The sequence below is a fragment of the Ciconia boyciana genome, chromosome 2, assembly GCF_034638445.1.
Source record: "Ciconia boyciana chromosome 2, ASM3463844v1, whole genome shotgun sequence".
In the NCBI taxonomy this organism is placed as follows: Eukaryota; Metazoa; Chordata; class Aves; order Ciconiiformes; family Ciconiidae; genus Ciconia; species Ciconia boyciana.
The window spans coordinates 13517643-13661821 of NC_132935.1; the positions used below are offsets into that span (position 1 = coordinate 13517643).

The following is a 144179-nucleotide window of genomic DNA, read 5'->3' on the forward strand; positions in this document are numbered from 1 at the left end:
TTGTGTCTTTGCCTCTTGGAGAGGGAAAGGCTTTGTGTGAAAGAATAAGAAACGCCAATGAAATGGCAATGATTTGATACAAATATAAAATGAAGCTTCCTTGCTGGAAGTCAAGACAAGGCCAAGCTGAACTCCAGCTCTTGCCTTTAGCACATTTATTCTGCAGTCTTGTGAATAACTACATATGTCTCAGTTTCTCTGTCCATAAACTCAGGTTAATGGTATTATTCCTTTAACTATCTCATAGATGTGTTGCAAACCCAATGATTTTTTAATTAAGATTGCTGCATGCTAAATTTTACATGGTATATTGCACTGGGATGATACAGACTTTTAAGAAAGAAAAAAAGGAGCAAGGAGAGGATGAGTTTGTGTATTGAAGAAGCTTCATAGATGTCCCACTGACTGTGCACGAGCCAATTTGCTGGCTGTGTGGTTTTCACAGTACACTTAAATTATGAAAATTGTAATATAATTAGAACTACCATTTTGGCGCATCAGGTCTGATGGAAATAACAAAACAATGGGAAAAAAACCCTGCTTTTGCTTACTGTGCTCAAGATGTGTGCTGTGTGATTGGGTCTGACAATTACCCGGTCACTCAGCTCTTACCTCCATCCTCACTAGAGCTTGCAATAATCTGATAGGGATATGGTTCAAATGCGGAACACCTGACAAGCCCTGCCTCGGTTTTTATGCTGCTTTTTCATTCCTTCGTTGCGTACCTCGCGTTCTCTTACTCTTGATACATTCGCTTTTCCTGCTGTGCTATGAATATTTTCGGAATTATGCTTGAGAACCACAGGCCCCATTCATAACAGCTTTCCATTAGTTACTGCCCAAATGAGTACAGAAGCCCTCCCTTTTGCTGAACTAAATGGTCTCAGGTCTCTCTTTTTCTTCAGGAGATTATTTTAAAAGTTCCTTTCCATCACTGGTGTGCTCTTTCCTTGCTATCAGGATGCCAAATGGACTTCCTACAATATTGGCTTACGTGCCTTCAAAATTAATTATTTTTCCCCCTTCTGTAAGCTAATAAGATTTCAGGATGTGTCTTTTTGCTACCTAACAATATCTGAGGGCTACAAGAAGATGGTAGGGAAAGTTTCAGTGATTAGATTTCTGCTAATGGCGAATATAATGCATAACTATTACTTAGCTTGGTTGCCGTTTTACATGTGTATTTCTCTAGATTTTAAGTTATCACCACATAATTATCGTTATGGTCATAATCACTCAGATTTCTTGCATAACCCAGCACTTCCCCCCCAGCCTGTGATGGTCCACGTGGTGCTGGGACACCCCTTCTTCTGAGAGTGATCCTTGCAACTGCTGGGCTTCACCCTGCAGATGCAGGCTCCCTGCACCACTGGCTGGCTGACTTTCAAAGCAATGCATTAAATGAAATTCCCAAAGGTCAACACTGGAGATTTGAGGTTAGAAATGGTGCCACTGCAGCAATGTGGTTGAAAAGTGAAGAGCTTTTTTTTTCCTTAAAAAAAGAAAAAAGGATTTGTGAAAAACAAATCATTTAGGCTGCAAAGAAAGAGATTCATACATGCTGAAGTTTCTGCCCCAAAACTTCCTGAGGTCAGGTTGGATGGGGTTTTGAGCAACCTGATCTAGTGAAAGATGTCCCTGCCCATGGCAGTAGGGTGGGATGAGATGATCTTTGAAGGTTCCTTCTGACCCAAACCGTTATATGATGCTTTTATTCTATGCTGAGTGGCCTCTCACCATGATCCCATTTAATAAAGTGTCTGTCTGATCTGTCCTAAATTGTACCTGTGTTATTACATGCTTGGAGTCCCCAGATCTCTGACAGCAATTAAGGAGCTAACGGCAGCTCATTTAGTGAGCAGCACCCTTCCCAGCTTCTTATGGACTAGGCAGGAGAAGTAATGTGTGTATATATTGAAAACCCATCCTCTTGTCCACATACAAGCAGACTAAATTAAGAAAGTAGAAGCCACATAATTCAAGTCATTCCCAGCTTCTGAGTGATGGATTTTTCTACAAGCCACATTACAGAAAAAAGGTGTTGCACAAGTGCAAAAAAAAGTTGGGGGGGGGGGGGTTTGTGTGTGTATGTTTTTTTGTGTGAACTAGATTTCCTCCGATTAGAACATTTCAAGAGACTTAGGTTAAAATACGTTGTGAAAGCTATCAATCAAAACCTAAGCAGCAGGGACTGCTGGTCCCGGGGGACCCTGCCCAGGAAAGGCTGTTCTGAGCCATCCCCTCGCTGCGGGGCTTCACTGGGCACAGGGCCCCGCTCTCAGCCACGCACCGTGGTGCAAATGCCAGGCTCCTGCACCAGGGAAGCAAGGCTGTGCAGGAGGAAACTCGGTGTCAGCAGCCTGTTTTCATCCGTGTCCAACGAAACCCCACGGCCAAGGCCGTCCCTAATGGCCACCGCGTACAAACAATGTCCCGATTGTGCCTCGCCGCTTGGACTCTCCTAGAAACGCAGTCACTGCGGCAGTATTAATTCAAAACAAAGCCTGCTTGCAATGCCCAGTTTGTGAACCCATTCCAGCAGCCACACTGAAGCAATCTTTGTGGGAACCTGGGTTGTTTTAAGCTTAAAAAAAAGGGGGCCACTGGATCAGCTTTCCCTGATGAAACCTGGTGTCTGAAGGTTTGGTATCACACCGCAACCTGCCTGCACAAACCTACCCGTTGCTGCCGTTCTGCTGACGCCGGCGAAGTCCATGCCAGTCTTTTGCAAGCCCGTTTGTTTGCTGTGGGAGAGCTTCAGCTTTATTATCTGTGCGATGACAGGCTCCAGGGCCACTGCTATTGTTTTATTTGAATTGCAGAGATCTTAAAGCGCCCCAGTCCTGGCCCCTAATCCTGCTGTGTCTGGGGCTGCACAAATACAGGAAAAACCCAGGTGGGTCTTGTTCTTCCCAAACCTCCTGCTGAGCTCCCTGGGAGCGCTGCTGGTTAAGCAAAGTAGGTCAGTGCTCCAGACACACAGACGTACGCGCACATCAGATAGGAGAGATGCAAACGGGAATATTAAGCCGCCAAGTGGCTGTTACAAACTCTGCACAAGGGCAATTAAATTATTAGCATCCTTTCATGTAAAGCAAAGCAGACAAAAGTGGCAATTAGTTTGAGTTACAACTTTGGAGTGCTGGAGGATCATCCTTGGTGGCATTTTCGTTTTTTGCCACCTGGCACTTGCATCCATCGATTTGACAACCCATGCAGGGGTTACAGACGTGACTGTGTGGGCATCTGCCTCCGCACACGCAAGAGTACAATGCACAGTGCCGTGTGTGATGGACACGTGCATACCCACTGCCAGGCTGCCCTTGCCCGTGGAGGAGCCGAGGTTGCTTCCCCACCTCTTGCCGTTGGCCCATGACATGCAAATGCAGCGAGCACAAGCACTGCCCCAGTTACTTCTTTTCAGCGATGAACCAGACAACTTTATCGTAAGGAAAGTTGCTGAGCACTCACTGCTGCCCACTGCAAACCTGCCTCAACACTTAAATGTTGTGCTGATGATTAATAATTCCATATGGGTGAGTCATGGGGATGGTTTCATTCATTCATTCAGGTTGTGATTGCAACCAAAATAAAGCCATCCCCAAATCCCGATTCCCAGGCACTATTCTCGTGGAGTAGTGCCCTGGTGCAGGGAACAGCCATCTAACACCAGGGAAATAAATTGCAGTAGTTCACCAAGTTCATTTTAATCTGGTTAGTGTTTGCCAAGCCGATTACTGCAAACCCAGTTAAAATCCTAATCGTGGCTCTAAAGACACTGAGCTCTTGTGCACCAAGGAGTTTAAATGGAATAAAAATAAAGAAAAAAAGAGACAAGAAAAAGGTTACCAAAATGTTTAGCCTTTGTTTTATTGAGTTACAACAAATGAGCAACAAGTTAGAAAAGTTGGATTTATTCAAACTCCCTAGCATCATATTTGTGCAGCGTACTGAAAGGTGGGTAAGGCTTCCGAACCCAGCTCGTCAGAGGAATGCACCGGACGGCTCTTGCACCCGCTTGCCTACACACCCACACTCCCACTCTCCCTCCTCCTCCTCACACGTGCATGGACAGACACCCCCACACAAATCCAAATTAGCAGTGTTTGAAAAAAAGAGCACTCGGGAACCTAGGACTGATCTAAAAATTTAGTGGCAAGGATTAATCAGAAATTTCTGTTGTGTGCTACAACATCTAAAGCTGGAGGGCAGACTGTTGGTTACAGTGTCCATCGTTGTACCAGCCAAAGAAACACAAACAAGTTCGGATTATGAAGCATCTTAATTTCCTTGCTCTGACCCCTCTAGGGGTTGTACTGCATGTTTAAACAAAAAGTGCTAAAAAAACCCACCAACAACAAAAGGCATTCTCGCCCAATCTTCAGAAACCCTCAGCTGGGGCTGGCTTGTGAAAAGTGAAGTACAGGAGCTGGAGAAGACTCGCCTTGTAGGAGCATGGAAAAGCTGAGACTTAAATACTTCAACCAGTAGCAGGTGGCCATAAAACAAAACAAAAAAGTCAAAACAACAAGGAAAAAACCAAATCCCAACCACTCCAGAATGACCCTCCCCAACCCCATAACGCATTTAAGTGGGCTGAAACATAAACCGGGGCGAGGATCTGGGCTCAGACGTTGATCCGCACCAACGAGACTCCAAAAGATTGCAAATCTGTCTTAAAACACTTTAGAAAAAATTCTCCTCTCCCTCCCCCACAAAAGACACTTCCCTCCCTCAAACCAACCCCCAAATTTTGCAATGGCATTATATGCAAGAATAACTTGCACCTATTAAAAAGTTAACAAAACTTCCACGTTGTACAAATCTGTTCCAGTAGAGGAAGAGGCTGGGCAGGAAAGTGGGTGGGAGAGAAGCTAAGGAGAAACCTATGTACAAGGACCCTTTTCTCTTTCTTTCTTTTCTTTTTTAATGCAGTAGTAGGACTTTGGCACTACAAACGATCCCATGATGATGCTCCACGAGAGTATTTCTTGCTGTGCCTCCGCAAATGCGGTTTGAGACTTGGAGTTGCAACACGCTATCTCACCCCAGGCAGGAAAATAGAGTTTTCTTCTATTTTCAGACAGCATTTCCCCTTCAACGTCAGGACACTGCAGCTGAGGAGTACCCCTGCAAAAATTATAAAAGCAGCATATTATTTTTGAAGGCACTATGAACAACTATTTGAGCTGTCAACTAACATGCCGTCCAGTTTACATCCCTGCACATGCGGTAGGACTGTATTTTGTATTAACCATACCCTGAAGCCTATGCGTTATCACAACCTGATGCTGCAGTAGGGTGCCAGATTTTTGTTGTATGTAACACCCAGCTTATAAGCCCCTATAGATATCTAACAGGGACATACAGCCCAGCCTTGACTCTGCTGATCCCTCACTACTATTCTATACACCTCAGGCAGATCCTCATGCTGGCTCAAAGACGATGTGCACATGGGTTGGGGACAGCCACTTTGCAACCACAGGACAGATGGTGCTAAAAGCAAGATGACTTCAGGTCTTTCTTCCCCAGTAAATCCTCTCATTAAATACTTTTTTTGCATAGTTTTAGAAAATAATTATACAAACTGCAAGCCAGTGGAAAAAATTGCATGTGCTTGTGTTCTGCAGAGCAGCACCCTGGCTCCGCTACAACTCCTGCACCTACATAAAGGCTGCACTATGCACCAGAGATTAAAAAATAACCCCAAAAAACCCAACCTTCAAATGCTCACCCACCTACGCATATCACCAGTTCCCAGCGCAGAGCAAGGGCTTTATCACAAGGATAACGTTCAGCATGTTTTTCCCCATTGCGGTGTAAACGTGCAGGAAGTGCAAGCACCCACTCAAGGCTGGAGCTGCACGCAGTAGCACAAGGTGGCTTTCCTGCACCATCCTTCTCACCCATCCTGCAGCAGTGCTTACTGAAACATGAGCTAACCCATTATTTCACATCTTTTATGAATGTTGCTACCAGGTCTGTTATTTCCCACAAAAGCAGTGAACTCTGGCATCTGCAATGCAGAAAGCAACGTGGTTGAGCCCAGTAAAAGGGTATGGGCTTGCACCAACACCAAAGGCAAAAGTCCTCCCTGTCCTTGCAACCTTTCCTCAAACAGCCCCCTGCTCCTCCTAACTCATTGGAAAATTTTAATTGCTGTGTTGGGTTTTGCTTCCCCCTCTGAAGTCCTTCAGCGCGTTACAGCTTGGGTCTCCAACACACCCTTCAGCCTCACGCCCTGAAATGCTTTAGGGTGACCAGAGTTCTGCAAAACCCACTGGTCAATCTCATATTGACTTCAGGATGGCACCTTGGAGCTCAACACCAGTAACAGGGACTATAGCTAGCTTTATGGATGAAACCCTAAACCACAAGAAAAATGAGAACTTGGACAGAAAAGGAGGGAAACTCCAGTGCTGTTCACTTTTACCAGTTTCGGACACCAAGGAATGCACTGGGCCACCAGCAACTGAGTGATCTCAGCTCCCGCAGCGGTGCAAAAGAGGTTGGAGACACCAAAAAGACCCAGACCACCTCTGATGCCCAGTACGATGCATACAGCAGAAGCAAGGGGTGACTTCCTTCGGACTCTTTTTTTTTTTTTTCCGGTGTGCAACTCCCAGACATGGTTTTCCTTTGGCACATCTCAACACAGCAGTGGTCACAGCCATCAACAGCCAGGGCACGCATCTTCTGGGGTGTCCACCTACCTCGCTCCCACCATGAGCCATGGTGCCTACATCTTGCAGGGTTTGAGCTTAAAATGGAGGTCATGAGACAACTCTAAAAAAGAAAGTTTACGGTAGAGAAGGTGGTGGTGGTGGGGGAAAAAAGTATGCTTCTAAGAAAAAAAAAAAAAGCTCTGGACTGAGGAAATACTGATCTTGGGAAAACCCCACGGGGAGACAATGCTGTGAAGAAAGCCAGCGGTAGCTGCCAACCACTCTGGTACGCTCTGGTCCCGCTCTCATGTCTGAGCTGCAATTTGCTGTATTTAATTTAGGACCAGTTTCTGTTTGTTGGGCTTGCGCAAATGGGGACAACAGACCTAATTTTGACCCATGCTGTTGGAAGGCAGGAATATCTCTACTGATGGAAAGGGAACTAAAGCACTCTCTTGATAGAGCAGTTGGGCCTCGTTACAAGAGGCTTCATTATGCAGCATCTGGAGCATTTTCAGTGATGGCTTTAGTGCACCCTACAGCAGCCACTCAACGTCTTGAAGGCCCTGGTGCCCTACGGGGACACATCTCCCAGCCTCACTGTACAGGAAACCTGACCTGCTCTGTGGAATAAATCCGATTTTCCCAAAAGCTTCAGATACGGACTTAGTAACAGAGCCTTTTCCTAGTCCAGGGATGGTATTTCAGAGCCTGGTGTGAATCCTGCTCTTGCCGAGGCCATGTGCTCGTGAAGCTTCCACTAGCTGCAGCAGCAGCAAAATCTGCTGAACACAGATCAGTTTTGAAAAACTCAATTTTCTAAGGCATAAAGTCTGTCTAGGCTGTAACACAAATACGCCCTAATAGTTTCAGAAACTCCTAAAGCTACACACCAGAGCAGAGAGTGACCGAGATGGTCTGGAAGACCTCAGGTTTTACAGAAGCCACACACAAATTCAGCCAACAACAGGAGCATGGAGATCGATCACTGAAAAATGTTCACTTTAAACTACATACATCAAGCTGAGAAAATACGAATATCATGCAGGGTGTTTCTGCCCAATGTAGGGTTCAGCAGTGAAAGTTTCACATAATGCCTGTGGCTGCGTGAGAGTCAAGAGGAGTCCCTTGTCAGCTCTTCAGTCCACCTCTTGTGTGCAGCCAGGGCAGTGACATGACCCCTCTAAGGTACCAAGGAGTATGATGTTAGGGGGGAAAAAAAAAAAATAAAAAAATCACACTTTTATAAAACAGGCAGAAACAAGCTCTCCGTCAGCTCTTACGCAGTCTTTGTTTCTGAGTCATACCCTGGATGTCACCTAAGATAAGACCTTGTTAATGTAACACCAAAGTTTTAGTTAAAAATTATGTGAGATAGGCTTCACAAAGATAAGAGTGAAAGCTTATCCTGAAGGAAAAAGGAGCCAGTAGCTGGGATTTTACCATCGGTCCCATCAGTGTGGGGTATAAAGCTTCCAGCTTTTGTGTCACGCCTGTGACAATGCCTCCATACAGGCAATGGAGCAGGCACTTGCGTTTCTGGGCTGAGACTTAAGGGAGAATAAAGGAAAATGAAAAAGACTTCAGGCTTTTGTCAAGTCCTCAGGCCAGCATGCTGAGAAATGGGCAAAAAGAAGAGGACAAAATGGTCTTCTGATCTTACTGCACGGTCTTCGCAGTGGAAGCCCTGCTCCAGTGCATCTCTTCTCAGTACGTGTGTATTTTACAACCAGCCACCAGAAAGCTCCTCATCAAAAGAATAACCCAGTGCAAGTTTAACAGAGATCAAAGTTGTTATTAAAATTCCTCTCTGATAACACTTGAGCACCTCCACAGCCCTAGAGCTTTACAGCCAGCACCTGGGCCAGGGCACGAAGGCAGGAGGTTCACCCCAACATACCCTATGCTGCTCGCAAGCACGAAAACGCAGGCACCAAACCTACGCTGCTGGAAGAGGGCTGTTGCAGAGCTTGGTTTCATGGTACAAAAGGTTTGTAAGAAACAGTGGTTTCAGGCAACCCTCCCTCTCCTGCCCTGCTCCCCATTCCCTCTCCTAGCCCCTCATCTGCTCCCCCTCCTCAGTACGAATGTTTATAGCTGGAAGGGGGAAGTGACCTGGAATAAGAAGCCCGGGAAAAAAAAATAAATCCCACAATGCATTTATTCATCGCGCATTTGATTTTAAAAGGCAGATCAGATCCTGGCTCTCCTTTCTTATGTGGCTGCACAACAGTGGCACCCCAGCGTGCCTCCGGCAGATGTTGCCATGTCCTTCCTCCTTTCATCTCTGCCTCTGCCACACAGGTAACACAATCTGCTCCTCGCATCCCTAATTACCAACTCCTGCAAGCATAACACAGGACAGTGCCTTGCATTGCAGTCTGGAGCTTTAAGATACTTTGTGATACAGATGCTGTGATAACATTTCTCAAAATTGGCTGACACAATTCGTAGTTCATAATAAAACCACTGCAGGGTTTCCCTTTTCAATGTCCAGGAGACTTTTGGACAAGTATTGTACAAGGAGAAAGTGGAGGGCTCTAGGCTAACTGGCGGGGCTTGCTAAGAAAAACTGCACCTCTGCAACAGATAGTAGTTCAGTTCAAGTCCTGCCAGCTGCAACAGTAAAAGTCTTCAGTGCAAGTGTGGAGGAACTTCTATCAGTCCTGGCTTTTGTATTTCCTTTTTTTTTTTTTTAAATTTTTGTATTTTTTTTAAAGAAATGCTTAAGTATATTATACTTATTACACACCAGGAAACTACTAACTCTTTCTAAAATAGGTGTTCTCTCACTGTGGTTGTTAATGCAGGGTGCTGAACTTTCTGTAGGATAAGTTCTAGCTTAAGGAGACTCCAGTTCGGGGGAGAGAGACTGAACACAAAATGTTACAGGCTCCAGTGAATTCAATTCAACATGCAAGTCAAGAAATGCTGACAGTGCTTCCTCCAAGTTTATACCTATGCAACTGTGATCAGAAACAGGCTTCAGGTCTCCAAATAACACGTCCTTTCACATTGTGAAAGATCATAGAAAACTCCCTTAAAGAAAGGCCCTGCAGCTTGCTTTTAAATTCAAGATCTTGTGAAGAAGAGCTGCTAAAACACCCACACAGCTTAGTCTGGGGCACTTCACAAGCCTCTCGAGTGAGCAAGCAGAACAAAGCAAGGTTGGAGACAGTTTTCACCTGCAAGAGGAAGAGAGCACATTTGCATGAGCCACTTCAGTCCCCACATCTTTCTTTTTTTTTTTTTTGCTTGCTGTTGCATAAAGAAGCATCTCTGTCCTGGGCCCTTCACCCAGTGACCTTTTATTCTGAGCAGGGCAGGATGCTGCAAAGGAAGGACCTGAGGTGCAAAAGCAGGCACAGCCTCTATTCACAGGAGACCAATGATCTGTTAGCAAGGGGGATATTAGCAATTAGTGTTACTTACTATTTCTTTGCATGGCTTAGCTGGTATGTTTTACATCAAGCGCTGCAGAGGTTACACAAGTCATTTAAAGGCGGAAAGTTTAAGGTTTAATCACTTATTGCCCCCCCAAAAACCCCAAAAACCTCCCTTATCCAGGACTTGACCCACAAGGAGACAAGAAACAAGGCAAACGGCACTAACCCCTCCCCTACCATGCAGTTGCTTTAATTTACAAGCAGGATGGGTCTCCCTTTTGTTCAGGCATCCAGCAGGCACAAGGATCCGGCAGGGATGGGCTCCAGGGATTTATACTGAAGAGGGGCTACAGGATGCTGGAAGCACACCCAGACAGAGGCAGGCTCAGAGAAACAGGGCACCATCAGCATTACCTGTCTATACGTGGGAATTGTCTCCAGATATACTTTCAGAGTCAAAGTCCGCCAGCTCTGCCTGGCCTTCGGGTGCCGTTTGGCTCCAGCTGTCCGTACAGTCCGATGCAGCGTCATCCTCACCCACTGTCACCTCCACCCAGTTGACCTCTGCCGGCTCCTCGTTCTCCTCGCTGCCATGGCCGTCGTGGCTGTTGCACTCCAACCTGTCTGTACCCTCCGCTTGATTCCCCAACAAAGAGTCTTTCAGTGGTTTGCAGTCTCTTTTTGCTCTCACCACTAGTTTCCCCCCATTCTCTTCATTCAGTTTTTTATGCTCCTGGTAATGCTGCCGAGACATCTCATTACCATTCTTTGGACTCTCGATGTGTTTTGATCCCTTTTTCTGGCTTTGCTCGTTATGACCATCAACAACGTACTGCTTCTGGTACTGGTCAATCCATTTAAGCGACCCCGTTCTTAGTGAAGACCGGTTTTCCTTGAACCAGCGAACTATTTCAGTTCTTGTGAGCCCGGTCTGAGATGCTAACTGGTCATACTCCTGGGGTGATGGCCACTGGGTCCTTGCAAATGTGCTTTTCAGTAGATGAATCTGCTCTTGGGTTTTCTTAAATGTGGTGGAGGACCCAGATAAAGCACCAGGGAGCTGGGAGCTACTCAGCAGTTCTGCCTGGCTTATTGCACCATTGGGAGTTCCTTGTTCTTTAATTTTTCTGTATGATCCCATTGAGTCCAAGACAGCTTGCTCCATGCTGTCCCTTATCTTTCTCCGCTCAGAAAACCATGAATCTATCTCTCTCCTACTCAGCTTAGTCTCCACTCGAAGCCTGTCCAATTCTCCTTGGGTAGGAAAAGAGCATCTTAGGAAACTCTCCTCAAGGGCCTTAAGCTGCTCTTGGGTTTTCTCTTTGAATCTCTGGGGAGTAAAATCTGTGTATGGGTGAAATGAACGGCCATGTCGACCAGCTGAAGGTGCTATTTGATCTTTCCCTAAAGCATCGCCAGGGATGTGCACAATGCCTCTTTGACTTCTGTACCTGTGGTCACTGAACCACTTCTTGATCTCACTCCTGGAAAGACCCGTTGCCTCTATCAGCCGATAGACTTCCGCATCATCGGGAAACTGGCTTGCCATGAAACTAGCCTTCAGCTCTGCTATCTGCTCCTTTGTCTTTTTTCGCTCACTGGCTGGCGTCAGTGGTACAGCAGTCAACTTGGCAGGAATCTCAGGCACCTGAACTACGTGAGGACGCTTGGCCTCTGGGGCACTTGACAAGGTCTGTATCGTCCTCTTTTGCCCCTGGTTTGGGGCAACAGCAAGTGTAATTGGTGAACAGGAAACAGTTGAACCATTTGACACGGGAGTCAAAACCAGACCGGTCTGGCCCAGTATCTGACAAGGCAAAGCTGTCTGGATGATGGGCTGGGGCATTTTTGCAGTTGTCAAAGGAGCCGGCAGGACAGTGATGGTTTGGGGAACTGCCTGGATAGTACCATTGAACATCTTCTTTCTTGCCTCCTCCACTTCTTCAGGAGACCAACTTATACCATGCTTCAAACGTTGCGTAGCAAACCAGATTCGGATTTGTTCTTCTGGATGTTTTGACGCTGCTGTCAACCACGACAACTCTGCTTGCGTTGGGTAAGGAAATTTATTAAAGGAGTTGATCATGGTTGCATTAGTGTCCAGTGCAGAGTTGTATTTGGTACTGTTCAGAGGTACTGGGACCTTGGGGACAAGGTTAATATTTGGTGGCAGCTGTACAGAGGGCATAACATGGGCTAACACATCATGGAGAAGGTCTCCATTTATACAAGCAATAGCTTCAGTGGCTTCAGTTATGATGCGGGGGAGAGTGCCATCCACAGGGTTTTCCGTAACTCCCTCTTCTGGCTTTTTGGGACCCTTCTTGGTTTCCACTTTAGGCTTTCCCAGTTTCATCATTGGTGTTTTACTTGCATTAATTCCCCCATGAAGTGAATCATCACACTCTGCATTTTCTGGCCCACTGCTTGCGACAGTGACATCATTAGTGGTAGTCTCAATGGACTGCTCTAAAACAGTCTGATTATTGCGTTTAATTAATTTCAGTTTAAAGTTAGTCTCTCCCGGGTGGTATTTTGTGTTGTGGTCAGATAAAGAATCGTATTTTTTGGTGGTGAAGTTGCATTCAGCACAGACATACAGGGGGTTGAGAATGACATTTGGATGCTGAGTGTCAACATGCTCTGTAAATTCATTTAAGTTTTGTGTTGAGTAAGGGCAGTATTTACACTCATAACCACCCTGGGGTTTCTTAGACTGATTTTCAGCTGGGGGCTTTGCCTCAACCACTTCGCAGTCCTTGACTGAGCTTTCTGAAGGCCAATTTTTTTTAAAGTCCTGCTGCAGTGCACCAGCCCCCTTCTCTTTAGGAGCCTCTACACCCTCAGCGCCTTCCTGCTCCATGACTTCAGAAGTTCGCACCATACAGGGAGTTGTTGACTTTCTTTTGCTAGCCATGGCATCCACTGGCAGCGGGCTGTCGTCCCAAATGGTGGCTTTTTTTGACAGGGTGAGCAATCAACTCAGAAGATCTTGCAAGTGGCTCCAACCTTCCTTGATTATTTTACTCTGTTGTGTTTAATGAAGAATTTCCACCCCGGCTGTGACCATCAGCTCCACCAGCAGACCTGCCAGTTGCATGACACCTGTGAAACAAAGCACACATCATTAGGCACTGATCTGTAAAACACAGATTTAGCAGAAAGCCACAGCTCAAGATATGTGCATTTACAAGGCCATTTTGGACAATGCTGAACTCCTCCTCCTCGCCATCCCCGTCATCAACTTAAGAATCAAAAATCTTCCCACAACGAATAAAAGCAGTGGATAATTCACAATGAAGCGCGCCACAGGTAGAAAATGGCTTTGAAACAAACAGGATGAACAGACACAGGATTTTAATCTCCACTATACTCAATGTGTTTAGCTGGAGAAGAAAGAAGATACCGCTATAAATACTGTATCTTTTTATAGAAGCTGCAGTTTCTATTAATTATTATTTTGAAGCCTGCAGATTTGAAATTGAGTGTGATTTATATTAAGTTTAATTACTTCCCACTGTCACTTACCTTGTAAATATGTCTACTAAATGACTGTGGTTACTAATGATGGGTGATTTCTAAATAAAGCTATAGGGCCTGCCTTGGTTGTGAAAGTAAAGGCAGAAAGAAGAGTTAATGCAAATCAACATTTTCAAAGGTCTGTGTCTTGAGGAGAGGTGGGTTCAAAGAAACTGCAGCAGATCTATGGAGGCCTATCAAGTCTTTTCTGGAACAAAAGTTTCCTTAAAACACCACTTTTCACTCAATATTGACAGAGATAGCTAGCAAAGGTCACAGAAACCCTTAGATCCCTTTTAAACAGGGTCCCTTCCTGTGACCCTGCTGATATTCCCATCAAGCTCTGATCTGTGCACTTCACTCCCTACAGAATTTAAAAAAAAAAATTTCCGTTTTTAAGCATGATTCATATGTCGAAGTGGTTTTGGAAGTTCCCAAATGTAAGAATTCTGTAAAACATATTTTTAAAAGGATCTGAGGTCAACATCAGTCAGCACAACCACAAAGGAAAACTACACCAGGTGTCTTAAAATCTACCTGCACTCATTGGGGTGAGTGGAAGGAGGGGAAATTAATTGTCATAACAGGCATCAATAAAAAAAACCTGATGTCAATCTCCTATTTGAGAAGATGCCTTTTCTAATCAATGCTTGACTCCAATTTGCTACTCTTCCTGATCAGATGGCCTCTGGATTCATAATATTTTCAGGCGTGATGGAAAACTCATCTTTTACAATCAAGGAGTACTTGGGATGGGTTGGGGGAGGCACCAGGGTTTACAAACTGGAGGAGGATGGAAAGTGGACATTTGCAGCGTAGGTAAGACCTGCATTGTTTTTTTAGAAGCGTATTAAATGAAGAATCTGAACTAGAGATCTAATGAAAGATGTCCCTGCCCATGGCAAGGGGGTTGGACCAGACGATCTTTAAAGGTCCCTTCCAACCCAAACCATTCTGTGATTCTATGATCTCATGTCTAACCAAACACAGATTTTCTCATTGTGAAACTTGTAAATAACGAGCTGCGTCCAGTACCCAGCAGACATGAAGATCAAACAAGATAAAAATCCCACTGCAGTTACATCTGGACACATCCAACATCAGCAGACAGTTTATAACCACCTCAGTGCTGTCCCTGAACCTGCTCCTCTCACTTCTGCATTGGCACGAGAGCCAGAAATAGTCGCTGTATAAGTGGCCGCTAACTTCTCAGTTCTGTTTGCAGCTGATGAATACTTTGCAAGTCTCTAGAGCATATTTCTGCTACTCTGCCCATCACAGATCATACCACTCCTGTATATATGGAAACTCAAAATGATGTACTGCCAGAGGAAGCAGCTCCAGCTGGGGATAAGAGTAGCGATGGCAGCTTCCAGCTCCATGTACTCAAAACCCAGCATGAAGCAACTCTCCATACATGAAGCACTTCATACATGAATTCTCCACGAAGCAGCTTCGCAGATAAGGCTCTCATGAAATGCAAGCTGTGAAATGCTAAACACACAGCACGAAGGAGATGCTGTGCAGAGATGCTATTTGTTATATTGCAGATGTGCCAGTGTAACCGCACGGTGCTCTGCGTTCACAGTCACCACCACCTCTGCACCTCCCAGCCCCAGAGACCAGGGATGCTCCCGCGCACTCGCTCCAATTCGGTGAAGCACTGGAGCATCTGGTTGACTTTCAAGGGTGCATTTAAGCTCCGGGCATTTCTCTGGGAAATGGGGCATCTTTGCTCAGCTCCATGAAACAGGGATAGGGCTGCCCGTGGGCTTAGGGCTCTGCCTCAAACATCTGGCTCGGTCAGGATGACAAAGTACCATTTCCCTCTAACCTGCGATCACCAACATTGTCATTGTCATTCCCCAAAGCATTAGCACCTCTGAGCTTTTCCTCTTCTGTTTTCTTCTTTCCCCTCTCCCTTTTAATAATAAAGCAAGCAGATGAACAGTGGAACAAATGATGCCTGTCTTTCTACAGATTTATGCTGACTGACCTTTAAACTGGATTGCACTGAATATTCTCTATTATTTCCACATATTCCTTCAAAATTCCCTTCTACTTCCCCTCACAATCGTTCTCCCGCAGACTATTTTGGCTGCGATCTGTGGCTTGCTGTGTCCCACTGCAAACAGGATCAGAAGTTAGAGACAAACATGCAACTGTCCAAACACCCATCTTCCTGGCCACCCATTTTTAATGATGCTGGCAGAGAATTAATTATCTTTGAAGCTTCTTCCCATGTAACAAATCTGTCTGAAACGGGCCAAAAGGTGTGAGAAGGGGGCAGAATGGGCTGTGTACACCTGGCTGCTGCCGGAAATAGGGTGAAGGTGATCAGGTCACCTCACTCTACCCTGCGGATCCCACTGCGCTAGCAACTGATTTTCACAGACGAGGGAAGGGAGGCACAAGGCAGCACCCTGGGAATGGGTGGAGGAGATGAGGACAGAGCCACGGCTCCTGGGATGCTCCTCTGCGGCTCGCTCTCCTTCCCAGGCCACACAACTGCACCTAATGGTCTGCTCCTTTTCTGGTGTATGACCTTCTGCAAAATTCATGTGGCAACATCACCAAAAGGAAGAAAAATCAAAAGACATCAAAGACAGAGCAAGGCTTATTTATATTTCACTGAACGCAGCCCCCCCTCTCCCCCCCCAAAGAAGAAAGAGCTAAGAACAAAAAGACAAAGGAATGGGATGGAAGAGAGAGTGGAGAATGAGAAACAGCTAGGTTACAACTTTGGATCAATCAAAGGTTTCTTAAAAGTCAGACTAAATGTTTTGAATTCCCCATTCTCTGGAAGCTCAGCGAGCTCTCTGCTACATCGGGTTGCTGTGCTGAGCTCCCACCTCTCCTGGGGACATGGGGATCAGCCCCAAGCAAGGATGCTCTGATACAGAAGAAGGGCCAAGGTACCTCCAAAACAGATAGAAATGGGTGGGTGCATGAAAAATTCTGTCTGCTACAGTTTTACTAGAAAATTGTACAGATTTTTGCTTCTGTTCTCTTCCATGTCCTATTCCACCAGTGTTTTCTTGTATTTCTAACTGCTGTTTTGATAACTCTATGCTCTGAATAGTTTTTCTGCCACACAAGAATCATTATCCACCGTAGAAATCAAGCCCAAGTCAAATGCTTCTTTTTGGAGGTCAGCAACAAAACAAATGGGCTTCAGTCCAAGACATGCAATTTTGGGAAGCAGGGGAAGACCATGACCAGCCAGAGACCATCTTGTCCCTTCAACCTGTGTCCTGAAAGAGGGGGAGGAAACGAGACCCAACACTTGTATGAGTGAGGAGAGTTTACTGGGACTTCCAAGGCACAGCCCCTCCAGGACCTTGGTAAGGTTGTCATTTGCGATAAATCAATACACAGTTGCTACGGAGGACGTACCCCCCCCCCCCCATGGGACATCTCCAGGAGCCGCACCATGTACGTTTGCCACATCTCATCCGAGGACATCAGAGAAAGCACCAGGAGCATCTCACAGCTTTCAAACACGAGCTGCTTGCCAGAACATCAAAGCCCCAGCAGACAGCTTTAAATAGACGGCATGGTTCCTGACAAAGCTGCTAAATGATGCCGCTTCATCTCCTCTGACTCGGGAGTGAGGCAGCTCTCCTGGGCGGTCGGTCCACTGGAGTTCAGCAGGCAGGGGAAAACACAAACCTGACCCCACAAACCTCTAGATTTCACCTGCAGATGGCTGATCCTCCAGCTAGCAACGACTCCCAAAATTTGGTGTGTGTGTGTGTGGGGGGGGTTGGTGGGGGAGAAGTTACCCCTCAGCAACAGCAAAGGCTTCGCATCCAGCACATCACGACGGGAACCTGAGCTACACTTCATCATCTGAGTCGTGTCCATGGCACACGCATCCCTTTGAGGGACAAAACTCACATCTGATGCTCGATGAACGGGACTGCACCATGGACAGGTGAACCTCTATCCCTAAGCCAGCCTGATTCACTCTCTATGTTTCATTACAGACAGGACTCCAGACAACTGACCTCCTTTTTGGGCCGCTGCCACTGGGGGGTGCCCACAGGTGTGGGGTGGAGGGGTGCTGCCGGTGGCTGCCCTATGAGCAGCCAGTCCCCCTGGACATGGGGAGGGAAGGCAGCCCTCACCCCTCCAGCTCACCTGCCACATCTCCTGCTTGTCTTGCCATTCTTGCCATGCTGCAGGGGCTTGGGGGGGTGGGGGGGAATCAAACCACCTCTTTTTTTTTTTTTTAAACAAGCAAACACACAAAGCAGCAAAAAGCAACCAGGTAAAAAACAACAGCGCTCAGCCCCAAGCAGACAGCTGCCGTCATGAACGAGGTCCAAACCAAACCACAGAGAGACTGTGTGCAGTAACAAGAGCTTTTGCTTTGCTTTAGCAAAGCCATCCAGGATGGGAACGTACAGGTCAGAAGCAGTGCATTCTTTTTAACCTGTCTTCCCCAAAAGTGCATCACAGCAGTTACAAGTGAGGCCAGTCTGGTTTTGTTTAATTTCTGAAATTTGTTTAATTAACAAAATAACCAAGCCACAGTCCTCTGATCTTTCAAACCCCTGTTAAAATGGCTCTGGAGCGTCCAATGTGAGAACAAAGTGGAACCTAATTTGGCAACTCTGTGCACGACTGAGGAAACACCACATTTCCTACCTGGTCGCCTGGCCCCAGACTGGGGAAACTGCGGAGAACTACACAGGGAAAATAAACCATGCTTTTAGGCCTGGCTGGCACTGGAAAATGCTTGCTTGTGTAGCAATGCCACCTTCCAGCAGCAAAAGATAACTGTACAGTTCAAGCAAAGGGATGGGGGGGTCGAAAAGCTTTCTCTTTCTGAATATTGAAATCTTTTCACTCTCTGCCATGTTTCCCTTGTGCACATAGCTAGTTTTATAAACCCTCCTCCCCAAAAAGCAAATATTTGGGTAGAGACTGAACTCCTTTTCTGCACTGCTGTTCCCACATGGGCTCCTCCGAGGTGGTGGCAGAGTGGGAATTTTCCATGGCAGCTGGGACACAGCCTGGTTGCACAAAGATTGGCCAAAACTCTGCGAGCTGTGGCTGGGGAAGTGGTAGGGCAGTGGAGAGACAGGGTGAGATGCGCTCTATCTTCTCTCGTACCCCAAAACACGAGTGAGTCTGAAAAAGGCTGTCCAAAGACAACCAAATTTGAAGGGATGTCAAATTAAAAAGCAGGGAAAACCTTAACTTTGGAAGAAAGGAAAAAGCATACCAGAAATATCACCCCTCCATGCTGCATCTTGCTTCCAGCCGAGGGCTGGAAGAAAGTAATACAACAGAGGCTGAAACAGGTTGAACCCCCCACCCAGTGCAAATGGATCTTTACTTTTCACAGATATACCTTGCTTTTTTTTTAAAAACCAAACCAACCAAACAAAAAAACAGAAAGAAAAACACTTCAGTGACACTTGTGTGATTTGCCAATGAAGTCTTTCTTATTTTTCATCTCACTGCATCGTTTGCTCTGCCCTGTGCTAGCACAGAGTTCCCAGTGCCTGGCCTCTTCCGAAAATGAACAGTAGAAAAAACACCGCCACAAGAATACCTGCAAATCAGTGCAGAAATATAGGGGGTTTCACTTGCAAGGGCCAGCTCATGTTTAAAGAGGGTGGAAGCATTTTATTGCTTTGCTGCTCAGGAGCTCAGTCTCCACAAACAGCATCCTCTCTGCTACACAGGACAAGCAACAGTAAATTACGCCCTTGTGATTTAAAAATAAACAACCACCCCCACCCCCAAAAAACCCTCCCCCATGTCTGAACACGATGTTTAATATCACAAAGGTACAAACTTGTCCTTACAGCTTTCCCATGCCCCTTCCCCAGCTGTGGGATGCAGCAGGAGTAACAGGAGTTGCACAGCACAGGACCAACCAGAGCTCACTTGAAAGCACTTGAAAGTCTTTCAGTCCCTCATTTTTTTTTAGGATACTATCCCACTTATCATGCAGCAAGTGGATCTCAGCAAACCTCAACGCAGATGCCGCGCTCTGCCCTCAGATGCCAGCCAGGCCCTGCTGCCCACTGCCTTGCAAACACCGCAGGCTGCTTTTAAAGCAAAGACACCACCTGCACCAGTTTTTCCCTGAGCTGAAGAATTTACCACCCCTTCCAGGACATGTGACCAACCACACCACGATGGACATCAGTGGGTCTGTTCATTTCTAGCTAGCTTCAATGATGGTCCTCTCCCTCCCGTAATCTTCCAAGCTTGCAGGTCCCTGGGTCCCCCAGGACTCAAAAGCGCGTGTCCCTGGGAGCATCTCTGCTTTTAACACAACTCCAACCTGCACGGCTGCCCAGAAGTCATACCCATAGAGTTTAGAGCTGAGAAGAAATGAATTGATATTACTTGACAGCATCATAACCCCCCCACGACCATCTACTCTTCACCCACGAAGGCTGCAATGACACAAACACACACAGCACAGAGCAGAGCTATCATCCTGCTCCCTACCAGAGACACTGAACTCACATTCATTAATGTTGCGGTAATATTATTCTCCTACAAATCCAAGGATGAGAGGTGAGATACGCATTTCATGGTGCAAAAAAAGAACATGCCTAGGGTGATGTTTTTCCTTCCTTACAACTGTTTTTAGCATGCAGCTGCTACAGTAATATCAAAAAGCACATCAGCTAGCACAGCAAAAAAATGCTGTTGCTCTCCACTGTGATAAAACATTGCTTAATTATATGCAGGAGAATAAGCAGAAGCAAACCAGGGCAAATAATTCCTGCCTGATGGATCGGGACTGTAATGATTTGCAAAAGAAAACCACAGAAAGGCAGGCAGGTTTTGTGAACTACAGAGCAGAGCTTTTAAAACAGCATTTAAGTCAGAGCAGCCTAGAGCTCCAACACTTCTGCAGTTCTTTGTAAGCTGAATAAAACACAATTAATGGGGAGGTATACAGATCGTTACAGCAATAATTTTTGCAGACATGAAAATAAATTTGAAAGTGCTATACATTTTCAATTTGTGTATGTCGGTGTAGATATGTCTAATTAGAAAAAAACCCCATGTAGATGTTTGTAGCAGGGTGCCGTGGCCATGAGTTTTTGTCTAAAGAGAATCAGCAATTCATAATTCTTCTTTCTTCTAAGGACCAAAGGCTCACACCTTTCAAAGGCAATCAGCAAACCAAACTGCCTCCAGGACTCCTGACTCTCCCAGCAACACGTCCTGTGAAACTGGATGTCAGCACATCTGTGAACAGGGGCAGAAGCAAACCCAGGGCATATCCCACCTCTGCCTTGCACCTCTACAGCACAGTCACTGAGAGACTCTGTAAAAATACATAGATAAAACAAAAATGAGGGCTGTTGGTGGAGATGGGCTGAGGCCAGGATGAAACAGGGTTTCAAAAAGCACTAACAGTAGTAGAAAACCCTGGAGAACTGCATGCCTAAGCCAACCCATGTGAAAGCTGCCTCTTTACATTAACAGCTCAGCTGCGATGTGACCACTGCGTAGAGATAAAGAAACTTATTCTGGAAAACACAGGTATTCTGGAAAAAAAAACCAAAAACAAACCCTCTGTAGCCTTTACCAGAATAGGTTGTGTCAGGCAGTGCTGTGCAACAGGCATATTTCAGAGTACACCGCTCACAGGCTATTCTTTTGAACCAAAGTGTTCTCATTCATGCTGCTGCAAAGCCAAAGACATGGGAAAAATGGCGGGTTTTCTGTGCTGCGCTTTGTATGAAAGCAAGTGGCCAACCCCTTCCCAGAAAAGGGAAAGTTGAATATCCTGTGAATTTTCTATTATAAGTACTCATCTGCAATTGCTGGCTTGTATTTTTTTTTTCCCTTTTTAAATGCAGGCTTAAGTTTAATTGCTAAAATCTGGATTAGGCCTGATTTTAGCTTTTTTTGCTCTCTGGAAGAATAACAGAATAACCTACTCAGTATGAAAAACGTCACCTTACTTACTGGTTCATGTTCTGAATCAATATTTATATTGTAGCAACAGTCACTTGTCCCATCCAAGACAGTGGCCTTAATCTCAGGTCCAACCAGAGATGGTCCCTCTCCAGGAGGAAATGCACTAGAGCAGACAGGGCAACGATGAGCAGGAAGAAGAGCACCGGGATGCCAAGGTGGGGACAAAATCCAGGCTTCCTTGTTTCCCAGCCACTGCTTTCTCCTCCAAAAAAAGGGCTGGCAACCCACAGCTTGGGTTGCCAGCCTGGGCACATGGGGCAACCGCAACTGGCACACAAGGGCTGCAGCTCCCATTGGTTTCTGGTTGGTGCAGTCCGGGAAAACCTTTTTTCCTTGTAGTGTGGGCTTCTGCTAGAGGCACCTGCTTCGGGGTCCTGCTGAACACATGGCTTAGCTGTTGCCCTCCATCGGAGTCACAGATGGTCACGGACAGAAAGGGACCCAAAATCCCAGCGGCACCTATGGCTGTGCACGCTCAAAACCCAAAAGGTGCTAGTGGGTGCACTCCTGGGGCCTCACGCTCTCCTTTGGGAAGGAAAAATACTAACTGACCTCTTCCAAGCAAGAAGATATATGAACCACCCATGCAAGATACAGCCAGATACATCAGCAGACGTTCTCAGCACCCGCAGGGGGGCTGAACCTCTGTCCAACACCCTCCATCGGTGGCTTCCAGGGGAAGTGAGCTCTAAAGATTAGTCATGTACACTGTCCAAATTATCTCCTTTAATCAGTGATGTGTTTACTCCTAGGGTGGGTACTTGCATGTTCGTAAGAGAGAAATAAAGACCAACAGATTTCTTGAGAGAGAAATAGAAACACTATAAAAACATTCATTCTAATTAGTTTAATTACTTGTCTGTGCAGCTCACTGAATCCTCATCATTGGACTGGATTAAAGTCACTGGATTTAAATAATTCTTCATATTGAGTTTTCATCCTGCACCATGTGGTGGAAGGACAAGAGACTCACAGACACAAAACAAAAATTATCTGTAGACACTTTCTTCAGCTATGTGGGTAAAACCTGGCTATATCCACTTTTGATTTTACGCAGGAAAAAATAGTTTATTCTGTTTGAATATTCAGCTTCATTTCTTTTCAGGTATGCTTTTAAAGAGTGAATTTTTCTAGGAAGGGAGGGGTGTTAAAAGAAGTACTCTTGGCTTAAGCAACTTTTAAGTAATCGTTTCCCATTTGTTAAGATCAAACACCTTAACAGCAATGTCTGGTCCCCTTTCTCCTTCATGTCATCATTCCATGACACTGCCACCTAGACAGGGTACAGCTGTATACATTTTATTTATTACTATGCATTTAATGTATTATTATATATTCTCTCTCTTCAGATTTATTGTTATTATAGGGACACTATCACAGCTAAATGCCTCTGAAGCAGGAAGAAGATGAGTTATGACATAATCAAGACATTTGATTTCTTTACTCCATGTGCTTAAGGAACAGTACAGAGGTTTTCCTGCTTTAGTACTTCTCACACCACTCGTTTCCCTCAGCAAATTTTTCTGCTCTGGGAACCACAGTACCCTGCCTTTAGTTAGCTGAGTGTCAATTTTTTCAAGGAAAATCATCAAGGTACTTACAAACACCTTTGCAGGTGAACTGCACAGGGAAAGCAAAATAAAAATCACATGCACATTCTGGGCGTCCCTCTTGCATGACTGCATGGTAGAAATAAGCTCTAACTTTCTCAAAAAACCCCTTTAATTTCTCACGTAGCCCCTAAAGCCCTGCTTCTCTTGGCTCAGGCAGCACATGGCACACATCACAGCAGGAAACAGAGAAAAGCACCCAGAGAACCTGATGGAGGGGAAGGAGCGAGGGCTGAGGCCAGGAGATGATTTGGTGACCACTTCTGAGAAGGGTTTAGATTCGAGGGAAAGAGAAAGGAGAAGAAATCCATGTCACCAGAATGTCAGATCTGAACGAGACAGGCAATACACGCAGACTTATGGGATACCTGGCCATCACTATTTGTCCGACATGGAGAGCATCCCTTGCATCAGCATCATCCAACACAACAGCAGCACTGAAGGAGGCTAGGGAGGTCCCAAAAGAGATGAAGGAGCTCAATAATTAACACAAAACATTAGTAACCTGCGTGTGTCTAGAGCTGCACACATCCCCCTTTGACTCATTCACAATGTGTTAGAAAAACGCAGATGGTTTGTGATTTATAATGGTGGTGAGTCACTGTACCTCCCCCCCCCCCCCCCCCCCCCGGGCTTCTCTGTGTATCTTCACGTTCCTCGATGAGTACAGATGAGAGGATAAAACACTACAAGCAGACTAGTGTAACATCGCCCTCCTTCAGGATGGTTTTAACCATGCCCCCCAAACACTGCTATTCTTCTTTCCTGCCCCCATTTCCCTGTCCACTTGACTATGCTCCGGGAACTCAATGGCTATCGCTTAAATTCATCCAGACTGACACTGCTTACGCAGTGTGAACCCTTGCGCCACCAGGAAAAGCTTCAGTACACAATAATTTCCCCTTTTAAAACATTAAGTCTGGCTTATAATTGTAACACCTACAAATATTCACTTCCTAAATGGAAAGTCTTGAGCTACGTTGCTAGATGCTATCAAAGGAAGCCCAAAAGCTGGGTTTGGGGTACAAAAAAGCATATTGGAGACCACCACACTGAATACTTGCACAGCAATGCAATGGAAACATTCACCTCAACATTTCCAGAAGCAGGAATTTCAACACACCTCCTCTGAAACCAAACTACCCCCAGAAACTGCCAGCCGGATTTTCACAGGACCCAAACACCCATTGTCCTCCAACCTCAAGCCAGAGGATATCAAACAAATCTGATGTCAAAGGCACTTCACCCGTTTTAAGCACATGAACAGTCAGCTGTTGGCTTAACTCATATGGTTCAATACTCTGATGAACCAAGGAGGTAAACCTCAGGCGTCCCACGTCAAAATGCCACGTTTCTGTCTGGGGGTGCTAACAGACCCCCATGTACATACTGCTGTCGGCTCAGGGAAGCATGTTGCAGACACCCATGCTGCCTGTGCCCAGGGCCAGGTTGGGTCCCCTGCTTGCTAGTCAAATTCAGATGAACGACCTTAAACTGCTGGCAGATGATGCATGTATGTTTCCCAACCTCGATCTCTATTCAGGAGACTCCTGTGACACAGATGAACTCCTGTATTGTGGTGAAAATACACCTCCTTCCTCAAACCCGATGCAATTTCCCCCCCAACCATAGCTGGTGTTCACTGTCCCAGCTAAGACGAAGACAAAAAGCAGGTATACAAGATCAGCACGCTACATGTCTCCTGTCCCGCATGCAGGAAAGGTGGCTGCTGCTGGTTAAGAGGAATGAGGTGCTAGGAGGAGTACTTGCCTATGCAGTGCTTTGCATTGGTCTGACAGCCTCGTCTCCTCTGGCCCTGGTGATGAGTGGATTTGGTTCTGCTGAGGGGCTTTGCACGTATCTTGGTGTAGGTAACATTCACTCTCACCTTGTCACATTTTACATTAAATTTTGTTGTGCTCTACTTGCTTAAATGAAAGACTGTTGCAAAAGCGACCTTTTGTCAGACCATCAAAAACATAGTTCCACATCTGGAGGCTTTTCTTCTCTAAAAGCAATGATGTGACTTCCACTGACTACGTAAAATAGGTATCTTTTCTGGGTCCCTTCCCCTCATGTAGGAGTCTGCCTTAGATAGTTAATGACCTATGGTGATCAGAGGATCCCACTGGCCCAGTATTTGGATGCTTTACAGCTGTTAAGGCACCTATCCTCACAGCAGCCCTGTGAATTAAAGCACTGCTATTATCCCCATTGCTAAGATGGGCAATTAAGACATGAAGAGAGTGTGGCCGAGGCTTCATTCAATGGCCAAGTCAATTTACAGCTTGTTGCCACCAAAAGGGATGGGGTAGCAACAGTGCAAAAATCATGCCTTACCCGAGGTCTTCAGCAGTGCTGGAAACTGCATACAGGTTTTCTGTGCTACATGCTACTGCTCCATCCTCCAGTAAATTCAGGTTATCCTCCTGGCTCATGAGTTGAAAATATTTAACAGCCCCTGCAAAAGGGGCTGGTACTCTTAGATTAGGTCCCAGTGAGCAAGCACCAAAAAGTCACAAAACCACCACAACTCTTGTTTACCAGCAGGCTCATGGGAGGAAGCAAAAGTCTGAAGATCAAAGGTCTGAACTATCTGCCTTCCCTCAGAAATCACTCATCACGCCAGGTGCACGTACACAGCACAGAAGCCCGTCTGCTTCTGATGATGCCAAACCTCCCTCTGTCCTTACACAAGCTAAAAGTTACCTTCCTCTGCAGCTGCAGCAAAACATGTCACCAGCAAAGCCACACCAACTCCTCCTGGTCTTCCTTTGCTTCAGTGCTACAGTTCAAAAACTCTCCCCTTTCCATTTTTTTTTTTTGGCCTAAATTCTGGAAAAATCTAGTATTGTAGGGAGTATTTTAATGTGATGAAGACCTTCTCATGACAACCCCATCTCATCCAAAGTCCATGGGCACCATCAATATACTTGCTCTCTTCTCTTCTTCTGGCTCTGGAGGCCCCGGAAGAGTTGAGCCACAGCTCCTTCAGTCAAGGGCATATTTTTTCCTGCTGTTGGTAATACAAACTGAGCATTCCTAGCATGCATCACATTATCCCTTCATCAGTTCCTCGGTCAGCTCTGAGGTCAAATACTGAAAAAGTGACCCTCTAAAAGATGCTTAGCTACTCTGTTTTCCATCTTCCTAATCACATGCTGTGCCTGCTGAAGTTGTTTTATGACATCTGCTGTACTTCATCTCCTGCAACTCCCACTTAGATCACCTCTGCACATCATCTTCCTCTTACTGGCTTCAAATTTTATCTCAGCACTTTGTTTTCAAAGTGTATTTAATTATCTCTCCTTCTCTTAGTAAGCACCCAGACCTCATACCCATACAAAACACTGTGCTTTAGTATAATCCCATAAACTGTGTGACAGAGGACCTACTACATGTTCAGCAGAAGAGGCAAAGAGACAATAAATAGCAAGTCCAGCAAGATCTTTTGAAACATCTGCATGCACCCCCTTCACTGCAGGTCACAAAACACTTCCCCCCAGCTTACTGGGCATTTAAGACATCTAATACAAGACCAAAAGCCACCAACTATTGTCTGTCATCAAAAACCAGAAGCCAGCTGAAACATCACTGATGTTCCAGATGTCTACACCATCTGAAGCTCAGAATTAATAGCTGTTTGGAGCTGAAGTTACTCACCAAGTAACACATTCCTACTCTGTACCACTGTTCTAATTTCTTCTGTCATCCAACAAACATACTCCCAATCAAATCTTCCTTAGGATAATCAAAGATTACACATACAATTCTTTTAAAAAACAAAAAACCCCGAAATACAGACTTAGGAAGCCTTTCAAAACTGTGCTTGCTTATGGGGAAAAGGCCTGCCTTGCCATGCAGTACGCTGAGATTTCAGGTGGGTGTGTACAGTTTATTAAGCGTCCCTACAGGCGCCTATTAGGCAGGATGGCAAACAAATGCATTTTGCCCCTGGGGATCACAGGACCGAATGAGCTTCCGCTTCCTCCCCGCAGCACCCGTTGCTGCTGCGATTTGTCACAGGGCAGAGCCACTGCCCTCTGTGCACAGTAACAGTTTTGCTGTTGGGAGAATTTGGCACGGCCACAAAGGACCTTTGTTCGTGCCAGAAGTTGGGCGCACAATGCAATCCTTCCCCCTTGTCACACAGAGTTGGGTTTCCATAGCTGGGTTAGAAACACTCCCCAATGACTGCAACCCACAAACCCAAACACTGTCCCCCAAGATCCTTCTTCCCACGCCAAGTACTGCAGGACGGAGGAGACAGAGGGGAGCGGTTGCCGCTTTTTGGGGCATTAATTCCTGCAAACTCTAACCTGACTTGCAGCAAAGACGGCTCTGAGGGACTGCCGGAGCTCTGCCCTCAGTCTCTTTGCAGGACTTTTGCTACCTGGATACTACAAGACCACCTGAATATAAGACTCTCCAATTTCCAGGTATATTCTTGTCCTCAAGAGGCCAGAAACTTGGCAGATAGATCTGATCTAACAACATGCAATTCCTTTGTGCCACATTTCCCCATCTGTTTAATCTGCCAGCATATGTGTGTGTGTGTTTAAGTGCAGCAGCTCTGGGGCACTGCTCTGAATCCACGCTGTCCCACCTTCCCCTCAACTGGCCCTTGCAACAAGGGTCCACAGACCAGGATACCAGCTTCCAGCACCCAGGAGCTCTGGGAAAGGATGCCAATATGGGGGGCAGGGGACAAAGGGTGAGCACACCGTGACATGATGCTGCTGGAAGAGAGTGGAATTTAGCGGGATGCAAATGTCTCTGCATTTTCATTCCACCCAGGAAATACAAAGAGGAGACGATTACTGGATCATTTGCAAATCATTTAATATCCCAGTTCAAAAGAAACAGCACTTCTTTTGGAAATATGCAGTGGGAGAGAGTGAAAAGGACCTTTGGAAGTAAATGAAGTTTCAGAAGACCTGATTATGTATTAAAAAAATAATAATAATTGACACACTCTTAAGTATGATCAGACTAGCACAATCCACGCCTTTGCAGACTTTTGCCACAGAACGTGCCACAAAGGACTTATTTTGTTTCTTCCACTTCTCATTTTAAACGTCAAGGGATGCAGAACAAACCAGTTCCTACTTCCAAAACTGAGCTTGATCTGGACCATCCAAAGCTTGGATGCTTTGGCAATCCGCCTGGAATGCCCCTTACACTCCCAAACCACAGAGGGACCATGTTTCACCCAGACAGATTATTACTATGCTGAAAAATAAACTGCCAAGGCAAACAAAAAAGAAGAATTGGAAAAATCTCCCATTCATTTATTTCTTACCAGTGGAAGCGTTTGCCATCGGAACACCTTAAAGCGTGACAAAGTACGCTTGGCGGTCACCTCCTCCCGTCTCCTCCCATGCGTTTTAATCCCAGCGTACTCACTATTCCCTGTGCGGGCCGGAGTCATCGCAGGCATTGGCCTCTTTGTCTCCCTGGTGCCTGGATTCCCCCTGGGGCTACTTCACAGCGGTCCAGATGAACAAACTGTAACAATGATGCTTGAGCAATACTTGAGAAATGCAGAAAAGGAGGAGAACTGCTCCTTAAAACAATTTCTCACTGAAGGGTATTTTTCTAAATCTTTCTTTTTCTTTTTTTTTTTTTTTTTTTGAAACTGGGTTTCTTCTCCTCCCATTTCTGGTGAGTAGGCGGGATCTCGCTTGAAAAAGCAAAGGCTAGTTTATACACATGAAAAACATATCCCTGGGGAACGCGTCTTCGTTGACTCTCACAAGGTCAATCGATTATTTCACGTTGCCTTTTGGTATGTCAGAAATCTATCGTTGAGCAATTTTGCTCCATTAAAAAGTATGTGAAGAAATTATTTTTGAAGTCAGATACTGTGAAGGTATTTTGAAGATTGGTATCCCCCCAAAAGCAAAAAATGGAATAGCTACTCTCCAAAAAGATTACACCCCAATGAGTAAAACACAATACCACGAAGCAGCCATAGGAAGGCAGAAGCACAAAAACACGAGTCAACTCGGAAGGCGGCCACTCTCGCTGCTATTTAGGTCAACAGAACGAAAGCAAAACCCAAGCTTAAGTTTGTAACATCCCATAAGCCTCATTAGTTCAGTTTTCCTCTTATTTCATATGACTCATGCTTCCTTCCCAACGCACCTCCCCCTCCTGCTATAAACTCCAGAGCTCTGCTGGTCTCATGTATGATCTTCTTGCTAATTTTTTTCCAAAAAGGCCAAATGGAAGGTGGAAGGAAAGCATTAACCTCTTTCTACCCATACCTGTGAGGCTCTGGGCCCCGTCGTTTGCCAGCATGGCCCAGTGAGGTCTGCAGAGGGAAGGTGTTACAGAAGCGTTAAGTCTCACTGCTTCTGAAAAAGTCCCATCATTTGGGCAGCCTGCGTTGCCTCTCCAGCCAAACGGAGATGGAAATCCTGCAAAGCCTTGAGCATAACCACCACAGAAAGCGTTCAGGAATGGCTTGTGAAAAGTTAGTGCCAGGACAGCCCCAGAATTTGGGATCAACTGTATGGCATGGGCTCAGAAATCACCTCCACTCAGCCCCTGTGCTCTCAGAGCCAAGTTTTACAGGAAGTTCAAAGGCCCATCTCCTCTGACACAGTATGTTAATAACCTGTAACACTGCATGACAGGGCCACGGAGCCCAAGAGGCACAGAAACAGCCAGCACAAGGTCTGCAGCAGCAGGCCCAGGGCGTACGCTTGCTCCCACCCGCTCCAGCAAACCCTCCTCCTTCCCCCTCTCTCTCCTGTGCTGCAAAACAGGCTCCAACCAACCAGTCATCAAAATCCAGCGTGACGCTAATATTCAGTATTTGTTTGCCAACACACATGTGCGCTTCTTCCAAGGGAAGGAAAAGAAAAAAAAAAAGACGACCCTTAATGATATAATTTCAAGAGCCACTGACTTTGTGACCAGCTTGTGTTAATTTAGTTCATCTCCCAGTTTTAACATGTTTGTGAAAATTTCTCTCTCAAAAAGAAACAACCACCAAACACCCCACTATGAACTCAGTGCGATGTGGCAGCTCTTTCCATGGCAACCCACCAGCATCGAGCCTGCTTTTCTGCACGGACTTTGCTGCACGACGAAGGAGGGCAGGGAAAGAGCCTGCTGAAAAGCTCTGCCTGTCGACTCCAGCCTGGCAATCCTGCCACCCCAGGGAACCGAAGACATCGGGGAAAGGCAACACTTCTACAGCCTCACTGCTGAAACATGTCTTAGCTCCAACTGTTAACCAGCTGCTCGGTCATTTGCAGGTTGGTTGGTTTGCTTGCTTTGTAAAGCACAGTCAACCTATTTTGTTTCCCAAACAGCATGGAAAATTACCTTTGTAGTCCCAAAATAATTCTCTACACCAGAAGGGAGTGGAATTAAGGCAACTGGGCCATGCTCTCAGATGGTCTCCGCACGCAACAGCAGGATGCTCTCCTTTCGGAGGACAGGCAGAAGCCTGTGTTGCTCCCAGCACTGGCAGGACAACCACACTGGGCTCACCACTGCCGTGGGCAGCCTGGCTGCTGTGGAGGGCAGGCAGGCAGGGTGCTCACAAGCACCCTCGCTGCCTCTGATAGCCATTGCTCGATGTTGCACCTGACATTCTGCTAGGACCAACCTGCCATTGCTGCAGCACCAATTAATCATGAGCTACGCTCTCAAGCTTGTCTCTGTAACCACAAGTTTTCCTCCAAAACACCCCACCCCCCTCAAATGCTCTTTACTGAATACTTTAGAAATTCAGCATCCCCAGACATGTGGGAACTAAGACCTCCAGGCACATCTTGTCTTTGGCTATTCTTCAACCTAGCCACATAGCCAAACCCTTTGTGTAACTACTTGGGATCCAAAGCTGACACACAAGCCAGCTTCCAAGGATTTCCCCCCACCCCTCTTCCCAGCAGCATTCCCTCCCTGTCTTATCACCCGCAAGACTCTGCCTTAAGCACTATGATTACCCAGACTGGAGCAGTCCAGGGTTATTCCTCCTTAGGCTTTATGTGAAAGTTTAGTTGCACAACAGTTTCTGAGGTTTAGGAAAAACCATGTTCCACAGCAAGAGCTGATGCTATTATTTGAAGTCACCCGATCCCAAAAATCCAAATAAGAAGGAGGGAAGGGGAGAAACAATAGTTCCATGGGTAAGGTTGGGGATGACAGAGACCTGAAACCACATCTCAGGGGAGCATTCAACAGCCATCACCTCTCTCAAATGCAGCCTGGGCTTCAGGCATCTTTCCTGACAAAAGCATTGGCAAAATACACATTTATGTGAAGAGCTTCAGTTCCAGCAGACCAGCTGCCTTCTGACGGGGAAAGGCTCATAAACATTTCCTGACGCAACTCCTGTCTCAAGACTTTTGTGATATTCAGGGAACTAGATCAAGACTTACTGCATACTCCACACCTGAAAGAGGAACCCAAGAAGAAAAAATTAATTCTTGAATTACTTTTGTCTTTTCTCCCCAGAGTTCCTCTTCTCTTCATGATTTCTTTGCCTCATGGAAGCGATCTGCTTCTCCTCCGATGGCTTTTGCCTTCTCCACCCCCACCAAAATGTTCAGGGAGTGAAGGAAGCTCAGGCAGAAGAAACCAGACAAACTATTCACATAGCCCCTGATTTGTGTGGCCTTCAGAAATACTCCTGATACAGGCAGTCCCTGGGGAGGAGGGCTGCTTCTGGCTTGGGGAGGAATCAGGCCTGATACGACCCAATGCACTCAACATCCCTGGTATCTCCTGTGGCCTCACAGCAGTAAATTAAAGGGTAAAAATCAGAGGGGAGAGAGAGGAAACAAACAAGGAACCCTTAAAATCCCTTCCTGCTCATGCAGGCCATAGGCCTCTGCTTTAGAAACAAATTTTTTCAAAAGGAGAGCGAAGTTATCCCACGCGCGGTACAACAAGAGGAAGAAAGACAGCCAGCAAGCACGAAAAGGCTGCAGAGCCTGTAACGGAAAATCCTCACTCAGTGACTGAGCAGTCCTCTCATAACACTTATTAAAATAAAGTGAATATGATGAAACACAGCCCAATTGCACGCAACACTGCTGAGAAATTGGATCCGGCTGCTGAAATCGGCTCCCAAACCGCTCTTCTCCAAATACTGGCAGTTCACATCAGTTAACTGCATCCAAACTACCCCCAGGCAAGAAGGGACTGGAGAGACGAGACAGGACAGGTCACCCCATGTTCGATTCATGTTCAGAGCGGGGCCAGTGTCTAAATCTTCGCTGGTCTCTTTTGTCACTTGCCAAGGTTCAAACACTGCATCCCTAGCTGTTTCCTAATGATGAAAGGTGGCACTGAATAAAAGAGTTCAAGGGCGATGTCCGTGGGACTCGGTCTTTGCTGCTGCGTGAGCACATGAGAAAAGGAGCCTTAATATTAGGTCTGGGAAAGCAACTTAAAAAAAGGCCTCTCTGTTTTCTTCTCATCATTTGTTTTTAATTCTATATCTTATCCTTTCAAAACTGAATTCAAACAAGAATAGACAGATCTTACTCCTTTTGTGGAATAAATCAGCCTAACCGCTGAGGTCAGTGTTTTCAGACCAATGCATAAAAGCAGAAGACCTGGCTGATGAAATTCAGTGCTCTCCAACTCATCCTTTAGAAAGGATGAAGAACAGCCATCCCAGCACGTCAAGTTTGTTCCTTTGAAGGCAAAACAATTTAGTGTTGGTATCAGAAGGCAGGAACTAAAAAAAAAAAAAACAAACCCAAAAAAAACCAACCAACCCCTTTCCAGACTGCCCTGAGGTATCTTTTCAGAGCTTCGAATGCTGAACAACGAGATAGCCCCCATGGTCCATCAAGCTTGCAGTGAGCCAAAGTGATGTGAAAGGCATGCTTCTCTGTTCACCTCTTGGCATGCTGGCTCAGCACCGTCGCTTGCTCCATGTCTCCTGCCCCAGACATGCAGAGAGAGACTGGGGCAGCAAAGTGGGAGGAGAACCACAAATTATTTAACCCACTGAAAGGGGCTTCGGATGGGATCCACACCTCGCATTTCAGAGGAACCAAAGCAATGCCTGAGGTCTGCATAAAGCCATCACCATCCCCAAAACCACCCAGCAAAAACCCACCAAAAGCATACTATGAGAGAAAAAGGGTGGAAAAACTGCGATGAGATTTCATTCAGATCTGAAGTAAGAAATCAAGAGGGTGTTGGGGGTGGGGTGGGAAGTCTTTCCTCCTTGGACAACCCCATTTCAAGATGCAGGTGCATACACACACGACATATATCAAGCTATACAAAAGCAGCACACACCATTGCTGCTTCCTTAGGGTGTAAATAGCACCAGGAAAGAAACACCTTTGAACCCAGACCTCTGTTTGCTTCCAGTCCCGAGTGACTCAAAAGAAGGGCTGTCTAAAGATGCTCAGTAGTGGGTCAATCTTTCCCAGCAGGTAGGAGAGTTATAAATCAATTGCCTTAAAATAAATAAATAAAAAAACCAACAAAAAACCCTGAGGCTTACTGGGAAGAAATAAAATTGGGGGGAAAAGAAAGGTAAAGATGAAAAGCACCTGTAATCTCTTTAATGCAGCACTGAAGTTCTTAAGAAGAGAAGACACAGAAATGATAAAGAAAAGGAAAGAAAGGAAAAGAAGAAAGCAGCGCATTGACACCAGCTACAGATTTTTTTTTTTAATGGGCATTAGGTCAGCAGGGCATTTTCCATCTGCCCTGCTTAAACCAGAGCTTTGATGGTGTTATATGTGTGATTTTAATACAGCATTTATCCTGGTGGGGACGTAAGTTTATTTTGTGTGGTGTGCACGTGCATGGATGATAGTGCAGGGTTTTCCTAAGGGGAAGAAGGGAAGGAGGGTGATTTGTAGGTAGATGATGAAAACAGCAGGTGTTGGGTTGCACCTCAACTGGTTTTTGGGTTGCTGACCAGGGGAAGGGGGAGAGAAAGGAATAGGCAGCAGCAGAGGGCTACAAGGACTTAGAGAGAAGGGAAGAGGAGAGTAAGTAAGAAACAGCTTTGCCCTTAGCCTCCTACAGTCCTCCTGAATTCAGCTCAAATGGCCAAAAGGCCAGCCTTGCTGCTGCTGAATCCCGCCCCGCAGCAGCACCTTCCCTCTACCAGCAGAGCCCTGGTCACGGGCTCCAGGCTTTCCTCTCCCACGCCAAATGCACAGGAGCTGCAACATCCCCTCACTCCTGCCCAATTTTTAGCCCAGCCTACAAGGCGTACCCATCTCAACTCTGAAGGCTCAGCACATTGGTCAAGGCAGCAATGATAAAACACATTTTTGCTTTACTTTTGCTAGCGATTTGTATCTACACATAGATGAAGACACCCCAGGCTTCCTCCTTCAAAAAGACTACAAAAAAGGAAAGATCACAAATCCACATTCTGCTTTTCTTTCAAATTCCACAGTGCTTTTCCAATCTAATTCAATAAGGACTGTGTAAACAGACTGGAGCCTGTAAGAGTTCCCAGTAAATTAGCTGCTTGACTAACACGGTGGAAGTTAAAGAAGATTAGCTAGAAGCTGAAGTCAGTGTTTAAAACACAGACTAGGGACAGACTAAGCAGATTTGGAAGCTGACTTTCAGAAAACCCTACCCTACAACCTTAGCAATCTCTTAAGTGTAATTACTGCAGTTTTAGGATAGGTTACCATAATTAGACTAGATTATACTTTCTCTTAAGGTGCAAAAGATCCCTGGAGAACACCACTGTTTGTGCCAGCACTGGTTTGCTATACGCTTAACTGCATGCAATATGCTGAACTACACGCAACACCTTTTAGTTGAGTATGTCCTATAAACCCAAAACAAGCCCAGAGAATCTTTTTCTATCCATTAGATCACACGCAGCAGCGGTGTTACCCAAAACGGTCACTGTTTCAGGAGTCCTGAAGACTTGAAGAACAGCTGGCAGACATGATGAACAAAGCAGAAGACATCCATATCTCTACGGGGAATCTCCACCACAGGCAGCGTGAGTGTAGTGATGCTACAGGTGGATGGTGCACCGATTCACTTTGCCCTTGGACAGGTGAAGCTGGGGTAGGGGTAGGAAAAAGGCACTCGAGACCCACCAAGAAGCTTAACACTCACAAGCTGCTGTAATAACAACCAAGGCATTAACAATTTCCAGTGGTTTTACTTTACAAGGGGCAAGATAGAAATGGGGATACATTTTCAAATTTAATTTTACATTCCCCGAAGATTATATTCCAGGAAATTACTCTGTTATGTGAATATTGTTACTGCATGACATTTTGGTCCCATTATCTCAGACTCTTTTTGGCATGTATGTCAGATGTGATTCACCATATGTTTAATGACATGCAACACACTGGTTCAAATATATCCTACTAATGCAACAAGCCAAGAGAACCTTTATTTTCTTATGCTTCAAGTTACAACTTAACTCAGAAATGCCTCAGTTAGTCACACAGCCCTCATCCAATTTGAAGATCTCCCATGTAGATTTATGGAACTTTAAACAACAAAAGAAAACCTCCTGAGACAGATAAAACTGCTTTTCATAAATTTGAGAAAGACAGGATACGGTTTAACTGTTAGGACTAGAAATGTCCCAATCCCAATACCTTCTCCAGCATTTTTGAGCTATTCATGTAAAGTGGTTTCGCTGTATGATTACTAGGCAGGATTTTTATAGCAAGGTTTTCCCAGGTCAACAGCTTTTCCCCAATCACGACTTCAGTGCTACAAAACCAAACAAGTCCCAATCCCTGTCCCAAAGAATTTACACACTATTTCCCTGCTCAAAGGGGAGTTAGGAGGATTATCAGCTGTAAATTGCTTTGAAGGTAAAAAAAAAAAAGTCTTTAAATATTGCTGTCTCCATGAGTTAACACATACTCTTCAAAACTCTCTACTAACCATTTATACTACAATAAAAATAGCAATTTTGAGGAATAAGCTAGGTGCTCTACAATTGGTGGCTCAGGAACAAGTAACACCAAGTGTTACTGTTTCTGACAATAGCCCCTTGCAGGCAAACATGTCTTAAGATTAAACCAAACAAATTTCAACTGATGCAGTCCGACAAATTTTGTTCAATCCCTTCAGTCCAACGAAGGCAAAGAGCTGAGTATGCTTCTACCCTGCAGAGCGCAAAGAGCAAGTGGTGTCCACCAGAATGACGTCAACCTTTGCGAAGAGGGGACCACCGTCCTGGACTTCCTATGAAACATGACTCACCTCGAGTTAACTGCTGCTGTACTGAAGGTGCACAAAGCAATTTGGCACCCAGCCTCTGCTGAAGAGGGTCTTGGATAAGGAGCAGCAGAGGAACACCAGTCACCTCTGTAACCCACGCGGGAAAGAATGCATAGGCTGGCAGTGTGCGTGGATCTAGCCATGCTATCAGTCATCCTTTTGACCAAATTAAAAAAAAAAAAAATCCACCAAATTAACTCACAAGAATACAAAGCCCTGCCCCCCTCCCTGAGCTTCCAATTGCCTGGAATAAAATCCAGCCTTTGTAAAGCAGCTGCAGACTAATTTTCAGATGTGTCCAGTACCCAAACCTCCAAGCAATTTAATGGGACCCACAGGAGTTCAGTGTCCTGGAAAAAAGAACAACAAACCACAACCAAAAACCTATGCATTTCATATAGGTGTCTGACATAGCACTGGCACATAAACCCCAGCAAATATGCCAGCTATGATGTTATCTGGGTCCGCACTGCCATCCCAGCCAAGCCTCCTACCAGCAGGAAGAGCGAGGGGAAACACCAGGACACACACCGAGGTCTTTACGCAATGCCCCGGCTACTCTTGCCGAAGCAAACGGGACGGCTGGCTCCTTCCCTCAAATAGTGCTATCTAAACCAGAAAGCACAACTAGTTACTTGAAGTTTTTGAATGTCACGGCCTCCTGGGAGGTGACACCAGGGATTATCCCTCCTTTTGGAGATCTCAGGACTGAGTGTCGGAGGGTGCCAGCAAGGCTAATCCTGCTAGAGCCTCCTGAAAAGCAAAGTGAGATGATTGATAGCAACTGATGGGGCTGCGCAAAAGAGGGTGGTTTCTCCCCCAGAACAGGCCTGGCACTAGACGGTGGCAGCAATGACACAAAACGTGAGCACGCTGTAATGCTCAATGCGCCCCAGGGGCCTCTGCCTCATCAGACACTATGCCAGGCCCAGAGGAGGCCAGACATGCATCGCAGGGGGCAAGAACTGATGCATTTTGAAATCATCATTTATTGCAAAATTTTGGGGTTTGAAAGCAGCACAAAAGCATCACGTTTTAAAGGAGGCTTTTGATAGCCAGCAGGCAGTTGGTATGGCATCACCTTGGTGCTCAGGGTGTTGGGAAGGGGTCTTGGAAAGGGACTCTGCAATTTTCCAGCAGCTGTCGTGCTATTGATGCCGTACATCGCTCAGAGCTCGGGATGTTGATGTTACTACTGCTAAGTTTACAGGCATATGTTTCAGGCACCCAAGGAAGAGGACACGACACCTGAGCCCAGTGCTCTGTCCCACTGACGCACGGTAAACAGACCAAGGTTTTTGGGAGGAAAAGCAACAGTTTCAACACATATCTATGACTGGCCAGATATGTGATGGGCACAGCTGTGTATTTGCTGGGAGACAAGTGACATGCTGCAGAAGCCAGGTGTCCAAAGCAGGGACTGTGATTTGCAGGGGTAATTCACCAGCTAAACCTACTAGTTGTTTTTTTGTTTTTTAATATTTGTGAAGTGGGAAGCCCCAGCCACTGCCAATGGCACAGTAAGCCCCCCCATGCAGACCCAGTGCCTCTGGACAAGGAGAGCATGGACAGACAAGCAGAGAGAGGTGCTAGGCAGGTATGGAGCTGAGCCTCCATGAGCCTGAAGCAAACCAACATACTGGAACGATCACAGGGCTCCATCACCTGTAAGTGCTGTGCTACACAGCACTCCTAACCCGGGGATGCTGCTCGGAGCTGCAGCCTACAAACTCCTCACCCTCATAAATGAGATTTTTTTCATGTTTATTCCTTTTGCAACTAGCTTATGAAACCCTCAAAATACCTTGCTACTTGTTTTGCTATTCAAATGCTCTTTTGGAGTCACCTACCCCTCTACCAAAACCAAGGGCAGCTAAAACACTGTTTCCTTCCCCGCTGCCACCACAGCGGCTGTTTGGAGACCACCATCTCCCTCCTCTCCATTTATCATGTCCCTGAGCACACAGCTGTGCGTGGACCAGATACACCATGACTGCAGAGTGATGCCAGGGCCATCTCAGGGGCTGAGCACAGGATTTTTTTTTTCACCTGGTCAGCCTCAGGCTTAAGGACACATTGGAGCCATTCTCCACTGGGAAGGGAGATGTGCACCACCATCCCCTCATACCTGCCTGTGCCACCACTGTGGGCACATGCCAGGGCATGCAAACCCAACGCCCAGCCTGCCATGTCTACTTCTTAAGCTCAAAAACCCTCTCCGGGATCCCCGAAGGTGACGTACGTTGTGGCAAGCTCCGGTGGCTTTATACCACTTTTAACATACAGGGCGTACCTCCAATTTCACTGCCGCCTCCAGTGGTCAGGGCTAGTGTGAGGCTAATGTACACAGTCAGGAGTTCATCCAAATGACACAATTGCTCAGCCAGACTCAGCTGGAAAGAGATGCTCAGAGGTCCTCATGACACGCACAAAATGTACCCTTTAGTTTTTCACAGAGAGTAAAGTAAGGTGCTTTTGGATCTTCTCTTATAAAAAGTGGCACAATTTCTATCATAATGGGCCAAAACTTACCATTGCAACAGGCAGCACTACATGATATGCTACCGCTGCAGAAGTTTCTTTCCTTTTGATAACATGCACTAAAAGGAACGTGTTTATAATGAAGCAACCCCTATTAAGGGTGTGCTCCCTTCCCTCCCGCAGGCACGTATGGGCTGCTTCTTTCACCTACTCACAAGTGCTTTCTCCAAGTGCCTTGGCAGTATTCTTAGAGGGGCTGATCCTGGCTCATTGAAGTCCTCCGAAATTTTGCTACTGGCTCCAGCAGAAGCAAGATCAAAGAATAAAGCTGCTACTTCTCCGCACTCCTCCAGTATCAGAGGGATGGCCTGTCCATGGCCACTCAGCAGGCTCTTTTACTTAAGAGAAAACCATCAGAGAGCAAGGTCATACCAGCACAGGGATCCACTGAATGCTTTACAACAGAACTAAAAATAATTGCAGTTCCTCTTTGTATTTATATAGTAAATAATAATACCTAATCATTACTTATGATTAAATATATATTTATTATTGTTGTGGTTTAACCTGGCAGGCAGCTAAACACCACACAGCCATTCACTCTGCCCCACCCCCCAAATGGGTTTTCCCTTGCCTGAAGCAGGAATAACCCAGCCTGTCTTCCCTGTTCCCATCCAGTCTGGATGAGTCCATGGCAAATGGTAGGGCTGTGCGTCCACCCCTGGAGCAGTCGATTCCAGGTGTACTGGACACCCATCCAAGTGAAAGCAAACTGTGGCCTGCACTCTGCTGCCAGAGGGACTGAGAAAAAGGCATTAGCGATATCAATTGTGGCATACCACTTGGCTGCCTTTGACTCCAGTCTGTATTGAAGTTCCAGCATGTCTGGCACAGCAGCACTCAGCAGCAGTGTGACTTTGTTCAGGCCATGATAGTCTACTGTTAGTCTCCACTCTCCATTAGACTTTTGCACTGGCCATATGGGACTGTTAAAGGGTGGGTGAGTCTTGCTGATCACTCCTTGGCTCTCCAGTCGATGAATCAGCTGCTGGATGGGGATCAGGGAGTCTCGGTTGGTGTGATATTGCTGCCGGTGCAACGTTGTGCAATCGGCACCTGTTGTTCTTCAACCCTCAGCAACCCCACAACAGAAGGGTCCTCCGAGAGACCAGGCAGGGTGGACAACTGTTTAATTATTTCCTCCGTCTCCAAGGCAGCTATACCAAAAGCCCACCGGTACCCTTGTGGGTCCTTGAAATACCCTCTCCTGAGGTAGTCTGTGCCAAGGATGCACGGAGCCTCTGGGCCAGTCACAATGGGGTGCTTTTGCCACTCATTCCCAGTTGTGCTCACTTCAGCCTCCAGTGCAGTCAGCTGTTGGGATCCCCCTGTCACTCCACAAATACAGATGGGTTCTGCCCCCTTATAGCTTGATGGCATTGGGCTACACTGTGCACCGGTGTCCACTAGAGCCTTATACTCCTGTGGGTCTGATGCGCCAGGCCATCGAATTCTCAAAGTCCAGTCAATCCAGTTGTCCCTTTCCTCCACCTGGCTGGAGGCAGGGCCCCTCTAGTCCTGGTCACAGTATTAGTTACCCACTTCTTGTAAGTACAAGTCAGGAGTTCCTTCATTAAATCAGAAGTGAGATAAGCCCTTCTACTCTGTCTGGGGAATGGCCCACTGGAAACTGGAGCAGCAATTTTCCTGGAAGAACCCCCATTTGTGATTGTTTTTCCTTGCAACTCACGTACCCATGCCTCTAGGGTCAAGGCAGGTTTTCCATCCCACTTCCTCATGTCCTCTCTGTGGTCATGCAGGTAAAACCACAGTGTGTCCCGTGGTGTGTACCCTCTATATTCTCTCTCTTGAGCAGAGGGATGCTTACTCCTAATAACTTAGATACTGGTCCCTACAAGTAGGGAGTAGGACCTATCCTCTTTGAGTTGCTGGAACTCCCGGGACAGTTTCTCCACAGACGAGATGAGGGAGGAAGAAATATTTTCTTCGTATTGCCAGAGCTGGACAGCCAATTCATCCACCATTGGTTCCTCTCCATCCTTCCAGGTTATTCCTGCCAATGAGTTGGCATGCAACTCTGGTGCACTCCCTCCAAACTTCCGCCACATGGGTCACGTACACCTGACTTCATCTGGATCTTTGGATAACTGCTTGTTGTCCAGGTCATCATAAATCACCTTCAGCATGGCTAATTCCTTCAGGTACTAGATACCTCTCTCATGGTAGTCCACTTGTCTGGGTGACATATAACATCTGCCTTGAAGGGATACCTTTCCTTCACGCCTGACAGGAGTCACCTCCAGAGGCTGAGGACTGGTGCCCCTTTTCCAATCGCTTTGTCAATGCCTCCTTCCCTAGAAAGGGATCCCAGCTGTTTGGCTTCCCTACCCTCTAATTCCAGGCTACTGGCTGCATTATCCAGCATCGGAGCAGCCTGGTGACAATGTGCTTGCCTGGACGATGGCCAAAATCATTTTGCATATGTCGCAGCTCACTCAGGAATAGGGATCGCATGGTTACCATCTCATTTATGAGTTCTTCCTCTTCTCATGATAGCCCTACTCTTTCCCTTACTAAATGAGCTGACTTCTGCTTCCAACATTTCTTCCCGTGTATAGGGGTGACTGATACTGGCACAAGCTAGTTCTCTGGTTCAGCTGCAGTGCCTATCGCCAGGGTCAGAGCAGCCGCAGTGCCTATCACTTTGTTGTCAGATCCAGAGTCCTTCTCTTCCCCTTGAGGGTACTGAATAGTGTTGAACAGGGTTCGGTAGGCATGGAGCAGGCCCCAGCATGTTGCAGTGATTTGTCTCTCTCTGGAGCTGCCAGGGTGAGAGCATACTTTTTCCAAACACTTTACTAGTTTTTTAGGATTCTGCACTAGTTCAGGGGTGAAGTTCCAAAACACTGGAGGTGCCCAGTGTCCTACGTACTTGCCCATACTATCGCACACACCCTGCCACTCATAACCAACCAGCCTTGGGGCAGATCCCCGGGTGGTATTCTTAAGTAGTTGTTTAACTTTAAACAAGACCTGAAAAACATTCAGGGGAAGGAGCAACAGGAACATGCTGGTCTGAACATCCCAAGAATATGCAAAATTCTCAAGAATTATTGTAACTAGCCTGGAGGAGAAGGGGAAGGTGAAGGAAGGTGTCTCCCCCATAAATTGGCTCTCTGAGGAGAAAAGGTAAAAAATGTAACTATTAACAGTTTCCAAGAGATGGTTCCCGAAGTATGGAGATGATGGCAATGCCGAGTACAAACACCAGATTAGTCTCATGACCAGCCATTTTATCATGTCATAAGCCAGTGCTACAAAGTACAGCAAAATGATAACCTTGACCCAGCTCCCAGAGGTGATAAACAGCACAACAGGGAACATATATGGCAAATAAGGTGTTACATAACACAACTCTGAGAACAACCACAACAACCCTGAGAGCAAATTAATCAACATTGTGACCAGCGACTATCAAACTAATATCATGAATGTTTATAACAAATTTCTTCTAATGTGTTCTGGTCAGATCTGTCATTAATCTCAACCCGTTGAGCCCCACGTTGGGCGCCAAAAGGACTGTTGTGGTTTAACCCGGTAGACAACTAAACACCACACAGCTGTTCCCTCGCTCCCCCAACCCCGTAGTGAGATGGGGGAGAGAATCATAAAAAAAAAAGTAAGATTCGTGGGTTGAGATAAAGACAGTTTAATAGGACAGAATAATAATAATGATAAAAGAATATACAAAATAAGTGATGCACAACACAATTGCTCACCACCCGCTGACCGATGCTCAGCTAGTTCCCAAGCAGCAGCCCCCCAGCCAGCTTTCCCCTAGCTTATATACTGAGCATGACATAATATGGTATGGAATAGCCCTTTGGCCAGTTTGGGTCAGCTGTCCTGGCTGTGCCCCTTCGCAGCTTCTTGCGCATCTCCAGCCTTCTCAGTCAGTAGAGCATGAGAAGTTGAAAAGTCCTTGACTTAGCGTAAGCATTATTTAGCAACAACTAAAACATCAGTGTGTTATCAACATTATTCTCACACAAAATCCAAAACACAGCACTATACCAGCTACTAGGAAAAAAATTAACTCTATCCCAGCTGAAACCAGGACAATTATATATAAATAAAATATATTTAAATATAATACTAATAACAAATAATAACAATAAATGCAAGACCATTCCCAATCCTGCTGGAGCTCGAGTCTCCTCCTGTAGTAGATCCCGAGCACTGCACTCGCTCCCTGCCCTTCCTACACACACTCACGGCAGCATCTGAAACCCAGCCACCCTGAGCACTGTGGGGTTTGATTCAACTGTAGCAAGCCTGGCTGGATTTCAGAGCGCGGCAAATGCAGTTACAGTCTGGTTTGAGGCGTGCAAGCAGAAGACCGTGCTTGGAGAAGTGCAGACAGGAAACATGCCAGATTGTTTATACCTGAGTCATGACTAATGTTGACAGTGAAAACCGAGACAACTCAGAGACCACTACTGTGCTCAGTGCGTATGTGATGCTCTACCCTAACTACACCAACAGCAAAACTGGGACTAAGCACACGTTACCCATGCAAATATCACAGTTGCGTTGTGTGAAACTATTCATGTTGCAAAGCATGGGATACTCGCCCCTCATCACATTTGCCAGGTCACGAGACCAGAGTGTCTTCTCCAATACAAACGCAGACTCACAGATTCAAGTGCTCCTGCTTTCAGGATATCAACCCTGCCTAATTTCCAACAGACACCCTAGCAAGCAAGCAGCCACCGAGAAGACAACAGTACCAAAAACTACTGACGACAGCAGAAGAGAAAGGAAAGGTCTGGGACAGGTGGAGATGGGAAGCTCCAGGAAAGTTCACTGCAATTTTTGTCACTTCCCATCTCTCTCTTTTCAATTCATCCGACTCTCTATTCCATCCCTTTATATTCTTGCTTTTGCTTACCAGGCAGACATCAAAGTAGCAGCATGTGTTTTACATTAGCTGGGACCAGTGAAGACGAAAGCAAACAATGCCTGGGTTAGCTTTAAGCATAGGGAGTGAGTGTTTGGGTGAGGGGAAGAGACCCCATGCTCAGTTACATGGGGATTTGAGACAGATCACCGCCTTGCAATACAAGGTGTGTGCATGGATCCTAAACCACCATAAAAAAAAAGAAAGGCCCTTGGGCTTCATTTTGGGGAGTCCTTGCTACTGCAATATCTCTGAGCACTCACTCAGGAGAGATGTGCCCTTCTCTCCTGCGCAGGGCTTTGTGCCAGACTGGATCCATCCTTATCCTCAGGGGCAGGAAAAGTCAGACCTGCCAGAATGCATGTCATGCTTCTTCAGATGACGTGCCAGTCCCAAATTACTGTAAACTGAGAATCCATATAGCATATTACACCCATACAGAGAAGCTGAGTAGTTGAGGCTTAGCTGGGGACCCAGCAGGTAAACTCTTTTACACCAGTCTGTGTTTGCAGGGGAGCCTTTATTTCCCCTTGCAAATCACATTTCATCTTTTCCAGTACAACTCCAGTGCACACCTACCTAAACAAAAATATAGGCTCTCGTCTTCTACTTTTTTCCCTTCCTGACTAACCTGATTTCCCTCCTCGGGAACCGTTTTCCAGGGCAGATCTGACCATCTAGACCTGCCACCCAGCATGGCACTCAGGAGCAATATGCAACAGGGATTCCCCAAATCGCTCACAGCCGAGTCTGCTCCACCACACCGGCTCCTGGCATGGCTATCCCTCCCCAACAGCCCACTGCTTGCCTCAGTGCCACCTCCGCTCACGGATGGCGGTGCTCCTGACCTTCCCTGCTCTCCCATCTGCTCTACTGCCCATATTTTGGCTGTCGGCCACGTCTCTCTCACCTGTAAGCTGGGGGCATTTCTCCTATACTGCAGCACATAGCACAAGCAGGATCGCTATCCTGCAGCATTCTTCTCTGTATCTTTCTCAAAATTTTGCTGCAGAATGAAAATTCCAGGTAGAAACATTATTTCTCTGCCTTCTTACCACAATTCTCATTTCAGCCACTTAACCCTCCACACTGTAATAGTCAAAAGCATCACTGCTCAGACCCCTACCCGTGCTAGTCACCATCACCAAACCCTTCCCACCTCCTCCCCAAGAGTGGCTCCATAGCCTCCCCTTAGCCAGGGCATTCGGTTCAAACCTCTCAACCCCCTTGCCACTCTGCGGTTGCCTGATCGCATTCGTTAACGTAGCAGCGCTCGCCTCCTCCGCTCCACCGGCAATGCCAGCTTCATCCATCTGCTTGTCAGCTTCCCCCACAACAGTCACCGCCTGTCCCTCCACGCTGCCCCTCCGGCATGGCAGGACCTCCTGCCATCCGGCTGCTGCCCTGCAAGCCTCATGGAGACCCACGTTTGCTATGAAACCAGTCAAATTTGATTTCTGCAGCACATTTCAGTTCCTTACTGGTAGGAAATAGAAAGGATTCCTTCCCAGACCTCTCGGGAACCAGCAGCTGACCTGGGCAGCTGTGAGCATGTGCTGCTCTGTGCTTGTCACTATCCACCCAGACACCACGCTCCCATCACAGCTCCTTGGGCTCCTTGAGGTTGCCATCAGCTACCAAAAAGGTTTAAACAGAGATTAAAAAAAAACTTAGCATACCAAGAAGCACGGGATGCAACTCAGAAGGATGCTTTAAAGAACCGCCTAACACACCCATACTGTTTGCAATATTACAGCAGCAATAATATTATCACTATAACTTTGGTTGCAACGGTACACCTCCAGCACAAACAGAAAGGAAAGCCTTAGCTCTCTTCCTGACTTGCTAGATGAGTTCAGGAAAATCTTTTCCACCTCAGTTTACATGCCTGGGAACTGGGTTTGCATCTCCCTCTGAGCTGTTCGATCCTGGATACCCACCTGTGAGCAACATGCAGCAGAGATTAGCTGTGCTGCTTTGGAAGGGAGACCCGACACTACATGACCAGAGCAGTGTAATGAGTGAGGACATCCTCCAGCCCGGGACACCGTTACAGACCACCTATAGAAATGTGTACAGAAGATCTTTTGTGCAAGATGGCACTTCTCTCACCTAATTTTCCCCATCTAATTTCTAGCTTAGAGTGACTGGGGAGATATGGGTAACTCTGAGGGTTACAACTGCAACCTGACTCAAACTTCTGTCCTAAAGCAGGGTGAAACATCTCTGCAAACAGTGCAGTCTCTCAACTGATCCCAGAAGTGGTTAGATGGCTACTATAGAATAACTGCTTAACTTACAGGCAGGTGGGGTGAAACACATCCTAGGTCCATCTCTCCAGGCCTACCTTTCTCCATTTATAAGATGGGATAACAGCACCATCCCAGCCTCTGGGAGAGCGAGAGGCTGAGCACATCAACCCCAGGGACCTGGCGAGACACCACCGTGATTTGTGATGGAGGTACATATAGTTTCAGACTCCTTGGCATGAGTCAAAACACTCAAAAGCCTTGCCCTCCCCTCAGGAAATAAAGATGTTATCTTCCAAATAAGTTTTTAGTACAAGATTAAGGGATGCAATGTGAATAGAGACAAAGTGTGCGATACTGAAGTTAATCACAGAAAATAGAGGCTGGGAGGGAATCCCGTAAGAGCGACGCATTTATTTCATTATTATATCATAGATGACATTAAGTATCCACCGAGTCCCTCAAGGCAGAATTCTTGCATAAAAAGCATCCCCATTTACCAAGCATGATAGAACCTGCGACTGTTCTATAAATAAAGGGTATTTACAAAGAGAGCTGTTAAATATTTATTTTTCTCTGGAGACTGAGTTTTCTGTTCATTTGTCTCCATTGCAGAATCATTCGGTATCAGGGAGCAGAGGAGCTCACCTAAAAAAAGACTAGGAACCAGTCCAGAGCCTGATCCGGACACAGCACCAGCCTCCTCCACAAGCTGGCAAGGGAAAAGCATCCAACCTGACACAGAGGGAACATGAAGCAAACAAAATGGGAATGATCTCATCCGGCAGGCAAAGGTAGAAGAAGGAACGCCAGCGACAAAGCAGCGATTAACAAACGCTATCATACTGCTCTGTCCTTATGGAGCTGGCTTGGCACTATACATTAAAGAAGTGACAACCTTCAATTGTGAAGAGTAACTACACATTTGCATTATATTTGCTTTGTGTCTCAGGAACAAGCATACGTTTCTCACAACTAATGAATTAGTGATTCCCCCCACCATGCTTTTGGAGGGGGGGGGGGGGTTTGGAAGCTGACAGTTCTGGGAAGGGGGAAAAAAAAAAAACCAACCAAAAAAATGTCGCTCTGAAATACACTTCACTGCTAACCCTTTGTAGTAGCATTTGTAACAGTCCTTACTCTGGCTTGCCAAAAGCTGAGTTTTAATTAATTATTAAAAAGCTATTTGTTAAAATAATGTTGCCATAGCAACTAGAGAAAGCTAAAATACCCTGGCGTTTCTGACTCACAGCATATTAATCAACCACCAGCTATTATATAATGAGCACCCCCATGCAAGCGCCCGCGGGAGCTGTGGCACCAAATGCCTGAATCCACATCTCCCCCGAGCTGGGCAGCGCTCGCTGCTGGACTCTGCCCCCTGCGCGCTCGCTGCCTGCCCCTGGCTGAGGCAGGGCTGGGTAGTTATCCAGGCTCAGCCCAGAAACCATGTGCCCAAATATTTTGGAGAAGCCACGCCGGAGCACTTGGGGTCAGTACGTCCTCGTGGGGGCACGAAGGGGGATGGTGCTGGACAAGGGAGGTTTTGGCGAGGGGTGTGAGGATGGCAGCTTCCCATGTGCCCGCGGCAGCAAGGGGCTTATGCAGCTCCTTCCCAGCAAGCCCTGACCACCCACCTCCAGCACTCATCTTGTAAATGTGGTGCTCACACCAGATCTATTTCTGTAAATTTTTTTTTTTTAAATTATTGGAATTATTTCTTGCAGCAGGTGCCTTCCTACCATCAGGCCAACTGTGAAAAACTCCGAAGGAGCAGAGATTAAACCTTGCAAGGGCAAACCAGCTCTGCTGCTCACCCAGAATAGCTTATTTTACAGACTTAAAAAAAAAAACAAAACAAAAAAACCCAACGATCCCTCCCACCCTCCCAATCACATCTCATCCCCAACCAAGCTGAAAAAACCCTTCTACACTCTCTGTCCATGCACCGCAAAGATGGCAACCTCAGCCGCCCAGCAGTCAAAGCCAGCTGACCCACGGCTGCTGCTGGCACTTGCTGTCAGCCCTTGCAAGGCTTTTCTTTAGGGAGACAGCTTCTGTTAGAGGCGGTGGGACTTCTCCCATTGCCTTCGTCCATGCCGTGGCATAGCCACGTAGTCTGCAATGATGGGAATGGCTGCAGGAGGGAGTCAAGCAGTTGAGGTCCAGAGCAACGCTGGTGTGGGGGAAGAGGACCAGGAGGGAGAAGAGCAGCTGCATTGCTCAGATGGAGCTGGGGACAGCCTTCCTCCCACTCAATGACTCAAGTTTGTGCTTTTAACCCCCCGCTCCTCTTTTTTTCAAATGGAAAATAAATACCTAACCACGTAGTTATTAACTGAAAGGAATGTGATGAATATTACAGCATTTGTATGCCAGCTTCAGTTTCCTGCTGCTTTGTTTGGGTGTCACAGGCTGTGACTATGACAACCACAAGCAGTTATTGGACTGATGTCATTTGTGACATCATGCTTAATGGAAAAGAAAAGGAAGAAGAGACACGATCAAAAATAAGACGACTGGAACAAAACCTGCTTTCACCTCTTCAGACATCATCAACTCCTGTCTACATAGTAAGGTCCCGAAGGACCCCCACGCTGGGGCTGCTGGAGAGCCAGGCAGCAGCAACCCCATCCTTACCAAAGCCCAGGCAGCGCTGAGCACTTGGAAAACCTGCCCTCTTTCCTCCCCTCAGCTACAGGACGAACTGCGAGTCTGCAGTCACATGGAAGAAATCTCCTTACCCCTTCCCAGCTGGGAACCACCAGCATGATCCAATGCCTAAGCCTGGCTTCCAGGTCTGAGACGAAGGGAGCAATGGAGGCTTTTGGCTAAGCCTCGCCTCTCCTGACTAAGTATCTCCTGCTCTCCAACCAACTTCTCCCCATCTCTGTTCTTCAGTTATAGCACTATTTTCCCACCCTTTTTAAAAATAAAATGCAGTCTGCCCAACATGTCTGGATGGTTGCCCGACTGAGCATGAGGGAAATGTGCATTGATTTTGTGAGGAGTGCACTGTTTAGAGAGGTGGCTTTTCTGGTGATAAGTACAAGTGATGGTTTCAGCCTTGGAGGGCTGCCCCAGCTGGAGCTGAATCTCTTGCCCCATGTAAGACCAAGGAGGCAGCACCACTGACGCATTTCGCAAAGCTATTACTGTCCATAGCACTGGCACTCGTAGGACACACTGCTGTCAGAGCCTTTCTTTGCTTTGATAGAAAATGTTTGCAAATTCACTGCTCAAGCTCCAAGTAACAACAACAACAAAAAAACACCACCACACTCAAAACCTGAAGCCTCTAAACCCAACTAAATCTTATCTGGTAGAGAACAGTCCACTGCAACAAGTATCTCCTTTATAGTTACACATCCAGAAGCCTTAACATAAACCAGTTAATTTTTCCGAGTTACTTTTCCCCAAGTTCTTCCAACACATGAAAAGTGCTGCTCTGCCCTCCGTGCTCTCTTGCCAGACCTGCTATGCCTCTGCAGCCCAACGCTGCAGCCTGCCCCGGGCACCCCCGAGGCCGCACCTGATCTGCAGCCAACTCACCAACCTGTCCTCACACACAGCGTCCTGGGGTGGGAGAGCAGCCACACCACCGTGATACAGGTGAAGATGATTCTCCTCAAGCACATACAACCTGAAGGAAACCCTCCCCCTGCATCCTCCCAGGGCTTGGTCCCCCCCAAAGAGATGGCTCTGCCTTGCACTGCCCAGAGAACAAAACCCCATCAGGGGAATCTTGCCCATAAAAAAAGAGGGTATTGTTGTTAAATAGCAGAAGAGACATGCTGCCTTACAAAGGGGAGGTGTATTAAAGCCTAACAGGTGAAGCAAATGCTGCTCGCAGCTCCCTGCCCTGCCTCTTTTCGCTCATCAATGTCCCCAAGCCCACTGGAAGTGGCAGGAGCTCCCCAAACCAACACCATCCCTGACCACTCATAACACAGCACAGCAGCACTTGGTCTAGGTTCCCTCTGCATGGGTGTCAGCCAGAGCCACCCCAAACCACTGCTGCATCCCACGCTGCCACCCCTCGCAGGGGACAGCACCTCTGGGAGCAGCCGAGGGCAAGTTTCACCCTCTGGTTGCTGGGGGCCAAACGGAAAAAGGGAAATGGCAAAGAAGCCTCCTTTCCCCTTTCTCCATCAAATATCTTGCTGAACACCTGGTCCTGAAACATTCTGCAGGACAATACTGGAAGGGGATGCAGAGAGTGGACGTACCGGAACCGAGCTCTTCCAGCTCTGGTTTCTCGCTGAGCTTCTGAGCAGGACATAGTTTCTCGGTCGGCATCACCCCACTGCAGCCATCTTGCACTTTGCTTGGGCTTCTGCCACACAGCCAGAGCAGCACGAGACAGGTAAATGGGAATTTACAGTCTCCTTTCACTGCTGAGCAATGACTACATCTCGCTGCAATAATTTCAGAGCCATCTGAGACCATATAGAGTTACCTGGGCAGCTTCCAAGCAGCCTGCTCTTGTTTTCTCTCTCACCCTCTTAACACAGCTATGATATCTCAGAGGCACCCACAGACTGCATGCCACCCTCAGCATCACTGCTTTGACACAGACAACATCTACCTGGGACTAGTGGTCCACCTCTGAAAAGCAGGAGCAGGTCCCTTTGTTCATTCCTTTTGTGGAAGCAACCACCACGGGATGCATTAGGACACAGATTCATTAGGACCTCAGAAACACTTACCAAATTTCACCACTGCCTACTTAACAGAAAAACAAAAAGCCAATCAAACTTTGCTTTTGAGATGAGCAAAGAGCATTTCCAGTGTATTGGATATACTTTGAGAGACACAATATGTACATGTGGCTGATGAATTTTTTTCACCTAAATCAGTATCTACTCTTCCCATCACTCCAGAGCCAACACAGATGTAAAAAAAGAGGCCAGAGCCCACCCTGTGCAATGCTTTGTAAGTGACTGAAAAAATAAACCCCACAGCTCAATTAGCAGGTCTCATGTGACAGTTTAAACACCGAGGAGTTAGGAGAAAACGTTTGTGATTCAAAGGGAGAATATGAGCTATGGACCTTACTGAGGGAGGATCAATTTGAAACATCGTCATAACTTCACATCCCTTTTCTCCCAGTAACTGCACTCATTGCCAGCATCCTTCACAAAACGCGGAAAGTAGGATTCCTTATTCAGTTTTTTTGCTTACCAGTTTCTGAATGCTTGTTAGGTATTTATTAAGAAATGTTTACCACGTCTTTACCAAACACTGATGAACCCGCTTTCTCTCCTGTTAATAAAACATAGCCCTTTCTTTTTTTCAGGCTGATTTCAATTTGGGGTTTTATTCTGCTCTAGCCCAAACAGATTTGTGTTGCTGTAACAGAAAACAGGCTGTAAGCCACCGAAATAAAAATGGAAACAAAACTCTGCTGATTTCCAAGTAACCATAGATTTCCATCACCATAGAACAGGGTAAAAATGGGACAGGAGTTAGGCTGATTTTAAAAACCTCAAAAAAACCCCTAATTCAACCCCTTCACTAAGAAAATTTACTTACAGAAAAGCAGTGAAGCCCAGAGCAATGGCATCCAAACCCCCAATCCAAATTTTAGCCTTGTTATCCAGCCTTGCACCAGCCTAGAGGAGCTGCCCCAGGAGCCCGCGCTGTGTCAGACACATGGCCAGGGGCTCCAGTCCGGGCTTGCTGAGGTCCGTCTAGTGCAGCCCCGGCTGGTCCACCTGGAGAGCTGCAAACCAGCCACAGCTGCTGGGAAATCACAGCCCAGACCCTTTAGCAATGCACAGGAAAAGGCCATAGTGCAGCTGCTCCCTAAATATATACTTTTATTATTTTTTTAATATATATACACACACACAAAAAAAAGCTCCCGGCTGAACTGCTTTGGAGCAAGGGAGGGAGCGAAGCATGCAGGTATCTCCCATGGTGTAAAAGTTCCTCCAAAGTTATTTTACCAGATCAGGGAAGAGCTCAATATTAGACAGTTTTCTGTTTTGATAACAGGGCTGGGGTGCTGTGAACACACACAAAAACAACTCACAGCAAATTTGTGTTCTTCTCTCCTTTCAAAAGATGCAGGCTTTCTTCCTGAGGAATGCCTCACCTCAACTCTCCAGCAAGATTTTGTATTTCAATGGCTGGTAGAGCTTGGAAACAACAAACAAGCTTCAGATGGTGCTAATGGTCCATTCTGCTGACCATATTCTCAGTTAAATGCATTCATGTGGTTCATATCTGCAGCAAGATAATTATTCAGCCTATGTGGTAATACAATGCTGACTTTATTTTGTGGGTTGCAAAGAGGTGCCAAAGGCACACAACTGGTTCCAAAAGACTGGATTTGCTTGCTGTAAACATTTCTTAAAGTGTCTTAAAAAAACCTAAAAAAATCTTCCTTTTGTTCGAGCAAGCTTGGGTTTCTCATTTAAAGGAAAATAGAAAGAAAAAACTACTCACAGCGCTGCATTTCTTACATCCTGGGAATCTCAGTACTTAGACCTTTCTGAAGGCAAGCAGAACTTCTGATACCTACAAAAGAGGTAAAAGCTATGTAAGTCAGGGAAAACAAAAAGGAGAAAATAGCATCCATCCCTTCCACTCTCTGACTGGCAATTTATTTTCTTCACCAGCACCCGGGAATGCCGACTGACAGGAATTGCAGCAACTCCCTTTTCCACTGACAGACGCAGAATTTGAAAGATTTGGTGCTCCAGCCCTGTTACAGTAACATGACAAATGGTGGGGGCCTCTTGGGGAAAAAAAAATCCACATTTCTTAGGCCAAGCAGATAGTGGAGCGCACTCACACGCTGATGTCCAAAGGTACCACTGCTGCAGTTAGGACTGGAAATACCCACAAAACATCTGCTGCAGCAGACAAGTACCAGAACAAGCTCTGTTTGGCTACTGGGAACTTCAACAAAATGCCATCAAAATTGCCCTTCTCCTCCTTAAAGGGACTCACCTGCTGCATCCCAAAGCTAAAGCTGGCTTTCCTCATTTTTGCCTTTTTTTTCCCCCTAAAGAAATGGGAGAGGAAGGTTTAGCTTCAGCAGCTGCAAGAACAGAACTGATATAAAAAATTTGCCCCTTTGGCAGCGGCTGTGCACATGTGTGTATACACACCTGAGAAACACCATGCCTACAGGTCTGCAAAGGATAGGTAAAGAGGTAATAAATGGTCATGGGAACGCTCTGAGTAAAAGAAATACATGCAGCAAAACACCCTGCTAGTCCCTCAAGAAAAGAGGTAGAAGCTTATCGATTGCCTCAGCAGCACCAAGAGCACAACCTGCATTTTCAGCTCCAGCTGAAGTATTTGAGTTTGAAACTTCACACTCTTGTTATCTGGCCAGAGGAATGTCAGCTGGCAAACCCCAAAGAAATCACTCAGAGTCTTTTGCTCCTTCCCAGCAGGTTAAGAAGATATTTTTTTGCTTCTTTTCAAAGGAAGATACGACTTGATTTCCTGAAAGAGCATCATGGCTACTGGAGGAGCTGAGAGGCCAGGAGCTGTTACACAACCAAAACCATTTTTTAAGAGCTTAGAATAGAAAAAGCTGCATGTTTATTCATAGATAAAAGGGAAGCTGCTTCCCGCTTTGCACCATCTCGGAGTAAGGCAAAAAAATGCTAGTTTCACTGAATTGTAAAAGAGAAATAAACATACAGGATAGCTGCAGATTTTGTGCTATTTACACTTCCACTCCTTTTTGGACTTGGCTGGCTGCCTTCTGCTGCCCTTCCTCCCTCTTTCGGGTCAAATTTCCCGTTCTCCCATCGTAGGCTGCAAGCCCAGGGCTGAGCAGTTTCTGTATTTAATGGGCTCAGTCCAGTTATCTTACACCGAATCCACTATCTGAAATCTTGGATTTTTAGCACTGTGTCCAGCGCGCAAAAGTCACCCTACATCACCATCACCCTACATCACCAGTAACCCAACAAGGACCAAAACCACCCCTATGAATAAAAGGCTTTTAAAGAACAACAAAATTGCCTATAGTGCAACACAGCCCTGTCTTTCCCCTGATCTCTAACCTCTGCTTAGGATAAATACATATGTATGGTGCCATTGCTTCTTAGGACTGTATAATGAGCCTCACAATTTTTGGTGCTTTTCCTAAAGACCCAGCTAGTGAAATTTCTGCGAGGATCCTCACTTTAGGAAACATAAAGCAGGAAGAAATCTCCAGGGTTATTAAATCCAGTCCCTTGCTGTTGTACTCATGCCGCCCAATCCTCTTCAGAAAGTATGCAAAAAGTTTCCACCCCTTGTGGGTATGAGAATATGATTTGGGTTTAACATAACAGCTCAGAAACAAGTTGGTAATGTATATATATATACATATATATACACATACATATTTCAGATCTTTTAAACAATTTCATGGTTCTGGGAGATCTGCTACTGCTTTTGAAAGCCTGGAGTTAGTCAACAGTGAAATGAAGGAGTCACAAACATGTTTTATACAGAAATGCCAAATTTTTTGCAACAGGTAGGTAATTAGTAATGAAAAGGAAAATGGGTCTTGCCCGAGTTTGTTTGTCCTGAGCATCCCTGCGTGGGCAGCCCTTGAGCAGCCTCCTGTGGGGGCATGCTTACTCCAGGCCAGCTCCAGGCAGGGGAAGCAGTTCTCCTTGGCACGAAAGCATCACTTCCCTGAAATGCATCACAACTCCAGGATCAGGCGAATTCAGATCAGGCATTCATGCAGGCGTCATGTCCTCACCTACATGAGCCATGCCACACAAACACCCGCACAGTCACGGAGAGGAGCTGGGGAGATTTGCATCTGCTGGCTCCTGTGCAGTGTCCTAGTGAGTACACGTACGAAACAGGTGACGGTGATTTATGAGCTACCACACACCGCCTGGTTCTCACGAATTGCCTGTGTGTATGTAGCCCGCAGCACGCAGAGGATAACTCCAGCTACCCCAGCCATCCTTCATTCTCCGCACACCAAGGAGGAGACTAGGCCACCAGCTGCTTCATTATTCTAGATGCTTTCCAAGAAAAGTAACATCTTATGGCAAAACAAAACAAAATGAACAAAAAAATTTTTAAAATACTTTTTTAAAGTATATGAAATGATAAACACCAGCACTCTGCACGGTTTCTGCAACCCAAACACTGCTGCACTAACCACCTAAAAATGGGATTATTTTGCTTTGTTCACCATGAAATTTACGCAAAAAACAGATAGTTGAGATATCTTGAGTGAGCTAAAATGTAAATCTCGAGATGCTGTTAAGGCAGGGAAGAGAAATAACGGTACTTTTTAGATGCTTGACAGAAAAGTTCCTTTGAGACTCTCTCAACCTACGGAAATTATCAATTTTGCAAAAGAACATTTTGCAGAGAGAAATGGAGCTGGGAGCCCTGAAAACACTTGTTTTCCCTAGCTGTGCTTGAGATGAAGAAATATAAACCCCAAACTCCTCCCAGCCTCTTTTCCTGAAAGATGCCCACTTGTTGGCTTAAACCCTGCTGCTGGTCAGTTGAAAGCATCGCTGTGGAGCAGGTCATGTCTATAACGCCAACCCTCCGCAGCCCCAAGAGGCTTTGGTGCTTCCCCCTGGCACTGCCCGGTGACCCATCCCCATCGCCCGACTGCCCTAACGGCCAAAATCTGGTGGGACAGGGAATAGGTTGGAGCCACTTTTCCTTCATCAACCTGACGAGTCTGGGGATGCTGCTTTCCTCTGCTACTGGCTCAGCAAGGCAGGAATACCGCGAAGCTGGGGTGCAGGCTCGTCCCCGCTCCTCACCCCTCAGCATTTGTATTGTACCAGGCATTTATTAACTTCTCAGTCTAGCTTTATACCTAGATTTCCCTAAAAACTACCATGATCAAAATTACCACCTTAGCGATCTGAATTACTTCTAACGCTAGACTAGAAATGCCTTCTATCAAATTAAATATGCACAGCTGTGTCAGAAATGGGGGGGTTTGCAGCCCGTAGATTGCAGACTGTTATTACAGCGTGATTAGCAGATACAAGCATTCCTGAAAGTCATCTGTATCCACATGCTGAAACTCCCAGTTATCCCGGCGGATCCCAAGCGCCCCAACAGCTCCTGGCTGCCGGTCCAGTCCTCGTTAAACCTTCACCAAACCTGGCAGGACTTCAGCGCAAGGGGGTAACGTGCTCATGAGTATCCTTCACTTCAACAACTTTTTATGCAGCTAATAAAATTAACCCATCCTTGCCCCCATCCCTAAGACAAACACATAAAACGCAATCCAGAATTTCCATCAAATACTTAAATATGCAGTGAAAAAGCCATTAAAAAACCCCAAAGTGCTCTGAGGTCTCTGCGTAAGCACACACCCACCGTGCAGACAGTGATGATCGGAGAGGCCTGGGGATATTCCCCTCAATTCTCCATCCCCAGCGGTCTTACCCCTATCCCACTCAGCGCTCAGCCGCCTTTCTCCAGCCTTTTGAACAAAGCCGAAATGGAGATGGCTATTTCCATCCCACAGCAGCTGCTGACAGAAGCCCTGGTGCTCCCTGGGAAAACCACCAGCTGACCTGGAAAACACATGGAAACAGACAAAAAGAGGGAGACCAGGGGCTCCGCAGCCTCTGAAAATATGATGGTGGGAGGAAGGGGACACCGGGAGCAGGCAGGCTGCCTGCAGCTCCTGGCACTGCACAGGCAGGGTAGGAGGCTTCTGCCAAGGGTCATCTTCTCCACCTCAGCAGTGTGACAACTGCTCACATGAGGTCTTAATCCACGCTGCACCAGTGCAGGTACCCGTGAGCAGAAACTGTCCCAGGGAGTCACTTCAAGGCCATGGCACACTGCAGCTCTGCAGCCTTCACTTCCCCCAGGAAAAAATCTATAAACTATAGGCATGGACCAAGCCCCTGTCTGCAAGGCCTTCTTAATGTTACCAGCTGGTTTTGGAGATATGCAAAAGCATAAAAATAAGCAAAGAGCAAATAACAGCAAATTAACAGTAAATAAGAGCAAAAAGCAAATAAGCTGTCTCAAAAAAAAAAAAGGAAAAAGTTTCCTAGGTTTAGGCAGATTTTCACTGTTACTACAGTGCTGTCACAGAAACTATTCCCCCTCTCTTAGAGCTTTGTAAGATTTCAGAAAACGTACTCTCTATTGGGATGAAATCAATCTTCTTACATCCCGCCAGGGAGAAGCAGGAGAGCGACACTCCAGGGCAGCGATGCCGCCTGAGCCAGGCAGCCTGGGGAGCTACCAAGGCCACCTTCACCTGACTGCCGCTCCCAGGGGACTGCTCCGACCCCTTGGCCGCAGGCTGCCCAGGGCCGAGACGTGCCCATCCACAGTTTTACTTGAAGCCAGTAAGAAGACGTGGTTTGGCTGCCAGCAACAGCCACAGCTGGCCTCGGCTGCAACGTGAGGCAGGGGCTGGCAAGGGTCCTGGCCTGGCTTCCCTGGCACTGGACAGACAGACGGACTATGACTCTCTGCCACTTCTCATTGCAATGCTTTCTTAAAAAATATGCGAACAAACAACATTAACCCCCACGGCCCCAGCGCAGGGGGATGATCCCCCACATCTCCGCTCAGGTCGTACAGCTTTTCCGCACCTCTCTTTCTGTTGTTAAGCCTAGTTCATCGGGAACCAGAGCACTGAACCAAAATGAAAGAGAAAGGGAAAGCATTGCTCAAAGCGGATTATATTTACTTTTCAACACATCTCCCAGCTGTGGATGTCAGCACAGAGAAAGGTGTATTACTTTCTTTCCTATCTCCTTAACTGTTCCTAGTTTCCTTCAACAAATCGAAGTGTTTTCTTGAAGGGTGAGAAATCTCAGTCTCATATAGTATTTTAAATTAGCAGCAAGGGCTTTAAAGCAAGGAGAAGAACGTTTGATCGCCTAAGAAAATTGAACCAGAGAGAGGGCGATGTCCTGTAGGGTTCTGGCCAACAGAAAGTTCATTATTAATTCATTTGGCTTTTAGTAGAGTTAACCTATTTCATATTATAGCTCTTAAACCTTGCATTTCAGACTGTCACCCTCTGGTCAGTTACCTACTTGCCCATAGTAATAAATGTGTTGGAAAACAGTTGTCAAACCCTCCTCTGCCAGAACCATGATTGATAACTGTTTTCCAACACAGTGGTTGCTACAGTAGCACTGTTGTAGGACGCTTTTGCTGCCCAACATACATATAGCAATAACTTTTATTTTATTTTTAAACAGCTGAGCTGGAAACTGTTCATCTGCTAATTTAATTTTCAACACCACAGGATGTCCAGTCCCTGTGTTCAGATCCATCCAGGTGTCATCATACAAGTCTGCTGAAGAGACGTGGTGTACATTGTACACAGGACACAGAAAAGAATCACACGTTCCGTCCTCTCCCCCCCAAACACCCAAGCTCATAACAACAGCAGTGCTACAGAGGAAAAGAGTGAGAGAGAGAACTAAAGCGAACACAATAAAAAACATGCTAACCCACATCAGTCCCCATGGTCTAAATGAGTGTGCCAATTTGGAAAGGATGGGGTTCATAATTTGAGCCTGCCTGTAAGAGGTATCACGCAGGCACGTACAGCAAATGATGCGAGCAGCAGCCCATCAGCATCACTTCACATGTACACAAGGCTATTTAACCTAGACTGCAGCCAGAAACATCACTAGCTATTTTCACTGCTTAGATCCGCTGTCGGAGTGACACAATTTAAAGCCTCCCAGTACTGCTGTTAGGTTTGGCCCGGTCTCTCCGGTTTCAGCCTGATTTCCTTACCACATGACACAGTGCAACAGCAGACACTCTTTTCTCCTGCTCTTAATTCATTCCCTCTTTTGTTTCTCTCAACCCCCAAGCTGAAAAGAAAAAAAAAAAAAACAAACCCTTAAAAGGAAGGAAAAAAAAAAAAAAAGACTGATCAAGGCCAGCCAGTGACTACATTTTGCTGTTATAAAAATAAATACAAGAGGAAGGGGTTTCCCTTTTCCGGCTGCTTAGACCATTCCTACTTTTGGCTGTAAGCACCGACGTGTTTGCAAATTCCTGCCAAACACAGCAGCCGTCAGTGCAAAAGTGGTACAAGAAACGAAATGAGCACAGGGCATAAATATAAAGCAAGAAATCACTTCACTCCATTCAAATAATGGTGCTTGTGCTCCATTCGCTTTTGAAGACCAGGGCCATTAGGTGTTATTGAGTCTCTTATTTTCAGGAAGAGCGTCTATGTGTCTACATCTGGAAAGTTAAGTGACATGCACCTGGGTCAGCAGCCCCTACATTCGTGCCAGGTGACCTACTTTCAGCTACAAGTAATCAAGGAGCCACAAAGAGACCGTAGGAAAGGTTATCTGGAGTCCCCTACACGTTGCTATACAGTCCTGCTTGGTGCTGAGCTTCACCCTCTCTCCTTACTGCCAACTCCCGGAGCAGCCCCTTTGAGGTGAGCATCTCCCGGGCCCGTGCCTGCCTGCTGCACTCACTCCCCAGCTGCACAGCCCCAGCGCCCGCACTTCAGTCCCCCTGCGCTCCAGCACACGCAGCTGGAAGGGGAAAGTATGCATACACCGAGCACTGAAAAACAGCATCTGACCCCCAGGAGTGGAAAGGCTTGTGGATATCCCCATGAAGCAGTTGCTTTTGTGGCCTTTTCTCCCTTATCCTGGGGAAAGCCAGCACAGCCTGGGCACTGCGTCCACTTATTCTGTTAACAATCAGTAATTTTGGGCCCATCCTTCCCCTCCAGCTAGACTTTAACTTTTTTTTTAAGGCCAAGAATACAAAGGGATGGAACGAAACTTTCTCTTTAAAGCCTGCCAGTCTCGTGGTCCCACAAATCTGTCCTATCAATTTATCATCTTCACTGCGGCAATGCCTGCATTGAACACTGATTTGTTACGCCTCCAGGTCCACAGCCCTAAACTGCCTGGGATGTTTTTGGAAGCCAAAGCAGTACAGGTTCAGACACTGAATGTCTGATTCCTGCAGATCTAAGTGCTATATTTGAATAAAATTAAGATTTGGATCCTACTTATACTGGAACACATCTGTAGCAGCAGATGCTTTTTACAGCTTTCTACCTGATTCAGGATCCAGGGCATAACGACATTTCTGAGAGCGAATCCTGCTACTATTTGGATACACCTCTGCCACTCACTCCAGTAGGAACAGGTCTGAACCAAGGAAGATAAAGTGCAATTCACATCCTACTCTGAAGAGCTGTTCAGGAAAAATGCACTTTCACCATTTAAAAATCTGACAAAACCAGATTTCATACAAAATTTATCCTATCCTTCCACATAACCAGCAACATGACATTAATTTCTTCCATCTCACGATATATTTAATGAGGGGAAAAAAAAGGTACATGTGCACACCCCCTTCTCCAGTGCTCCTTGTTATTCTTCCAGAACAATTCTTCAAAGCTGCTGAGATCACTGTATGTTACCTCCTTTTTGAAGGATCAGATACATTGCATCAAAAAGCATGCAGGAAAAGTTCTAGGGCATGAAACCAATTTTTGCGCACTTTTATCTGGGTCAGCTTTTCCATTGATTCTGCAAATACCATATCATTTTTTTAAAGCTAAGGTTTTTTTAGTTTAAAAAGAAGAAAAAGAGAACATCAGAACTTAAGTCAAACATCCATCTGAGGCAAGGATTAGTTTTGTTGGGTGACTCCAAATCAAAAAGGTAGATTTTTTTTTAATAATAAAGTCTACCTAACAGTGAAAGAGCATCTGGATTAATTTCTAAATTCAGTAAATGCCCTTTTCCCATAGTGCTTCTGTTTTTATTAAATACTATTTAACGTCTTTGCTGTTAGGTGTACGAAACTTAGACAGCTGACAACATCTAGGAAAGCTAACGTGACACAAACACATTAAACACTCACACACATATTTTACCATTAATTCATCCCTCCCTTTCTCTGCCCCTCTGCCAAGTTTCCCTCCATGGTTATGAACTATTTGGCACAGCCTCCAGCTTTGCTTTATGTCTTTTTATCAACCCCAATGTATGTCTTGAGGCGCTCTGAAATAGAAATAGTAAGTAAGAGCTGGCCTTGGGTGACAAAAGGCTGGATCCTGTTTTAGGAGGAGGTGACTTGCAGACATCTTGAAGGTCTCATATCAACTTCATCTGTACACGCAGGTGGGAAATGGAGAAAGGATACTTCTAGGAGGATGCCTACCAACAGGTCACAGTTTGTAGTAGGAGCGACGCAGAAAATTTGCTTGCAACTCCAGACGACAGCAGAAAAAAATATATAAAGTAGTTGGGAAGTCTAATTAACTTTTGGTGAAAACTAAGAGCTAATGAACTGACTCTCAAGTGCTTTTCCAGGATGGAGTAGTTTATACTTCTGAGAGATGCTTTTTGCATATTTTGGTGGTGGTGTGATGCTGGGAATAACAACACGTTGCCCAAGAGCCTGAGTAGCAAGTGTGCTTCTGCTGAAAGGCGGGCGCCCGCTTTGGCAAGACCTCGTTTTGCAGGGACCTGGGCACACAGTGAGCGGGGCCGTTTGCACGCGTGCTTCCGAGTCAGAGCTTGAGAAGGGTCTGACTAAGCCAAGCATTTCTTTCCTGGCTCTGGAACACCCGTCTGGCACACTCAAGATCCAGAGAACTGTCAGGACAGATCCCTCAGCCTTTTTATATTCTATTTTCCCAGTCTGGAGAGCTGAGATGGAAAGATGAGTAATCATTTACACCACACCAGTTGTGTAACACAAACAAAACCCCCAGCCTAACAGCTTAACAATTTCTGATATGCAAATGATTAAACCCCAACATTTTCTTGCCACGATTTCACCCAATTAAGCCTTGTCTTCATTAGGGACACCGTGCCAGCCCTGCATAGGATGCTGGGTGCTGCCTCCAGCGTTGCGCATCTATAACCAAATTGCCGCAGACAAGTGAGCTGCCCTCCCCGTGGCAGGGCCGGAGTGGCAGTGCCCTTGCCCAAGGGTGACCCCCCTTCCAGCACCCCACCACGCCGTACTCCATCCACGGCTGAAGGGCAGTTCTTAATATACTTCTAATTGCAAGAATTATTGCTATATTACACCTCGACTTCTCTCTTCCCCCGTGCATTAACTGGTTGCTTGGAGCTTTGCAACCTTTCGAAGAAAATGCCTTGAAAAATAAGACTGGGGAGGCTCACATTAAATAGGGAAATGAAAACGCATTGCTAGCTACCCCGAAAATCTAGGCCAGGCTTCTCTCGACCAAATCTCCAGGTATCTCTAAGGCAGTAACAGTTGGCACGATTCTTAAAATACGCACAGACTGATTAAAGGCTGGCATACAAGGCTCGCTACACTTAAAAGCATTAGCGGTGAATTTTAAAATCAGACAGACATGATGATTTTTGAAAGACCCTCTCCAAACACAGGGCTGCTCGCTGAACCCCCTGGCTTGCTGTCCCACCTCAAACCACACTGAGAGGTCACCTTGGGAAAGCCAGAGGTACCAAACTTGGTACCAACAGAGGTACCAACACCTTGGATGTTGGTCCAAATTCAAACCAGTGGCTCCTTCAGCGTTGAAGTGGGGCTGCAAACCCCAACCTTCCAGGGCTCCTGCCCACCAGCCGCCATCTTGCTCTTTCCCCCGGGGCTGGGCTGCGGCCCCAGCCTTGCTGGGAGATGTGGCACGGGCGGCAGAGGGGAAAGTGGAGGGCTGAGCAGGGACAATCAGCTGATGGACCTCCCTCCACAGGAAGCAACTGCAGAGCAGATTTTAACACAAACACATATCCCACCCTAACAGGACACTTTCCCGGGGGGAATGTTTTTTCTCCCTGTGCCCCACATCCCAGGCCCTCTCCTTCATCTGCTCCCCTCACATTGAAAAACCTTTGTTAGCAGAGAGGAACCAAGCTCTGCTCGCCCTCCTCTCTCCGGTTAGTGACCGTAAAAAGCAGGACGGAGTAACCAGCAAGTACCTTCCCCTCCTCTCCCTCACACCAGGGGAAATGAGGGCTGCTTTCCTTCTGCTGCCTTCCCCACCTTCCTATCAAGTATCAGAGCACCCCCCTCCACCATAATGAATTTAATATGGGAAGTGTTTTCATCCTCTTATTACGGATGAGGTAAAGCAAGACTGATAGTTTGGATTTATTTACATTATTTCGGTTTAAATTAAGGCTGCGGCTTCACAACATCGCAAATCTGGCTTTGTCATGCCCATTACTCGACTGAGACCACCACATCCCAGCAGTGCAAAGCGCTGCCTGGCTACAGCCCCCCGGCAGACTCCAGCCGCTGGGCAGATGGAGCCCTGGCAGCCTATCGCCCCGCCATCGCCCGTGGCTGCCATTTCTGCACCGGGCTGAGGGCCGCGGCGCTGCAATGCCCGTGGGAGCAGGGTGGGCCCCGGCTCCCATGGCCACCAGGTCACCCTGTACCACCACTCGCCCCACACCCTCGGACGCGCGTTTCAGCCTGCTCACTAACACCTCCTAATTTAAATACTTAGGCCACCTTGCAGCAAACGTAGATGCTTTTGTGCCTGTGCTCTTGCACGTAGACTTCAATAAGCAGGTTTTGGCCACCCGTCCCACAGCAGGTCGTAATACGTGGGGCAGTTTATCCTCTTCAACAGAGCTATCAGGCAAATGGGTTAATGTACAAATATGCTGAACCTGAATGGACTCTCTCAAACTGGATTCAGAAATGACTATGGGCAAATATAGTCAGAAGTCACCGGAGAAAGCAACTGGTAATGCTCAGATTTATATAGAATCATAGAATTATAGAATAGTTTGGGTTGGAAGGGACCTTTAAAGGTCATCTAAAAGTCCAATCCCGAACATATATACAACCTCTCAGTGAGGGAAACAGCGGCTTTGAAGTATCTCATATAGAGCAAGTTAAGTAAAAACCTTTAAATAAAGCTCAGCAACCCTCCAAATCCAGACAGGGTAGTTATGGCTCTCTTCAGCCTATCCTTCATGCATCTTCAAAGCGGTCTGTGAAATCGGTTGTAACTTTGCCACTTGATTTCTTTCCTTTGCAACACTTCCAAGTAACTGGGAAGCAGCACAGCAACATCAACTAGAACATCCTCCACTATCCAAAGGCAAACTGCACAGCTTGGATTTAATTTGTATTTATATGCTTGCATTTTCCAGATTAAATGTGTGGTCTCAGCAAAAACCTCAGCCAGAGTCTCCACTGCCTTCATCCAAACTCAGCCATGAGCTCTCACATGTCCCACTGAAACAACCAGGACCACACCTGGGCCCTGAAATCCCTTTTATTTAGAGCACTTTCCTTACAAGGAGCTCTGTAATGCTCCATTCAAAGATGAACAGTGCTCAGAAATGTTATTCTTGATGGAAGCTGTATTTAAAATGTTTTTCTACTGTCCTCAGTGGGGTTTCACATTTTGCATGTGTGACAAAGCAGGCATCGTCTGCAAGAAGCTATAAATCCTGACTGCACAAAACTACCCTAAATCTAGAGCATCCACGGACCAAATTCGACCCCTAGAATCAAGATGCTCAAATCTCCTCTGCTGCTAAAATAAAGACAGAATTTGGTCCTGGAAGCTTAAGGTCGCTCCTCAGTTTGCAGCAGAGCCTAACTAGAAATCTGTCAAGTTTCTAGTCCACACCTCAAATAGCCTTGTCAAGTCGTACAATCGGCAAGAAGCAGCCAAGGCAGGGTTTTATTGTCAGGGAATGTAAACAAATACCAGGCAGTGCTGCTCATTTATCTCAGGTTGGTGCATATAATTTTAATTAAAGCATTTATGTAAATACAGATGCAAATTAGGTTCAGTATAGCATCTGGCAAATTACTATCAGAGCCCTGAGGCTACTGGCAAATTATCAGCATGAGCTTTCATGATGTGAAGGTACCAAATCCAGTCTTGGTTCAGACGCTGTTTATTTTATTTGGCTTAAATTGGCAGTAAAACACCGTATTGGTACATACATAAGAAGATAAATAGTCTTCCATTTGAAAAAGAGCTCTTAGGAGGTAAACCAACATCATTAAAATCCGTCCTTTAGACAGCCTATGTCTAGCAAGAAAAAAAACCCTTTTGCATTTCTGCAACACCTATCAAAGGAACTCAAAGCGCCTCTGAAATGTTAATTAATCCATACGCTCCCCAAGGGAGATCTATTTTAAAGATGGTTATATGGAGTTTGCATTCATCTCTCATTTGCCAAAGGCTCGCAGGAGGAAAAGCCACAGAGATCGAATCTGGACCTAGGAGCCTTGATTCCCTGCTCCTCCACGTTCTCATCACAAGACCTCCCTCCCCAAAAATCACAAGTACTCGCTCACACCAAAGAGGTGCGAACCTCTTTGGCCTAGATATCACCGCCTCAAAGTACTGTTAACTTCAAAACCTTGTTAAAACTGCAAAGGTGATTACATGACAAGAAAAATAAGGGAAAACAAATCACAAAGGGAAAAAAAAAGCAACTTTTGAAAATTGAAGGAATCTTTAGATCATACTGAAAGGATCTTATCTTTGGAAAATGAAAAGGTATGACCAAGATAACGTTCACAGCAGTATCAGCATCAACCTCTGCTGATTATTCCTCCCCTCAAGGTGCACTTCCATCTTTAGGGCCTTGCAACTGGAGATCAATTCCCCTTCTTTCAGAACCCTCCATTAAGACCAACGCTTGGAAAGAGGCAATACCTCCTAAGGCTTAAGAACATACTTAACTTGATCAACATCAATGATGCTTAAGCACATGTTTAATATTTTCCCTGCAATACCCTTGCAAATTTCCCAGGGTATGAATTTCCCACCAGCACTGAATGAAGTGAAATCACGTTTCCAATTTATTCAGAATGGATGCAGAAGTTGACTGGAAACAATTGTTATTACTGGTGACGAAGAAGAGGAGAAGGGAACGCAGTAAGGTTTGGAGTCACATGGGTACATTCACAGCGTGACAAAATGTGACACATACATGACATATCATTACTATGACAACATTGTTTGGAAGACATGCGTAACCAGCATTTTGTAAGCATATGGTCACATACTGGCCCCTTCCTGTGCTCAAAATTAAAAACAACACAGAGGGACAGGAGCTAAAAGCATCAAGCCACAGACTGGCCTGTTCACATTCCTTTGCCCTGATATCAGTTATAATGACTGCACATTCATTTAAATGCTTTGCTTATTGACGTGTTTGTTTTATTTGTCTTTAGCATTTTGCTTACAAAAAAAATGCCCAATAAACAGGTAAAAATAGCAAGTGTTGTTTTTGAATGTTGGGATGCCGGTGTGAATTCCTACAGTAATGGTGAGTTCCCAGCTGCAGGAAAAGTGTGGAAGAGGGAGAATGGGGAACGGAGATGTAATTCAGGACATTACAGTGAGGTCCCATCTCCTGACATCTATCGGAACAGGCTACACATGAGAGCTTCATGCCCTGGGAAGCTGGGCATCTCTGCTCTCCACGGCTATGAAGAGAACTGGCATGCATATATATATATAGAGAGAGAGGATACTTGCTAGACAGCAGTAACATTTCAGGCTCAGCTCCTCCATAGCATGTTTGCATCTTGACTGTACCCTGCTCTAGCAAAATCATTTTCTGGGTCCCCTTTGCAGGATGAAAAAATGCCAAGTTTCACTGGAGGGGGGGGGAGACTGTTACAAAAGATGGGACACTTCCCATTCTTATTTTGGGAGAAAACCAAGCCAAACTCACAGCCTTGCCACGTATTCGTTTCAAGTCAGAACCCACATTCCTCACGGAGGCCAAATTGGAGATCCTGATGCTTTCTTGTTGATAATCACATCTCAATAGACTTTAATCTGATCTGAGACTTAATTGGGCAATTCCAATAGACCAAACGATTGCACCAGTTTTGCCAAAGGCAATAAGTAACTTTAAACATACAAGCAAACAGATAAATAAGAGAGTCGCAGGTCTGATGTGGCCTTTGCCATCCATCACACTCAGCTGGCACATCCTTAGGGACCCACTTGGAAATTGGTGGATCCTACACTGTACTGAGAAGCCGAGCTATTCAGGTAGCGACTCGTAACTCAGGGACACCGGTGCATCAAAGGACAAGGAGAGGCAAGAGGATACGGTCCTAGCCAGGCTATGGGAGAGGAGGTTTTAATCCTCTGCCTGAACTTGTGTAAATTGTTTTTATTCCTCAATGCTTCTACACTTAATTCTTGCAACAAAACTTTTCTGTATCACAAATACTGGGATGGAAAATATGCAAGCAGATACCAGATGCTTGTAGTTTAAGATAGATGGGATTAAATAAGCACCGATAAACCACTCTCTGCTTCTCCAACGAGGCTGGGGATGACCTTGAGGTGTTTTTCTCCAGCAAAGAAATGTGTAACTGAAAGGCTGGGAAGGAAGAGAGGAGCAGTATTTCACCAAAGGACCTGCAGTAGCAATGCAACAACGTAAGCTCTTGAAGGGATCCAAGGATTAAAACTTGATGTGGAAAGACAGAGTAGGTGGTAAAAACCCAACGGAGTTATCCGTCTTTCGAGACATGGGGGGTGAAGCAGGGCTAGGAAGAAGGAAGGGGGTTGCTCTGCCCAAGAGGTAAAGTTGTGCCTTGTTTCCACTGTCTGCATATTTTTCCTCTTTTTATTTTTGGATCTTGCAACATTATCCAGCGTTAGATGGCACATAGCTAGAATAACTGCTGCCATGCCCTGCTCTGGAGCATGAGGGGAACACCAGAACCTCCCTGCAAAGAAGGATCATGAGAGAGGACCTGCTAGATTAAAAATGTGCCTTTCACCTGTTTTTTACTGAGGAGGATCTGAAAACACCCCTTTAAAAATTTACAGGAACTAAGACCCCAGCAGCGCTCCAGCAGCAGACGAACACCCACGTAACCTTGTCAAAACACTACAGGGCAGACAGGGCTACCGCAGCAAAGCCCTGGTCTACAAGAGCCCAGCACGAGTCCCCGCAGGCTGGAGAAAGGGCGGCTTCCCCCGCGTATGCACACACGGCCATACCACTCGAGAATCACACCTCTCCACGCTTTTTGGCCAGTACAGCTTTGCTGGCAGAAGTCTATAGTGTAGGCACGGCTTAACCCCAAGCTATTTTCAGAAGAAGGCGAGATGTGAGCTAACTTCCCAGCATATATTACAACCTGCGTTGTAATACAACATTCAGCCTTTGTGCCTTTCCACACAGAGCTCCTCAGGCCACTGGAGGCGGGGATCATCGGAAGCTGTCAAGTAAGTGTCAAGATGCCAATGCCATGAAATAAAAGGTTTTATAAAAACCCTGACAGGACAGTTTTCATTGATAAGCAAACTCTAGATTAGCACTGTTTTGGGAGAGGATTCGGTGCCCAGGATGGACCTGCAATGCTCATGGCTTACACACTCCCCTGGAACACCAGTGGCTGTGGCCCCATCACGTTAGTGCAGAAGGACCCAACTACATGAGCACGGCAGTCGCAAGGTGACTTTGCACTCCTTAAGCCAAGGCAAGCATGAGACATAAACAGCATCGGCAGGGAAAAATGATAAACTAACACACCTCAAATGATGATTAAAATCTTCTGGAAAGGCCAAGTTTAGCAGGTCTTGCAGGACAGCTTCATAGATAACATTTTCCTGATTCAGAATTTACTGTGAACCAAAGCGACTGCTGGCTGGAGTACCCACCAATCTAAATGCACATGAAAATTTAAGCTAACACTTCCAAACGTGCGTACCCCCTCGGGGACACAAGGCAAACACAGATATAGCTAAAGAACAGCTGGTTTCTACCAAAAATGCTGGAGACCCACAAGTCCCAATGAACTAGTGGTACCCCACTGACCACTTAAATGACAAGACATCACTTTAAAGGCTAGACTTTAGAAACCACTATTCATAAATGTGAGTAATCATTTTTATCTTGACAGGACATGACAAGAATACACTGTCAGAAAAGGAACATGAATAATGAGTTGAGCATCCTCCAAAGCGCGGTCCAGTCCTCAGTCCGGAAGTGTTGAAATCAGGAATCTGCACAAGAGTGTGAACAGACATGGTTTTTCCTTGGAAACATAACCCGCAGCTGAGCGGCATGCAGAAGACACATCTGGAATTTCTCTGCTGCCAGCAGCTCTTTCAGTTCACATTATGACACCAAGAACCGAAAGCTGATGTTTCTACAGAGAACCCCTCCCTCTTCCAGTTATTTTGTAGGATACAGTAAGTTTCTACGTACTGAAAATGTTAATTATCGCCGTATTTTCTCACATCACTGATGCCTTTGGCAGATAAGACACAGCCCCCAACATTTCGAATGACACTGGTCTTCCTTCTGCTCAGGAACAGAGATCTTGCAACATCCCTCACCTGTGATTCAGAGAGAAGGGACAGGGTCTGTTTTGGGCAGACTCCTCCTAACTACCAAGAAGAAGCAAGGAAAGGGCTCCCAAAACTTCAGTGGAGCTTTGTGCTCTTCTGGGATGAGGGGGCAGATCTTCCTCGAGGAAGAGAGCAGCTCTACAGATGGAGAGGTAACGGCACCATTGGTAACTAAAAAAATAACGACGACCTGCTCTGCAGCCTCCCATGCATCTATCTCTGGAAGAGCTGCACCAGCTAAGGGACAGGGACTCAATTCCTACATCTACCCATTTTCCAGCTTTTGGAAGAATTGCTTCAATAAAGAGTGACAAGAGTCGCCCAAGATCTGGATGCTATTCTTGCAGTAGCAGAGTCCCAGAAGTCTTCCCCAGAGACACTTATGCTAGTTTTGAGGGCAAAACCAGATGACATTCAGCACGCTGCCAGGATATTCCTGGAGATCAATGGGACAATGGAGTCCCACCAGGGCCTGCTGCAGTCATACAGGGCACAATATGGCCATGTTCTACCACTAAGTTGTGGCTACCACCAGGATACCTGAGTAAGCTTTTCACCTTGTAGCAGCATAAAATTAAGGTGTTAAGATAAACCCTTAAACACCACTTCGATGAAGGAAGGACTTTGAAATTCTGCCTTGGATCCATCATAACTTCGCTCCATCAACTAAAAAGAATGGCTCCAGGAGAGAAACCGAGCATTCCTTGTAATATGATATGATGTGGGATAAAATATTCACACTCTGTAAGAAATAATAATAATGAGCAAGTTGTACCAGGGAATGCTCCTGATACAGATCTATTTTGCCGCCTGGCTCCACTCTGCCGCTATCTGCAAGTCCAGAAGCTTGAACAGCATTAAAGGCTGGTCATTCCTGACACACCCTGCATCTGCCAAACACACAGGAGGCTTTTTACTCGAAAGGCCAGCTGTGTATGGAAAAGACACCAAACTTTGTACAGACCGGTCCTTATTCCTGGAGTCATACCTGTTCTCTTCAAAGCATATCTCCCTACTTCACCAAAAAAAGCCTCCCACATATATTTACACTAGTGTTTGCTCTGCAGATGGCTGTGGGAAAGAAATATAGATTTTAATCAGCCTGGTGCACCACCAGCTGAGCTGCAGCTGGGATTTAGTGGACAGACTCTTTATTGCTGGTAGATGTAAGCAACGGGAAGAACACAATTTCCTCTCTAAAATCTCGATGGAGAGGAAAAATAGCTTCCTTGCTGCTTCTTGATACCAGAGGGAGCTAAAACAACTGGCACCTTCCCAGGGAAAGCACTCTCTGCAATCATATAGGAGCTCTGGGATGGGACGGGAACAACTTGTAGCAATGGCTTCAGATGAGGCTTGATGAGTGTCCCCCTCTTTCACACTAACCAGACTTTGATCAAAAGTAGCACTACAGTTTTGGGCAAAACCATTTCCATACTCTACTGGCTTCCCATTGGTCACGTCCGGGCACGTTGTTCAACTTCCGTGCCTCAGTTTCCTCATCTGTTAAACAAGAGTAATAAAACCTCCCCTGGAGATATCATTTACACTTTGGCACTTGTAGAGCACCATGCAAAGGAAAGCATGACAGAAACTACAGACCATCAGTAAAGCAACCAAGACTCTGCTAAGAAGGTGGAAGACCAGACACTAGACTAGGTTAGTCTGGTTATGAATCTGACATGTTACAGGGGGTTGCCTGCAGTAATGGCTCACCAAGGGACCAACTGAGCCACCGATGCTTCAGCAAACCACCAGCACATTCGATCCCTACAGCCAGATATGCAGCACAAGCCAAAAAAAAGAGAGAAGCTGCCAGCCTCTTCATATTCATGAGCTCTTTAATAATGCTCAACAAAACTTGGAGGCATGTTCTCTGCTGTTGTTCTTGCCCTTTTTCACAGCGAGCAAGTCATAAATATTTCAAGGGAAGAGTCCAGAAAATTTGCAAGATTGGTCCTAGCCTTTTACAGCATTAATGAGCCAACCATTAATAGTTAATGAAGCAGCTGCTGGTGATCTCAGAGGTAAAGGCAAGACGAGAACAGCTGTGTTTGCCCATTCACTACAATGTGATAATGCAAAGGAACGACTTGATCCTTTTATCAAATCCTCCCCATCAGGGTAAGACCCAGGAGCTGATCACAAGACCTCCAGCACAACCGCACCCGACCCACCGGCCCCACTGCTGTCACCCAGCAGGGATGGAGACCTCTGCAAAGGGTCTGAACTGACCGTCCCGATGCCCTGGGCACATCCGCAGGAGTGAAAAGGCCTCAGTGCTGTGTCTGACTTAAAGACAAGTGCACTGTCCCAAACACTTATCCAGGTTGGACCATGTAATGCATGTGTGCAGGTGTGTGTGTGCACCCTGTAGTCGTACATATGTAAAAATGCCCATAAAAAGAGTGGGGGTTTGGGCCTTTTAAAGGTCTCAGCTGCTTGTTCAAAGCCAAATTCACAATACGATTAGGCAGCTGACTTCAAAGAACAGCTCCTGTGATTTCCACCTTGCATGCAGTGAGGACTCTGGTGAAAAGGTATTTTTGCTGTACTTACTCTTTCATACCTCTGAGCTGACATCGCCTTGTCTGTATGTTCACAGATGGGAAAGTACAAAGCGTCCCTCGGCTGTCACTGTTTGGTTACTCCACTTGCCGGGAGCTTTACCGAGGAAGGGCACCACGCGGCTGCTGCCTGCCAGCCAGGCTGCCGGGAGCAACTCCAGCCCTACAGCCCAGGCAGGGGCAAAACGACCAGGGCACGGCAAGAAGAACTAGGTAAAAGTTTGGACATTGCCAAACTCCATTTCCTTCTTTTTCCCCCTGCTGGTATCACAGATTTAAAGGATTTGTGAGGTTGGTTTCTGGCTGCTTCCACATTCATGTGTATGTGGGTTTACCAATCCCAGCACTACTTTTTTTTTTAACTTGCTGGCTAATGTCTGTCACATTTGACAGAGGTGAAAATCTCAAAGACAGTAACTTTCTACCAGTCTCATGAAAACAGACAGGGTGTGGAAGAGGGATCGCAATCACTAGTGCCACGAAGGGGAGAAGATGCGGGGTTACTCTGACCCCTCTCCCAGCGCAGGCAGGAATTCAATCTCACCAGTCAAACGCACTGGAAAGCGGTCTTTGTCGGTCCTGCTGCTCACAGGAATAATCAGTCTCCTGGATTTCAGCTCACATCACATCTGGCTTGTCACAGATGAAGCTTTTTCTGCTTGACAGCTGACAGGGGTCTGCACAAAAAGCAAGGATTGGTAGCAGAGAGACTCCCTGAAGACCCCCAGGTGGACAGGGACAGCACAGACCCATCTTCTTCAACAGCAAGCCCAAGAACTGAGTGGGGTTTGGATGCAATCTAAATATCTCTCTTTTATGTAAGTGTCCTTAGCACAGAGTGCAAAAGTTTGCACTTCATCTGTTTGGGATGTAGTACTCAGAGCTGGCAGTCAAGAACCTTGAATTCATTGGGAAGAAGAAAATAAAAGCTTAATTTCAAAGTTATAGTCTTAATTCCAGCCTCCAAACCAGAGCTGTTAAGTAGTGCAGGAGTCAAAGGTGACTGCAGCGTTGGGCCTTTTATTAAATAATTAACTACGATTTGTCTAATCTATCTACAGGTACTCACCGAAGAGACAAAAACCTTCTCTACTAACACCCTACTCTCACCTACACCATAGGCTTCCGGACAAGCACCTCCTGGGATGTTGTCTTCTAGTTTTTAACAAAACTGGTCCTTGGCTTTGCTTGCCTTCAAACAAGACTCTGCCTGCCTACTTTCAATGCAGATCAAAGGTGACCTTAATAGGTCCTCACTGTATTAAGACCTGTAAAATAAGTTTATTATGTTACATTTCAAGTAATTATTTTATTCTATAATTTAATTAAAAACTATCATTTGCCAAACATGCCTTGGAAAAAAAATTACCACTTGGACTTAATAATAAAGTATCTAATTAGCAATGAATGTATACTGCTTCCTTTTAAAACCCATAGTATGTAACATTCCTTCATGCTTTAAGTGGGTAGCATCTTAAAGTTATTATAAACCTTGATTTAAAGACTTTAATACCTTGAACTATTTAAATCACATTAAGGATGAAACTTCACATATGAAGAACGCTGCCAAACCCAGATATGCATTGGGCTGTTCCTCACCCTCATACCATCTATTTTACATAATTTAAGAATGGATATTTTAAAACCCCAGACAAGTCAAAAAAAAGTTTAATGACCAAAAAAACCTATCCAACTTCAAATGTTTCTTTAGCAGCTTCCTATTAGTTGCCTGTTTATTTAAAAAAAAAAGTAAAACCAACAAGATTCTTGATATTTTGCCTCCTCCTCTAGCTACATTGTAAAAGTTTCAGTACTAAGTGTGTGTTAAGCTTGCTGTTTCTAACTTTTTGAGTACTTATTTTTAACTGATTTTAAAACACAGAGAAGGGACAAGGGCAATTCACACGCTAGCCAAAAATTAATCAAGCTGCAACCCCAACCAAGCCAAGTGGCCACAGTGAAAGGTAAAGAGTGTTTCAAGATGAGTATCTGTACATTGTAAAAGACTAATAATAAAGGGTGGTAAATCACAGCCTTTCTCCGCCACTGTGCAGATCAGCAGTCAAGAATCTGAGCACAAGAAGGGTCTCCCGGCCGGTCTGTGCCAGAAGCTCGGCACGGGAGCTCTTCTGGAGGATGCTATGGCAGTGCCTAGATGCACAAACCAAACCCAATGTGACAGCAACCTGGCAACACACGGTAGCAGCCTCCACCCTGAGATTCAGTAAAAAGATCAGGACGAGAGTGAGAAAGAACAAATAAGACCCCCATCTACACAGGCATGAGCAAAATACAGGCAGATTAAAAAATAAAATAACAAAAGCATGTTGGATGAAAACACGAGCCAGTCTGAGTGGTCCTGTGAGAGCTGCACCTACTGCAAGGTACTGCTTGTGCCAGTGAGAGGCAAATAGGAAAGGATGCAACACGTCCAAGGACGCTAACAGAAAAATATGATGAAATTCCAACCTTGGCTGTAGAAATCAATACAGAGAGGAGGCTCAGGTACGAATTCAGCCTTCCTGTGCAAATACACCATTTCCAAATGCAGCAAACTACACCTCACACCGTTGCACATAAAACATCCCAAAGAAAAGTTAAATGCATGACAGAGACCGGGTGGCAATGCCCATCCCCTCTTGCTGCCTGCTACCTTCCGTAAGTAAAGCAGCCTGCAAACAGCCACAAATCCTTTGCCATACAGTACCATGATGTCTATCTCATCACCACCAATTTTGGGATGCAGCAGTGCTAATGTTAAATATCCAATATCCTCCTTGCAATGTACCTTGCACACTTTTCAGGGGCTGCTTCATATTTAACAGCACGATTCAAAGCAGGTCCCTCACTCCATCGAGCACCACAAAAGCTCTTTCCCTGTGGATGGAAAGGAGCCTTTCCTGCCTGTGAGCACCCTGCTGCAGCAGGCTCCCTGCCGGGACATGGACGGAGCCCTCCGCAGTGATGGCAGCGTGGGAACAGGCAGGTGGGGAAAGAGGGGAAGGAAGAGGGTACCGCAAAGAAATTAAAAATGCAAAACATGCTGTCAACAATGTACTTCTGCCTAAACTGGAGACAGGGTGCAGACAGGGGTTTGTGGGTGGTTTTTTTTTTAAAAAAAAACACATTTAAGTCCCCTATCAATTTTGTGGGAGAGGTGCAGAGGGCTCAGCAGGGAATTGGGGCCAGCTGGTGAGGGGTGTGCTGGTGCCCGGTCACTCTCCATGCCCCAGAGCTGAAGGCACCCGCTCTCGAGTGCTTTGGGGGGAGAATGAGACTGTCTGCCGCTTGCCCAGAAGCAAGAGCAGAGCAGAGCAAAGCAAACAAAAAGGAGTTCAGATTTCAGGAGATTAACTTTAAATCCACCAACTCGCTGCTCTGACCTGCTGCTGGAGAAGAGACAGGGCCGGAGCTAAGATCATCCCTATGTACGAGCTCTTTTTGGCATAAGTAATATTTTGTGATACTCCTCTCCTGGCTCAGACACTCGCACAGAGGGTAAACATGTAAAAATAAAGTAAAACGTGAAAATAAGGTACTTATAAAGGCTAATATACAGGATAACAGGACAAGCAAACAGAATTTAAGGCACTTGAAAGATACTTAGGCTTGAAAGCAAAATACTTTAGAGTGCTAACATTTTTTTCCTGTATCTGATTAACTGTGGATTTTGAAACTTGTGTTCGCCTTGAGCAGTATTTCCCAAACCACCGCTGTCCCCCCGACATAACCACAAGGCACACAGACGAGATGCCGGCAGATACACAGAGGAGGGGCGTCCCGTAAAAACTCTTTGCTCTAACTCTAAAGAAAGAGAAGATGCCAAGTTAAGAGCAGTTAAAACTGTTCCCTCCAAACCCATCATTCCTCCTCATTACTCCAGCTGCTTTAAAACACACGTGGAGCCTATTCCACCCTTATGCCGGAGGATTCCAGACAGACAGAGGGAAGTAAAGGCTTCCTAAGGCAGCAGTTTCCTCTGAATTTACTCATTACCATTTGTACCTGGAAACTTCCTACCCGCAGCAGTTGGGAAAAATCCTGCAGGTCCTCAGTGGCCACCAGCCCCTGCAGCCAGCAGCCTGGCACGGCTGCACCGGGGACTCTGCCATGCAGCATCCCCAGGTACTTTCCCTGGTTCAAAAACCCCACACGAGGCTTTTTCAGCATCTTATCACTGCTGGCTTCTCAAAGAAAATTAAGCCTAACCCTCAAAATGGTAGCACAGTGGAGCTGGCGCCTTCCTGGCAAGATGCTTGTACCTGAGCACAGGTGGGGAAGACCTGTGCCTTAGGTTAAAGCCCAGGTAAAAGGGCTGCTGGCTCTCAAAATAAACTGGCTGCCCAGTCCTGAGAGACAAGGAAGAGATCCCAAAAATCTGCAACTGCGAGGTCATGACTCCTCCTGGTACCGAGCATTCCATGACGGTGATGAAAAGTAGCATCATAAACGTGACACCTGCAAGAGATGCCATGGGGATGCCTGCCAGTGGCAAGGAAATAAATGAGTGATAAAAGACCCCGTAACCACCTTTGGCTGAGCGAAAGGAGGGTGTTGGTGCAGCAGTTGTCTCACCACGGGTGGGAGCAGCAACAGCCGCGTGGACACCCAGCCCAGTGACCGAGCGCTCTCCCCAGGAGGAAGCCGAGCGTTCAAACAACTTCCTCGCCTTTCAATCACGTGGAAATAAATAGGTCCAACCCAGCGCTGCTCTTCTCAGAAGACCAGGAAGGGGAACCTCTTTAGAAAAATGCAGGGTGTTTGCTCTGCTTCAGGGGGGGGACCATGATCCTCTGGGATAACCCCATCTTCCACAATTTTCAAGGGAACTGTACCGAAGTCCAGAAGATGACAAGCACCGAAGCTTGCAACAGCAGCGTGCTCCCAGCATATCATTTAAATAAATCAGTTTCTGGAGAGACAAAAGACAGGGAAAAACTCCCTGCGGTGCTTGACAGTTTGTGCTGAAGAGGATGCTGAAAAAAAAAACCCCACAACAAAACATATTTGCTTTAGAGGTGGGAGGCGGGAAGAGGGGTGGGGAAGGCATCTCCTCAAAAACACTTCAGGCCAGAACCATCAGGACTTTCCTTTATTTCGTGCAAGAGTGAATCAGCAGCGCTCCGCCAGCCTGGCAGCAAAGCTCGGAGATGCCGGCACTGTCTGCTTCGTACCGGCTTCCCCCGGCAGGAGAGGATGGAAAACCTTCCCGCATCGCTTCCCGGGGCCTCTGTCCTGGCACTCTTTGAAATCCAACAAAACTTACTACCTCCAACTGTTTACTCTTGGATTTTCTTCTTGCAAATAAGATTTTAAAAAAGAACAAGTATTTTCCCACTTCTGCTATCTGAGTGAAGCGTCGCATACAGTAACTGAATCTAATAAGCATGAAATTAGGTTTAGAGATATATTAAAAAAAATGTCCAAAGCTTGGAGAGTGAGAAAAAGGAACACATACGTCGGAGTCAAGGGAAGGGGCACAGAGTTCTTGAGAAATACTGGTATTTTATTAAACCCCTCTGAGAGTACCCTTAGCAGCAGCTCAGAACCTGCTCTTTTGGGTGCTATTTAAAATAACCCACAAACAACAAGATCCCGTTTAAAAAGAAAGGAAACACATTTTTCCCTATATAGCTTTTCTCACAGGACTTCTTCCTTTGCTCACCACGCTGGACAAGAGGTTAAATAATCCTGAACTTGAGGCTTCCTTAGTTACCATCACTGACTCAAAACAAGCGAGAAAATCTCTTTCCATAAGCTACAGCAAGTCAAATATGCAGTTTTAACACTTATTAGAAAATTGCGGGAACAACAGACAATTAACAACAGCAAAACAAAAGCCAAAATCTACAGGTAATTTGAGGTTGCACATTTAAAAAAATATTTAGTATTTAAGAGGGGAAATAAGGTCAGGACAGGAAGAATGGAAGAAAAAGAGGGAAGGAAAACTAAGATTTCAGGCCCGTGATGGGGCACGGAAACCAGTGCAAGAAGTGCCCATCCCACCCCTCCCACCACTCGCATGAAGTTAATCGTCCCCTCCATTGGTGCCAGCTGGGATCACACTGTAAATCACATCACCGAGATGCTGCAAATTAAAAAATAATACCAAAAAAGTATGTATCTATACCTATCTCGCTTAAGAATGAAGGGAGTGAAGCAGAGGGTTGCTTCTCACCAAGATTGTTTCCATGCAAACCCACAGCTAAGGCGACAACGAGTGGAGTAACACAAAGGAAATAACTATGTTTTCCAGCTTTGCCACATTTTTCTGGGACAGAAGATGAATTTCAGGCTGTGGAGAAGTCTCCCAGTGAACTGAACTACACCGTGGTCAGGTAACACTGGTCTGGAGGGAACTCCCCGACATGCACAGAGCCACTTGTGTCTGGGCCAGGACGCACCCACTCCTGTGACCCAGGACTTGCTCCTGCAGGGAGGACTGGGCTTAATGTGGGCTTAACTCAAGCAGTAAAAGGGGCTGCCAGAGAGGAGTGTTGATGTGCAGACATCAAGAGCTGAACAAGCACATGACAGCAGGCATCTCTGCATGGAAACTTCTCATGTCAGGTCCATACCGCTAACGCTTACTATGTGGCTGTATCAGCCCAGGGCAGGACATGTCGCTGATGTAGCTGTGCTGGCAAAACTTGTGAGCAGAAAGGCTCTTACACCCGCAAAGGGGCATTTTTTGCTAATGCGGCTTATCAAACTCATCTCACAGGGTTGGGAGGATAAACCCACCACCAGCAAATTCACCCAAGGAGCAAGTTCTTGGTGTGGACATGGGATGCTGACCCCACCAAAGCGCTCGTGCACTCCTAGGCTCTGGGTACTCTGCGTAATGAGATAGTAAGTAGTCTGAAATACATACGTGCTCACTTTTTACCAAGGCCTGTAGTGACAAGACAAGGGGCAACGGTTTTAAACTGAAAGGGGGTAGGTTTAGATCGGACGTAAGGAAGAAATTTTTTACGTTGAGGGTGGTGAGACACTGGAACAGGTTGCCCAGCGAAGTTATGGATGCCCCATCATTGTCAGTGTTCAAGGTCAGGCTGGACAGGGCTTAGAGCAACCTGATCTAGTGCAAGATGTCCCTGCTCATAGCAGGAGGTTTGGACTAGATGATCTTTAAAGATCCCTTCCAACCCAAATCACTCTATGATTCTCTGATCCTACGGATGCTGGGGCTGTCCTTCGAGCCAGAGCCCCAGGGAGTGGGCAGCCAGCGGGCTTCCCCCAGCTGCGAGACAAAGGGCAGCACGAGATGGAGAAGACCTACTGCACTTCAGAGCTTGGGAACCGTGTAGATGGCAACGGGGCCCAAGAGTGAGCCTGGACCACGGCCCTGCTTAACCTGTAGCCTGGCGGGGCAGGCGGGGCATCTGCAATTCCTCCCAAAATGTCTGCAAAAGTTAATTTGAGAGGCAAGCCAGTGGTGAGCAGACTTCGCTTTCCTAGACCAGGTCCTCGCTGGAAAGTCTGCCCGGGGGTCACAACCTGGAGAGGATATAAACTGTAGATGTAGCTGGGCAGGCTTGTTACTGGAGTGACACTGAATTCCTCACACGAGCCCTGCTCTCACCACCCGGCACGCACCCCGCGCACCAGGCCGATTCACAAAAGGTTGTCAAAACTCGCTGAAATCCAGCCCCCCCGCCGCTCCCGACGTGCGATTTCTAACCACGGAGGCGTTACAGATCACCTTCTTCCCCATTTGCTTCCTGACCCTTCCTCCCTTCTCCGCCAGCCCTCCAGATGGCAAACGCTCCCCTCTGCCAAGCACCGACACCAGCCTTCCCACTGCCAGCCCCGCTCGGGGCTTCACCCGCCGCAGGCAGCTCGGGCACGTGCCGGCTCATCCACCAATTCAAGAGACGAGCCTGCCTCAGTCACAGGGGATGCGGCACCATAACCCATGTCCTCAGCTACCAGAATAAACCCTCCCAGGAGGACTTTTTTAAAGTCCCCTCCTGGTTACCAATGCTGAAACCTCCTCTGCTTGCCTGTGCCATTCTCCCTCCGCTCACTAATAAAAACCAGACTTTTTCAGTGCTAAATACACAAAATCATTTCACACATCTCCCCGAAAAACCCTATATAGCTCAATTTGACAGGATCTTCCAATTGCACCAGCAGACTCACAATACTCGCTGTTTTATGTAAACTCATTTTACAGAAAACACAGTTTTCACTTTAGAAACAGGTTTTGGGGCTCATGGTTCTGAGAAAAGCTTGCCAAGTGCATTGTCTTAAATCCAAACTCACAGCATTCCTTGTAACGACCCAAAGTGCATTTTTTTTAAAACAAAACGAGCAAGCAAACAACACTTCTAACTTGCAAAGGCATGGTGGTTTTGGGGAGGGAGGGATGGGCTGGTGATTTCTGAACTGCCCCCGGATGGCAAGGCTGGAATTCAGCTCTCTTCCCTTCATCTTCCAAGGGCCCAATTCACTTCATTCCCATTTTGCCACACCTCTGCAAACCAAACTCTCAAATACTACCCTGTATGAAAAGTATTTGTAACATTCTGGAAATGAACAGCTCTTTTGGCTTTTACAGAAAAAAAATCCAAACTTATTTCTACCCTGGGACTGAACCGTATCATGACATCCAGGAAACTTCAGACCTCCCTATTTTTGAAGGGCTGATAAAATAAACTAAAACCACAAATATTACTTCCAGCTGACATGACACATGTAAACACACCTTGACAGAAGGCCAGCAATTACTTTAATGGCTTGAAGTGAAAGTCTTTATAGATTATTTTAATGCCTACTTTTGTTTATTACTTACTTTCGATACGAACAGATACCATCATGCACGTTACAAGCTTCAGCTTGCAGCAACTTTTAGGGAAAGAGCACACTTGCTGAATTATCCTCACACTTGAAAGAAATTCAAAACTACAATTACACTCTCTCCACACAAAAAGTAGATGCAGCTTTACTGCAACCTGACAGCCATGATAAAATCTCCGGGAATTCAGCTGTGACACTGTCCGTTTCTAAAAAATTCCAATCAAAATACTATTTTGATTTATTTTCAGTGGATGTTTTCACTCCTTAAGTGGACACATAGGAAAATAATTTAGACATGGGTCAAAACATCCCAGCCAGAAGAGACTCCAAATAATATCGCTGAGGATCATCTGAGCTAGAGCAAAGCTAAAAGGAATAAAACCCGAAGATGTCGCACATGCAAATACAGTGATGTCATGCCTGGCATAAAAATCTTCATCTTGTACGAGGATGAGCAAAACCTGCTGTGTTCTCATTCCAGTCTGCAGCAGTTTGAAACTTGTTTGAAAATGTAAAAAGAAGCAAGTAACTTTGCTATATTTAATGTTAGCTTTATTTTTAATAAAAACACAATAAAACTCCCCACCCCACCCCCCCACCCCCCAACAAAAAAGAACCAAAACGTGATGCTGCCAACTTGCGCTGTCTCAGACAATGGATTACTGATTTTATAGACACTGTCTAGAAATTGTTGATTGTAACTAGGGTAAAAAGGAAAAAAAAGCGGTACTTTGAGAGAAAGCAGTTGGAAGGAGCACGCTCCCTTCAAACACCAATGGCAGAGATGTCCTGTGGGACAAAACTCTGCCAGGAGAACTTTTGCAGTGGGCAGGCAGGGAAAATGTCATTTTCTGAAGGTGAGTAATCACACCGGCTTTGGGCTGACAACTGAGCTACGCACATCTATAAGTGCTTTCTGACACTGAGTTCACCATAGGTACCAGAAGAGAGGATGAACACGGGAGAGCTCTTGGCCATTCATTTCTGCAGATACGCTGCAGAAGCCTGGAAGGGGATAAACACGCTCACGACTGCCGAACTAAAATAAGGACTGGCCAACAACTTTAAAAATGCATGGGCTTTTTAGCATTTACATTCTTCCCGATTGCTGGCCAGTACCTTGCTTTCCCTGACCTGGAGATCAATTTGCAATTCTGTGTTTCAAAGAGCTGCTGAGTTCATACAACAGGCTGAAGCCACATCTACATTAGAAAGGCTTCACCGGGACAGGAATATGTCACACTGGCAAAGCACTTCGGTCACAGATACCTCTTAAACAACAAAATTACTCCTCTACTGGTCTAATAAAACCATGGCAGCGCACAGCCGTGTTACCTCACGTGCCATTTCCCAGTAAGGCTACACGCCAGAGGTTTCTGCTACAGACATCAGACCCCTGCTAGCCACACCTGCGCCTGCACAACTACCCCAGCCCCAGCCAGGAGGGACAAACCCCACACAAAGTTTAATCTGTAGGTTTAAAAAAAAAAAAGACAACTCATTGACCAACTACGTGTGGATTATTTGTAGGTGAGCTGGATGACGAAGCAGAGAGCGGCAATTATTTACCATTGTTTGCTGTAAAAGAATTACGTTGAGGCATCTGACATTTTAGTTCTCAGCCTCAATTTGGAAAGGGGTTTGGTTGGAGTGACTATCACCGCTCCACTAAAGGATGTGCTAAAATTCCTGAACTGGGATCTTGACGCCTGTGCATCTGAATCGAGGTGGGAGAAAAAAAATCAAATAGGAAAGACCAGTTTTGCCTAGCTGACAGCCTTACGCTGTGACCCCGGCACTGCTGAGGGAGATCCCCGGTGCTGCCAGAGGTGCAGCTTCACCAGGCACCGCACGCTCCGCCACCCTCGCCCGCTGCTCCCCGCACTGCCGCCTCGGCACCCAGATGGCAGGAGGTGCTGACGCCCAGCGACCCTGATCACCAAGTCACCTTCCCACCCAGCAAGAGTCCTCCTCTTCCCTCCCATTCCTACTTCTTTGGACGTTTTCCCCCCTTTTGCTCTCTATCTTCTGACCCAAAACTTCTGCAGAGTTTCCCTGCACGGCAGGGCCCTCGCAAGCTCTCGAGGTTTAAGAGGAGCACCTGCCCTGAGAGGACGGGGAGCCTCCATCGGAGAGGTGCCTGGGGAGCCCAAGGGGAAGGAAATCAGGGCCATGTCCCCCCACCACGCTCTCTCCCTAAGGAGAGATTCACAGGCGCAAAGCAAACAAAAGGGCTCAGGAAAGAGCCGGGCAGAGGGATCTCCCGAAGTCAGGCGAGCACATCCCAACTCCACTTCCAAGTTTTATTCCTAGCAAAGAGGGGAGAAAAATCTGTGCCTTTTGCTGCCTCTCTCATCCCAGAGGGAGGCAGAGAAGGGAAAAAAGAAAGGAGACAGTTGTGCGGTGGCTTTGGAAACCAGCTAAAACAAAAGGGAAAGTCACCCCTCCTAAAAAAAAAAAGTGGATGCAACGTGCCAAAGGCCGAGTTTCCCCAAATCGCCCCATCCCGGGGAAGATAAAATGCCACAGGAAGGCACAGACTTTCGCAGAGGCTGAAGGAGGGATGGAGCGGTGCGCCCGGCTCTGCCCCGCCGCGCTCCCGGCTCGGTGCCGCCCGCGCCGCCCGCCGCTCCCTGCAGTTACCGGCAGCGGCGGGGCAGGAGGCAGCGAGCCCCGCGCCACGGCCACGGCGTCACGGGGGAGCAGAGAAGGCGGGGAGGGCAGAGGGAAAAAAAAAATTAATAAAAAATTAAAGCAGAACAAACCGCTGCCCGGTCCGGCCGCGGGCGCGGAGCCACGCGTGGCGGCGGCGCCCGGGCCCCTCCTGCGCCTGCAGCACCCCCGGGGCGGCTTCCCCCCCCCGGAAGCCCGCGGCTCCTTTTTAAAGACCGCACTGACAAAATCGCCCTGCTCGCCTCTACGTAACGCCCTGTCGAAAGCGGACGCCATATTTTGTGTTGCTGATGTCGACATAGACAAACGTAGACATGTTTTTTCCTCCCCCCCCCCCCTTCCTCCTCCTCCTCCTGCCTTCCCCCCTTCACCCAAACTTGCGATCGGGAGGCGGCGGGGAGCGGGGAGGAGGACGGGGGGAAGGAGGCTGCATGGCGAAAAATCAAAAATACATTAAAAGAATTAAGAGCCCACCCCGAACAACCCTCCCGGCTCCCTCCCCCCGGCGGCTTCCCCCGCCCCCCCTCCTCCCGGCCCCCGCCGGAGTCCCGGGAACCGGACAGTTTTTTTGCGGGAGGAAAAGTTGGGTGCGAGCGGCCGGGGCGGGAGCGCCGGCGAGTGCATGTGTGCGGGGAGGGGGGCGGCCGGGGAGCGCCGCGCCGCCGGGGGTGGGGGGGCCCCGCCTGGGAAGTTTCCTACCTGCGCCCGGGGCGGCGGCACCGACTGTCCCGGGCGGAGCGGCACCGGGGCTCCGCGCACCGCTCCGCCCCGCTCCGCGGCAGCCCGCGGCCGCGGGACCCCGCGCCCCCCGCCCCCGCCGCGCCGGCCCGCGGGGAAACACGCGCGCACCGCCACGCGCGCACGCACGCACACGCCGCCCCGGCCCCGCCGCGGAAAAAAAAAGGAGAGGAAGAAAAAAAAAGAAAAAAAAAAGAAAAAAAAGGGAAAAAAAAAAAAGAGCCCTCGATCGGTGGGGATCTACGCCAAAACCCACATGATCTCTGACGTCAGCCTGCGTATTTGCATACGATACCACCGCCGGCGCGGCCGCCGGGGTCCCTCGGCGCGGCGGAAAGTTGCGAGCGGGGCCGTGCCCCCCCATCCCCCGCCGGCTCCGGCCGCTCCTCCTCCGGCTCAGCCCCACGAATTTTCCACGCACCCCCCCCGCCCCGAGCGGTGCGCGCGTGGGCTCCGCCGGGCGCTCCGCAGCCCGTGTGGCGGCACCGCCGGCCAGAGCCCGGCCCGGCCGGTGGCATCGCCGGGCGCTCCGCCGGCCCCCGCCGCGGCCCCCGTCCCGCTCCGCGGGCGGAACCACACGGACCCCGCCCCCCCCCGATCCTCCGGGCGGAGCCGGGGCTCGCAGCGGGGGCGGCCCCCCCGGCCCCGGGCGGTGCGAGCGGTGGCGGCGCCGGGGGGTACGGACCCTCGGTACAGGGGCCGGAGGGTCAGGACCCACGGTCCGGGACCGCGTGGGCCGGACCTCCCCCGGTGGGGGTGGCGGAGGCTGGACCCTCGCTGTAGGACGTGGGGACGGGACCCCCATATTAGCATCGCGGGGATGGACCCCCTGCTATAGGGACGGCGGGCGCTGGACCCCGTTACAGGGACGGCGGGGTTAGACCCCCGTTGCAAGGACGGCGGGGGCCGGACCCCCGCTGCAGGGACGGCGGTGGGGTGGCGAGGGGCTGGACGGGGCTGTGCCGCTTCCCAAGCGGGGCGGGTTACCTGGGGAGGTGGGAGGCATTTCTTCATCCTCGGCTTGCGATGGAGGTTTTTTTTCCAAGCCACCCGATTTTGGGTGGGCTTCAGGCGATGGTTGTTTATTGCTTTGCAGAAGGTGGTGTGTATTTCCAAGGGATGCTGCAATAATCTCTGTGCCTCTGCTGCATCGCAGGAATCCTTTCCCTCATTTAAAACTGTCGTTGAACTCTTGTGCCTCTTTGCCTTTCTTCCAAAGAGATGTAGACAGATAGGACTCAGGCTATTTTCTGTTTACTTCAATGAATTAATTAAAAGAAATAATTTACCGATTGTATCTTGCTACTAGGTAGCAGATCTTCCAACAAGTCCGGGCTAAGAGGACTTGTGCGTAGCGTGATCTCGCTGTAACTTCAGGGGTGTGCTATCTACGATACGCTAGCTTTTATTAGATCGTGTTAAAGTCGTATTTTAATTGTATACTTAAACCTCCAAAGGCTTGGACTCTCCACTTGCTTCAGCTCTCGCCCTGCCCCGTGTCACCAGCGTGGTGGCACGCGGAGCCAGAGCCCAGCTGCAGTCCTTGACCCAGCTGAGGAACTTCGCGTGTCTTTCCCTTCGCCGTGTAGAGCTGGGGACTGGCTTGTATGAGAGTGTCAGAAGAGGAGCTCTAAGTTATTGCAACTGAATAGTTGCAGAAGAACGTAAATATGTCAAAGCAGTGTCAAGAGATTTCTTTGCAGGGATACCCTTCTCTGAGTAGGCGTGTTTTTGACTGCCTGATTGAGTAGAGTCTCTGCAAGTATTTGATAACAGAATGGATTCCTTCCTCTCTGCCACCAACTCCGAGATTTCTGCTAACTTCTCTTCTTCTTTCTAGATCAAAGCTGTTAGGAAGGGACAAGCATGGGCACCCTCTCCGCACTTGCTGGGGGCACGGAAGATGTCCATTAGAACTTGCTGATGCTCGTTGAACTTTGGTTTTCCTCCCTAGAGGTCTCGTTTTTGGTTTTTGGTTTTTGGTTTTTTTTTTAATGGAAATTCCTCTTTCTTATAAATACTACTGAATATATTTTATTTAACTCTTCAGTACCTGTTCAGCCTGGAAATGTTTCTGAATTTTGAATGCCTGGGGGAAAAAAAAAAAAAGAGCTATTTTAAGGGGAAAAAATATTTGCCCCCAGGATACACTTTTTTTCCTACTGTCTCAAATTCCTTTTCTACGATTTGGCAAAAAAGAAAAGCCAAAGTGTTTTAATAAGACTACTATGCTTATGAATATAAAGTATTCTTGAAAGGGCAGGTCAGTGGAAAAGCAGGTAAAAAATCATCTGCTTGCTCTCGTCCTAATTAACACTTACTTTAAGGCCTCTTTAACTTTTTTTGCATTGCCAAATGCAAAAGGCTCGTTGACTGATTGGGTGATACGGCGGGTAATGCTGCCTTTCAAGTGCAAAAAAGGGCCCTCCCTGGGAGCTGGCTCCGGGGTTTCAGGCTTTAAGCCCGGGTTGTAACAAAGACAGTTCTAACCTGAGCTCAAAGCCATCCCTGCACCGAGGCCCCCAGTGAGGCTCATCTGCCTTTCCCCAAACCCTGAATGATGCCACACAAATTAGGACCTGAAAGGTCATTAAAAACGGAGCATAATTCACTGTATTTAAGCTGAGGAGGATGTGGGTTTAAAAGTGTAGCAGTTGCTATTGCCGTGCCAAATGAACAAACTCAGGACAGCTTTGTGAGCGCTGTGTGTTCAATGTTACAGCTGGAGAAGCTGCTCAGACCATGTAGGTAAGTCTAAGGATACCTGCTTGTGTGTGACTTTGCATTTTCCCACATTGAAGCGCAAAATATAGTGCACAGAGATCTGGTCTGTGACTGGTTCTCAACTTGGTCATCAAATTCCTCCTCTGAAACTTGAGCGGTGGGACCAACAGGCTGTGTGGCCTCTCTACCCACATGCTGTCTTTTAGGAAACTTGTGGTTAGTCAGTTAGCTCTGATTCCATCAAATTTAATTGAAGTTAAGTGAAAGGATCAGAAGTTTACTGAGGAATGGGAGAACTGTGTTTATGATTGGAGTTTATAATTACAAAAGCCTTGATTCCTTGGGAAATCATGCAAAAAAAGAAGAAGTATCAGTGATGAATGCAATGTGAATACTCTTGCTAAGCCTCGGTATGTAACTCATTTATAGAAACCTAGCATTAAAATGATGCAGGGCAACATAACAAAATGGAAATTGCTTTTACAGAAGATGCAATAAGGAAATTTGCAATTTCAAGTTTCTTTTGCATAAGGCCTCTCTTTTCAATTAATAACACAATGGAAGCCACACTGATTACAAAGCACTGTGAACATGCATGCACAATTTCCCAGGAAAGTGAGGGCAGAGCACTTGCTTGCTTTAAATCTAGTGCCCTCTCCGTTCTAGATTTAAAGTGACTCCTGCTCTACAAAGCCCTCAGATGAAGTTCCAGGCTCGCCTGTGAAATAATACCTTGGTCAGAGATAATGAACTGTGTACTGATATGTATATATTTTTTTTTTATGGTGGGGAGATGAGTGTCTGACATATGTATTGTCACATACGTTTCAGTCTTTTTCAGCTTAATGGTTTCTTTCTGACTGTTTAATCCTGTGAAATTGCAGACTGAGTCAGCATTACAGATCTAATTCCCTCTCTTGGAGGTGCAGCTCCGAGTTTCGCTCTGAAGAGACTGCGTAAATATCCTCAAAGTGAATGTGCATCCCTTAAGAGCCAAAACAGGCATATAAATAAAAGAATTGGAGAGTCATTTTCGGTTGAGTCCGTGGCTACATGTTGCTCATTTTTATGCTGGCCTAACACTGTAAGATCAAGTGGAGTTTTGCCTACAGGATGCAGGAGCAAATGGGTGGGCTGTGAGCTTCAGGATGTTTGCTTCTCCTGGGCAAGGTGAACCAGCCCTAGGCTGGCAGGCCAAGCTGCTGCCTTAGAGCTGGTTTCGGGAAGAACCAGGCTCAGCTTCAATTGCTAATTTTACACCTTGCTCATAACTCCTCTTCCACCCCTTTCTTCTTACCCCTCACAGGTACGGCGATTCCCCTGCTCCCTCTTGGTGTTTTTAATGACAGCTCAATAGTGGAGTTAGGCTTTCTATGCAGTCAGCAGTAGAAATTAAGGTAAAAACAATTTAGAAATAAGTCAGCAGATAAATGCTGTTACTTTTTTTCCCCTCTGTTGTGGAGATCTCTGTGCTGAGGGCAGGAAGCAGTGCTTGGCTGGTGGTCAGCGCATGTTGTGCAGACCAGTGACTGAGAAACAAAGCTCTTTAGCCTCATGTGTTTGCCACTCACTCCCCAACCTGGGTGGTTTGGTTTTTTTCACCCCAGCAAAACAACTCCCCAAATCAAGCTTTCTCCTTTGCTAAAACGCTTTGTCGATCCTATCAGTGTTCTCAGTTGCTGGGGTGTGCAAATGCAAGCTGAGGTAGTGAGCACCGATCAGATGCGCTGTCTGCAAAATGAGATGTTAATATAAATGCACAGAAGGGCAAAGCAATATCAAGATCTGATCCAATTATAAAGGCTGACCTTATGATTTGTAGTGCCCTTAAGCTGGGGGAAGCTGTCAGAAGGCAAGATGCCTCCCTTTCAGGACATAGGGCTGATGGGGAAGATTAGTTGCTAAGCCTGGATGGAGAGAATCCCCTGAACACAACCTCCCTAAGCATTTGCACTCATCGCCTGAGCTTAAGATGGGTCCTGGCAAGAGGCACGCAGGCATCTGTCTTTTTCTGTTTCAAAAACTCCAGGAGAGCTGATCACTTATCACGGGAACCATCTGGCTTATTCTTAGAGAGATCAACAGTTAGTCACTGAACGAACAAGGAACATGCTGCATTGAAGTCTGCTCTCCCCATTAAATATGAGGACTCAGCCCAAGGTCCCTGAAACACCGTGTGCACTGCCTGCTGCAGGCGGAGGGGAGAGAGATTTAATTATGCCTTGAGGTTGCTGAGCTGCTGCGATGTGGAAGAGAGCTGCTGCAGCAAGCTGGGGGATACCAGCGTCTCTGCAACGAGGCGTGGTGGCCATGGGAATGGGGACCTGAGGCTCTGCTTCCTCAAGGTCACCTCTGCTGGGGACGGAGAAGCCCAAAGGGGGAGCAGAGCTGCACCATGGCTATCTGGAAAGCCTGACGCCATCTGCTCTGGCTCCGTTGTTTGCTCTTGATCTCAGTTCCCAAGTGCAGGGGCAATAGGTGGGACTGGGTTATCGCTCTGCGAGAGAGATGCTGAGGATGCAGGGCAAGGCCAGCACAGGCTACCGTGTGGGTCAGTGCTGCTGGGCTGTGAGAACTGGGGGGCCAAGGGGTTTCACTCTCACCTTGGAGGGGTAACACTTCACCATGTCCCTGAAAGGATGCAAGTGCAAGCACATCCGTGTGACTCCGGGCTCCTCACGTGCTGTATTAAAAAGGGGCCAAAGAAGTACCTAAGCCAGCTCCTTGCTAAAAACTTCTGAAGCCAGGGTGTTACACTTCCCCTTCCGTCGGGCAGTTCGTGTTTTAATAAAGCCTGCGACACCCTCCGCCTGCCCTCTGCCATTCCTATCAGGCCCTTGCGAAGGGCGGCTGGCCGAGTGCCGGCGCGCTTTGAAATGCAGCGATGCGCAGGGGGGCTTCACTCGCCCACCGCTGCTCTGGGCCTCCTGCAGCCGGGTAGGCTCCAGACTTTTTTGGACCCTCAGCAACCCCAAGAGCGGGGTGAACTCGGAGCAGCAGCTTGGCCATCCTCTCCTGCAGACGGCCTGCAGATCCCACGTCAATCCTGTAACCTTTGCTGAGAGGGGTGGTTTGGGGATTTTTCTTTTCTTTTTAATGTCTTTTTCTATTGCTCTTGCTAATTACTAAAGCAATTTTTAAAATTTAAATGAGGGCTTCCTCCCTCACAGCCCATCTGCTGTGAAATCATAGCGCACATCCTTTGTGACAGTTCAAGCATTGCCATGGCAACGTGCTGTGATGTGATCAACCCTGAGTTATGACCTCACTGCGGGACTGGGCAGGCCAGGCTGCTTTGGCAGGAGGAATAAAAAGCAGCTTCAGTATTAACAAAAGTGGGATCTCTGCTGCAAGCTGATGGGATTTGTCCTGGAGCAGACGGGCTAAAGCCCTCCCCGGAGCTTTTTACAGGACTTCAGTGCTAGGGCTGGGGGGCGTCCACTTGAGAAATCATGTATTTCTCTCCTTAGAGAAAGGTGCTTTCTTTGAGAAGTCTTTTCCGTCAGGTCATGGTACTACTTCAATAGAAATCCTTGGAATTTTAAAGACTTTTTTCCTTTTTTTTCCCCTGTGTATCCATAGATTGAAAGTGCTGGAGACTGAACTCTTTTTTTCCTGTTTGGAGGCAGGTATTGCATGGCCGGTGGCAATGCATACTTCACCTATTCTCCCCCGTGGCTTTGCCCGGACCGCAGCCAGAAGATCACAGGGCTGGGGGTGAGTGGTTTGGCTTTCCAAGGCATTCATCTCCCACCTCCCCGCTGAGCCTGGCGTGAAGGGTGACAACTGTCACAAGCCTTTGTGGACAACTGGAGTGGATTAGTGACCAAAGACCGCCCAGCAGGTGTCAGATCCAGTGTTATCCATTTCCAATTAACTGAAGACCTGGTTCAGAGCCTCTGGTTCAAAGTAGGGGATTTTTTTCTTTTATTTTTTTGTGATTCCCGTGGATTTTGGATGAGATTTTAACCGTCAAACTGAGCCTGCTCTTCCAGGAAGCTATTTGCACATGTAACTAATTCACCGAGACAGCTTGTATATTTATCTGTACTTTAGTATGTATTTCAGAATGTGTCTTTATCTGTCCCTTAGATTAGAATATAGCATCTTTAGACTGGTGGTGCAAACAGAATTGATGGGGATATTTGGCAGTTCTAGAGGGACTGGTGGTACAATTTGCCACCTCTCTGGGGAGCTGGAACATTAACAGGCAGCCCAGTTTGGCTATTTTATTTGTTGCTGAATAGGCATTGTGCTGTTTATGAGGACTTAAACGATACGTGTCTATTAAATTATATGTGTTAACAAAGCTGAGAGGTGTTTTGGGAAGGGGAGGAGAGAATCTGGGAAAAATGATGCCATTCCTCAAGTGGCACACTGTTCAGAGGAGAAGTATTAGACTCTCATAATATTTGACTTTCAAGTATTAAGACTTTGTGGCAACTTCTATATGATGGTAAGGTCTAGGGGACCACAGTGGGTTTGCTGTGCCGAGGTCTGTATGGTGACAGAAGAGCACATAGCACCTCTTAGCTGCTGTAGGTTCCTCTGTCCCTTATGATGGAGCTGGTGCATAAGGCTGACAGGCCACACACATCTCTTCCTCCCCTGTCCCTTTTTGAATGTATATAATCCATATGGCCCCAGTGTATTTCAACGGCCGCTAATCAGGCCATTTCATTTTGCACTGATAACTCTCTGCTTTACCTGTTGAGTGAGAAAACTGGCAAATGGCTGCCACAGCTTTGTCTTTAAGCCATTTTGGAGAGCAGACCTCGAAGACCTCCATATTTTTTTAGGCTCACAACCAAAAGGGAGGAAAAAAGGAGTCAAGTATAATGATTTTCTCCCTCCAAAACTGGCTTTAAAAATACTCCCTGCTCAGCCTCTTTACACAGTCTTACAGCCTCCAGCAAGATTTTACAGCTGAGCTATGTTCCAACCCCAGAAAATGCTGCGCAGCCCCTGAACTATTGAAGTGCAAGTGGCTTGACCTTAATCTAGGAAGATTCAAGAGAAACAGGTCAAATGTTACACTAAACACTTATGGCAACATATTCTAACAGCAGGAGGATAGAAGCATGTTTACCCTGGGCAGATTTAATGTGAGAAGATTAAAATTTTCTCTTTTCTGAAGGTGAATGCAATTAGTTTACTGGTCTTTGGCTGTGCATTCTCAAAAACAACAATACTTCTGTAGCTCCATCCATACCAGAGTCTCAAGGTGCTTACAAGATTAACTTGATCAGCTTTACAGCACACCCATATTGTCAGCCCCTAAGGTTATCCCAATTTACTGGGGAAACTGGAGATCAAGTTCTCCAGCGGCTTTGGCTGTGGCCAAGCATTCATAAAAATCAATACCAGCACTGGGGCTCGTGCGACTTTTGCCGACTCCACACAAGGAACCCGTGGCACAGCCAGATCCCCTGAGTCTAAACCTGTTGGCTTAGCTATGCTGCCCGTCGTTCGCCCCATCGCTGACACCAGCAGGAAGGCTCAGTTCAGCTCGCTACGCATTGCGGTAAATATTTATAAGACTGGCCTGGATCTCAGCAGTGGCAGTAGGAATTTGCCTGCTTTCACAGAAAAGTGTACCCATACCACTATCAGAAATATAAAAGCAGTATCACAGTGCTCACAGAAACAAATTGGAGTCTTTATCCTCCCAGGGCTCAGGCAAGAGTTTGTATCATCTTCTTAGTAAGAGATCTGCCCTTAGGTCCTCAGCGCATAGATTTTCCCTGCATGCTGGGGTAGCACCAGGATTTTGTTTTGCTGCAAGGCCATGCTTGTAATAACTCCTGTAAGTTTTGGAAAGCTGGATTTGCAAAGCTACCTGCTGGAGAACATGCTAAATTACAGGTTAGGCTATGTGTATTTACTACAACTAAAGGGAAATGTTGGTTTTTTTTTTCCGATCCTGAAAATCCCAGAAAGGCAGCTCTCTCAGTACAAAATATTTTGTCACAGTAGCCACCTTAAATGTCACCCTGGTTCGGTGACAAATTTATGGTGACATTTTTCAACAGAGATGGTTAAACTCAACTCAAATGCTGCCTGTAAAATACTGATTTTCCTGCACTCTGAGAGTGTCTGGGGAAAAAAAATGATACTGTACGTAAAATTTGATTTATTAAAAACATGTGCCTGTTGCTTCAACCTCTGGGTGCATTTACATTACAAGACACAAATTAAATTTAACATCATGCTGCCAACAACTGTATTTCATCCAGGACTGAGTAGACCGGATGGGAGCTAGAAGTTGCAATAGATGGGTGGCAATACAGAGGGAAGCTTGGAAAAGGCAGGGAGGGGACAGACCAAGAGCGTAACTGATAAAGGCGTATACCTTTATAAAGGCATGGACATGCATTTTGCTGTCTATGAACTGTAAATTACCATCATGTTTCAGAAGTACTCTTCTCAATATTAAAAATTATGAAGATAAGGGATCCCTCTTCCCTAGCCCGTTGAATTTATTTGCAACAGTTTTTGGAAGTCAGCAATAGAATGAAAAATAAATGTAGATTTTCTTAATTATTTCCTTAATGCTATAATATCGGTGCAGATCTTTCAGAGAAGTGCTAGGATCTACTGTCTGGAGGGGAGGTGGGAGAAGGGTCGCTCCCTGTCCAGGTCCCATTCACTGCTTTTACTTATGTCTTGACACATTAATGAAATACATTTAAGAATAAATGGTATGCTAAGGATGGTGTGATGGATACTGAATTTGATAGATAGTGATACAAATGAAGATTAATATTAGTCATATCTGTATGATTTAATGAAGGATATAATGCCACCTGCTGTGTGGTGAAAACAAATTACTGCTTCTTTGGTTGTTTTTGACTAGTGCTGGAAAGAAAATTAATTTGGACTAAACTAATTTCCCTTTAATGTCTTACATGTGTAACTAAAGATTCATGTGTTGCAACTAAGCGTAAATACTGTGTAAAATAACACACAGGAGAGGTTTACGATGTTAACCCCCCACTTCCCAGAGGGTATAGCACCCAGCATCTTCTAGTTGAGTTCAGTAGTAGTTTCCTTTTCTGCTTTGGGGACCTGGAAGACATCCTCATACACTTCCCTGCTTTGTTACAGGTACAAAAGAAATCCCTTTGGAGGCAATAATGGCCTTTTATTCATAGAGCAGTGCCAGATGGAGACATATATTCATATGCTTAGCGTGGGCAGGGCACCTGAGTGGCCCAGATTCAGGGCCACACTGTGTTGGTACACGGCTTTGGTGGCTGCTGCACCAGTGGCTCTCAAGCCGGGGACGCCATATGAGTCCCAAGGGGGAGCGATCAAGCCTTGGAGCAGGTGTCTCTGTTGGGTGCAGACCACAAGTGGCACCAACAGAAGGCATTAAAACCCAGGCAGTGGCTCGGACCTGTTGCCACTGTGGACCTTTCTGAGGACTTGGTGGGGTTTTTGGCTATTTTTGCAGCTTAGGATGCCCAGTCTAGCCAGAGCTCCTGCACTGGAGCGTGCTGTGTCTCCTTGCCATATCTAAAGGCTGAATGGTCTAGCTGCTGGATGGCATATTATATACAGCAGACTGGCAAATGGTGGTAACAAAACAACTTTGTCCCCCAACAAAGTTAATTGAATGAGATTTAATGTTGCTAAGAGATTTGGACTGCATCCCTCAAACTTCAGGAGATTAGGCTGCCGAGCAGGAGGCACTGCAGAGGGGTTGGCGCCGCGCCAGTAAACAAAGCTTTATCAGGATGATATGTTAATAGTTGTGTGTACTGTAAAATTAAAAAAAAAGGGGGGGGAAAAGGGTGGTGGACTGCCTGATCTGCTTCTCTGGCATAGCGATTCCCATTGAAGCTGACGGTAAAACATTAATGCTTCAGCAATAAAGACAAGTTATTTCAAAACAGCTTGGTTGCAATGGAAAACAGATGCCTAATGCAGCCAGCCCACCTTCATCTGTGGTTCCAGCAGATCGAACATGGAGAAATATTTGTCTTATGAGACGACCCAGAAGCCCCAGCTGAAATCAGAGCTGAGTTCGGCAAGGGGCTTATTCGGGATGCAACGATGCTGACTCAGCAGGTTGTGGGTGGATACAAGCTCTCTCTGCCTGGGCACCAAGCTGGCCACGTACGAGTTCACCATCATTTGAAGACTGTGTAACCATGTTAGTGTGAGACTGCACTTGAGGTAACAAACCATGATGAAAACCTCTGACTACAGAAAAAAACCCCAACAAACCAGCTGGTAAGAAATGCAGGCAGTGGTGAGGCTCTTGGTGTCCTTCATCTGACACAATACGGACAGGGAAAATGCTGAGAGTGCAGCAGTGGATCTTGCAGGCTGAGAAGGTGCTCCTGAATTTCATCTAAACTTTGGACAATTAAAACATCAAAGCTGATGTCAAAGTGGGTTTTTGTGAATTAACTGCTGTAGAGAAGTTAACTGGAGAAGATGATGGAGCAGGTGCTGAAGATAAGAAATAACAGGATGGTTAAGAGGGAACTTCCTATTGGTTTAGCTAGTAACGTGTGCCAGGTTTAGAAAGAATGATTTCTGAGTGTGGACATGTGCAAGAGGTTTGAGGAGGGCCCCAGCAGTGCTCCTGCCTGGTCCTGACTTGCTCACTGCTAGTAGGTTCTCACCTTGGAGATTTGGGGAAAGTGGATCTGAGTGCACCGGGGGCTGGAAACACATGCGGATGGGTGTAAAGGGGTATAACTCCAGCTGCAGCTGTCCCGAGTCCTACCAGAAACTCGAGTGGTATTTTCATCTGAGGACCACTGCAAGTGTGGTCCATCTGGTGAGAATATCAACAAAGTGTAGCGTGTAGTTTTCTCACCGTATGAAGCCTGCAGCACCCGTGCAGGGCATGGGAGAAAGGGAGAAACCTTGAGGTTTCATGAGATGGAGGGCAGCTATGCTTGTAACACAAGAGCTACAGCTCTCCTGTATTGCCAGTGAACAGGTAGGGCCTGGGCTGTCCAGATGACACTTTTTTCCTCTCTTCCAACCTACTGCCTACTTTCATAAGCACTTTGCCTGAAATTCTGGTCCCAATGAAGCAAAATGGCAAATATCTGATTGGCTCCAGTGGGACAGGAGCTAATTCTCAGACAGAATGACGTACTAGCCCTATGCACCGGCCATACTCTGAGCTTACACACCCAGAAGTCACATAAAGACAACACCAAGGTAATGGGAAATCCACGTTTTCTGTATAAAGCACAGGAGTACAATCTGTAGGCTGATGCAGCTTATTTTTAGATCACTGAAGGGATGGATAAGGCTGGGGAGCCTTGTGTAGCTCAGCCCAGATACAGGTTCAAGTCCAGCCTGATTAAATGTTGTCTGTTGTCTCCACAATGTAGTTCGGATGTGTCTGCCTGGATTTTAGTAGACAAGTTTTACACCTACAAGATGTTCCCTCTTTGCCAAAGCACTCCCTGGCATTGGGGTGAGGTACAAGCATGACATTTATACTGTTTGTATAGCTGGGCTATAAGCCTGCCAGTTGCTATCAACGTTCCCTAAAAAACCCAGGCTCCAGGAGAGGGGGATGAGGAATGCATCAAGTGTTTATTGGCTTTGCTGCTGATAACTGGGTGAAGATAAATATTTGTGCAATGGTATGTCCCATTCTCTGGCTCTGGGAATAAAGTGATGATTCAGTCCAAGTGCTTTATCATGGTTACACATCAGAGGAGAACTATATAGAAAGCTTATCTCAGGACTGTCTTGGCTTTTGCAGATCTGAATAATTACGTGGATCTGATTAGTTATAAGTTTTATATTCCTTTAATGAGGCTTTTCCATCTGAATAGTCAGTTGTTCACACAGAAAAACTCCTCCCACTTCACGTTATTTTTTATTGCCCTGGGCTGCATGTGTCTAATTCATTTTTGTATCCCAGAAATGGTGTCGCTCGTTATATTTTGGGGGATTCAGCTTGAGTTAGGACCTGCCTTCTTGAGTGCTGAGGAAAGGTACAGGTTTGCAGAGAGTACTCTGTGCTGTAACACAACAACAGATGCTAGGAAGACTAAAGCTAAACTCAAATTCATCCTGGTGGAAACTTTATTATAGTGGAGGAACCATATCACTGAACAAAAAGCTGAGTTTACCTCCAAACACCACAGCTCCCAATGCCATAGGCGTTCAAATGAGCTAATCCTAGCAACTTTAAGTGATGTAAGGCGACCTTCACTCCAAAAGCCTTTTCTCCTGTTGGTTTTCTCCATTCTCCTGAGTGGAGAGCATGTCTTTCTGTGCTCAACTGGCAGCATCAGTGGAGAGGGAGGAAAATAACAACAGCAGCAGTCACTGCCAGAGCAAAAAAGAAAGTGCAATCTTTTTTGTATTGTCCAGAGGGGAAAGACTATGAGCAGAGAAACTTGTGTGCTGAGTTCAGTCTTAATGTTCCTTCCAATAAGCTCTGATGTTGTATTTAAAAAAGGAATCTCTAAATTGGTGAAAACAGGCCTTATATTAAAAGTATTGTCTCTGGTTTAAAAACCATCTGTGGAAAGTGGTTTTGTTCATATTTTTCTCTGTCTCTGGGCTGCAAGGATTGATTCGTCTGTTTAAGCATAACATTGGTCGCCGAGACTGTCACAAGGGCTGGCCCCTTGAAACCAAAGCTCTTGGTTCCTCCCCCGTGTAATCGGCTGGGAAGGGACTTGCTGGGCCCGCGGGGAGCTTGCTCCGTCATGGACAGCCGCCTTCTGCTGGAGCTTCAGGAACTGGGGGAATGTGGGGGAACGGGAAGCCAAACCTCCTTCTCTCTGCCTGGTTTTAATGTCACTTACGAAGGAGCTATCGGAAGTTCTTAGTTTCACATTTTGATCTCATTTCCCATTCGGCAGCTAGGTACAGATGTGGATTTTCCAAGCCATCTGATCTGTTTGGATAATAAAAGCCTGTTAGGTCTTTTGGGGAAAAGCTGATATACAGTTGCCAACATTTTTGTAGATGTTTTCCAAGCACAAATTTCCAACTGAACCCCAGAGGGTGGGCAAGCTGGGAGCTGCTGGAGGGCTGTGCGCTCATTTTCATCTATTTTTAATGTGCTTAAAAAACAGAAAGAAAGAAAACAATGCCCTTTCCTGGTGACCAGCTTCTCTAAGATACAGTTTTGGGGTTTTCGTACTGAAGAATTTATTTTCTAATAAATTCTTGATTTATATCTTTAATCTAGGTTTCAATTTTTCTGCCAAAACATTAAAAAAGCAGCAATCTCTTCCCCATCCATGTAATGATGAGAGATCCTCACATGCTCTGAATCAGGAAAAGCATATTAAAATCCTATACTGTGTTTTTTATAAAGCACTTAGAGCTGTCAGTTCCCTTTGAAATCTCGTGGTGGTGGTAAACGTGCAGCGCTTCTAGAAATAAGGTCATGGATGCTAATCCATAAGCTCCCAACATCACTTTCCTCTCCTGTGTTTTATGGGGTTCTCCCAATGAACCAAGCTGGTAGAATTTCATCCACCAACTTGATGAGCAGTCCTGGAGCATGTTACATTCACCTTGTGGGACTTGAAGTGGTGAGAGGCTCTGACCTCTTTTCTGGCATATCTGGATGTATTTACAAGGCAGAAAAGAGTGTTGAGAATAAGTGTGCTGACTCTGGACACCCTGCTGCCGGGATGCTCCCGGATCTCGTTCTCAGGAGACCCAGCTGGTACCCATGGGGAACACCCTGGACGTGCCCTGCAGTGCACCGTGTGACACCTTGCAGACCCGTTGTGGGATGGACATTCAGCCGAGGAGATGTACCCAGGTCCTCTGTGCTGCACACCTGCTTCTCACTGCCTTCTGCGGTTCTGAGTACCTCTAGTCCTTCTCTGAGAAATCTCCTCTCCTTCTAAAATTGATCTTTTTCCTTTCAAGTTTCTTCCTGTGTTTTCTGTAGTTCTTCATAATAAAACAGAGGAATGTGAATTCCTCCCTCATCTTCTCTCCCTTCTTCTTTCTTATGATACCTTCTCCTGCTGGAAGTGCAGTCTGCTGCCAGGTCTTCGTAACTGCTGTTCATGAGCTGGAGCACTTGCACGCAAAGCTTTGTGCGTGGATCTAGAGATCTGTGTGTCAAAGTGAATCCAGGACTCAGCAATACAGATTTTTCAAAACCAAGACTGAGGACACCATTGCTTTATAAAGCTGCGTGCAGTGAGACCCATCAGAGAGCTCTCATTGACCTCAGAAGGTGAATGCAAGCCTCATCTCAGTAGAGCAAACGGCATAAAAACAGGCATCTGTTCTCCAAACCTGCTTTGTTTTGCTGTTATGTGTGAGCTGGAGAGCCTCCTGTGCGCTACTGAAGAAGGAAGATTTATTTTTTTAAGTTCTAATATAATCAGAAGGTTTTTCTCTTAGAACTGAAAAACCGCAAAGAAACTTTAAACAGCAGGCAAGAAGACTGTTACAGGTGACCCAGCCATAATTTACAGAGAGACTTTAATCAGCACAGTAACATTGAGGATCATGATGCTACGGCCCTTTTTTCTTCCCTGAACTGTTCAGTTAACGGTTGGGCTAATTGGTAGCTGTCAAGCTTGTGCTGAATGTACTGAAGGTTTCTGTGATACTGCTCTGTCCACTTGAAGGCAAGCAGTAGAGTTTGGGTTTCAGAAAAATGTCAATTAGAAAGCAATTTCCATGCATTCACAGCTTACTCAAAGTGTTATAATTTTGCCTGATGCTTTCCATGCTGCTTGCTCTTCCAAAGCTGATCTATTTATTTCTGTTATCTGCTTCATTGTAAACTCCCAGAGAACAGACTGTCTCCTTTATTGTATGCGTGCAAAGTGCCTGCTGCAGTCTGGCTCTCCTTCTTGCTGGGACGCCAAGGTGCTGCTACAATTAATGTAACGGTGGAAAGTTTGAGTGAGCTCCTTGTAGCTGCTCTGAGTGATGAATGTGTGTGAGGAAATCTCCTAGGATTTTTCCTATAATAAAGTATTATTTTTCACATTAACAATTCCAAAAAAGCTGAACTTTGACTTGGACTTTTCAATGCATGTTTCCCAGAGTATGTGTTCACTAAGCTGTTCTGCTGCTGAGAGTGAAGTTCTGGCCCCTGTGAGCCGGGGCACAGCCCCAGGGAGCAGTGGCCAACCCAGTTGTCTTTTGCTGCTTGATTTTGAGGGGTGGATCTCATATCTTTTTTGTTTGCACTTCTACATACTTTCAGATCACACTATAGCTTGAGCACATCCCTCCAGGAAGCATTTAAAAATACCTGGTTTTGATGATGCATCTCACAAATAGGTATTTTTAACTGGTCAAGGAAAAATTGCTTATTAAAGGACAATACTCTTGTTACAGGTATGTCACAGTGGTGGTGGTGTAGGGGTAGCACTGGTGGAGTTTAGTGGCCTTTTAGCTTCCTTTGCAGCTTAACAATGAAGATATAGTGTTGGGACAGGACCTCAGAGAACTGGGCTCCAAAAATAACCTTACCCCATATTTTTTGGGCAAATCACTCGTAGTCTCTTGCTACCTGAATGTCTTGTCTGTAAAGTGGGGACTGCAGACAAGGGGTGGGCATCCTGGACTGCCACCGCTGCTTCTAAAACTGCTGTGCCACCCTGCCCTGGAGCCAGGACACCCTGTCCTGGAGCCAGGAAAGGGTTACATAGGACCTCCCTGTCTGGAGGAGTGAGGGTTTGTGAATGTTTACGAGGCAGTTTCTGAGGCAGAGCTTGATATCTGGTGGACAGGGCTATGTGGTATGCCTGGGGAGGGCACTTGTTGGAGGTCTCTGCTAGCTCTCTTAGTTTGCAGCTTGTCTTACCTGCACAGTGAAGCAACTGATTTCAGCAGGTTTTGATGCTTCATTAAAGCATTATCAGTGCAGTCTCATGGTGCCATACATTGGGTGACTCTTGCAACCTATTATCCTCTTAGAGCTTCCTTCTGAAAGTGTTCAACAGGGGCAGGAGAGCATGGTGGGGGACATTTGAGAGCCATGGTTGTCCATATGATTTGTTCTTCACACCCGTTTAATGTTCCTAAACTGTGCCTGGATCCCTCTGTAAGACCATTGTAAGGGGTCCAGCTAATCTGCAGAACCACATCACTTTTAGCCATTTCCCATTGAAAGGCTAAGAAAAGCTGAGGTGAGAAAGCCCATGGCAGTGCAAGCAATGGGTGGGGCTGAGTAAAGCAACTTGAATGTCAAGTAGTACAGAAAGTTTCAAAAACCGTGGATTAGGCTGTCACGAGGATATGGCCTAAATCACCAGATGTGAGGAAAAACAAGTGATATGTAATGAGGGCTTCCTTTGTGTTTAACTTACCCTACAGGACTCTCAAAGCTGTGGATGGTTTACTCTCATGTAAACCATATGTAGTGCAGAGAGGACAAATCTGAGTTACTAGAGAGAGGGATTTGCTGTTCCTGGGCTCTGGGGTCAGGGCTCTTCACCTAGATTAGCCCAGAGAATTTTTTTTTCTTGGTATAGAATAAAGATTATACTATAAAAGCCAGCAGATGCTTAACTGTCATGTTATCAATGGCATCACTGTAATTAAAGGCCTCAGCTTGTTGCCTTAAACAAGTAGTTTCTTTGAGAATCTATCACTGCAAAAAAAATGAATGCTGTATTTTGGACAGGGCAAAGGGGGAGACTTTACTTTCCTTCTTCCTAATCTTGATTCAGCACCTAAAACTCCCCCATTCTCTTAGCAGGACCTGCTGCCTCATATGTGGGGATGATGTGGGCAGCTTTCCCTGACCTCGAGCCCCATGTTCTCTCAGGAGCTTTATGGAGGGGAGCGAATACCATAGTCCCCCTTTACAGATGGATGCATCAAGACAGAAATCTTCACGTTGAACACCACGACTCAAATGCTGCATCACTGTGTACCTGCGAGCCTTGTTTGTAGGTGACCTGCTGTCCTGTGAACTCACACCTCCCTTTTGGGAATTCACAGTGGGCGTGGGAGGCCAAGGCTGGGATTCGCAGACGTCTACCCAGACGGTGGGAAATGTTGAGGTGTCGAGTCGTGCTGTTGTGGGAAGCCTCTTTCTTCTCGTAGCTCCTAGCTGTAAGTGTGTGTCAGCCCTTTATCCTGACATGCGCAGGGTGCTCCTCTGATGCGTGAAGACTCTCATCATCGTTTCTTCTTGTCTGCCCCAACCCCATCCCCAAGGTAGGCACCGACCAGTGGGGCTGCAGGGCAGGCTCAGTGGTCGCCTTGATTTCCCTGCTGAAGCTGGATGGCTCCATGCCCTCCACCTGCCTGCACACGGCATTTCATCTCCTGCCAAAATGCCCCTTGCAAATGCAAAAAGTGGGGGAAACTTCTGGTCTGGAAGTCCCCTATGGAGCTACATCCTCACTTCAGGGCTATTTAGGGGTTGAATGTGTCAGCCGAGACAAAGGATGAGTGGGTGCCAGGAATGCCTGAATGTTAGACATTGCCATTAAAAGAAGTAGGCGAGAAGCTCTCATTTCTTACAAATTTATACCCAAAATTACTTCCCCAGGTGAGGAAGAAAACAGCCAGGCTCAGGGTTGCTTGCAGGTGCAGAGTAGCCTCTTGATTTCCCTCTTCCCGGTGGTTTTTTCACTCCTTTTTTCTGTCACTGTTCAATGAGGGCCTGATCCTTCCAGCTGCCCCATGGAGGGCTGCCCCGAGTTCAGCACTCTTGCCAGTTGAAACCAAAGGGCCTCAGGCCAAGGATCTCTGCTTGAGACCCTCAAAGTTACGTAGACTCTCGATGCCCAGGATGAAGGATGGCTCCTTATCAGTGATGTTGTGCCTGGGAGGGAAGGGCTTTGGCACGAGACAGTTAAAACTTTGGATGAGGGATGTTTAAGCACTTGGGCAGGATCTTTGGGGATCACGTGGGAACCTGCAACTTGGGGAAGGGCCCCTCATCTGCGAGTCCCACAGGTCAGCCCAGTCTCCAGCCTCTCCAGGTCCCTCTGAACAGCAGCCTGCCCTTCAGCATATCCCACTCCCCAGTTTGGTGTCTGCAGCCTTGCTACACTGCACTCACTCCCGTCACGCAGGCCGTTAGAGGAGACAAGAAGCAGTACTGGTCCCAGGGCTGGTTTGAGGGACACCACCAGTTCCTGGCTGCCAAGCTGGACTTTGCGCTGCTGGTCACACCTCCTTCAGCCTGGTGGCACAGCCAATTTTCCACCCACCTTATTGTCCTCTTATCCAGCTCATATTGCACCAGTCTGATGATAAGGACACTACAGGAGACTGCGTCAAAAGCCTTGCAAAAGTTAAGGGGTACAACATCCACTGCCCTCTCCTTGTCCAGAGTGCCAGTCACGTCATCACAGAAAGCAGATTTTTACTAGCTCAAGCATGGTCTACCTTAGACGCAAGTTCAGCCAGCTTTGCACTGCACTCCCTCCACCCTCCAGGATGTGGTGTTAGGGGGGAACAAATTCATTCAGTGTCCTGCCTCCCCTGGAGTTGACATACCTTCAACATATGCTCATGTTGCTGTAAAAGCAATTGAACCCGGTACTGAGTGATTAAGTCCCAAATATTCCCTCCAATTACCCAAACCACTTGTATTCTGGGAGAAAGTACAGATGATGACATTCAAGATGGAATAATTATGTAGTGGAGTCTTGCAGTATTTATGTGAAGGGTTGTTACACCAGAGCTCCAAATGTTAGCGAAATCACACCAAGTAAACAGCATGCAGTGTTTGCATGTCCATCTCCCACTCTCATAATGCTCGCTCATGTTTATGTGCAGACTTATATGGGTTTTTATTGCTAACGTCTTTCTCATTAATAGCCTGCTTGAGTTTTATGGTATATCTTTTTGGCACAAAATCAATTGAGAGTTTGCAATTACGTTTCCGGACAGAAGATGCTGTTTACATCATGTTCCTCTGTAAATCTTGGACAAAAAGATCTATGTGGGAGCATCAGGCATGGTGCTGGGCCAAAGACACCAGAGGGTTATTTGTAGGACATTTATAGCCAAGAGGACAGAGTTTGCTGCCAGAGTTACAGTGCCTTCCCTCAAGTGGATGCAACAGCACAACCGGAGCTGCATAAGGGATGGGAACTTCAAACAGGGTTTGCCCTGAGGCACTGCGGGCTGGGAAATGCACAAGCTCCATGGGATTTCTGTATTTAGCTGAAGGAGGGCAGGAGCATTACGGGCAGTGATGTTAGTCCTGCCTGCCTTAGTGGAGAGCTCTTCCCGCGCACTTGTGAGGCCTTGTATGGGCACACTTTGTGCAATGTTAGGCAACATGCCACATGAATCACTTTGCAGAGGCTGGAAAAATGTAGCAACATATGGAGCTGAGTTTGGGGAAAGAATTGAAAACAAACCTCATAACTTGAGCGGTTTCCTCCCATGGCAGCTGTTCACATGTGCTCTTGATGCTTGATATGGGCCTCCCTGCTCTCTGGGGAGATACCTGGAAGTCATCAGTGGAGTGCTTGCTTTCCAGAAGCCTTTCACCACCTCTGTTTGCAGCTGCTTGGGATAAGGAGTGAATTCTGCACGGACCTGAGGAAAACGCAGTTGTCTGCTTCCCTGCACAAGCTTCGTGAACCTCTCGGACAGCATCTCCGCAGCCTCTGAGCTAGATTACATCTAAACCCAGCAGCTATTAAATAATCTGCAGAGGGTGTTCAGCATGACTTGACGAAGAACCTTATAACCAGGCTGGGAGAGTTTCTAGTGGACATAGCATAGCCGCATCCACCTCTGATTAAAGCTCCATAACTCCAATGCAGCCCAAGCTGACATCACAGCTCCCACCAGGAGACTCAGCTCTTTCACCAAGAACCTTGCAAGCCAGGTAGAAACCAAGTGGGTGGCAGTCCTTGCTCTAGTTAGGATGCTGCGAGGATAAAGCTCAGGAGGAATGGGTTATGTCTGCTGCTACAGACTTCATGTGTGACACTGGCTAACTGGTCCCTTTGGACCTCAGCTCTCCAGCCATAAGAGGAGAGAGGAAAAGTGCTCTCTGCCTTAGCTATTTGCACTTTGACTTTTACAATGGGCATGTTACCATACCCAAGGAGATCCAAGTCTTACTCCAGGGACAGAAGCTGCAAGTGAGTTAAACCAGCTTAAAATAAGCAACTGCAGTAGAGAAAGGTAAACACAAGAGTTAGAATAGAATAAACTCATGTGAAAGCAGGAACTCAGCAAAAGTTTGATGGACTAAAAGCACAGCATTGCCAACGTTAAAGATGTATCTGTCAAGCAATTCCCGTTGGGGCATCTCCTTCAGTTAAGGAGCATGTGATGCATGTGGACACCAAAATGCAGACCTGTGACACACGGTGACATCGCTTACTGTTTCTCTGTCAGATGGGGTTGGGGGAGGCAGTTTCTGGGACTGCCACAGGGCCAAGGGCTGGGGAAAGGAGACGAGGAGAGTCTCCATCTCAGCGTTGGGTGGGCAGTACGAGGGGCAGAGGGGTCTCCCAGGCTCCGCTGTTGTCTGGGGGCCCTCTTGTGGAGCATTTGCCTTGCACATCCAGGGACGGGATTAGCGCCCGTTTGGGACAAGGCTTCTCTTGAGCTTCAGACTGGCTTTTACTGAGAGGCAGGGGGTTTTGCTCAGGTTGCTCCCCAGAAAGAAGTCTGCCAGCCCCAAGGGCTCCCCATTGACCCTCACAGCTGGGTTGGGTCTCAGGTCCTCTGTAAGGGCCTGGGGGGATGACAGTCCCTGCCTTCAGCAGATAGGTGGAAGGATTCATCCCCTAAAGATAATGTGTCTACCCTGAGCTGGCCCCTATATAGCCAACTGAGTACTACTTAACGGGGTGTAGGATGAATCCCCCAGACAGACCTCTAGAGAGATCAGATGAAGAACAGTTCAAGAGCACATTATTTCTCTCCATTTCCTATAAAGAGAATTGAAGGTGATGAGCAGATGTCAACACCTCTATTGGAAGTATCTGCCATTAGGTGAACTGAATCCCACCACTGTGCCTGAGAGCTTGGTGAGATCTCAACAAACTCTACTCCTGGTCCCACTCTGGACAAGACTCCTTCATGCGAGGGGCCCTGCTGCAAAGAATTAGGTATTGATTTCGTTGGCTACTGCCAATAATCCATGATTATTCTTCCTCACTAGGGGCCCTGCTCCAGCAAAACTCGAGTGTTTGTTTAATGCCTAAATGGGAGGGGGATAACTAAAGTTATTTAGTAAATTCTCTGATGGAGCGAGGGGTGCACAAGAATTAGCTGCAAAGTTGGTTGCAGTAGATAGAAGCCAAGGTGGAATCTGGCCAGGGATTCTCTCACTCATTTCCTTATCCCAGAGCACTTCACTGAGCTTAATGGGCAAAATATGGCCAAGATTATTCTTTCCATAGTCTAAGTTTTCAACTAAAAATATCTGTACTTCAAGCACTTTTTCCTGTAACGCAGATAGGCTGTGCCTTCTGCCATCTGGGACACGTACAGACCTGGTAACTCTGATCATGGTTGTTACTTATTTTCCTTTGTCTGTGTCAATATAAATCTCTGATTTTTTTCCCAGTCACTTTCTGTGTCTGAAATGTGAATTTATGCAGGAAGATGTTTCACCATGGCTTTTTGGGATAGGGCAGAGCTGGCCCTTCTGGTGTCCAGCTTATTTTCAAAGAGTTGGAATGACTCCCACCACGTTTTGCAGGGACAGCTCAGCCGTCCATGCAGCAGCAGCTGAACTGCCATGAATTACAGCCTGATGTACTAAAGATTCCTGAAACTGAAGCCATTTTACTGTAATACTCTGTGTTGCAAATGGTGGTAATTCATTCTCAACAGCTTGTGAAGCAGCTGCTGCTGGAGCTTCATGTTAGGACTGTAGTTTGCCACCAGGACAGGCAGTCCTGCTTCTTCCCCACCTCTCCAATGCAGCTGCCTGTTTTGCACTGCATGTGCCATAGCCGCAGGAGGAGAGAAGCCTACTGACCCAGCAGAGACCTGACCCGCCAAAACTGCAGGGACTGCTTTTCTGATGCATGGACAAACATCTCAAACACAACGAAGGGAACCTGTCTGATAAACAGTGGCATCTGGTTTAATTCTTGTGAAAGCAAACCCGGCTTCCGCAGAGCTGCCTCTGCTCCTCGCAGGGCCATGTTGGCCTCAGGTGTCAATGCTCTGCTGGTGTAAAATGAACAGTTATTTCACCAGAGGCCTTCAATCTGCAAGTGCAAATGTGACATAAATGGGTCTAATGTGCATGGGGCTTGTAATGGGTGACAGCTTAAGAGCTGCACTTTGAAAATATGGTCCTCTGTGTCCCATTTTCTTCACTTGGCTTTCATTTACTTTCTCATACACTTGGGGGAGATTAAGAACAGAACACTTACTACTCTCCAGCAATTGTGTGTTGCCAATCCTTTCTCTTTCTACACTAAAAAGAAGCAGGGGCTATCGCAGAGCTCTACCGTGGATTAGCCATTATGCTACAGGAACGGCAAGGAGATTCCTGGTTTTCTGCAATGCTGCAAGTTGGATCGGATTATGTTTATCGTCACCTGAAGTCTGAAATCTGTGCACCTACAAAATAACCAGGGCAGACTGTGAACAGTTTTGAATGGTGCTCTGCATATATTATGTGCCTCCCTTTCTAGTGACTTTTGAGCATCAATGAAGGGAGCACTGAATCAGAAGGGCCAGATATCCGAAGTGTAAGGTTTTCTGAACACGGGAAACTGTCTTTGCTCCCTGCTCCGAGTCCTGCAGCAGGCACATGAGAACACTGTGCTTTAATATGCATCTGGAGACATTTCACATGAAGAAGGGGAAAGAGTGAAGTGTATTTCTGTGAGCACTTTGCAGGTGTGAATGAGGCAAGAACAGTGTTTAATTGTTCTTGTTCTCATGTCACATACTTAAAGTTACTTTTCCCTTTCAAAGACATAATTTCAAGCTGTCACTAGGTACACTTTCCTAGCACGGCCAATTTACTGGAAAGACTGAAGCTATATGGTGCCTTCCCACTGATGCCAGAACAGCTGTTTCTCTGATTGCCAGTCCTTCCCCTGCCTTTTCTTCCCAAAAAAACCAAACACAAATATTACAAGCTCATATTACTTGCAATCAATGAGACAAATGACTTAAGAAGGGTGGTATTGCTTTTATTTCTGTGTATGCTAGTTTAGGGAAACTGTTGATGCAAAGAGTTGTTACCGTCTTTCCCAGTACTTTCCCAAACTGAACACAAACACTGAACATGTCTTTCCCAAAACTGAACACAGTATTCGAGGTGCGGCCTCACCAGTGCCGAGTACAGGGGAACGATCACTTCCCTACTCCTGCTGGCCACACTAGTGCTGATACAAGCCAGGATGCCATTGGCCAAATAGCCATGGCTAAAAGCAGTAAGTTTCTATGTCTTGATAAACCTTTTGCTACTCCCATACATTATTAGGTAGGAGCCAAATTTGTGGAGTATGATCTGATATGAAAACTGGAAGCAAAAGTGTTATTTGATTCCAGATTTTTAGGGAATTGCATTTGGCTTAATTTGGTGTGATAAGTCTGCATCTTCCTGGTTTAGAAATAAAAAAAAAGCCCTCTATATATTTTTTGTTGTTCTGCTCAGTAAAATTAATGTTATTCATTAAATTTAAACAATGGTTAACGTGCCATTCTCCTCAGTAATTATCTCTCATCCCTCAGGAGTACATGAACACACACAACATTTATAGTATGTAAAGGCCCATGTGAAACTTACATAAGTGAATCAAGGAAAGCGTAGTGTGAGCTGCTTTTGTGATCCTCTTAATGACTGAAGGACTGTTCCTCTTCAAACACCTCCCACTCACAAAAACTTCAAAAGTGGGTCTTGCAATAAGCGTTAGGTACTTAAGTTGAATTCACTTCCTGGAATATAGAATTTGTTAAAGTGTCTTAAATTATTTATTTACAGATTTCAGCTCAACATTGAAATGCTCATTTTGATGAGCTAGTGATGAGATGTCATTATTTGTTCCACTGCCAACCTTCCATTCAATAATTAGCCACCCCACTTATAACATTTTTGTTTGATCCTATCAGGCATGTATTCACTTTGATTGGATAGAATATTCATTGACAGAGGCTGTGAGGAGGCACGTAATTCTATTTATGTTCATCCTTTAATCTATTTCTGCGGTTTAAGGGATCTAATAATTCCAACTCTCTTTCACCCTTGATTGTAACTTAATTTAGTAAATTCTCATGCTATATTTTGTGAAAAATTTGAAGACTTTCACTCCTGAAATGGGCTGCTCTGTTCTTTACTGATAAGAAAGCATTCTGCCAAATGAAAGGTAATCACAAGTTTTTTATGATTAAGATTATTAAAGTTTAAACCAGCCATGCAAAAATTACCTTTTTTGGTTTTATACAAGAAGAATAAAATCCCCCAGGAAAAACTCTGTAGTATGAGGAAGTGTGTTCCTTGGAGCATTTATCATCTGATCAGATGAAGATGTCTACAGCATTAATGTCTGTATCTGAGCTCATCATCTAGAACCTCTTTATACTCAATAAATAGCAATAGACATGTCCATGATGTGATTCATGTCATCACAAAGAAGCTCTCAAGTAGCTGGTGTGAACTTCTATTTTCTCTCCAATGACTGTAAAGGGATATCATTTGTCCACACATATGCATCAAGTGCCATTTGAGATGCTGTAGTGTGTTTGACACACCTGCATGGGGCTGGCAGATATGGTGTAGGACCTAAAGGAGACCTGTCCCCTTCTGGAACTGTAGCGGGAGACAAGCTTCTCAGGTGGTCCTAGGTGCCTGTGTTAGGTGACCTAATCAGGACAGCCTGCATAAGCATGGTCCAAAGTGTTCTGGGATACCAGCTTAGGAGATCATGCTTGACCTCTGATGCTGCTCAGGAAGGAACTGGACATCTCATGGGTCCAGTGCCATGTCATCCAGCTCTGTGTAGATCTCCTGGATCCCCTGGAGCATATCAAACAACATTAGACAGTTATATTTGTTCAACAAAATCAAGTCCTGGAGCTGACTGCAATGTGAATTTACACTACTAGTGCACACGTGGGCAGCTCAGTTTCTGCCTATGCATCTGGAGCTGAATTCCCCCCCAAAAGTTAGGTACCTCTAATTTCCAGTCTTTATCACAGATGGTTAGTATTCAGGGACAGGTAAGAATAAGATCTCATTGATCTTGCTTCAGAAAGTGTCTGTTTGCTAGTAGAGCTCAGTACAACGTAGTGTTGCTGACATATCCTTTCCACAGGAGAGATGCCTGCAGTCGTCTCAGGTGGTGACTCACCTAAAAACTCTGAATTGCCACAGCTGAGATTATTTGTCTGTTCTAATGTGAAGATTTGGAATTAAATGTCTTGCAGTAAGAACAGAAATCTTCTCTTAGGATCTGCTGGAGGCTCTCACGTGCAAAGGTATACATGAGTAGTTAGCTTCGTCCCTTGGAAATGGTTTCAGTGAGGACAGAAGGACTATACTCTAGGTAGCCCTGCTTGAGCAGGAGGGTCGGACAGATGACCCTCCCAAGGTCCCTTCCAACCTCAGCTGTCCTGTGATTCTGGCATCCTATGATTATACAGAACTGGACTCTGTCCCACTGTTGTGGGGTCAGTACAGCTGAGGTTTAAAATTAGGTACCTACACGAATCTTTTTCGAATCAGGATTCATCCAAGCCTGGTTGAAGTGGAACACAAGGCTGCCATGAACTGGTGTAGAAGGAGCAAGGCCATGCCTAGCTTCCATTTGGGTGCTGAGATCCTGCTGATTTTACTGAGATTTCTGTATCTACAGAGCAATTAGTAATGCAAATGCTTCTTTGGATCTGGATCTGAGATCAGAAAGGATGACAGTTGGAGCCTACCTATCTCCCGCTAATACTGTCTTTATCCATTGCTACTAAATTAGTTTCTACATTAAAGCTATTTTTACATTTTTTGCTCTCTGAGATTTTAGCGGTTTATTACTAAATCTTGCTCTTTTGGGATAATCCAGTCTTTAAAAATTAGATTTAACACTGAGATTTAATGCAGAGCTTAGTTCAATCCGTGTCTGACTATTGTGTGATATTTTAAAAGGTTTATTCTGAAGTACATGGGACTTGCTGTGCTAAAAAAACAGGATAGTGAGCTAGATGGATCACTGCTCTGATCCAAGACAGCAATCCTAGGACAATTTTTGACCAGCCCACTGAACTCCCTTGTATATCACAATTATAGCTTAATATAAAAATGTGACTTATATGTGGGTCTGTAGTCTGTTTGTCACTTTGGTTGAGACAGGACAGACTGAAAAGACCAATACCATCTGCATTTGATTCACAGCAGTTTGCACTGGTCTGGATGACCCCTCGAAGTAAGGTATGGGTTAGGGGAGAGACATCACGGTGACTCCAGTGAAACGGACACTCGAGAGATGGAAGAAACAGAGTAAGTTAGTAAATTAACTCTTACTCTTCAGACAAACCTTCTAAATTAACAGATACTGGCATTAATATGCCAATAAACAATGACTTTTAAATAAAAGGGAGTGGAGAATAAAACTAATGTAATCAGTATATTTACTCAGTTTCACCTGATAATTTTTTCATGCTGACTTTTACAATATCAAAAATAAAGCCTCATACACCAGCCCAAATCCATGTTTAACATGACACACTGCAGCTGATATGGGAGGCTGCAAAACCTGCAGTGGCAATTGATTTGGATGGGACACCCCTGTAAGGACAGTGAAACAGGCTGCCTGGGGAGCTTGTGGAGCTTCCTTCGTTGGGAATTTTCACAAATAGGTCAGAGAAAGATGAGCTGGGAGGCTTCTTAGGCAGGATTGCTTCCGCTTCAGTGTTGTGTCTCCTGGGTTCCCAAAGCCTCTCTGGGAGAGTGACTCTGTGCAGTCTGCAGAAGAGTTTTTGAACTGTGGTATTTCTTTGAATTGGGGCATTCTGTGGTGGTGGAGCCCCCAGACTGATAACAATGTGAAGGCCAACACAGTTGGTTTCTAAGTCCTATTGCAGTCTCAATGTTTAATGAATAATAATTGACTTAAACATTAAATTTTCTTTCATTTTACTGCCATTGCACTTGATGTTGTACAGTAGCATGCTGTTTTCTTAATTTTTTTCAATAGCCGCTTGTACTAACACTTCAGTATACTACTCTAATTATCCCTTCTTACACCACTTTCTCCTTCACATTACAGTTCTGTAATCACAACCCCACACTGATGATATTTTTTTTGGCTTTTAAAATTAGGACGAGAGCATGCAACATCTAGGGGAGCTGTGAATGAGAGTACAAACTTGATTTCATTGACCCATTGATTTCAGCGGGACTGTTAACCTTAAGCACTCTGGGACCTGGCAGGAATTGTATGCTGAGCCTGCAAACACTTTGACCTCATGGTCTGAGCTTTGCCTGTGGATTCTTCTGCCTCTGGGGACACACTGACTTCACGGGGACCCACCTGGACGTGGGGATCTCCAGGCACATGCTGGGTGGCAGCAGTGGGCTCTCGTGAAGAGGAGAAACTGAGGAAGGAATGTAGTCCCCTTCCCAGGCAGGGGTGCTAACTTTTAAGCAATGTACAAAATCCGTTTTTTCTGAACTTTGAAAGACTCGGGCAACAAGAGGCACTGACTTTTCTCTGCAAGCCGCGTGGCCTTTCCTTGGCACTTCTGCTTTCTCTTTTACCTTGTCATGCTAGTGATGTTTTTTCAAGTTGTATCCTTTGCATTTCTGTTTCCTTTGATCTCCCTGTTTGTCTGCTTAAAATATGCATGTTCACAGAAGAATAGCGAGTAAACCCCCTTTGCCTTTTGTACGTGCTTCTCTCTTGGGTGATGGCGTGTGCCATGTTTAGGCTGGAGGTGGCTATTATTTCAGCTATCCGTTCATGTAAAAGAGCCTAGCTTTTTTCTTCAACTCCTAGAAAATCAGGGAATAGTTTTCACAGACTTTTAAATCTAACACATAATACCAAGACCAAAAGAATCAATATTGGCTCTTATACTGAAATATAAAACAATGTAAAAAAATTTACTGAGGTTTTTCCTTTTGTAAACTCTTTACTGGATTGCAGCTACTATGGAAGTTAATATACCTAGTCCAGTGTATAAATTTTAAAGCTTATTTAAGTAGTATAATAAAATATAATAATACTGAGAGTACCTTGGGATTTGCAACAAAAACCCTCCAACACATTCAATTTAAGAAGTGGTCACAAGTCTTAGATTTATTGTAGGTGTTTATAGCGAGCTGTGAATTTCTGTGGAGGGAAGGATGGTTATTCCTGCTTTGCTGGCACTACAAAATGTAAAACTTCCTCAGGGTTTTGTAGGAGTTCCACTTTAGTTTTTAAATCATTCCTAAGCTGTGCTGGATGTAACACTGAATATTTTGTTTTATTTCATTATTCCTTGGGACTCTCAGTTTGCTCTGATTGACGTTGCTGGAATTTCCAAAGATGAAATTACAGAGTAGAGAGAAATATGCACAGTGCTGAAGGGATGATGGATTTTGCTCTGACTCATTTAAAACAATTTTCTTTGCCCTAAAATCTTAGACTGATTAAAAATGGTGATCTAGCTAATTCTCCTCAGGAACTGAAATCAGTGAGTTGCCCTGATTTATGCCTGTGAAAGAGCTGCCTTGAGCACTCAGAAAGCGCAAGAGGAAAGTCCCATCATCCAGGATCAGTTCAAAAGCAGACTGCAGTAGTGAGGGAATTTGTCATCATGTAGCTCCAGAGACCTTCTGGAAGTCTCCCCAAGTACATGAATTTTAATCTACTAAAATTCTGGGACAGGGAAAATATTCTTGAAATTATCCAGAGGGAAAACCACTGTCTCTCCAGTCTAATCAGAGAAATCACTGACTGCAGCAGAAGGATCCAACAGTCAGTGATAGTAATAAGCTTTTGACTATGTCAGGACTGGTTCTTCCTCTGTTAATATTGATCATTTGACAGTCATTTTCACCTTCAGCCAGGGCACCCTGCCTCACTTTGTCATCTTTGACCCCAGCCTCAGTTCAAGAATGGGTTTGCCCTTCTAGTTCCTTTATTTAGGAAACACAGCCAGTAACAAGCCAATAAAACATGCTGTATAGCAGTCTGACTGCAATGGCACCAGTTCTGGTTTGCCTCTTGTACATTTGATGGTTACGTTTTCACTATCATCTTGTTGGTTACCTCTGGTTTCTTATGGCTGTATCACGATTTCTTTAATTGGTTTGGCTTCTTACACGCATGCATTTCAGACTCTTCCCAGTTATGTGTTGTGTATGTCACCCAAAATGGGCCAATATATGTCCTACTGACACACGTGCCCCGTAGTCATCAGAAGACAGTTAGAGCATAGCTTTCCTGTCTTTGTATTTAGTTAATAGCTAAATTCACCATCTTAGATTTATCTCTATGACTGCCACATAACTGGGTCACTTCAGGCTGGAAAGAGTTTATACTGCCATTTTAGTCAATGGAGAAATACTTGTTGACTTCAATTGTGTAAGATCATTGTATGAGTGGAGGATTGACCCTCAGCGTGGTTTGGTGGATATCCATTTGATATTTTTGTTCCTAGTGAGATCTTGCACCTTTTCCTCTTCAGGATAGCATGACTGATTTTCTTGCTCTTGACTTACCACATGGTGGTTTCTGCTTTGTGCTGCCTCCTGATTCCATGACCTGGAGAGAAGGAACGAGCTGGAGGCTGCTGCTTCTGGTTCCTTCTTTCTGGACACCAATTTCCCCAGTACAGTGAGAAACTGGAAGAGACCTGTGTTTGATATGGCAGTTTTCTGCTGCTTGAGAGTCCATCTGCTGCTTGGGAGTCTGTCTGTTGCTGGAAAACATTAATGAAGGTAAAGCAAACTTGAACTGTGTACAGCACTATCTGTGGGCTGTGCACGCGGACACTTAGGTCAGCTCAGCTGGGGCATGGCAACATGCAATCTGTCATTAAATGGTCCATATTCTGCAGTCTTGGGAAGGTGAAGGTCTGTCCCCAGGGGACCCCAGGAGGCTGTGTCTGCACTGTGGCATGGAGGTGGGACAGCAGGTCCTGGCTTAGTGCTAGTCTGGCTGGTCCAGACCCCTGTATCAGTGACAGGTTGCAACATGAGCTGCTGGGACAGGGTCTTGGGGTCCTGCCTCTGTGGGATTTGCACCCCGGCTCCATTTCACCCACCAGGGAGCTGAATGATATCAGATGATTTATGTGAGCTAAAAAATGGGTGTCAGCTTACTGCATGGCCAGTGGTTAAGTTTTCACATGTCCCTGCAGGGAAAGAGCTATTAAGTAGATGAAAGGGAACTCTTTCATGGGACGGCTGTGCATCCCTTCACATCGCTTCTCTTCAGTTTCATTGGCAAACTGCTTTCTCTCCAGCACTGGTTCTACTTCTCCATTTGTAATTTTACGCTTGACTCGATATATATTGGTCTTTCAGAATGAATGCTACCTGCTTGCTCCTCGTTTTTCTTCCAAAATGCAGTTGGAGGCCTGAGGGACTGTCACTATGTGCTTGTGAAGCTCTGGAGGAGGAAAAGTCCAGAGCGAGGGAGACGGCTGCAGCAGAGAGCCCCGGGAGCCCACGCCAGGGCAGGAGCTGCTCCATCTGCTGGAACCACCAAGGGAGAACTACTGTGCTCCTGCTGAAATGAGGAGCTGGCAAACTTCAGTATTTCTATGTACATCACTGTGGTGGGTTGACCCTGGCTGGATGCCAGGTGCCCACCAAAACTGCTCTATCACTGCCCTCCTCAGCTGGACAGGAAGGAGAAAATATAACAAAAGGCTCGTGGGTCGAGATAAGGACAGGGAGATCACTCACCAATTACTGTCACAGGCAAAACAGGCTCAACTTGGGGAAAATTAGCTTAATTTATTACCAATCAAATCAGAGTAGGGTAATGAGAAATAAAACCAAATCTTAAAACACCTTCCCTCCACCCCTCCCTTCTTCCCAAGCTTAACTTTACTCCTGATTTTCTCTACTTCCTCCCCCACAGCAGCACAGGGGGACAGGGAATGGGGGTTGTGGTCAGTTCATCACACGTTGTCTCTGCCGCTCCTTCCTCCTCACACTCTTCCCCTGCTCCAGCATGGGGTCCCTCCCACAGGAGACAGTCCTGTGTGAACTTCTCCAACATGGGTCCTTCCCATGGGCTGCAGTTCTTCATGAACTGCTCCAGCGTGGGTCCCTTCCACGGGGTGCAGTCCTTCAGGAACAGACTGCTCCAGTGTGGGTCCTCCATGGGGTCACAAGTCCTGCCAGCAAACCTGCTCTAGCATGGGCTCCTTTCTCCATGGGTCCACAGGTCCTGCCAGGAGCCTGCTCCAGTGTGGGCTTCCCACGGGGTCACAGCCTCCTTCAGGCATCCACCTGCTGTGGTGTGGGGCCCTCCATGGGCTGCAGGTGGATATCTGCTCCACCATTAACCTCCATGGGCTGCAGGTGGAGATCTGCTCCACCGTTAACCTCCATGGGCTGCAGGGGACAGCCTGCCTCACCATGGCCTTCCCCAGGGGCTGTAGGGGAATCTCTGCTCCAGCGCCTGGAGCACCTCCTCCCCCTCCTCCTTCACTGACCTTGGTGTCTGCAGAGCTGTTTCTCTCACATATTCTCACTCCTCTCACTGGCTGCAGTTTCTCTTGTGCAGTTTCCCCCCACTGCCTTCTTAAATATGTAATCCCAGAGGCACTATCACCATCACTGGTGGGCTCAGCCTTGGCCAGCGGTGGGTCCATCTTGGAGCCGGCTGGCACTGGCTCTACTGGACATGGGGGAAGCTTCTAGCAGCTTCTCACAGAAGCCACCCCTGTAGCCCCCCCGCTACCAAAATCTTGCCACACAAACCCAATACAATCACATGACAAGAAGTCCTATTTGGTCTGGATTTTTAACTACTGTAGTGGAATGCAGGGAAATAACCTTTTCTCTGGATTTGGAGGATCCATGTCAGGACAGAAGCCCTGATCTCCCAAGCAAAGCACCCACCAATGGCCTTTCCCCATTGAGCCGCTCTGCTGAGGTCAGGAGCAGGCAAACATTTACACACCTGGTTAGCATGAGCCTGCAAAAAGCTCATTTTATTCAGGCTGCTATTTAGTTTTGTTAGCCCAGCCTTGGCCCCATAACAACTGGTAACTGTAGTAATGCATCCTGAAGCATTATCGATCTTACCCATATGCGCAATTAGAATTTATTATTGCGACTAGTACCTTGCTGACTTGTCCATTTGTAGTGTCACACATGATGAGGATTTTGAAAGACAGCAACAGCCTAGCTGGAACGACACGAGAGCTGCATTTGCAGCAGTACAGCTGACATAGCAGTAGTGACACAGCCAAAATTAAATCACCACTCCAGGAATGCTTGGCAGTGCAAGCCCAGATTGGAAGTACCCAACAGGCCTGGTGACATCACAGGTACTTTTTTCTTGTTCTAAACCACTCCGGAATAATGCGGGAATCTTATTTAATGAAATGTGATGTTCTTCAAAGTGTTCTCCTGTGATTCATTTGGTTTGGGTGGGGTAACATCCCTTTCAGTTCCCTGTGTGCTTACACACTCATTAAACTTCTCCCAATGGAGGATTTCCATCTTCATTGTAATTATCTGGGGACTGAAAAAAAAATTCCAGATACGTCATCTAGTAGGACAATCCCTTACTGATTGACTAAAGGGAAGGTTGAGACAGCAGAGTTTTGGCACTGTGTGATCCAAAGTCTATCGGTGTCAGTGAGTTCATTGATTTATTTGTGCAATGGATCCAACCTTCTATCCTATCTGGTTTTAGAAGTTATATCTCTAGTAATTGTATTTTCAGGATTCTGGTAAAAGTGAATTTCAGAAGCGTGTCCTTCTGAGACACTTCGGAGTTTCATCACATAAAAGGAGAACTGGACCAGTGTCTCCCGATCCAGGGACAATCCAACCACTCTGCTTTGAGAGATTACTTAGGGTTCTGGTTCAAACCTTCATTAAAGCTCACCGATACTAACCATTTGCAAAAGTTGCTATCTATGCTATCCTTCTGCCACTGTTGCATGTGATGAGTCTTGTGGTGCCTAACTCTGTGAAAGCTGGATGTTACTTTCTGACCTGTTGGTTGATCTGGAGGTCTTCTAATGGAGCAAGGCACTGGGGAAGACTTACCATTTGGATCCATGTGCCTCACTGTGGGACTTAGCCTGATCACAGTGACCACAGGACTATTTCCTCTGCGTAACATGGATGAAACTTTGAGCAATTTTGATATGGTTCTGATTATTTGAAAATCTTTTCCTAGCGTTTATAAGCACATTTGATGGCAAATAGTATGGGTGGAGACTAGATCTTCTGTTTCAAGGAAACTCTGATTTTCCATTCCCAACTGGAAAGGAAAAACTACCCTTTCCAAGTAAGTGAAATTCCAGGAAAGCAGATAAATGAGACAAAAAGTTTGGTCTTAATTTCAATCTTTTGTGACTTTTGTAACTGAATTTGTTTTGAAAGTCCATTTCAGGAGAAAGAAAATCAAAACTGCCATTCCAAAAGGAAGAAATAAGATACATGAACTTCACAACGTGTCGTTCAGTTTCTTTCTAGGGCAAATGCTATCAGAATGAACAGATTTTTGAAAATGCATAAATTATGACAAAACCAGATCTTTTTTTGGCCCCCGAAATACTTTAATGAAATTTTGCCAACCAGCTGCTACAGTAAGTGTCCCCTTGGACTGAACATCCAGGCAGATCTTCTGGAATGGGCTTGCCAAATGCACCTGGAGAGTCTAACCCTGAAGTCAAAGCAAGCGAACTGTAGCACAGTTACATCAGACCAAGATACTTTGGAAAAAACCCGCTGTTTTAAAGGGGGTTCAGCTGCTGTGAAGGCTGGATTGTCCTTTTCAATTTTTGCTTTTGGGAATTGTGATCCTCCAATAACTTCCTGAACCAACTCATATGGCTGCAGTGGAGTAGGGATTCTATAGAAACTTCATTTATATTGAAGAATGGAAATAGAAAAGTTAAATAAGAAAATGAATAATTCAGTTTCTAGTAGAGTATGCTGTGTCTATTATTGCGAAGTTGCATGTGATATATGATGGTCTCTCCGTATAACTTCTTACACGGATTTTAGTAGCAGGTACCTCAAACTTCATGTCAGAAGCCAGCATGAGTCTGGGAGACAGGAAAATAGGGATTTAAGTCACCTGGATGAACAAGGTCAGGACTCTGTCAGATGCGGTGTTTTGGGAAAGCTGAAGTTGTGAGATGGAAGCATGTAACTTGATTGTTTCTTTTAGTGAAATAGAGTGAATCTCTACTGCTTCAAGCATTAACATAGCCTAGGAGTATATAAAACCCAAGACTATTGGTCCTTAAATCCCTCAAGTTTCTTATTTTAGTGCCAGATTTTCCTAATTTTGTTCATATCTGTGCATGTGTGTGTGACTGTGAACTACATGTAGAATGACAGCAGCAGCCAGCCCAGATTTTAGCTTTGGTGATCAATTTTGAAAATGATTATTTATTTGATAGCACCTGAAAATAAATGAGATTCTTGAAAGGAAATTGTATGGAAAAGGAGATTACAGTGCAACGAAGGATTTGACAGTTCAGTGAGGAGAAAGTGTGGGGAAGAAAATGGGTTATGGAAATTGGAATATGTGGTTACTGAAGTTAGTGTGGGTGGCTAGAAATAATTTTGCATGTGAAGTGTATGTACATCCCTTTTCTGAAAAGCATGTGAAAGAAGTGAATTTTTATTTTAAGGATAAAAGCTTCTCTTAGAAATGTTATTTGAGATCTGTAGATGAACAAGAATTATTATTTACTGAGGAACAGATTTTTGGAAATAGCCAAGTAAAATGCACTCCTCATGATCACTCATCCTTGTATGACTCCACAGCTTTTGTCTCTTGCACTGACATTTTCCCTTTCTTTATTGGAAAAAAATGTGAGCAGCTAAAGCCAGTTGGAATATTCCTTTGAAAATACTGCTTGAAAAGAAATCACTTCATTGTCAAAATAGAAACTGATATGGAAAATTCCTGGTTTTATTCAAACAAACAAACAAACAAACAAACCAATGTAAAAGCCAAAAAATTTTTTCTGTTTGGTTCATGATAACTAAAGGTCCACACGTTTTTGTCTGTGAATTGGGTTGAGGGACAAAGACTTTCCTTTTTCCAGGGTATGAAACCCGAATCTTTTTGTGCAAAACAAAATAATCTTTCACTGGACTATTTGTGAGAGTGCAAACATTTGGCTGTCCTAATAATGCAAAGGCTTATACATCCCCTACAGAAATGGGTGGACATGGCCATGCAAACAGATAACCTAGCCACAACTGTGAGTTCAGAGTTTGCCTGATGCAAATAATTGCTAATCACACAAATTCCTTTACTAAAAGATTTGCTTTGGATGCCATAAAAACCATAAAACATGGTGAAAAAATGCTCAGCTGTGTCTTTTACATTTTGGGCATGTTGAGATGGCTTCTGAATTTCTGTGGGCTGTAGGAAAGCAGAGCTTTACGTGCAGAGCTCTCAAGTATGCAGCGCAGGTCTGTCTAGGCCAGATAATATTAATCGCATGTGAGGAAATTGAGATTCTTTGCCCATTTACAGATCATCCATCATTTTCAGAATTAAGCATCCGAGCGGTTCTCACATGAAAGTTAAGGAAGCTAAGGAGAGTCAGCATAATAGTATGTGCTTGCGAGGTAATGAAAGGTGCTGGGCCTCATTACTTAATTACAAGAGGTCTATCTGCCTGCCTGCTAGAGAAAAGACTTTGGCATCCAAAGCGCTGAGACAGATTGCCCAGCCCAGGGAGCGCAACACCATTCCCCTGCATCATTCATGAGGAGCTCAGGTGCCTTGTGGTTAACCGGACCAGAGACACGGGACTGGCAGAGCTTATTAATGTTAAGAGCAGGGCTGCGTGAGCATGGGGATGGTGTTCGCAGATTTGAGTCAGTCTGGGAAGCAGGTTAGCTGTGCGTGCCCCATGCAGAGCCAGAGCTGATGAGCCCTGAAAGTGCTGCTGTGGATCTCTCTGCATGCACTCCATGTCCGGAGGATGAGGCAGGACCAGGCACAGGCACCCCAGCACCACGCGAATTAGGAAAGCAGAGCCTGAGGAGCTGAGGTGCAGGAACAGCCGGGCTGCCTCGGCTGGGGAAGGTGCACCTAACTTATCGGGTGCCAGATGAGTCTCTGCTCAGGCTGAGGTTTATGGCCAAGGCCAAGATCACCCCCACGTACCTGAGGCAGTACCTGTGACTGGCTGCCCTAGAAGATTACAAATTTTATTTTTAGGACTATAGACTGATTGCATCTCAGCACACACATAGCTGCAAGGTTGCAGCCTCTGTTTCAGATTTTTACACCTCACTTGACTAATTATATATCTTTGTAAACCGATTAAGCAGAACAGCCATTTAATGCATCTCTCCAGACTGAGACAATTGCAGAGGGTGTAGCTCTTAGCTCTTGTCCCCACTGCAGCTGCTCTCTGTGTGAAGAAGGTGCAGGGGCCACCTTTTTCCTAGGAGACTGCCAGCACTTTGGGACTGTCCTTCACCTGTGCTGCTCCGGCTGATAGCAGCTGACCGGCAGTGATAGCAGCTGACCGGCTCCAGGCATGGAGGTGGAGAGCAAAGTGCTTTTCCAGGGTCTGCTGCTGTGAACTCTCCTGCTTGACAGCATGAGCTCCTTACAACCAGGCTAACGCCCAGTAGATGTTGATAGCACACAATATCTTTGCTATCACTTAATAAATGTTGGCGCGAGGGTAAGTGCAGGGAATCTGCACACTCCCTCCAAAAACCAGTGTGCTATGTGTTGCATTTTGGGAAAAGGCAATGCTGAGATGAGACCAAAGCAAAAGCTTTCTCATTGCTCCTATCCATAATGAAGAGCTTTTTGTTACTTCTTGGTGCATGTTTTGCTGACGCTGTTTTAACAGATGTGATCAAACTCCATTTGCCCGAGTTTGAAAAATGCACATTGGTGCCACACGTAATGGGGTGTAAATCTGTAGACTGTGATGTTCTCTGTATTACAGAGTTGGGGAAGGCTCTGGAAAGAACTAGTGACCCATCTGCTAGCTTTTTAATCTCTATCACGACTAGCTGGCTGTTAGGGGAAAAGATTTTGAATTCAGGAAAAAAGCATGTTCCACTTCATCATACCTGGACATGAAGAATCTTGAACAGTGCTTAAATCTCCCAATAACTGTAAAAAGCAGTATTGTTCCCCATTTTGGACACAACTGAGGTATCTGAACAAATAAAATAATACTGAACAGAGGTTATTAAAAGTAAGGAGAACCAGTGCCACTGTCCTTCCAGAGCTGTATGATTCTTGAGAGTTGTTACAGTCCCCTAACACCTTCTCATCTGGACGTTCACCGTCCACAGCAGGGTGAGTCCTCCTAGCCCTTTGCAATGTGCAAATCATGGATTTCTACAAACAGCTGCTGGAAGGACCAGAAATGTGCACCCACACCTGGGCCAGGTACAACCTCTCTGCAAGAACCTGGGAACTGTGGAAGCCTCTTGCAAGATCTCAAGGACTTGTCTGGTCATGACTGCCTAAATTAGACAGTGCAACCAGCTGTTAAACAAACTGGTCCCACAACTGGTTGTTTTAAAAAAAAACCACCTTCAGCAAAGGGTGCTCTCTTCTCTCCTACAGCCGTATCACAAAGCCACTTGCTTCCCAGGGCTGTGCATCATCAGATGACACCAACTCAAAACAAAAGCTGGAGACAGTTACGGATGTTAGCCCTAACTGTTAGCCCTTTCCTCCTTGCACATAGAAAATGAAATGATGGTGGATCCAAACGACACCTCAATCATGAGCACCAGTGAGGAAGGTTTTACACAAAATTTTCTCCAGGGAGCCACAACGTGGCATCACGCTTTGCACTTTTGATGAGCATTTTTGCCTGTATTTCACACTGTCCTATGAAGCTGAGGTGGGAACCCGTGCTAGGGTCTGTGAATCATTAATAAACTCTGGCAGAGGCACTGAAATGTGTATTCGTTGATTAACGGGATGCTTGGGTACCTGAATGACAACTACATTTCCCTGTCACATTAGTACTGTTGACTCCTGTCTACAAAAGGATGAGAGCATCTTAATGTCTCAGTCTGTAATATATCTGGGTGCAGAGAGTGGCCATCATGAGTGGCTAGCACATTTGCAGGTAACAGTGTGACCCAACTGTCACAAATTGTGACTTTTCCATGTCAGTAGACATCAAATAACCAGTCTGGAGTCACCAATAGTATCCTAAATTACACCAAAGTGTTGTGCTCACTGTTGTTACAAAGGTGTCAAAAAGGACTTTTATTTTGTGCTTTATGTTTGCTCAAGTCTGGGCACATTTGAAAGCCATTGTTCTTACTCCATGATAAAAAGAGGAAAGGATGTGGGGGGAAGCAAGGAGTCAGAGTGAGTCAGGAATTATTAAAGTGCCAAATGCCCAGTGACTCTCCAAATTTTTGTCACATTTGTCACAAAATATTGTCCACAATATTTGTCACATCTGGCTGCAGAGTCATGCATTGCATCAAGGAGTGGGAAAGCCATATGACCAGCAGAGAGAGACAGGAGGTGGTAAGTCCTGAGCCCTCTGGATGTGCCTCTGTCTGCTTTCTACAGGGAGTGTGCCTACCCATCATCCTGTGGACTGCTCTTCAAGGACCCACTCTCTGCTCTTCAAGACGCTCTTGATGGATCCCAGCACTCCTAAAGGAGAGCACCTTCTGTAGGGCTTTCCTGCCCTTTTACTTTCTAATTAAAGAGCTTTGCACCATTCTCCTATTTGTCATGTAGCAAGTGACTAGGAATTTTTACATCCTTGCAAAGGACAGGAATCTCTGCTGGCCCATGCACGGGAAAGGCAGGCTCTGATACAGGCTGCCCTGCCTGCTCTGCAGAGCACTGGTTAATAACCAGGGGTTGTACATGGCTTTGGTTTGTAAAATATTAAATAAATTAGTATCTTCTGCTGCTGCCCTTGGATAGAGTGTTAATATGAGAAGCGTAACAACTGCTGCACTTCATCCCAGAGGTGGCTTCATTTTAGTGGCCTTGTAAAGCCAGGGTGCACGATGCAGAATTTTGATTTGCTACTGTAGAGGCATTACCCAAATTTAAATATTTTTTGCTATTTAGCAAAACATGTTATTTATTTCACAGATGAAGTGAAGGCTTTGGAAAAACTACTCATATAACAATAACCCGTCCATTCTGTTCTTTCCTTTCCCCTTCAGTTTCCCACGCTGCTTCCCGGTAGTGCTCAAAATGGACTGATTTTGAGCATCACTAGTGTGCTGTTCTTATTTTTGCTAAAACTCTGGAGAATTATACCAGTACTTGACCCTTCTTCCCTTTTCCCTATCCCTCCAATAGATTTAATCCCAAGATTTTCTTCTTTTCTTTTCTTCCTGACTGATGCTATAATCACCAGGATATCCAATCTGTTAAAACACCATGATGTATACACAGGAATATATAAGTATTTCCATTTTACAAGCATAGACAAGTGAAATGACTTCTGTGGATAACGCAGGGCAGGTGAGAAGTCCTGAGTTCTCAAACTGTACGTAATCCTTCAAATCACAAACCTGCCCTTTTTAATCCAAACAAGAACACATTTTATAAGCAGGTGGCCATGAACCTCATCTCTGGGTTGGAAACAAGCTGTGCCTATTCATTGTGAGCTACAGTTTTATTATCGACTTGGGACTGATATTACTGGCATTTGGCATGACCACATAGCAATACTGGGTGCCAGGTCCTCTTCTGATTTGCTTTTGCTGACAGGTATTCTAACATCACCCTGGTTAGCTCAGACCCAGTTTGTGGCAGTTTCCAGTCCTGCAGTCCTGTCACAGTATTATAATATCACTGCAACAAACAGCTTTTTGCTGGCACTTAGCAGTGGAGCACATGCCAGAGATTCATGTGAATCACAAGGAAATGGTTCCCACTACTGAGTACATTAAGTTAAAGGAGAAAGCTATTTCCATAGTAACCACATATGGTAGGTCAGATGGTGACTTTCCAGATTTACCACCAGTGGTTTTGATCCTGAATTATTTATACAGTGAATTTAGCTTCTCCGGTCTTCTTGGCATGTTGCCTGTGAATCTCCATGTTAACATGTGGGAGAAAAGGGAAGTTTTATATGTAGTGCCAGAAAGGCTTAAACTTGATGTTTTTATTCATAGATGAAACATTGCTATTCTCATGGCAAGTATCAACGCAAATAGTAGTGGAAACACTTGGGCTCACTAATCTACTTTTTACTAGGGACTCTACAGTATATACTAATTTGAACATGTTATAGGTGGGGCTGGTAGTAATTTCTATGCCTGTATTGCCAAACATTTTTTCACTATAGGACCTGCTTTTCTCACTTGAAACGCCTTGAAGCTCAAAATGCTTCGGCTGAAGTTCATCAGTTCTCCTGTTTCTTTGGACTGCGATTTTTGGAAGAAAATTTCAGCCAATTGCAAGCTGAATTTTGGGGTGAAGTATTGCTTTGTTCAAGCCAAAGTTTTCTTAAAATTGTTTTGCTGAGAAACTTGACTACTTCTAGTATTGGGAGCAAGCACCTAAAAGTGCACAGTAAAGTCATCTTAACATCATGATTTATCTTCATTTTTTCCCAAGAATTATAGCCAAATGTGGTGAAAATTTCAATATTTTATTAATTTCAGAGTAGATTTACATTATCTGCTGCTTTTCCAACCCTCTGAGCTCATTAGGGTTCTGCGGAGCCCAACCTTTCAGCTTTTACTAATAGCAGACCTGGGGGAATGAAGAACATGATATTTTATAACCTTGTGGACACCCCTTGTAGATACTGGTGTAAAATAGTCCTGAAACCCCTCTGTTGTTGGTCACTATTTCCGAAACCTGCTGGCAGAGTAAGAGACAGCTCTGCATGGAAGAGAAGAGCTCCCTGCTAACGGGTGGATATGGTTGGAATCCCTGTCGCAGCCTAGCTAAGGCATCTCTACAGCTCCCCACTATGGCCTTGTGGTTTTTGCTGGTTGCAAGGTGGTGTTCCAGTCAGTAAGGATTAGCTGTGAGCAGCTCCCTCACAGGGCAAGCAACAGACTGTTTAGCACAGTCTCAGACCCCTGGGCTGAGAACGCCTTTGGCAGAATTTGGCACTGTTAAACATGGGTTTCCTTTATACTTTGTCCTATCAGACATCACCCCTAAGCCATAAGGACTCATTGCACAGCTCCAGCATGCCAGCTGGCTCCTTTGCCCAGGAGGTTTTTGCCAGGGGCACTCCCAGCCAGACCAGCTTCTCTCTCTTACATAGGGAAGAGAAGAGAAGTCATTCCCTGAAAGGAGCAGAGGCTGCTGGGCCATACTGGATCACTCACCATCATGGGCAAAAGCAGTGCAACCATCATGGAGATCCCACAGAGACAGGCAGTAGCAGAGGCTGAGGGATGGACCAGTTTCTGCCAGACAGCAAAGCCTTGGGCTGAGAAAGTCCTGCCAGGGAAGATACCCTCCAGTGAGGATGCAAAGTTGTCCTGATCAGCTAGGGGTCTATGGTGTGACCCTGATACGTATTAATTGTGGGCACGAGGTAAGCAAGAAGACGGCCACTGTGTACTAGGTGTGTTGGGACTCAGTTGTGGAGAACTCCACATGGACAAAGAAATCAGAGAGATGGACATCATGCAGTCGTGCCTCCCTCTTTAACTGAGGCTCATAATAGTGTTTGAAACCAATATGATGTGCAGTTACCAGCGAGGCCCATGTGCTGCCTTCCACCCCTTGCCATGGAGCTGAAGGGATCAGGGTCCCATGACAAGCTTTTAGCCAGCAGAATTAGCTTAAAATCCAAATTCTTTGGATGGGAAAACTGTGCTCAAGTGCACCAGCTTTTCTAACCAGTAAAGTGATTGGCAACAGATTTGCTTGTGCAGAGAGCTGGCACCCATTCCCATAACACTTGGCTTCTGTGTTTTGTTCTTGTCCGTTCTCTGATTTCTCCTGTCTTCATGATCTCCTGTTGCTTTGTCACACCCTGAGTCAAGGCAGAGAGAGGTGGAAAAGGTTCACTGAGGCTGCTGTGTGTTACTGGATTTGGGGGCTTAAACCCAGCTGTATCCTCAGCCATGCCTTCATGCTCTCTCAGTGCAAGACACCTTCCCTTCTCCCTTGGCTCCCATGTGCAAGAAAACCTGGCTGGAAAAGGGCATTATTGGCGTGGATGAAGGAAGGAGGAATGACTCTCTTCTAACCTCCTTTCTTCTAACCAGCTATGGACTCTTCACACGGCATGGTATGCATTTATAATACTTACGTAGGTAAGGAAGCCCTTGGAACTGAGGTTCCTCTAAGCATTTTGTTTTTGGGTCTTCACTTTTCACACTTGTTTTGAACTCTCAAATATAATGGCTTAGGGAGCTGGCTGTCAGATCAGTGTGATGTTTTGGGTAATTGTATGATTTTAAGGACTGAAGTTCACCTGCTGGAGTCTGGTGTGTTAGATGCACTGCAAGCAGGTGCTCAGCTGCTCAGCAATGTCAGATGGGTCTTTTCCAGTCCCCAAAACTGAAGGAGGTGGGATAATTTGATTCATGCTGGTATTTTTTATTCCATGGCAGAAAACTTCCCCTTCAAGTTCATGTCATCAGCTCACATCGCTGCTTCAGGATGACCTGGGTAGGGAGCTGCTGTCCCATCACCTCCCTTATTCTTTGCTCAGTTTCTGGTCTGTGGTTTTGGTCACAGGGAGATACAACATTTTTCTCTTTCTGCCTGGAGCCGAGCAGATTCTTGTGTTGAAGCACAATCCTAGAGTTTTCCTGTTTCAGTGTGGCACTCAACTGATATTTGAACGACTTGAAACCAGAAGGAATGCTCCTAGTGCCATATGCTTTCCTATTGATGGCCCAACACTTGCTTCATAGCCCTGCAAAGACAATGCTAACACTGCCCAGCAGAATACGGAGCAGCTCATAGTGTTGTACACAGTAACGTTACCAATTACCTCTTTTGACTCACAGCTCAGTTGGGTTTTAACCCTTGGAGCCACAACTTTTCACTGGGACCTCCTGCTCCAGGTTGAATATTTTCTGAAAGGTTTGTCAGAGACTGCTCAGTTGTATGTGAGATGAGAGAATGCTGCCTTGCTCAGCCCTTGCCTAAGAGCAGAAATACCCATGCAGCCATCTGTTGAGGACAGTCAGCACCTCGCCCTGGAGAAAGGCTGGCCGCTCTCTTGGCCAGGCTGTCCATGTGCTGGGCTGACCACGGTGGAAGCCTGCCTGTGTTGGGTCATAAAAATCTCAGTTTGGCAGTAGACAAATCAGTGAGTTTTCCATTTATTTCAGCGGGAGCAAAAACAGGCCTGTAATTTCTAACAACATCCTGTAGTCATAAAATGCAGAAGAATGAAGAAATAACTAGCAAAAAAATAAACACAGAAACCACCCTTGTGTCAAGCAGGTTTGCCAGCATTTTTTTTTCCAAATTAATATAACCATTTTGCCACTCTGGCTGCGATGTAAAAAGCATTAACTTCCTCTCTCCGCCCCACCCCAAATCCTATTATTTCTTCTCTAAACAGCAGCGTGCCTTGATTTGAAGTATGTAAGAATTGTTCTCTGGAGCTGCTGAATTGCTAATGTGTCACTGAATTCTTCTGCATTTTAGCTTCTTTCTTCAGTGATGGAGAGAGAGAGAGTGATTCAGAATGGGTCGGGACTGTGTGGCCATAATCCTAAGGCAGGTACCTGAGGTTAGGTGGGATGAATGCAGACTGACAGTTGTCCTTCAGATACTGGCTCTGTTCCACAATCTCAGATGTTGGATTGGCCTATTTGGCTAATTTCTCATAGAGTCACTGCTCCTTTTCAAAATCGTCTTCACCAAAGCCAGGGCCCAGGTGAGTTATTCAGTGGGTGAGAGATGCAAAACAGAATAATTTGGATCCAGAGAAACCTCTAGACTTCACCTCGCCCAACCCCCTGCTCCAAGCAGAGTTGACTTTGAAATCAGAGCATGTTGCTCAGGGCCTTGTCTGATCAAGTCTTGAATATCTCTAACACTGGAGATTCCCCACCTTCTCTGGGTACTTTCTCCACTGCTGAATCATGCTCATAGTGAAATATTTTTTCCTTGTGTCTCTTTAGAATTTCCCTTGTTCTGGCTTGTGTCTGTTGCCTTGTGTCTCTTCAGTGTCCACCTCTGAGAAGAGATGGACTTCAGCTTCTTTGTGCCCTCCCATTAGATAGTTGTAGACATCAGTAACATCTCCCCTGAGCCATTTCTTTTCCAGGCTGAACAAGACTGTCTCGTTCAGCTTCTCTTCCTACATTGTGTGCTCTAGCCTCCAACCACCTTAGAGGCCCTCTGCGGGACTTTATCTGGTCTGTCAATGTCTGCATTGTGTTTGGAAGCCCAAAGTCGGCCACAGTTTTCCATCTGTGGCTACACCAGTGCTGAAGAGAGGGGAAGGATCTCTCCCTTGACCTGCTGGCTTCAGTCTTCCTACAGCCTAGTGTGAAGTTGGGAAGGGTGCACTGCTGACTCGGGTTCACTTGGTGTCCACCAGGATACCAGGTCCTTTTCTGCAAAGCTGCTCCCAAGCCGGCTGTCTCCCAGTCTGTACAGCTGCATGGTGCTGCTCCATCCCAGAGCACCTGAATGATGGGAAAGGTGTGGAATATCCTGGTCTGTAGGTGACATACCAGCAGGCCAGGAGGACTAATGTCCCTCAGAGCGTGGGGGGCTGATATTTGGCTTCTGTCACCACAACAGCTTAATCTGTATCAAGCTGCAGTGTGACCTGGTGTTAAATGGTGAAACAAAGGCACACCACCGGTTGCAAAGAAACACCATCGGTTGCAAATTGTGCGGTTCTGTAACGAAGAATGTCGCACGCGTGTTTTGCAGCGGTCTTCGGGCTTCTTCCTTTTTCCACTAGAGGGACCCAAATGCAAATAAAAGCTCTAATTTATCAGCTGGGGAAAAGTGTGTGTGGGGTCAAGTATATTAGCATTAAATGAAAGGCAGTTTTCTCCCTCTTACTATTTGTATTAAGGACCCGATTCACCATTCGTTGAGTTCGAGGTGGAAATACTCAGAGACTTCAAGGTAAGACCTGGGCTCCCTATTTCAGAACCATTTTCCAAGGCTTGAATATCTCAAATGTTAATAGCTAAAATAGCTGCAAGCCAAAGACAAGCCTTGATCATTAGCCAGAGTGTGTTCTTTTACGGGCAGTGCATATTTCAGTTTCTATGTCCATTTTACCGGTGACCTCTCTGCTGTGGCTCCCTGACACTGCTCTTTTCTGCCAGATGACGGCAGAACAGGGTTTCTGTTTCAGCTGACTGAGGGAAGGGAGGGAAAAAATCACTGCTCATCACTGAGTGTTTGAAACCTATTAGAAACAAAAGCACAGAGGGATGGGGATCTGGATCTTCTATCCCAACACTTTGGAATGAAAGGCAAAGGAAAAAAAAGCTGAAGGGAAAAAGACAGTAGCTGATATTTTTTGGGTTTCATAGTGGAAAAAGCATAGGATTAACCCTTCCTTCCCCCACCCAAACTTATCCACAAGATTCACTTACAAAGGCTGCTTTAACTTCAAAACACTGCTGATTAGCTCTAAATCAGCTGAATAAATGTCCTGCCTGGAAAAAACAAATCTGAACTAGGTGCTGGGGGAGGATGAGACAAAACCTGTATTAAAAAGCTGAGTTTCCCCTTTTTTTCTCACTTGGAAAAAGAAATAGCTGAACACATGAGCGTGGCTTAACCTTATGCACCCACTGGCTCTACCAAAAACCCAGCCTTGAATGTCTTCTAACTACAGAAGTGTTTAATAGAGGAACAAAGATTTACCACTGCCTGGGCTGCACAACCAATTTGGCTGCAGAAAGCTGTAACTGTCTGTCCTGATCCAGCAGGACTGCTCAGGGTTTTCCCTTAGCACACGATCCTGCTTGGCAACAGGCTTAGTTTCACTGGAGGAGGCTGGGACCAAAACACTCTGGGATGGCTGGGCTTAATGACCAGGCACCTGAGCAGGCAGGATGGGAGGGCAGCAGGCAGCTGGACTTTTAAACACCGACTATTGGCACTGGTGGTTTGTTGTGTCCCTCTTGATTTGCTTTTCCGCATTTCCAGGCTCATATCTGTCCCTTCCTCACTCTTCTGTTGCTGGCAGGTTTCCTCCTGTGCTCCTCCAGAAAGAGCCTCGCAACCCAGCCACTCACTTCTCTTCCGCTCACCCCTTATCAGGGTTAAAAGGGGAAGGCATCAAAGGCTGCCAGAAGTAGGTCCTCTGGGCTCCATTCTTCCTGTCTGCCATGTTATTAAAACCAACCTGCCTTTCTGTCCATCTTGGCAGGACAGAGAATTCAACTCAGATGGGAACTACAATTGAAGAGGAGGAGGCTGCTGGCCCTGGGACCAACAGTTCAGAGTCTGGAAAAGGGGAGAGGGAGGGAGGCTCAAGCACATCTACCCTATGGTCAAGCATGGGTCCACCATGCGCATTTTCACCTGCCATATTGTCCTTGCCCATGGACAAACTCAGATTGAAGAGTGCTGGAGCCCTCTGAGGGAAAGAAGATGGGCACTGCCTTCACGCAGCCCCTGTTCTTCTTCTGTGCTGACACCCAGACCCCATCCCTGCATCGGGGAAGGACTGGTGGGGTGGCTGATTTAGTAAACTTTGGATTTAGAGGCAGACTCAACCAACAAAGCAGGTATTTGGGGTTTGTGCAATTTTCCTAAATTCCTGGAACAAAGAAAGTTCTAATATTTTTATGCTGGTAAGATTGCTAAGGCTTTTGCCAATAGAGAAATGCTGTAAAAATAGCACCACCAGTTGACGTGATTAAGCTGGCAAAAATGCCAACTGGTGACCTGGCCTCTGTACCCAGATCCACTGCTCCTTCTTTTGTTGTCCTGCAGGTCTTTGCATTTCTCTCCTGCCTTATTGTTACCTGTCCCGCACACTTCTCTCATAATCTGCTGCTGACAGTTTTCTATTAGGCATAATTTCCTGACCAACTTGTGTATAACTTTGACATGCTGTAAATTTGGAGATTTATATGGAGTCGTATGAACTGTGCTCTTGAGACGCTTGAAAGAAAAACACTGAAACGAACAATCTTGGCAGGAAAAGTACAATTGGAGAGCTGTAAGGCCAATCCACAAGAGGTAGTTAAAGCTAGTCAGTGTGAGTTGATTAAGATGAAACAGGCCCTCAGCTTTGTCACTGCTTGGGACTGAGCCATCAGTAAGTGCTGTGATGTGGACTTGGGTGGATGCTAGACAAGAACACCCCCTGATTTGCAGCATATTCCTGATTGAAGCTCAGCAGTATCTGGAAGCCAGGTGGGCTTGGAGAATCCTGAGCAGCCAGGGCTTTGCCACAAACTGGCAGAGCTGAAATACCTTTGAGCGACGAGAGTGAACTCTCCTTTCGAGGCATGACTGCCTTAAAACTGGCTCCTGTCTCTGCTCATTTCTCATTTTTCATTTCTGAAAGTATGCTGGTTTGCAGAAGAAACTGAACTCAGCAGTTATGGATGTACAGGCAGCCCGATTCTTTAAAAACAAGCAAGTCATTAGAGGTTTTGGAATCAGGCTCATAATCCTGATGATACCCCCCCTCACCCCCGCCCCAGATCTGGAGAGCTGCTTGGTATTGGAGTCAGTCTGGTACAGTTTGGTAGTGTGCTAGGACTGATCTTTCCTCATCTTACAGCAAAACACTTCTTTGCAGCTGGACCACCTCAGCTCCTGTCCTCAGCTGGTAGGTCCCCGCTACCAGTTTTGCTAACCCAGGCCCAAGAGAGAGCAGAGGAACCGATGGTGCTGGCCACTGCCTTTGTCTGGAGAGTCTCTTTAGATACTGTGCAAAGGAGAGCAGTCTCCAAAAGGGAAGAGGAAGAAAACCTCATTCCTAAAGAGGAAAAAAAAAATATTAAAACACGTGTTCTTCTCAACAGCCGTGGCCATGCAGAAGCCTTCATTGCACACAGCCAGCCTGGCATCTGTGCCCTTGCTGGGCCAGCATAAACACAGGTGGGAGTATGGAAAGATCCTGCACCTAATTTGTTGATCAGCCATCACTGATCCTTGCTAAAACACAGCTGACAGACATGCAAGAAAGGCAATCTGAAGAACTCACTTGGTGTGACCTATGGGCCAGTTCTTACACATGAAAATGTAGTTAGAGGCTGACAGAGGTACTGGATGTACAGGGTGAAAGCTGAGGTTGTGGCCTCCTATGCAATGTAGTGTAACTCGACAAGGCAGGGCTCTCTCTGACTGTGCTGGTGCCTGCCCTCCACCCTGAACGTAATATCTGAGACACTATATCTCTAGCCTTCTGTAGCATCTCAGAAATGAAGCTGAAAATATCTATTGCTAATCCACTCAAAGGTTTCTGCTGAAAGCAGAGTGTATTGAGATGTTTAAAGGCTTGAAAGGCTTGAGGTGAGTTACTCCTACTTAGGTCCATGTTATGAATTAAATCTTTGGAGTAATTTTCACGCCTGTGGTTATGCTGCTGTTTCATTTGCAGGCTGCAGTGGGAAGTTCTCTAAGATTTGTAGGCTAATTTACCTTTGTCTCAAAACTCTAGATAATATATCTTTGAAGGTTTAGTATGCCAGCTTCAACATACCTGTGATTGGTTTGACATTATGGAACCTTTTTGTCACCTACAGGAGTTTGGCTGTTTTTTGAAAAGAGGTCTAGACTGCATCAGGTATGTTTTTACAGCAAGGAAGATTAAAAACAATCAGACCATGGAAAGAGTGGCAACTCAAGATACTCTCAGGACAAAGACTTCAACATTAAAGTAGCCCATTTGTAACACAAGCTCCATTGTCAAGTGGCCCATCTTTCAGAAAACGTATATCTGTCGTGGTTTAAACCCAGTCAACAACTAAGCACCACACAGTTGCTCACTCACTCTCCCCCCCATCCCACTGGGATGGGGGAGAGAATTGGAAAAAAAAAAAGTAAAACACATGGGTTGATATAAAGACAGTTTAATAGGACAGCAAAGGAAGAGGAAATAGTAACAATAATAATGATAAAAGAACGAACAAAACAAGTGATGCACAATGCAATTGCTCACCACCCACTGACCAATGCCCCTCCCATCCCTGAGCAGCAATCACTCCTCCCCGGCCAACTCCCCCAGTTTATATACTGAGCATGACGTCCTATGGTATGGAATAGCCTTTTGGCCAGTTGGGGTCAGCTGTCCTGGCTGTGCCCCCTCCCAGCTCCTTGTACACCTGGCAGAGCATGGGAAGCTGAAAAGTCCTTGACTAGTGTAAGCACTGCTCAACAACCAAAACATCAGTGTTTTATCAACATTATTTTCACACTAAATCCAAAACGCAGCACTATACCAGCTACTAGGAAAAAGACTGACTCCATCCCAGCCGAAACCAGGACAGTATCCTATGGTAAACCTCAGTGTTTTCACAGTGGATGGTCTCTCATGGAGGACAGCAAGACCACTTCTTGGGGGAGGTAGACAAACCCAGAAGAAGCAAACAAGCAGGAATCACTACATTTAGATTTTCTAATACTCATCAAAATGAAACATTTTCTATTTATAATGTTGCTGATTGTCAAGTACTGAAATTGGTTTTTATTTAATGTGGTTAATAGTATTCTCTTTTTTTCAAGGGTCAGCAAATGAAAAAAGAATCTTTAATTTCTTTTGTTGAAACCAATTTTGAACTCTCTCTTCATCTCACTGAGAATAAGGTGGGGCCAATATTAATTCCACGTGATAAATAAGTAAAAGAAGAGCACTATAAAAATGTTTTTTTGAGCTGGCTTTGTTTTGGAGCTCTGACAGAAAATAGTCAATGGTGACTGATGCGCTGAGGTCAGGATCATTGTGTACGCTATTCATTATATTCCTTATTGCCAACTGAAAGCACAATGGTATTCCTGATCTTGAGATCCTTTGTACCTACTGCTATTTGTAGACAAGGAAAAATTATTGCAGCTTCTTATAACTGAATGTCAGGAGAGATATCAGAAATTTTCATCTTGTTGCTGCTTTAGATTACAGAACAAAATTAGTTGCATATGTAATAAGGCTACTGATGCCATGAGAAAATGATTTGTGACTCATGAGAAAACTTCTTAGCCAAAAATATACAAAGCTAATTGGGAAATGATTTTTTTCCCCTATGTGGCAAGACATGTCAGCCATATATTTCTCACCACATAATTGGCAGGAAAACAAAGCAATTTTATAGTCTTGTATTGTGCCACAATATGTTGGTTTTTGTAAACCTTTGCAATCACCCAATTACAAGGTACCAAAGAGAAATGAGATTCAACAACAATAGTTCAGGACTCTACTCAGCTCACAAGTACCTCCAAAGCTCTGAAAGTATCCCAGTTTTCACATCCACACATCTATTACTTTTCCGCTCTGACAACGGTCAGGCAAAAAGCAGTAGGTTCAACCCAAATGTGTTAGATTTAACTCTGCGTGCATAGATTGACTCAGCATCGCATGTCCACTGCCTATTTGTCCACAAATTTCCATAGGTTAAACTGTAGTCATTAAATCACTTTAAAAGTACTAATCTTTCAATCCAGCCATTGGCAGATGCTTTCCCATATTTCAGTAGAGTAACAACAGTCTAACCTTCCTCTTTGCAACAGATGACCTCTTAAATCTGGAGGAAGTCCCAGCTCAGTGCTAATGTTGCCAGTCTTTGGTTGATGCAGGAGGCATTCTCTTTCTTCCGACCTAGGAAGTATGTTTGGGTTGTTAAAGATTTTCCTGGCATTGCAATGCTTTCCTACCCGAAATGATGGCATGTTCTTTCATCAGGAGGATATTCTGATGATTAGCACCATAGAAATGTGAATAACAAGTAAATAAGAACTGTATGATGCATGTGTCACAGTGAAAGCTCAGAAATTAATCAGATTTTCGTAATTTAAATTTACAATAAAACTAGTCAGTTTGACAGTTATGGCCAACTGCAGTGACATAGCAGGCTTGAAGTCCTCAAGGTCATCTGTTACAGAATTCAAACCATGTTTTCTCTTTTTAGGATAGACATACATAATTATATAAACTCACAGTAATAAAGCTATAGTTCTCTGGGCTGGTTGACAAAAGACCCATAATAAAGGAGAACTAATCCATCTTGGGATAGGGATAGCTAGCAGAAAAAGATTATACCCTATCATATATTATTTCTTTTGCAGAGTCCTTGCTACATGCAGTGCGTAGGGTGAAAAATGTTAATTGAGATGGTGTGGGACTAAGGCTATTGTCTGTAGGGTCCCAGCTTCATTAGCTGCAAAATTTGGAAAGTGTGGAGGGAGCAAATAAAGGGATTTCAGAAAGAGAAAGTGTGGCCTAATGTTTAATGCAGTCGAATACCACCCCGAAGAGCTGGATTCTTGCCTAGCCTCTGAGCTACTATGTGATGCTGAACCAAGCTTTCCACATAGGGGAGAACTGGCCCTGCTGTTGGTGTAAGAGCTGGCTGGTTGTTCACCAGGACATGGGGTCTTGGGGCTTGGGTCTTCCTGCTGCTTGAGAAAAACAAAACGGTGCTTCCCTGATCCCAGGGTGATGGGATACGGTAGGGGAAAAGAGAGCACTGGGGCCACTTTCTGGCTTTATCCACAGGGCAACAAGCCCACTTGGTTCAGTGCCATGGATCCAGACAGAGATCTGGAGTGTGTGGAAGATAACTTCCTGACACAGGTGGTGAGTGAGCCTGTTGTTTGTGAAGAGAAGGACTTGTGGGTGATATGACGGTTGGAGGCTGTCTTGGGCACAGTGATGAAGAAATGATAGAGTTTTCAACTCTTGCAGAAGTAAGGAGGGGGGTCAGCAGAACTGCCACCTTGGACTTCTGGAGGGCAGACTTTGGCCTATTTGGGAGCCTGGTTGACAGAGTCCCTTGGGAGGCAGTCCTGAAGGGCAAAGGAGTCCAGGAAGGCTGGACATTCTTCAAGAAGGAAATCTTAAAGGCGTAGGAGCAGGCTGTCCCCATGTGCTGAAAGACGAGCCAGTGGAGAAGAAGACCGGCCTGGCTGAACAGAGAGCTTTGGCTGGAACTCAGGAAAAAAAGAGGAGAGTTTATGACCTTTGGAAGAAGGGGTAGGCAACTCAGGAGGACTACAAAGTTGTTGTGAGGTTACTCAGGGAGAAAATTAGAAGGGCCAAAGTCCAACTAGAACTTAATCTGCCTACTGCCATAAAAGACAATGAAAAAATGTTTCCATAAATACATTAGCAACAAAAGAAGGGCTAAGGAGAATCTTCATCCTTTATTGGATGTGGGAGGAAACATAGTGACAAAGGATGAGGAAAAGCCTGAGGTACTTCATGCCTTCTTTGCCTCAGTCTTTAACAGTAAGACCAGTTGTTCTCCAGGTACCCAGCCCCCTGAGCTGGAAGACAGGGATGGGGAGCTGAATGAAGCCCCCATAATCCAAGGGGAAATGGTTAGCGACCTGCTACACCACTTAGACACACACAAGTCCATGGGGCCGAAAGGGGTCCATGCAAGGCTACTGAGGGAGGTGGTGGAAGTGCTGACCAAGCCACTTTCCATCATTTATCAGCAGTCCTGGCTAACTGGGGAGGTCCCAGTTGACTGCAGGTTAGCAAATGTGACACCCACCTACAAGAAGGGCCAGAAGGAGGATCTGGGGAACTACAGGCCTGTCAGTGTGACCTCTGTGCCAGGGAAGGTTATGGAGCAGATCATCTTGAGTGCCATCACGTGGTACGTACAGGACAACCAGGGGATCAGGCCCAGTCAGCATGGGTTTATGAAAGGCAGGTCCTGCTTGAGTAACCTGGTCTCCTTCTATGACAAGGTGACCCACTTTGTGGATGAGGGAAAGGCTGTGGATGTTGTCCATCTAGACTTCAGTAAAGCCTTTGACACTGTTTCCCACAGCATTCTCCTGGAGAAACTGGCTGCTCATGGCTTGGACGGCCATACTCTTCGCTGGGTAAAAAACTGGCTGGCTGGCCAGGCCCAAAGAGTGGTGGTGAATGCAATTAAATCCAGTTGGCAGCTGATGACAAGTGGTGTTCCCCAGGGCTCAGTATTGGGGCCAGTTCTGTTTAATATCTTTAGCAATGGTCTGGATGAGGGGATTGAGTGCACCCTCAGTAAGTTTGCAGATGACACCAAGCTGGGCGGAAGTGTTGATCTGCTGGAGGGTAGGAAGGCTCTACAGAGGGATCTGGACAGGCTGGATCGATGGGCTGAGACCAATTGTATGAGGTTCAACAAGGCTAAGTGCAAGGTCCTGCACTTGGGTCACAACAACCCCATGCAATGCTACAGGCTTGGGGAAGAGTGGCTGGAAAGCTGCCCAGCAGAAAAGGACCTGCGGGTTTTGGTCAACAGCCGGCTGAATATGAGCCAGCAGTGTGCCCAGGTGGCCAAGAAGGCCAATGGCATCCTGGCCTGTATCAGAAAGAGTGTGGCCAGCAGGACTAGGGAAGTGATTGTCCCCCTGTACTGGTGAGGCCGCACCTTGAATACTGTGTTCAGTTTTGGGCCCCTCACTACAAGAAAGACATTGAGGTGCTGGAGTGTGTCCAGAGAAGGGCAACGAAGCTGGTGAAGGGTCTAGAGCAGAAGTGTTACGAGGAGCGGCTGAGGGAACTGGGGATGTTTAGCCTGGAGAAAAGGAGGCTGAGGGGAGACCTTATTGCTCTCTACACCTACCTGAAAGGAGGTTGTAGTGAGGTGGGTGTTGGTCTCTTCTCTCAAGTAACAAGAGATAGGACAAGAGGAAATGGCCTCAAGTTGTGCCAAGGAAGGTTTAGATGGAATATTAGGAAAAATGTCTTCACCGAAAGGGTTGTCAAGCATTGGAAGAGGCTGCCCAGGGAAGTGGTTGAGTCACCATCCCTGGAGGTATTTAAAACACATGTAGATGTGGTGCTTAGGGACATGGTTTAGTGGTGGACTTGGCAGTGCTAGGTTAACGGTTGGACTCAATGATCTTAAAGTTCTTTTCCAACCTAAACGATTCTATGAGGTCACACAAGCCTGTTTTCCACAGGTTGAGAACATGCAGACAGTTACTGTGGGTCAGTTGGCAGTCAGAAGGTTTATCTGAGCCCTTATTTTTACTGCTCAAGTTTATTTTGATTAAATTTCAATTTCTGTTCTAACATGACAAAAAAATTTTCAAGAAATACAAATTCAATCTATTCCATTGCCTCACCTTTGTTCACGCATAAATAATAAACAACTGAAAGTCATCTGATGGATCCAGCCTATATGGAAACAGTAGGGATAAATAGGCCGTCACATCAAACCAAGAAGCGGGTTTGCATCTGGTAGCTGTCCTTCCTTAGAGTTGCCCTGTCAGCACAGGAGGTGGAAGGTCTCAGCGCAGTCTATGAGATCCATGTTGCTGACCTTGCATCAGGCAAGGACTAAAACATTGGGGCACTGTTTAGATAGGGCTAACATTTTGTGATGCCCAAATCTGGGCAGATTCTTGCTTGGAGTACATGCTTTCTACACTGCTTTTTGGGGTGTCTGACTCTGTCCGATGTTTGGGTCCCAACTCTGGTGATCTGAGTCACCCAGCTGGGGACGGCTTCCTAATCCTTAGGTCTTGTGATACACAGAGTGACCAAGAGCTCTTCCAACTCTGGGTGAAAGAAAATATTTGACTTCTACCTCTGTTCATGTTAGTAGTCTCCCTCCACTACTCCTACCTCCACGCCAGTGCTACACTGGAATCCCCACAAATTGAATACCCAGTACTCTTCTTCAGAATATTTAAATGCAATATGTAGCAAGACTAACACAGAGCACCTTAGCCTACAGGCATGTGCGGGTGAAGAGAAGGGTGAGTTAAGGTTCTAGAAAATGGAGGAACTGCAGCTCAATCCCCACCATGGTGCAGCAGAACTGGGAATTGAGGCCAGATTCCCAGATTTTCCCTTGCCTGTCCTTGGAAAGTGAATCCTTCCTTTCAAAAAATGGTCTGTGGTCTGTGCCTATGCAGCACCTTGCAGTGGACTCAGAAGTGCTGGTACTTCACCCCCTCACTACTGACACATGAGCTGTCTCTCACCTGAGATAGCAGGACATGCACACTTGAAGGTTTATCATTGGATACATCCAAAAAGCCCTCTTTGCTCTGAATTCTGCTTCATTTATCTGAGTAAGTGGAAAGTGAACTCCTCAGATTGAATATTAATTAGGCCAAATAAATGCAAACCAGAAGGGAAACAAAAAAAGAAGTGCTAGTAAGGATCATCCACCAGTCTGTGGTTGGATAATATGTTTGGAGAGCATTGCTCTCTTAAAAGAGTTAATGAAAGACACCAAGACACCATTCGTGACTGTGGCTCTGTAGTGAGAAGTCAGCAAGCCTCCTCTATGATTTATTCAGGAAAATCCATGGGAGTGGTGGAGAGCAGGGGAAAGAAAGAGCAGCCTAAACTTCTGGTGCCAGAGCTTTTATGCCTTCGTATCATCTCCAGGAGTTTTCTGGCTGCCACTTGTAAAATTCTTTGGATATCCCCTCATGTTTCTTCCTCCTCAGCCCAGCATCACAGGCCTTGCACCTACCCATTTTACCATGTCCTACTTCTGCCTTATCTTCACACTCTCTTCTGACCTCCACCCACCTCCATGATGGACCAGGCCTCCATAAACAGAATGGCCATGTATTGTTTTCTTTAGATTAACACCTTTTCCTGTGACCCTGCTTGTCCAGCTGAGCTCAGGTGTCACATCATTCTGGCTTCCAGGGGACATTCCTTCTCCAAGAGCCAATATGCTCCATGAAAACTGATTCAGTTTACCTTAAATTAGGCACCCGCTGCCTGGTGAACTGAATTGTTCAAACAAGCATGTTGTCAGGAGCTCTCTGCAGGGGCCCATACATAGCTCCTGAGAGGCACCCAGTACTTTAGGGAATTGCTCCTGGTCTCCATCTGCCTGTCCACTGTTGGTCCTATATCACGGCTGCTAGCACTTTGCAGATATCTCCCATGTTCCATGGCAACTCCCTTATCACAAGATCCCTGTGTGCAGGCAGCTGAACTGAGGTCAGGATATTGGCTGATCCTACAGCAATGCTGTAGGATACTGGTCTCCAGCTCTGCCACAGCCCTGCCCTGCCCAGCCATGGGCCCCACAGAGCCCATTCCCATACCTTCAGCCCTGCCCAGCCATTCCAGAGCTGTGTCTCACCCTGGTTTGCCTCACCGGTCCTGGTCCTGACCCCGGCCTGTGGCCTGATATCCCAACATGGCGTTGGCCCCATGGAGGTGCCTGATGCCCGAGGCTGTGGCCTGACCCCAGCTTTTCCCCACAACCTACCCTGCTTCCCCAGTTAAAGTCTTTGCTAATGAGTTCTTGCATGCCCTCTATCTGGTTGGTTTAATCCAGTGTTGGGGTCCATGTTGCAATGTAAATAAGCTGTACTATAAATGGCCGCACTAGAAACATTGGCCTCAAGACAAGTATCACACACAGCTTTAATCACAAATCACACTCAGTAGGGCTGCAGAACAGCCAAAATGGAGATAAACTGAGCAACTTTTGAAAAAAATCAAGCCATTTCAAATACAGCAGCTGATTTATTATTACTCATTTTCCATGCACTTCATTGAACAGATTTTTCTGTTTATGAATTCCGTTTCAAGTATTTTTCTAATACTGGGAAACAGGCCTGACCCAATCCTTATATTCCAGCACTCCCACAATTTTAGTAGTATTATGAATCTATGTCTAATTTCTAGTTTTCCAAAAGACCCCATCTTTCCAGGGGATGGAGGCAGTATCCCACATCCATACAGCCCTTAATTTTGAAGTGTTCCAAATTTCAAGCCAGCTCTGAATGGGACTAGCTTACAGCATAAGCCCCCCCCTTTTTTTTTTCTTTTTTTTTTTGGTATGTGTATGAATACAGTCCAATGAGATGTAATGAATCTAACACTTTGCTGCAAGGAAAACGGACACTACCAGGTGCAAGCTGGATTCCTTCTCCAGTTGAAAAGCTTTGGTCCTCCACCCTGCAGGGTGGGATTAAGTCAAGGTGAAGGACAGGACTCAATTTCATAACATGGGAGATACTCTCTTGAGTACTCAAGATGTCTGGATGGATCTACAAAACATGGTCCTAGAAGAGACTCGCCCTGTTCTGGAGTGGTGCCTGAAGGTCATGTAGGATCTCCTAGGGCATTTCTAATGGCACCAAACTGAGCCCTAGATCATTACTGACCGAAACTCAGATATTTAGTGCACATGTAGTCACAGGGGGACATTTATCTTTAGGTGTTTCAGTTTGGAGCTGAATGTCTCCATTTGTGCTAGGTGAAGTGGATTAGCAGGGCACAGACTGGGCCAACTTGGTGTGATGCTGCACAAAAAAACATCCAAGGAAACAGCCCGGCTGTGGAAGGGAGCCTGTGGGAGTTCCATACTTTGCACAAGAGACTTGACAGGCCTGTAATTCATTGTTGTCTGGTACGAGACGCTATTTGAATATGGGCTGTTGCAACTACTTAGGGAAACTGTAATGTGAGTGCAGGCCACGTAGAAAAATCAAGTGATGTTCAGATGAAATTGATAAGCCATTGAATTGTCTCTTCCTGCATCTTGAATGAATGGAGCTTAACAAATAATTTTTTAATGGGAAACATATCCATACATTGCATACAGTTCTGAAAATTGTCAGGCTGAAGGCCAAGCAAAATAAGTTTTAGGATTTTCTCAGCTTCATAGTTGTGTTATTACATTGTATGATAGAAATTGGGCTGTGGCATTAATTCTGCTCTCTGGCATTAAAAAGAAGAGGAAGTATTTCTTCTTTAATTGACAGCTAAAATTTTATTCATGGGGTATTAGCAGAATTAGCTTTTTGCCTACTGAACTCTCTTCTGTGTTTCTGATAATATGATTTAACTTTGTCACTAAGGAACTCTTTTACTTGTGAAACACTAATCTGTATCAAGCAAAGAAGAGGAAAAAATCACTTATGGGAGACAGGGAAGAATGGCAATGTTTTTAAACTGAAGGGACCAATCTGCTATTTAAATGCTCTGACTGATCTATCTCTATTCTACCTGAATATCCATTCTGAAAAAAATCTCTGACCCCTGCAATGAATATGTGGAACCCCCGCTAAATGCCCCTATAAAGGCTACTGGCATTGTATGCTCTCCTTGCCACTGGATTCACCCATTTGCAGGTTGTTTTCAGGATCACAAGTCTGGGATGCGGTGGGATGGGGAGCTAAACCTGTTCAGGAATTCCCTGAAATCAATGCCTGAAGGTCACTGCCGGATTGGTGCATAAGTCTTATCAGCAAGTAATGCTTTCCTCTCTGCGCTCGATTTAGTGTATCCATTTATTATTATTACCATTACTGTCTTCATCTAGACACAAAAACCTATGTTTGCAGTTTTGCTTTGTCCAATGAGGAAAAAACCCCAAATGGCTGAGGAATTTTCTCTTTCCTGCTATTTACGAGAGTAAGCTGGGTTCTCTGACAGATGTTATGTGGATCTTTGTCCTTTAAGAATTTGGAGAATTTTGGCAAAGGTTTTTGTGAACATTTCACACCATTTCAGTGGTGGCAGGAGGGTAAAAGCACCTTAAACAAGCACAGGTAAGTCTCATCTCCTTTGCACGAGTTGTGGGAGAACCTGAATTTTCCTCCACTCTGTTGCTTTAATCGATGGCCCAGCCTTCTGAAGGTTGGCCAGAGAAGTCCTTCTGCCATGGGAAATGGATGGAGATTCTCTCTCACAGTCGATGCAGTGTTGTTGATGGGTTTGGTGGGAAACGTGTTCACTCCTGAAAGATACTGGCAGCATGCTGAGGTTATTGTATTATTTCATGAGTGGTGCAAATTTCTCTGAAGACAGAAAACCCAATTGCCTCTTCCACCCTTGAAGAGAAATCAACCTAGAACATCAAAGCAAAATCATTGGAGCCTCTCGGCCAATCATGTCACCAGGCTGGTTCCCTGTGTTAATTATGAAAGCTGTTGTCGATTGTTTCTATTTCTCGCTCTTCCTCATTGTGATAAATTGTCCATTAAAAGAACAAAAACCCCACCCAAATGCATTACACATATTTCCTCTTCCAGCACACTGGCTAGGGATAGTAGAGAAGGGTACTAACAAGTTGCAGAGCATCTGTTCTTGTTTACAGAGTGCTCAATCGCAGCTGAATAGCTTGCCAGAAAATATGAACTATAATCCATGGAACTGAAAAATCCTAGAAAAAAACCCCCATCATCTTTATTGTTGTTACTCATCCATAT

At 46.0% G+C, this 144179-nt stretch overlaps 1 protein-coding gene across 7 annotated transcripts; it reads right to left on the reverse strand.

Annotated features, from left to right (window-relative positions):
• Positions 1 to 3851: 3851 nt before the first annotated feature.
• Positions 3852 to 84563, reverse strand: ZHX2 (zinc fingers and homeoboxes 2). Of its 7 annotated transcripts, XM_072851952.1 has the most exons (6): positions 84121 to 84296; positions 69237 to 69367; positions 53038 to 53092; positions 52531 to 52602; positions 10466 to 13156; positions 3852 to 5130 (listed from the first exon to the last, which is right to left on the reverse strand). In XM_072851952.1, the coding sequence occupies exon 5, from the start codon at positions 12966 to 12968 to the stop codon at positions 10470 to 10472; it is 2499 nt and encodes an 832-aa protein (XP_072708053.1). In that variant the 5' UTR covers positions 12969 to 13156; positions 52531 to 52602; positions 53038 to 53092; positions 69237 to 69367; positions 84121 to 84296; the 3' UTR covers positions 3852 to 5130; positions 10466 to 10469. The 7 variants fall into 7 exon arrangements, with proteins under 7 accessions (XP_072708053.1, XP_072708051.1, XP_072708052.1 ...); XM_072851950.1 differs by lacking the exons at positions 69237 to 69367; positions 84121 to 84296 and adding an exon at positions 84416 to 84563; XM_072851951.1 differs by lacking the exon at positions 69237 to 69367.
• Between the last annotated feature and the right edge of the window lie 59616 nt (positions 84564 to 144179).

Coding starts and splice junctions, on each gene's coding strand:
- ZHX2 (XM_072851950.1), bottom strand. CDS start 12,968: ATGGCTAGCAAAAGAAAGTCAACAACTCCCTGTATGGTGCGAACTTCT.